This window comes from Quercus robur, chromosome 5 (assembly GCF_932294415.1).
Source record: "Quercus robur chromosome 5, dhQueRobu3.1, whole genome shotgun sequence".
NCBI classification, from domain to species: domain Eukaryota; kingdom Viridiplantae; phylum Streptophyta; class Magnoliopsida; order Fagales; family Fagaceae; genus Quercus; species Quercus robur.
The window spans coordinates 11471586-11606180 of record NC_065538.1 but is presented as its reverse complement, the minus strand read 5'-3'; the positions used below and the strand labels follow the sequence as shown (position 1 = coordinate 11606180).

The 134595-nt window shown below is 36.5% G+C and overlaps 5 protein-coding genes and 2 pseudogenes across 5 annotated transcripts; 1 reads left to right on the top strand and 6 right to left on the bottom strand.

Annotated features, from left to right (window-relative positions):
* Positions 1–22783: 22783 nt before the first annotated feature.
* Positions 22784–27495, bottom strand: LOC126725143 (uncharacterized). Its single transcript, XM_050429679.1, has 5 exons — positions 27007–27495; positions 26104–26154; positions 25201–25236; positions 24148–24226; positions 22784–23194 (listed from the first exon to the last, which is right to left on the bottom strand). Exons 1-4 carry the CDS (start codon positions 27241–27243, stop codon positions 24221–24223), a joined length of 330 nt encoding a protein of 109 aa, XP_050285636.1. The 5' UTR covers positions 27244–27495; the 3' UTR covers positions 22784–23194; positions 24148–24220.
* A 4234-nt stretch (positions 27496–31729) lies between these two features.
* On the bottom strand, positions 31730–34041 carry LOC126727798 (receptor-like protein 13). Its single transcript, XM_050433712.1, has one exon. It carries the CDS (start codon positions 34039–34041, stop codon positions 31747–31749), a length of 2295 nt encoding a protein of 764 aa, XP_050289669.1. The 3' UTR covers positions 31730–31746.
* An 11361-nt stretch (positions 34042–45402) lies between these two features.
* On the bottom strand, positions 45403–48698 carry LOC126727797 (uncharacterized). The gene has a single exon (XM_050433710.1). It carries the CDS (start codon positions 48696–48698, stop codon positions 45417–45419), a length of 3282 nt encoding a protein of 1093 aa, XP_050289667.1. The 3' UTR covers positions 45403–45416.
* Positions 48699–51747: 3049 nt separating this feature from the next.
* LOC126727796 (receptor like protein 21-like) lies at positions 51748–52170 on the bottom strand. Its single transcript, XM_050433709.1, has one exon. The coding sequence runs from the start codon at positions 52168–52170 to the stop codon at positions 51748–51750; it is 423 nt and encodes a 140-aa protein (XP_050289666.1).
* An 8157-nt stretch (positions 52171–60327) lies between these two features.
* LOC126727795 (DEAD-box ATP-dependent RNA helicase 20-like) lies at positions 60328–65738 on the bottom strand (annotated as a pseudogene).
* Positions 65739–70792: 5054 nt separating this feature from the next.
* LOC126725141 (vacuolar sorting protein 3-like) lies at positions 70793–83191 on the top strand (annotated as a pseudogene).
* Positions 83192–87647: 4456 nt separating this feature from the next.
* Positions 87648–96877, bottom strand: LOC126727793 (receptor like protein 21-like). The gene is made up of 5 exons (XM_050433708.1): positions 96493–96877; positions 91490–91645; positions 91145–91219; positions 90867–91013; positions 87648–89940 (listed from the first exon to the last, which is right to left on the bottom strand). Exons 1-5 carry the CDS (start codon positions 96875–96877, stop codon positions 87665–87667), a joined length of 3039 nt encoding a protein of 1012 aa, XP_050289665.1. The 3' UTR covers positions 87648–87664.
* Between the last annotated feature and the right edge of the window lie 37718 nt (positions 96878–134595).

Below are 134595 nucleotides of genomic sequence, written 5' to 3'. Positions count from 1 at the left end.
GGTATGGAACTGCAGGGGTCTCGGCAATACCTCTGCAGTTCAGCTCATCTCAAAAATTGCTGAAACTACTAACCCTTTCATCCTATTTCTAATGGAGACAAAGTAGAAGAAAGGAAGGGGAAAGTATTGGACCCATAGGTGGAATTTTGAAAACTTTTGTGAAGTAGAAAGAGTAGGATTATTTGGGGGGCTTTTGTTGTGTTGGAAAAATATCAGTTTGAATGTACTAGAAGCTACAAAAAATTTCATCCACACTAGAATGAAACATCCTACTTTTGGTTTGTGTTATTTTTCTTTTGTATATGGCCATCCAAAAACCAGCAAAAGAAAGGAAGTGTGGGACCAACTTGCATCTTTCCAAGAACACATAAATGGCCCTTGGATATGGATTGGTGATTTTAACCAAGTGTTATCCAATGCAGAAAAACAATCCTCAACCTCTCAAAATTGTCCAGGAGCTTCATATTTACATAATTGTCTACGAGACACAGAAATGATACCATTACAATCTACGGGAGTCAAATACACATGGAAAAATAAAAGAGGTGGGGATGCGCTAGTCCTTGAAAAATTAGACAGAGCATTTATTAACAATGTATGGCTGCATACTTTTGAACATTGCACTCTTGAAGCCTGGCCTATCACGGTATCTGATCATGCACCACTAGTCCTAGACATCAACAACATCCCCCTATAAAGAAGAAGGCCGTTTAGATTTGAAGCTATGTGGTTACTACACCCACGCTGTAAACAAGTAATCCAGCAGGAATGGCAGAAAAAGATCTCGGGTTCCCCTGCTTATATCCTTAAATCCAAACTTTACAATGTCAAGCAGGCTTGCATCAGTTGGAACAGAAATGAATTTGGAAATTTGCACCAGAAACTTTCCAAAATAAAGGAGGAGCTTACGTATATCCAAAATAACAGTGATATTCCAGAAATTGCCCAACTAGAACAACAAAAACAAAAAGAACTCCAACAACCTCTGAATATGGAGGAAGTGTTTTGGGCACAAAAAGCAAGGAAAGATTGGACAAAAAAGGGTGATAGAAATACTAGATACTTCCATGCTATCGTTCGCAAAAGAAGAGCAGCTAATTGCATAACAAGACTTAAGAACCACTCAGATCAATGGATAGATGAGGATCAAAATTTAAGGGATCATATACAACAACATTTTCAAAGTACCTTCCATTCAGAATCAAGGGTAAATACTGCAACTATTATGGAGGTTTTGAATGAGTACACGCTACCAGGACTCTCGCACCTACATCGGCAAATCCTGGATAGAGAATTTAACATAGAAGAGATTAAAAAGGCTACTTTCCAATTGGGTTCATGGAAAGCCCCAGGCCCTGATGGTATTCCAGCAATGCTTTTCCAGAAATGTTGGGACACAATGGGACAAACAGTGATACAAGCTACATTAAGTTTTCTCAGAACAGGCTACATACTCAAGGAACTAAACAACACGTTTATCACTTTGGTTCCTAAAAGCCTCAACCCAGAGAAAATTAGTGAGTACAGACCAATCAGCTTATGTAATGTGGCTTACAAAATTGCTGCCAAAGTTTTAGCAAATAGACTGAAACTAGTTATTGACGAGCTTATCACTCCTCACCAAAATGCATTTATCAAGGGTAGATTGATCACTAATAATATCATCTTAACTCATGAGTTACTCCACACAATTAAGAGGAAAAAAAAGGGAAGGGTTCGTTTCGCTGCACTAAAGTTGGATTTGAGCAAAGCCTATGATAGACTAAATTGGAATTTTCTTGAAGCCACACTCCAGAAGTTGGGTTTTAGCCAGCAATGGATTCAATTGGTAATGCAATGTGTCACCACAGTAACATACATTGTTTTAGTCAATGGATCTCCCACAGAAAAATTCAAACCCATCTATGGTATAAGGCAAGGTGACCCACTATCACCATACGTATTTATTATTTGCACAAATATTCTGTCATGTATGTTGCAGAAATTAGAAGATACAGGTATGCTAAAGGGAGTGGCAATAAACAAAGGAGGGCTTCCTATCTCACATCTCATGTTTGCGGATGACATTATCATCTTTTTCAAAATTGCCACACAGAATACAGACAAGCTCAGCCAAACCATACAAAGCTTTTGTGAAATGTCAGGCCAAAAAATAAATGGCACCAAATCAGTCATGGTGGTCAGTCCTAACTGTGATGATGTTATAAAAGAAGACTTAGTTAGAAAGTTCAAAGTAAATATTGCAGAGAAGATTGGAAAATATCTAGGGGTCCCAGTAGACCCGGGAACAACTAAAAGAGAAATTGGCAACCAAATCATTGATCGGCTACAAAGTAGACTCCAAACTTGGAAAGGTAAGCTATGAATTGTTGGCAATTGTATCTGCCTTTCTTATTTATGAAGCCAAGAGAAAGACCGATTACATATACGTCAAAGCCCAACGTCATTGTAGGTGTTCGGTAGTAGTTGTTAAAGAAAAGATAAAAGTACCAGTAAAAATATTCATCAGCTCATACAAACAATTTCGTCTATTTTATTATAAGAACTTAATTTTTCTATTTTATATACTCATTTAAAAAATAAAATAAAAATTCACATCACATTATCTATTTTACACTTCATTACATTAAAATATCAATTTTTCTTGATTTTTAATTTTTTTTTCTTCACACATTATAACTACCACTTATTCTCTTATTTCAGTTTCAAGATACGTAAAGAAGTGTAGGTTAGGAAGTGTATGTTAGGTTTTAAACGTTTAAAACAATTGGCAAACCGTGAGCACAAACTTGTCTAGGTATAACTTATATAGTTTATAAGGTATATTAAACAATGCTTAAGGTGTTGCAAGCCAGAATACAAAAAAAAAGAAGCTGCAACTTCAGAAAATTCGAAACATGCCAAGTTCGACCAATCGAAAGAACATGTTCGATCAAAAGACAGGTTCTACAGAATTTAATTAAAGCCCATTAGCCTGTCAAGCCCATTAAGTGATTAGAGTTTCAGATCTATTTCACGTAGTATTTAAAGGAAATCCTAAGACACATTTTCAAAAAATTTTGGACATGCTATTATGAGATCTAAAAGGTATTGTGCCTTTTTCTATCAAAGTCACTATGTTGCAAGATTAGGATACCCAAGTTGCTTAGATAAACCAATTCTACATCACCAGTGAAGAGATATTCATATATCAGATTAAAACCAAAAGTATAGAAGATATATATGGTAGAACTAAATATATTTATATTGGAATGGACAAAAATTTCGGTTAAAATGCTCATTGAATATTGAAGGCATACTACGACTATCATTTGTATATATCAAAAGGATTAGTTATTGCACTGAAGCATTTTGTGCCTTTTAACACGAAGAGAGTAAATTTTGATAAAGGTAAATATTGGTTATTAGATTTCAGTTTTGTGTAAACTTTTTCATGGTATTCTTGCGAAGAAAATTCAGATATACACGTACCTTTGCTAGAAAGAGGCCAGATAGTATTCTGGCTTAAATCCAGAGATTTAAGAACTGGGAGGGCACCTAAGGATCTTAAAATTTTATTGTCAAAATCGTTGAAGCTTAAATTTAAGCGTGTTAGCTTTCTCAGTTTAGACAAACCATCAGATTCTGAAAAAAAACAAAAAAAAAAAAAAAAATCCATTGTTAAATTTATCAACAAAATGCGGAAAGTCATTCTCAAAAAAAAAAAAAAAAAAAAAACAAAAACAAAAACAAAAAGGAAAAAGTGTCACATCATGTTATGCATTAGCACAATAATTGTAAAACAAGAAAAAAAATGCATTGATTAATTGAGCTATAAAGAATCAAATATGTTTTATGGAACAATCATTACCACACACCCCTATCTATCCTTTTTGTTTTTTGGATTGGTGCGAAGTTTTATGATTGTGCTCTTATCATATAAATATAGATGTTGGCAATTGTATCTGCCTTTCTTATTTATGAAGTCTATGTCAAAAGGCCAAACGTTGTAGGTGTCGCCGTGTTGGTAGTGGCCGTTAAAGAAAAGAAAAAGCACCGGTAATAGTAGCAATTATCAATTAGTGAGAAAGCATGAGCAAGGGAATATATTAAAATAAGTAACAATTTACAATATAATTTTACAAACATTTATTTGTAAGAAAATACAATTAATGAACGATATAAAATACAATTTATTTATTAACTTTTTGTAACGATTGGAAGTCATTGTCTTCATTATGTGTTCTTGAGAACTGGTTTGCTGATCATAACACACAAGTAAAAGCAATAAATTAAATAATATGTGTAAAGCAATTATTCAATAACCAAAGGAAAACTAAAATAATTATTTGCATTACACATTCAAAGAGTTAGGCCCTTTTGACTTTAAAAAAAAAAACAAAAAAAAAGAGTTAAATCATTTTGTGGTGTGTATCGTATTGTAAGTTTTTCAAAAACTCTTTTCCATCTACCCCTGTGTGTTTATCTATCAAAAAAATATTAACTAGGTAAGTTCCCACATTGAAAGCCTTGTACTACCCTTTTAAGAGTTGAGGCTTTTTGAGTGTGTGCTGTATTATAAGTTTTTAAAAAATCTCGTTTCCTACCACGCACCTTTGATGAGGTGGTCACTCTACTAGTATAAATACTTGTGGGAGGCAAGGGCTGGGATTCAAGTCTCTAGGAGGAAGCTTCACACACATATACACTTTAATTAGGCTAGAGTAGAAATTCTATCTTGTAAAAAAAAAAAAAAAAAAAAACTCATTCCCCTCTTCCCTTTTATAAGATTCTCAATATCACTTCCTTTTTTCTTTTTTTCTTTTTTGGGGGGGGGGGGGGGGATCACTTCAAAAGCTACAATGTGAAATTCAAATTAGATTATCAATTGTATTTTAAAAGAATATATGTTGACAACTTACTGTTCAAAATTACTTTTATATATAAGCATATGAATCAAACTCTAAGGGCTCGTTTAATACACTGTAATAGACCCTGTAATGTAATAGCTAATACATAAGAATAACTATTTAGTTGTTTGGTTGAGTTTCTATTACAATAAATAGTTATTCCTTATGAATAGCTATTTTTTAAAATGAAGAATAACTATTCCTTAACCTCTTTAATAGCTAAAAATATTAAAATTCCAAGATACCCAAAAATATTAATGCTTTATTATTCCTTGTTACTAGGCTCTCTCTCTCTCTCATGAATATTTATTTTTTCCTTTGCTTCAAGATAAAATTTATGTTTGTTTTCATAGTTTGTAAAAATGTTGTAAAATAATTTGTGTCTGTAGCATTACTCATTTTTTTTTCAAATGTGGAAAGTAGATACTAATATTCACATGTTACACACACATATATATATAAAACTAGCTTTTGAACAGTGCTTGGCATGGTTTTTATTTATTTATTTAAATGAAATGCTATAATATAACAAAATAGTATAATAGGGTATTTTTTTCATAAGAATATTTCATTTTAGATATATTGAACTATTAATTTTTGAAATAATTCATTTATCGTATCCTTTTGCAAAACCAACCAAAAGAAAAGTGTTTTTATTTTTATTTTTTTAAAATAAAATAAAAGATTTCATGTTTTTTTTCTTTTTGTATCTAATGAAAATGCTGTGTTCTCTACATATAGTAACTAATAAAAAAAAAAGGTGTTACGTCTACAACATTTTTACAACAAATCATGGGTGGTTAGTTATTATTGGTTCAAATTTGAATTTAGCACTAAAATTACTTTTTTAACCCAACAATAACAACCAATAACAACCTTCCACTTAAGATTTGTTGTAAAATTGTTGTAGACATATCATTTCTCATAAAAAAATTCATTGCTTTTTGTTCAAGATTTTGATATTATGAAAAAAATTTGTGCTCTATATATTATAACAAATAAAAAAGAAATTAATTTCCTTTTTGTTCAAAAATTTATGACCTTTTAGAATTATAAACAAATTTATGCTATAGATAAAATATAGTGAGATTTTTCCAACCATGATAGTTAAAGAAGGTAAAAGAAAAGTAGATTTTTTATGTTATATTTACCCCCAAACCACTGCATTTGGAATCATTCTCACTAATTCATATCCCCCAAATCTTCAATTAAAAGCTTTGGATCTATTTTTGAATTTTAACGCTAATTTGTCAAAATCTTTAATTAAATATTTAAGCAAAGCAATGCATATGCAATACATATGATTTTGTTAATTGATTTTGTTTTGGCATTTAGTTAAAATCTTCAATCAAAGAATTTTGATTTGGTATTTAGTTGATTATTAAATTGTTGACGAAATGGTCTTAGCAATTAGTAATTCTCTTGTGCACACCCAGTATCCAAAAAAAGCAATACAAATGGAAGAAAGCAATTGCAATAAATATTAAATATTAAATCAAGATTTTGGTGCAAGTATGATCTCTTGGACCTCAAAAAAACACCTCTTATGAATGTTACATACAATCATGATCTAAATAAAAAAAAGATGACAAATGTACTCAATTTACATGATCAAAAACAAAAAGGAATGCAATAGGTTTAGGACAAAAAGGGTCCTGCTTAACCATCATTGCTCAATTTAGTACTAATGAAGGCACAGAACATTTTGTGTAAGTATAGGCTTAATCGTCTTGGAACTGTATTGTCAAACAAATGAAGATTTAGCATTAACACCAGAAACATGGTATAACAACCTGAAAAACAATATTAAGCAAATAGGATGGAGCCAAAAATAGCTGACACAGTGATGATTCACTAATTACGGTCCAACAAAAATGATATCCAGCTCTAATTTTGAAATTGTTTTTTATTAGAAAATTTTATTTCATCAATATTAAATATAATGTGCAACTGCGCTCTGTTATATCCCTAGTAACAGAGCCAACTGCCATCAACTTTTTTTTCTTTACTTCGTAGTTGTACGTGTATTATTATTATTATTATTTATTAACAATGCTAGGCGCAAACTGGTTTTGATGAAATCAGATATAAATAATAAGACAATTTGCAAGGACTGTTGCACCATTTTATTTGGTTTTAACAAACGTTGAGAGAGGGTAATTAAGAAGCAAGATGGAACCATTTTATGTGTCTCTTAATCAATGCATACGGCAAATTGGAAATAACGTGTTATATTTTGGAGTGATGTAAATATAAGATGTTATATGGAAAACAATGATTTGTTCATAAATATTTGACACATCATAATGAGGCTCCTTAAATACTTCTAAATAAATTACCGTTATATATATTTGACATATGTAAAGTTTATTGTCTAAATATTTGCATTTAAAGTTTAGAGTAAATGAGATTCTAAAAAAAAAAAAGAGTTTAGAATAGAGAGAAATTATATCTAATCTAATGATTAAAATGACTCGTCCTCTAAAATAAATTTAATTAGTCAAATTGAGAGCAAATGACCAACTAGAATATTTTAAACTTGATTTGGGATATTTAATCGAATTGAATTACCTTGATCCCGAGCCTTTCCTATTAAGCATAAAGTTCTTTTGTGTTTGTGTGTGTGTGATTTGGGAGTGGGGTATATGATAGTAGAAGTAAAGGCTCACATACCTTCATTTCCTAACCAACCAGAAATTCCGTTGCCAGATAAATCAAGAATTCTTAGCTCCTTGAAAGGTTGCAACAAGGACACATTTAGGAACCAAGTCCCCCTCACATAAGTCCGAAAAGTCAGATGTTGAAATTTGTTTATATAAGAGAGCGTGAGATTGATCACATGACCAGTGGCGGCGCTACAATTGACCCGCTCCCAACTACAACACTCACCCTTTGTCTCATCAGCCCAAGTTGGAAGGAGGGGCTTGGTATAATTAGTGTGGGATTTTAGAAAAGTTTTCAATTCTAGGAGACCCGTCCTCTCTTCCTCAATACAAGCTCTGTGCTCATGAATTTGAACAAAGAGTAATAAAGCCCACAGCAAAAACTTCACTAAAGGCCACCCCATTGAGAAATTTTGTGAAACTCCTTTCATTTCTAGCTAAACTAGCTTGTGTGTAAGTACCCAAGACAAGAAAGTTATAAGTCCATGGGCCTTTATATAGAGAAAGTTAGAAGGTTTTCATATTTAAATCCATAATTTATAAGATAAACTTTTGGTTAAGTCTTTGGGCATTAGAATCTCATGACATGTAATTGGCTTATATCCTTTTTATTCTACAAAAATATCCAATTTTTCCAATGGGTTGGTTAAAAAAATATATTATTAGTGGAATACTTCGTTAATGTCACACATCTTGATTTAGTCTAGTTTGAAAGACTGGCTTGTAGATCAGTCACAACTCGCAATGTCTATCTAATCTTTCTTCCTTAAAATTGACTAGTTTTGAGTTGTTAATGGAATCCGTTATGAGTGTTCAACAACGTAGTATACATTATAAAAATAAAAATAAAAACAAAGATAACGGCATGGTTTTAGGAAACTTTTATTAATTTGAGATAAGTATGAATTTTTTTTTTTTCTTTCTGATCATATGTTTTACAGAATCTTGTACTAGGGATTTTTTTTTTTTTTTTTTTTTGGTTTTGCCTGCACGTATTTTTTTGCTAATTACCTGATTGGTGAGATCAAGGACTAATGGGTTAGTTTTTTTTTTTTTTTTTTTTTTTTTTTTGAAAAAGTTTCAACCTCTGGCGTCTACTCTTAATGATAGCTTTTTATCATCAGACCATGAACCTAATCACAAATAAAATAAAATATCACCATTTTAAAAGAATAATGCTAGTTTTTTTAAAATGATGATAATAATAATGTTAGGAACACCTAATTATATATTTAAATTCACAATATACTTAAGTGTTGTTTTTTAATTGGTGTACTTTTTATTCCAGCAGCTACTGTAATCATCACAAATTGACATGTAAATATGTTATAAAATTGGGCATGAGTCTGTCTATTTGGGCGGACTGAAATCAAAATTTTCTCATGAACAACTTTTATTGATTTTTTTAAATATCAATTTTTGCTAATGAACCACTTTGAAAATTAGTTTCATTGCCAATTCACTGGAAAAGAAACCATCTCCGTAACTGTTAGTGCCATTAAAATGGTCTGTTTTTATTAATGAAATGCTGCTATCAAGCCCTCTCTCTCACCCTCCCTCCGTTTGTAGTATGATGGGGCCAACTGGTTGGAAAAAAACAGTAGAAAAATGATGCTGCTTTGACATTTGTTTCCTATCAATTTTTTCTTGAAATTATTTGTTGCATCTGATTCACAATTAATATGTTTGGATCAGGAACTGGTGGAGCCAGAATTTTTATTTAGGGCAGTAAAAATTAAGATTATAAGACAAAGTATAAAAGAATAAATAACTTAAAAATAAAAGCTTAATCTAAATATATAAAGTTTAAACATCTAATATGATTCCTTTAAAATAAATTAAGAAAATAAAACATAGTTAAAAGTGTAGTATTATACCTAATCTCATTACCTTCATTTCTTTTAAAAAAATATTTGAAATGCAACATTCTTTCTTTATTCTTCTAAGTACTTAAATTTTGGATTTATGGTAAAAATCAAGAATTTAAGCTATAAAATATTCAAAAAATGGAAAAAATAGAGAAAACTTGAAGGTTTTCTATCGTATAGTACTTAACTAAATTTTAAAAATTTATTTCGTGGTAAAATATGGGCCCCATTAATTGAAGACTTTTAAGTTTTTTTCTATTATTCTTTAAACCTTGATTTTATTTTAAATAGAGGCCTTGAAGTTGAGTGCCGTGGGAAGTTATTAAAGAAAAAAAGTGATAAGCCAAACAGAAAGTACCGTGAGTTTACGACTTATGAAATGATTGAGATTAGGGAGAAATTATTACATCTCACAGGTCAAGGGTATTACATAGAAAAAGTTTAGAGAAAATAACGAAAACTTCCTTGAGGATTGGTAAACTTACACTTTGATCCTCTTATTTCTAAAATTTATAGTAGTCTTGATCAAAATTATTTGTCACCTAAATGGTGTCAACAAAATTTTTTTTAAAAAAATTCAAAATATGCATTAATAAAAATGGTTCAAGTCTCTTTCAATCTCAAGTTTATTCTCCTCTACTTCACATTCTCCTACTTCCATGTGATTGCTTGTTAGTCAGTCTCCCACTACATCAATTTAGTTGTATTAGTATATGCGAATTTAGGATTGATCGCTCAATTTAGTGAATAATATCATTTTCAAGACCGAATTGCACGATAGTTGACATGATGACTTGTAATTGGCTTATGTCTATTTCTTCCTACAAAAAGATCCAACTTTTCCAGAGGGTTGGTGAAAAGAATTTATTATTAGTGGAATCAATTGTTAATCTCACGTGTCTTGCTTTAGTCTAGTTTGAAAGATTGGATTGTAGGAGCATTATGTGTGTTTTAAAAAGTAGTATATGTGCTTCTCAAAAAAAAAAAAAAAAAAAAACAAAAATCGTAGCATGGTATTAGGAAACTTTTATTTGAGATAAGTTGGAATGTTTTTTTCTTTTTACGGAAACTTGTACTAGAGATAACAGTCTCTTATTATATGGGCTAAACCGAAGAACGGAAAAAGCATTTTTTTGTTTTGTTCTGCCTTTGCGTATGTATTACGCTGATTGGTGGGAGACCAAGAACTAATGGGTCTGCTTTTCATTTTTAAATCAAAAGAATAATGCTAATGACTACTTTGAAAATTAGTTTCCTTGCCAACTCAATGGAAAGCGAAAAATGATGCTACAAAATTAGCTTCTGCCCTTTTTAGATAAAATAAATAGTATTCTACCTTCTTTTCGAAACTAATTAGGGAAATGTCTCTCTTTTGACAATCGACTTTCTCAAAATCGAGTTAAGTCCTATAATAATGTTTTTAAAGACCTATAGTGACCTTTTTTAAGAACTTATAGTGGCATTTTTTAACTCAAGCTCCATGAAATCAAGTTATAGGTAACAAAAATTCATGTAACTCGACTTCATGGAAATCGAGTTACAAAATGTCACTATAGGTTATTAAAACGTCACTATAGACTCCTTAAAACGCCACTGTAGAGTTCTAGAAATTTTTATTTTAACTTGATTTTGAGAAAGTCGATTTTCAAAAGAAGGGCATTTCCATAATTAGTTTGCAAAAGGGGGTAGAATGCTATTTATTTTGCCTAAAAAGAGCAGAGGCCAATTTTGTCCGATTTTAAGCTTAGAAAAATTTTAGATGACGCCGGACAATATTTGATTTTTCTTTTTATCATTTATTTAGTGTCTCATTAGATTAGTTTAGTGACATATGTGAATTAAGGATTAATCACTCAATTTAATATTTAAGCCTTATGAACTTCTTCTAGATGACTTGCTTGACATGGTAACTTGACTTTTTCAGAAATCTGTACTTTACTAAAAAACTGTCTAATACTGGGACTTGTTTGACGCACCAAAAAAGATAAAGATAAAGATATATATATATATATATATATATAATGGGTGAGGATCGTTTTCGTTGCTTGAGTGGGAGACTTGGACTAATCATGGGTCTTCTTTTCTTTCAATCAAAAAATTTTAATGGAAATGGAAGACTTTTATTAATGGGTGAGGATCAGTTTTCATTGCTTGAGTGGGAGACTTGGAATAATAATAAGTCTTCTTTTCTTTCACTAATAATGGGTCTTCTTTTCTTTCAATCAAAAAATTTTAATGGAAATGGAAGACTTTTATAAATGGGTGAGGATCAGATTTCATTGCTTGAGTGGGAGACTTGGGAGTAATAATGGGTCTTCTTTTCTTTCAATCAAAAAATTTTAATGGAAATGGAAGAGTTTTATTAACTTCTTAAAATAATTTTTTTAGTGGGCATCTCCATGTCTCTTTGCCTAACTCGTGCAATAATGGTGCTAATTCATTAGTCTCCTTTGTTTTTCTGCCTAACTCTCTTTGTATAATAATGGGTGTCAAATTCATTGGAAAAGAAATTCAAACATGGAATAAGAATCCTCCATTCTACTTTTTATATTATCACCTTTTATATTATCCTTTACGCTCGACTAATTGTAATATATCATGTGTCTGATTTAATTTTTAACTTTGATTATTTTAAATTACGGCTAGATCGTTTTTTCACTTAATACTAAGTTCGAAACAAGAATAAATGTGCGCAATGAACAGATAACTACTCTAGTGCATAAATATGAACAACAAACAATAAATGTAAAGTACAAGAGTAAGAGAAGAGAGATGCAAACATAAGATAACACTAAGACGTGTTATCGAAGAGGAAACCAAAAAACACGGCGAAAAATCTCTCCGCGATCCTCCAAGTCGAAATCAATCTATTAGTGAATAAGTTGGAGTAATAACAAAAGACACTCCAAACTTAGTATACCCAATGCACTTGAGCCCTTCAAGCTCTTGCTACCAATAGACTTCTTAGAGTCTTATATTCACTAACTATTCGAATCCTGCAATACGCCTGATTGCATCTACCAAGTCTCACTAGCTTCTTTTGGCAAATCCCCAAAACTTCCCAAGCTCTAAAACACTCTCTACACTCAGATTAGGTGTGGGTTGTGTTTGGGTACAAATCTCCTCTCAAGGTATGACAACAGAAGAGGAAAGAAGAAGAGGCTATAATGATTTCTCACTAAGGATAAGTAGCTCTCTCTCTAAAAGATGGGTGTGTTGTGTTGTAGAAACCTATCTAGGGTTTTCTCTCTGAATGTCCTCTCTTACTTTTGTGGGTAATGGGGGTATATATAGTATGGGTGAAGGGTAAGAAAGTCACACTTAAAATCCTCCAAGCAGAATTTTTTGCAAGTATGTCATAAGATGGCCTGTCTCGCGAAGCACTCGTGAAAAACAGCCTCGCACTCGTAAAAAATAGCCTCGCACTTGACTCTTCAGCTTTCAACATATGCTTCTCACGTGCTCTTTTCATGGGAACCTTTACTTGCAAGCTTCTAGTGAGCTAGAAGCAAAACTACATTGATCTTCATTTTATGCTCGATTCTTCACCATCTTAATACTAATCTTAATACTAAACCCAATACAATAAAATCTCACAAAATACAAGGAACGAAATTAATGCCATTACATCACTTTTTTTCATGGAATAAAGCCAATACAAAAATAGTTATAAATTACAACTTTACAATCTCCCCATTTGGCTATTCCGTGACAAAACACCCTATAACAGACTCTAGACTTAACATGGGTTTGGGAACAATAGCAAAACTTACTCACACCTAAATCTAAAACCTGTGATGAACTTGGAACACAATACCTGTAACTTGAAACACTTGCACAAAACGTATTAAACCCTTAAGGTAAAGCAAGTAATAAAATGACAAATATAATGTAACAAGTAAAAATGCGATAAAGTAAACATGATGTGAAATATATGAGTAAATTGATCAAACATATGACAGTCATATGGAAATGACTACAATGATCATATAGCAAAGAAAATGATCATCTGAACATGCAACCAATAAAGCAAAATAGCATAAAGATGTATGCATGTCCAACACATAAACATGATGCAATGAGAACAACAAAATATAGATACTAAATATAACTCAAAGCACTATAAAGCAAAATAAGAAAACAAATATAGGGTAAAACAAAAACAAAACAAGGTTTTCCTGATAAAAAAATGTCTTCTCCCCCTTGATATATGCATCTCCCCTGTAGCATTCTCCCCTTACGAATGTGAATGAGATAGAACTTCTCCCCCGAGAATGTGGACGTGAGTTCTATAGAAATGATGATACATTTCGGTATACTCTCTAGTATACTCTCCTCTTTTTTGTCATGAATAGACAAATGAATTAAGAGGAAGGAAGGAAAGAAAATAAGATATGAATAAGGATAATGATGCATGAGGGGTGTAAGATAAATGAGAAAATGAAACTTAAACAAAAGATAAAACATCTTAAAAACACAATGTTACAAATTATAAAGTAAACATGACATTCTAAGGATGGTGGAACAAGGTATAGACTAAGGCATGACATAGACACAAGAACATGTTATATGTGCTAAAAGGTCTAAAAAGACTTAACTAATATAAGTGTATGCAAAACATATCAAGTGTTAGAGTGTGTGCATCAATGGTGCATCTAGTGTGCATGTGAGATTCATGACCAATGCACGAGCAAGCACTCATGGGGCAAAGTGTGTAAAACACACAAATAATGATCAAAACATGATAAACATGTATAACCATGGTAATCCCCAAAAATTGGTACTCATCGGAGTCCAAAAGAGTGAAAAAAATACTATAGAGGCATTTTATCAAATACTTAAGAGTACACACACTACACATTTTATCAAATACTATAGAGGCATTTTATCAAATACTTAAAGAGCACACACACTACACATTTATGATAAACAATGCATGAACATAAGAAAATCTATCCTTAAATACAAGTTATTTTTGCCACAAGGAGCCAACATCCAAAGCAAATAGACATTTAAAACAAAACTCAATAAAAAAGATTGACAAAAATTAAGTTTTCCAACCCCTATTTGAGAAAATCCCAACTATGAACATAAAACCCTCAAAAACATAATCTAAGAATTAAAAACAATTAAAAGTGTTAAAGATACCTTCGAGATATTTATGAAATGTAAAAAATTTGAAATTAGTTGGGTTTTGATGTAAATGCTTTGAGAAAGAGGGTTTGGAGAGGATAGAGTCATAATAGAGACATATGAGGAGTTTTAGACCAAAAACTTAAGAAATACCTATAAAATAGCTGATCTGGAAATTTTTGCAGGTAGCTGGGAATTTTCATGAGTAGACCCTTCTCGCGAGTTACTCGCAAGACACTTGTGAAAGTCTCTGTCTGATGACCAAAAATGCTAAAAATGCATTTTTCAGCTTCGCAACTCATAGCCAAGTCGCAAACTACACGCAAAAGATTCATGAAAGACTCTAATCCCTATTTTCAACACAAAAACAAGCTTGAAACACTGAAAACAAAGTAGGTACAAAATCTAGAAATAAAGAGTGATGAAAAATACTTCCAAATACAAATAAAACAATCAAAAATCTTTTTAGTTTGATCCACATATGGTTGAGTACACACGCATCACATTTGAACACGTACAATCACACAAATGAAATAGGCATTCATTGAACATTAAAAATGTGTGTTGTGTGTGTGGATCAAGTATGAACTAGTCTATAGTCTAGTATGAAACTTCAATGATCAATTCAATCAAGTCATACACAACTAGTACAAAGTCAAGTGACCTATCTCTCTTGTAGAAATGAACATATATGATCCCTTACTAATGTGATTACATTTGGATTGAAAGCTTTTCATTTGGCTTTCATTTTTCATATTTTTGATCAATACATTCAAATTTTTGAGAAACGACGCCATGAACTTTTGATATTTCTTTAATGAATAAGCCTTTGGTTTTCACAGCATACATTTTAATACATATTTACTCCACCTTTTCCTAGTCAAACTAGTTTTCGAAGTAAGGCTTTTACAGCTCTTTTCTCTTTTTAGAGATTAGAACTCTTTCAAAGAAAAAAAAAAGTGAGGATATATATAGACACAAGTCTACGCATGTATCAAGATCAAACAAGACTATTGACTAATCATTCATGACAAACTTGAAGATCTATTTACAACAATCAAACGTAAATTTCTAGATGCTGCTCACACTTAGAAAATGTTCATACATAACATGCTAAACTCGTAAATTCACTATGCCGTTAGCACGGTGGTATTAGGCCAATCTCACATGTGATATGTGCTCAAATATATATGATCAAATTTTTTGAAATTTTCACTTTTTATCCGTTTTTGGATTTTTACTCACACAAAACAAATGCAATAAAGTAAGATCAACAACAAAAACAATGCATACAAAGAGATGCAAAATACACAATGTGAGTATGAATTATCTAATGCATGAAGAGTCTTACAAAGATTGAAAGAATTAGATCTAGGGCCAAAAAAGCATAAGCTCAACTATAGGAACCCTTCCTCATCCAAATGGAATGATTGTTTGAAATGAGTATCTCATGAGAAGTAAGATAAGGGTTGGAAGAATGAGAACTGAAGATGCACATAAACAAGGAGGTAAGAGCATTAACAACATGCTTCAACAACTTACCACTTTCAATCAAATCCGGTTTAGCTTGCAAAGCACAACTTTTAAGAAGTTCAAGTTTTTCTTTTCTTTTGATTCTTTTAAGAGCTTGAGACTTAGAGCAATGAGGTCTTAGATGACCAAATGCACCACAATGGTGACAAATAATGAGTTTAGGTCCACTAGGCTTTTTAGAGAGGAATCTAGCAACATGGTTTTGTTCATGGAACATTGTGGTCTTATGTGACCAATCACACTACAATGGTGGCAAGTAGGAATAAACTTTGATACATTCAAATCTCTAGGATGAGACCTAAACAAAGGCTTAGGCTTAAGAGCCTTTCTCTCCACTTTTTGGTTTTTTTTTGTTTGGAGGAATGTACACTGATTTGTCTTTAACGGTAGAACTCACAATAGGCACAAAATTAGGCAACACAACATGATTGCAACAAAGATTTTCTTCATTTTTAGCAATAGGTTCAGCAATCAAACACTCGGCATGCATCTTAAGAGATTCATTTTGACATTTAAGATCATTAACAAGTTTGTTAGACAAAACAAGTTTAGTATCCAAGTCTATATTCAAACATTCGAACTCCTTTAGTTTTTTAAGAGAATGTTCAACAAGTTTCTTATACTTTTCAACCAAATTGTTGGATTCATTGAGCTTATTATTCAATTCATCATTTTCACAAATGAACTTGCTCAATTTCTCATGAAAATTCTTAGTATTTTTCTTCTAGAGTTTGACATTTGGAATTTTAACAACACCCATAAATTCATGTACCATGTCATCACAATCATGAGGATTAGCAAGCATAGAGGCATTTTCACAAACACATGGTGCTGCGACTTAAATAATGCTCCCATGTGCAGGATTGTTGCGAAGTAACAATTTGGTAAGTCCGAGGTTGAATCTACAGGGAAAAGGGAATTGATAGGCAAACCACAAGAGAATAAAACAAAAATAATAAAGTTTAATTGAAGATATTTTTGATGGTTTAGTAAAGGTAATTTAAATTGAAAAAAAAATGACAATATATTAAGGCGTTAAGGTTTAGGAATCTACACACAACACATCTATTGGTAGTCTTAACAATATTTATTTTATAACTCAACTAAAATTCATACGAAGAATGATCTTAGTCGGATGATTTAACAATAAAAAATCAAGAATTAATTTTCCAAGGTAGTTTCATGAAATTGATTGATTTTAGGCAAAACAAAACTAGTAAATTAGTTTGTAGGGAATACTAAGCACTTAACGTGCTTGGGGTCTATGATAAATCAAAGAATTATAGAGAACTAAATACTTTTCTAGATGAGTAAAACAATAAAAAAAACATAAAAACATAAGCATTAAAACCAATAAATAATTGTTAAGAACATACCAATAAACAGTTGGGTTTCACCCATTGCCTTAGCAAGGCTTATAGCAAGCCATAACACAAATAAAACTCTAAAAACAGTAAAGAAACTTAAAAAAAAAAACTAAATTTTGTTTTACAGCAGCTCCCCTTTGAATTTTTCCCTAAAAAGCCTTTAAATAGGTCAAGGAATCCTATTACAAGTTGAATTCCTGTTTGAAGAAAATCCTAGGTTTTTAGGCTTTATTTAACCGACATTTGTGGCCTATTTAAATTCAAAATTCAGACTTTTGGTGAACTACAAAGTTGTAGACCTTTAAGTTAGGTTTCCAGCCCAACTTGAATCATCTCAATTGGACATCTGAACTGAAAGTTATGCTCTAAATACTAACTAGTGTGCAGGCTGGAATCCTAATCCCAATTGGACTTGAATTTAATTGAGTTGACCTTCTTTGACTTCATTATGACCCTTGTAAAAGTAAAGTTCATTAATTTTATTCTTTGCACAAATCCACTTATTTAATTTCAATATCCTACAAAAGACAAATTCATGCATTAAAATTCAATTAAGCACAAACTTGATTATACAACATTATTCCAAAACCAAATATAAAATGCATAAATTAACTCAAAATAAGTATGATAATACTTTCTAATAATTGTATAAATATGCAAAATTAAGCTATTATCACACTCCACAACCAGCTCATTGCTAGTCCGTAGCAATTTAAGCGACTTAAGACAAATACAAAAAATTATTCCTTTAGTAGAAATAGTTAATCAAAGGTCAAAATACTAACAACCACCAAAGGTATTCCACATGCCATCAATACTCTGTGTGTGAATAGTTTAGCCAACACAAACATAACCTTAGTCTTAAGATAAAACATGGCTTGAATTTCTATCAAAAGTTATGCTTCAACTCAAATCTCACAGTTGTTAACACTCAACAAATAAAATCACTCTGAAAAGGGTATAACACTCTCAAACATATGTGAGCAGAATAATGTAGAACAAAGACTAATATCTCACATATAAATAAGATGAAGAACGGTGAAACAAAATAAAAGACATTCATAGTCTCATGAAAGGATGTCAAACACTAAGAATATTACACCACACACATTGATTAATCATGTCAAGATCCAAACCATACCTTCCTTAAGATCAAATAGGACTTTCATTGGGACGTAATGTAGGGTAAAGAGGAGGAATTCAAAACAAAGGGTATAGGTAAAAATAATAAATATTCCCAAGAATAATTAGAGAGACAACTTCTTTTGAGTATATGATAATTGATTTATCCTCTCAAGTTTCTTGAATATTGCACTTTCACTTTCTCTCTTTTTCTTCAAAATTTCATAAACAATTTCATTCTCTATTTCTTCCTCTTTCACATTCCCCTTTTTTTCATCATTTTTCCTTTTCTGTTTATGACTTTTTTTTTTTTTGAGTGACTCCTCCTTTTCTTCCAACGATTTCACCACAAATTTACCGCAATAAGACAATGTGATTGCATTCATTCTTGGAACATTTTAGGAAAGGGTTTGAAAAAGAATGGCTAAAATAATAGGCTCAAATGGGTGACTAGCGGTAATGAATCAAGAAAGAAAATTATAAAGGCTTAAAATTAACAAAGATGACCTAAAATCATCTCTTAAGGATTGGGATTGTTTTTCAAAATCCATGACTTTAACTTATTCAAGTGTGGTATAAAATTGATGAATTCTTAGCATTTGACCAAATCAAAGAATAATGAGACTAAGCAACAACAAAGTTATGTGCTTCCAAATGAAAAAGAGATCAAAAGAAAATAACCCTCTAAAAAAAATGAATGGCTCAAGAACTTACTTGGATTATAGTCTTTATATTTTATTTTCAAGATTTTCAAAGTTATCTCAATCTCTCAATCAAGAAACATGTTCATGTGGCTAAAGTGCAGGTGCATAATAGTTAAGCATGAAAAACAGTGGAATTCTTTAGATAGAAGTAGCATAAAGAACTTTGACTTAAAACTCTTGCTAAAGCAACACTTTTTTTCTTCTTCTTTTTTTTGAAAATTGGACTAAAAACAAAAACAAAAATCACTAAAAACAACCAAAAAAAAAATTAACATAAAATTAAACCAAATGCAAATCATCTCAAGTTCCTCCCCCAAACCTAAAACTTACATTGTCCTCAATGTTAACAAGGAAAAACAATAAAGAGTAGAGATTATAGTGAGTACCTTGAAGAGATGAATATAAATGAACAAAAAAAAAAAAAAAACTTTAACACTTGCAAAATAGGTTAGAAAACCAAATAACAAAAATAATAAAAAGAAAAAAAAAATCTAAAATACGACACAAACACTAATGCTAATTGCTTGGCAAGTCTTGATAAATGGGATCCTCCAAATTAATGGATTCCTCCTCTTGTGAAAAATTCTCAAGAAATGGCTTAAGATGTTGTCCATTCACCTTCAATATGTTACGATTCTTAGGATTTTCAATTTCTATGACACCATGGGGGAAAACATTTTTAGAAATGAAAGGTCCAGTCCATCTAGATCTCAATTTTTCGGGGAACAAAGGTAACCTAGAATTATACAAAAGAACTTTTTGAGATGGTTCAAAAAATTTCCCTAAAATTTATTTGTCATGAAAAACCTTCATTCTTTCTTTAGAAATCCTAGAATTCTCATATGCATCACGCCAAATTTCTTCCAACTCATTCAATTGCAATTTTCTCAATGAACTAGCCTTGTCTAAATTAAAGTTAAATATCTTTATTGCCCAATATGATTTATGTTCTAATTCCATAGGCAAGTGACAAGCTTTACCATAAACAAGTCTATAGGGAGGCATACCAAGAATATTTTTATAGGCAATGCAATATGCCCAAAATACATCATTCAACCTTAAAGATCAATTCCTATGCTGATTCCAAGAGACAATGAATGTATCCAATAATATATCGCCATGTGATCGTTTACTCAGTCAAGTTATGCTAAAAAAAAAAAATCAATTGTCTACCTTTAAAGTCTATTAGGATTTGAATTCTACAAAGTAAGAAAATGCCACATTATCGTATTAGTAAAAGTTGAATACGCCCTACCAAACACAATAATAATCCACAAACACGGTTTAGACTTCAGACCAAGCACAAATCTCCTCATCCCCATCCTTTTATCCAGGGACGGAGCTAGAACTTAGAGTTAGAGGGGGCAAAAATATAAACAATTTTTTTTGGAACTTCAAATAAGCATTCATTTAGAGGAGAAATGTTATGTTCACAATATTTTTACTACATTTTTAAAACAAATCATAAGTGATACGTTATTATTGATTGTTATGAGTGGGCAAAAAAGTAATTTAAGTTGTGGATTCAAATTATAACCAATAACAACTTATCACATGTGATTTGTTATGAAAATGTTGTGAACGTAGAACTTCTCAATTTAGAAAGTTAATCATTTTTTTTTTTTATTACATTTCTTTGTGGTGTCTTGTGTGTGGTCAGATGTGTGTAGGTGTTCACTTAGACTAGTTAGAATTGGCTTAGGAAATTTTATTTTATTTTTATTTTTATTTTTATTTTTTTGTGTGGGTTTGTTTTGGGGTGTTGTTTGGGCTTAAGCTTGTTATTTGTAAATTTTATTATTGAGCTTCTTAAATTTATTTCAGATTTTAGATCAATAAAATTTTTTATGGCCTTTAAAAAGATCAATAATATTCTTGAGAGGGCAAAGTGCAAATTTATTGAAACAAATTGCTAAAATTAATACATACATACGTACATACATACATACACACAAACACTAAAAAATATTTTGAAAAAAAATTGGGGGAGGGGGGCATGTCCAACTATAGTTCCATCACTGCTATTATCAAAGCCTCACCAGACCTCCAACTCACTACACACACCGTCAAAGTCCCTACTGGAGCCTACAAAATATGCCAAAGCTATCATGACTCTGATAAGGCCAAGGTTAGTAAGTTACTACTACCAAAATGATTTGGTAGAATTTTCCTCCAACCCACTACATGACAGTTGCAAGATTTGTCCATGTGTACTTTTAGTTAAATGGCATTTTGAATAATTCATGTGACTTATTCAAATTGAACAAAGTTTCTCTACAAACTAGTTTGGAGAGAAACTCTACAAACTTCTCATATATCTCTATATTGGATGTAAATTTTGAAAATCTAACCATTAGATTGCATGTTCTAATTATATTCTTCATGCATGTAAAATTTCAAGAAAATCAAAGATCAGTCACTATCTCATCAAACAAATGTTAAAATTTCAAACTTTTATGATCTAAAATTGTGTATACAAAATAAGTTTATTGATCGAATAGTAAATAATATCCAATTTGAATGAAATTTGATATGCATGTTAAGAACATAAGAAACATGAAATTCAATAGTTAGATTTTCAAAATTCACACAAAAAAAGAAGAAGATACATATGAGAAGTTTGAAAAGTTTTTCTCCAAACTAGTTTGAAGAGAAACTTTGTTCATTCAAATTATACAAGTATAAGGTCTTATAAATCATCACATCGTAGACTAAAGAAAATTCCTTCAATCTTAGTTTGAAGGAGTCCTTTCAAGTTTCAACAAATCTAGTCTGAAATTCACAAACACATACTCTGTGCCTCTTGGGATCCAATAGGTAAAAAGGTCCCATTTTCCACCAAAATTTAAAAGTAATAACATTGTGTCAATGAGTTGTAAGATAAAATTCAAACAACTTAAAAGATCCCATAGGTAAAAGGGCCCATGTAAGAGCCTAGCATTTTCCACCAAAATTTTAAAAATAAGTAATAAAATTATGTACATAGCCGCGTTTATTTTGTCCTAGAGCCGCGTTTTTTAAACTCCCAGGTGAGGGACCTATAGCCACGTTTTATATGAAAACGCGGCTATAGATGCAACATAGAGCTGCGTTTGAAACGCAGCTATAGCCGGGGTTCTACACAGTGCATTGGTTCGGGACCTATAGCTGCGTTTTTGTAGAAAACGCGGCTGTAGGTCAGCTTGGGCTGCGTTTTATGTCTGAAGCGCGGCTATACTATGTGTTAGAGCCGCGTTTCAAACGCAGCTGTAGGTTTTTTTTTTTTTTTTTTTAATATTTTTTTTCTTCCTAAGATTTCTGTCCAAAACAAAACCTGTAATTCCACATACACATTCCTGCCAACACTCAAATGCAACAATACTGAACCAACAAAACAAATTGCATATATGAAATCATTAATTACCAAAATATCAACAAAACAAATTGCATATTTGATACTATATAGTATCAAACCATTACCAAAATATTAATTACATAAACGATAGTTTTACATAAACAAAACAATTAAGTTCGTTGCCAAAAGATTAATTACATATCCAAATAATTACATATAAAATAAAAGTTCCCAACAAACTTTGGTTTTTACATGCAGAGATGAACTTCAAATGAGAAAAGGACCCAACTATAATTAATCAAGGAGGTGGGGGTTTTACAAGCAGCCTAAGAATTTCTTATGGGTAGTGAAGTCTATTTCTTGTGTGGACATATCCTGGCACTAACTCATGCAACACAAAAAAAAAAAAAAAAAAAAAAAAAAAAAAAAAAAAAAAATACAGTCAAACAACTTGCCCTGCATGTCAAGATGACTTACAAGTATTGCAGATTTAAAAGCTGACCAAGTTGTGGAACCAGTTGACCAGAAAGATTTGCAGTAGCCAATTCACAATAACCAAATCAAGCTATTAAATTCTTAACCTGTATATAGAAAAAGAGACGGAACATAAGTAACATACAAGGTTAATTAAACAAAATCAGAAAACATTCTTCAACAGTCGCATAAATCCATACTTCCTATTTAGAGATGGAAAATAGGCCTCATACATCTAAGATGATAAAATAGGCCTCATAGATTAAAAAAAAAAATACTAATACTAAATTGAAAATGATAGCACTAATTAACTAAATTTGATAGGAATTTGTGAAGGTCTAGGACTGAATAAAATTTGCCATGAATATAAGATTTTGGGTGACATTCCAAAACTCATTGGAATGGGTTGATTTTTCAAGAACATGTTTCCAATTATTTTTATAAGATGGTGGATCTTGATGTTTTTGTTTGCTATTAATATGATTTTATTTTATTTTTCCAACTGGAACATAACAAATTTCTGTAACATAACCTAACATAAAATACTTTTTATTTAGTAAAAACATAATTAATTCCTTCTCTTCAACAACTATAAACAACATTGATTAGACACTTTTTTTTCTCTCTTTCTTTGTCTAGGCATCACGCCTAACATGCTGCATGCTTATTCATACATGCATTATTGTTTCCAACTAAGTAATACATTACCCTTATCTACAAGTTCCTGATCTTACACTTAGGTGGGGATTGGACTTATTATTTTGCACTTATCTCTTTGTCTCATAATTAAGCCTGATTATTCTGACACATCGTATAATTAAGCCTGATTATTCAGTCAGTGCAGTATGACACATCGTATAATTACAAGAAAGAATGGTCCAAGGTATTGATTAGAAGATTTGAGCCCGGAACTTTATGGATTACATGAAGCAGAGAACCATTAATTAGACCAATCACTTGGTCTTGGTCAATAGAAGCGCTTATAGCTGTAAAAATTTTCCTGGCCACATAACAAAGTATACATGCTTAAATTGACGATGAAATTTTCTTTAAACTTTACCTGTTTTAGAGTCTCCAACAAGGTTCCGGACTTCTAATCTGCAATGCACATATTGGAGCTTTGATGGTACTGATCAGTTCTGCCAAGAAAGTAAAGAATATTAAAATTTCAGTTAATTTTGGATAGTCATATGCAAGAGGGTGAACTTCAAAGATAAGGGCTAGATGGAGAGTGAAAGATTACTTGCATGGCAATGCACGAAGATGAAGACGTGGACGTGTACTTTCTTTTTTAAAATTTTTATGTAAAGCTTATCTCTCTAACATTGTTGACTACAATGATAAAGGTAAGAAAAAAGATTATGGCTAAAAAAAGTATAGTTTGGAAAAGGTAAGAAAAAGAGTTGATACTAGTTTTCTGATCTAATTGTTTATGCTATACATATAATTGTAAAAAAAGAAGAAATTAAAAAAGTTCATGACCATATATATAAAAATCGACTGCGACAATAAAGCCTTCATACATCTTACACGTTTTATTACATGCTTGGAGCATTCATGACTGGTGAGAACTAAACTCAATCACTGTGGAGATTTGCCACACCAAGTGGCTCTTCTCTACTAGTTGAATATGTTTGTCACTTTTTGAGTTTTGTTGGTACCCTTTTCACAATGAAATATTTCTAGGAATACTATGAAGTCGATAAGAGATATTTCTAGGAATAGATTAAGAATGAATAAACTTTTTGAGTTTTGTTGGTACCTTTTTCACAATGAAATATTTCTAGGAATACTATTTAAATTTGATTTATTTAATTATCTATGTTAGATATTATTACATAAGTAGGGATATTATAGTAGTCATTAATCTTTAGTTGAATGCTTGGTCCAAGCAATGAATTGAAATAAATAAAAAGCCATAATTTTGAAGATCTTCCTATGGCTAAAATTTACAGTTCAACTAATGAAGTGCTCATTAATAAACTGGACTGGATGGTGTAAGCATGACCAGTAGTCAAAGTACAAGGGATGAAGAAAAAATTGCATGATGAGAATATGTAGATAAGATAGAGGAATAAAAAGGGGCCCCAAAGGGGGGGGGGGGGGATTGTACCTTATGAGGACTACTTTTTGACAGAAATTTTGGTACCTAAAATTGATTCAGTTACATATCATTTCAATAGTGACAGATAGTGAAATAGGAAACCAAATTAATCAAAGAAGCAACTAAAAAAACGAAGAAAACAAAAAAGTCTAAAGATGAATCTACGAAAATATATAATAAATCTTATTTGACAGAATATTAAAACAAGTAGATCTTTCAAAGATGTTAGATGTATAAATCGGTAAATGTGCCATACCATACAATTTTAAAATCAGGACCAGCTAAGAAAAAGCAATAAAAACCACAACTTAGAAGCCACAAAGTTATCCAACTTCCCTCCCTCCAGATTGTCTTAAAACACTCACTTGTAAGCAGCACTTACCATGCAACATGAAATCAAGAAGGATAAAACTAATAGTCAAACAAAGAAAATGCTCTAATAGATGATCCTCTGTATTTATAATTGTCACATATAAGTTAACCTGAACAAACCACTTTCAAATTTCACTTTAAAAAATATATAAATAAATAAATAGCAACTAAAATGTACTTACATATTACAGGTGGTGACTTTCTCAAAATTATAAACCAGAACAAAATAGACGATCTACTTTATAAAGAAAAAGAGTAGTCTAGACTCTAGACTAACAATTTTGCTTTGGAAAGCCACCATGAGTTCCCCTTATCATGAAGGGGGACTGCTCTCCACATTAGGCCAGTTTAGCACAAAAACAATGCTCTCTCATAAGTCATAACAATTAATAAAAACTAGCACAAAAACAATGCTCACCCATAGTCCATTAATAACAATTCTACATTAGTTATAGGGGCAGAAAATATGCATGCGGCTTCACAAACACATACAAGCTAGAATTAGACAAGTCATATGAATCAAAACGCTTAATTTCATACCACATTGTTCAACCAATCCCTTGTCTCTGATTTAGCCTTCTCCCTTGGATCCTATCACCAAAAAATATAAGTAAAGTAAAGTGATCTGCAGAAACTTTTCTAGCGGATTATAGAGCAACTTTTTTTTTTACAAGTACGGATTATAGAACTACATACACATGCTTTTAATGGGTAATAACTATGTATTTCACTTTAAGATGTAAAGTACTTTATGTAAGAAACAAGAAAATGATTTCTAGAAAAAAACATAAGAGATGATCTTGTGAATTCAGGTTTCTCTTTGCAACAATCATTTGGTATTTGGAATATAATACCCAGGAAGGCCCACATGCCCAATCATGCTATGGCCACATTTTTATTTAATATGTAGTATTACTCAAAGGCAACTATATATGCTTACGCAGCAAATTTTTTAATGTTGTAGAAGTGACCTAGTTTTTTTTTATCTTAGTGGTGAGTGGAACTTATCAGAAAGATAAAGAATAAGACAGAAGATTTCATATAGAATATTGTACCACTATTAAATTAGTTCAAATTGAAGTTGTGCCTAATATATTCTCCTCGAGATGTTGCACTTCAAATTTATAAAAATGTTCTATCAAAACACATATAGGATATTTTCATTTTGAGATCCATATATCCACATAGATAAACTTTCATTAATAAAGCAAAAGAAAGTGATAAGATAGTCATTTTGAGACCCATATATCCACATAGATAAACTTTTACCAGAATATTCACGTTAATGAACACATACGAAAATCCACAAGCAAAAACCCAATCTGAACCCAGTAACCATTGAAATCAAACCCAATTTTCCTTTTTTTTTTTTTAAATCCCAGCATCAAAATTCCACAAACTTCATACTCAACAAAAGAAACGGAGAAACAGAGATTAGAATACCGGGAAATTTGTAGAGCTTGACGGAGTGATCGATGGATCCAGAAGCGAGGCAAGTGGAGTTGGGGCTAATGGCGATGGCGGTGACGCCGTTGCGGTGGTGGCGGAGGATCCTGGGAGCGCTTGACGGAAGAAGAGGGTCGTGGATGGAGATAAAAGGATCAGAAGAGGAGGCAGTGACGAGGTGATTCGCTTGCTGGTCCTACACCACGAAGCAGAAGGAGCCGCCGCCACGGCCATTGCTGGAGGAGGAGGCCTTGTGGGCCTCCCTGAGCTTCACTGACCGGACTTTCATGGCGGTTTTGGAAGAAGATGAAGGCCTTGCCTTGTCTTTGTTAGGGATTGGGCTAGAGAGAGAGAGAGGTGGTGGTGGGTTTGGAAATAGAAAATAGAAAATGAGGGTCTGGGAGTCAAAGGGATCGGCGAGATTAGAGATCGAGAGCTAGGTTGAGAGTGAGCTAAGAGTTTTTGTGAATTTAGGGTTTTTTTTTCAATTGAGTGTTTTTTTTTTTTTTATATCAAACCTTGGCCGCATTTGATAAAACGCAGCTCTTCCCCAGTTTAAGCCGCGTTTAAAAAAACGCAGCTCTTGCATTATGTTTAAGTTGCGTTTAATAAACGCAGCTTTAGGATATACTATAAAAAAAAAAAAAAAAAAATCCCCGGATGGGTCTATAGCCGCGTTTTTAAAAACGCGGCTTAAGCCAGACCCAGCTAAACGCAGTCTGTCCCTTACAAAACGCGGCTTCAGAGCTGGTCTATAGCCGCATTTTTAAAAACGCGGCTATACGTCCAGTGGTGGAGCTGCGTTTGAGAAACGCAGCTCCGAAACGCAGCTCCAAAGCGCGTTTTTCGTAGTGTGTCAATGAGCTGGAAGATAAATTGAAATAGTTTAGACGTTCTAATAGGTGGCCCATGTAAGAGCCTAGCGTTTTCCATTGCACCAAACATCGAAAAATGCAGGAAACATTTTCCACCAAAATAAAAGAAAATTAATATTTTGGTAGTGTTTGTTACACATGTATTGTTACACACCTTTTTTTTTTTTTTTTTTTTTTTTAATTGAAGTTGAAAACACGATTTCAAAACTGAAATCTTGTTTTCATTTAATGATTTCAGTTCAAAAAATATGTGTAACAGTTTTTATTCATAATATAAATATTATATCAATAAGATGTAAGATAGAATTCAAAAGGCCTAAACAATCCACTAGGTAAAAAGTTCCATGCAAGAGCCCTAGCATCCTGCTGAAGCTTGAATGTTAAGAGCTCCATATTAACATTGAGCAAGGATCTTAAATAAGCATGCCTTGCCTACTCACTAGAATGTCCACCATCCTCAAACGAAGAACACCCCTCTACCCATCACCAAAAGCAGCAACAATTTCTTTTTTGGACAAGTTAAATAAGAAAAGAACATTGTATGCATACTTTAACTACATAAGGGCAAAGCAAAATGACAATACAATTGTTTATGTTCTTCCACAAAACCTTTAATAATATAAACAGATGTTTTCTCTTACACAGTACACTAATTAAATACAGTTAGTCCTCTACGTAAATGAACAAAAAATCAACATAAATTAAAGTTCAATGGACAAAAGACATCTAAACTCCCAATCTCCTATGCTCTAATCATACATGTTAACCTTAATTTTGACCACCGAAATACAACGTGTGAACCAATTTTACCTTCAGTAATTAGTTCCATGAGCGACCACCCCTCCCACGATCTCGAAAACCCCCATGACCTGATTGATTAATATTCATTGAAACAATCAGTTTCAGTAATCAAGTACACACTGCATGCATGAAAACACCGCAACCTTTCTTGTTCAGCCAATGCGGTGAACATACCTCAGGGGATCCTAGGAATTCATAATTTATCACATACTAGTCATAGAATTGTGCGATGCATGGGAAAAATTGACAATTTATTTTTTTTGTTAAGTGAAAAATGAAAATAGTAGGTAAGACTTATAAGTGTTTGTTTCAAACCATTTTTAAAATAATGTGATTATTTTCTAACAATGTATAATTGATACAATATATTAGATTTTATAAATAAACTATCTATATTTGATATTTGAATGTTTTTTTTTTTTCCAAAATTAACATAATACATTTTATATTCAATTATTATATAAGACTAGATATTTTGTAAATAATATAATATATGGTTGGAATTTGTTCTAGTACTCTTTACAAACAATTTATCATTTATACGTTTTGAATAACCTAAAGAGGAAGTACATTTAAGTAAATTCATTACTTATATTAGAATAAAATAAAATAAAATTTTAATAACATAAGAAAAATGGAATTAATTTTATCAAGAACGTTCTTGATAAAATTAATTACATTTTATTTAGTTTATGTATATCTTTTGATTAAGCCATGCATCGCACAAGCATATTAATAATAAAAAGATAATTATACACTTAAATTAGAGGGAATAATTAAAATAATTATGCATTCAATCAAACAATTCGTTAGGGTTTAGTTTTGGTGAATTCCTTGTGACAAATTCTGTATTAAAAAGGTTTGTAACAAGCATGTTTAAGTTAAATGATATTCACTGTGAAGAGTTGCTTGAAGAATTGCACAGCTGCAAGTTTTGCTTAATCCGAACTTGGATACACTTGAGTAAGGAATTAAGCCAAGTAGAGAGTTCTCCTGACTCTCATTAGATGTTTGCTTGAGCGAGATCTCAAGATACGTAATGTGACTCCTACTTGATAAAATACTTTTGCTGGTTTTTAATTTGCATACACCATGTAGCATAGCTTTTAACCTAGGAAGGCCATACCATAGAAAATCTAGAAAAGCCTTCCTTTCGGTGCAATATCAAGGAGATGAGTTTCCTTTTATTCTTGATCCTATATTGATGAACCATTGTGCAAGAACCTTCAAGAGCGTAAGCTTAGTTGAAACCACAACTTCCGGGAGTTTTGATTTCATGCAGACAACATTCGTGGTGGAAATCATATAGAAGAAGCATAAAGCAATGTTATGAATTCCATACCGTTCCGGCCCTTGTTCCACCTCGGACAAAATTCCATGCCATTCCGGTGTGTTTCGGGCATTCCGAGGCATTTCAGTAAATTCCAGCCGAAACTCAAAATTCGGCCGGTATGGATTTTGGGATTTTTTTTTTTTTCTTTACCTTCAACTTCATATCTGACATTCTGACCATCTAAGTTGCTGCCCTTCACTACCATCTACCATTCCTTCTTAATCTCCATTTGGACCATAATTCTCTGTTTCTTCTTGACCACCTTTCACAACTTTTTGCCGTCACAAAATCCACATCAAAAGAAAACTGAGGTGTTGATGGAAGGGCATGCAGCTGAATTAACCGAGTGCAGAGAGAGACTGAGAATGTGGATAATGGACGGTTATGATTTTAAATGGTGGAGGGCATATTCTATGAATTCTTTTAAGGATCTTGAATGTCTTTGTGTGGAACGTGAACCCAGCTGGTTATTATTATTATTATTTTTCTTTTGGAGTTATCATCTGGGTTGCTCATTTTACAACGTTTGGGCTGAACAAAAAATAAAACGTTTGGGCTGCAGCACAGTCAGTCCAACTCAAAGATGTGCTATGGTTTTTTTTTTTTTTTTTTTAATATGCTCTCAATTTTTTTTAAGAGTCCAAATACAGGTATTTGTACCATTTTGAAAACTTTTCTAATGGGTCCTTGTAGTACTTGTGGGAGTTCTTTGATGATGAATTTGATCATTTTTTTTTGCATTTGATGATGATGAGGAGTAATATTATGTTATAAACTTTGTTGGCTTATTATTTATGGGCTTATGTAATGAGTAGTGACTTGTTATATAAATCTTCTTATTGTGTGATGTTATTATATTGATGTTTAAGACTTAAGACTAGATGATTTGTATTATTTGATATTTACTTCTTTGAATTAATAATTTTATGTTGTATTATATATTTATTTATTTAAGAACCCCGAAACACCCTAAAACTATACGTTGAAATAAGCTGATACCAAAATATTTCATTCTATTGGACAAACTGAAATGGAGTCCGAAACGGAATTAATAACATTAGTCTAAAGATTTTGCAGCCAGAGGGTCATTTGCTTGATTAATAAAGTCTAGCTAAAAGGTTTGTAAGTCGGTCTCAGAACAATTTCTTCTATAGAGGATTCTTTATGGGATAGGTTTAACCTCAGAGAGGTTTTTATTTTTTATTTTTTGAAGAAGTCCTTCAGAAGCTTTCCACAACGTCACCAAATCCTTGTGTTCTTTATGATTTATTTTTACTTCTTTATTGATTGTGGTGATGCATGAGTATTTAATTTACCAATGTCAATTTTTTACAACTATTTGAATTGATGTTGCGTCTAAGTGAAATTCAAGTATGTTAATTAGAACAGTTAGGGGTCAAAACAGAATTTTCACAATTCACTCACATTATCTATGTTATTCTTAATAAATCAGGTTATTTAATTTTCCTTTTTTCTTAATGATATGTTGTACAATTGAAACTAGTTTCCCATTTAAAGATATCATATGCCACAAAATGACTTACATGTTTTTTTATAAGCAGAGGAGCATTACATATGGCTATTAAAAACTTCCTTCTAATTGTTTCAAAACAAAACTACAATAGAGATTGGAAAATTGTAAACAGAACACTTTGTTTCATATTCATAATAACCATTATTCATAACCAAATAGACACATAGGTGTCCATCATCACCTATTAAGTATAACTAATGACAAATACAGTTTGACAACCTTTCTAGCTTATAAAATGCAAAATTATAGCACCAGTACATTCGATTCTCAATCAAATTGAAGCATCGTTGTTGCCAATAAGGATTAATATAAAGAATACAAGCTACACCAATAAAGAAAATAATGTATGATACGATAAAAGTTGTGGAGAAGACTAAAGGATCCACATCATACCATTTTCCGTGACTTGCATTTGAAGATTTTATTGGTGATGGAGGTGATTTATCAACCCTGGTGCAACTTTTCTCTAGTGGTGGTCCACAAAGAAATGGATTTCCTTCATAACTGCTATTTTCAAATGTTCCAAATTGTCCTTTCATGTCTGGAACTTTACTTGATAAGTTGTTGTAAGCCACATTGAAAACTGCTAGAAAGTGCAGATCAATCAATGTTGAAGGAATTTCTCCACTCAAATTGTTGTGAGAAAGGTCCAAACTCTCCAACTGAGTCAATTTTGAGAATGTATTTGGAATGGAACCTGTCAACTGATTGTAAGACAAATTTAGCGCAAGAATTGGAGATAGTTGTCCTAACTCTGGAGGGATGTCACCTGTTAGTTTGTTGACTGACAAATCCAATCCAGACATGAGATCAAGAATGCCACCCTTGTAGAAGTAAGATCTATATTTCGTTACAAACTCAATCCCAATTTTTGCAGCAACCTCTCGTTCTACCTCAAAATTTTCAAAATTCCTTTTGAGGATACTTTGATATGGGACAATTATATCTCTGACCTCCAAAAATGTGGAATTTGGTTCAGTAAGGCCATCAAAAGCATCTATCTTCCCAAATGTTAGGTTGTGAAAGCAATGCGGTATTGTTCCAGAAAAATTGTTCCTGGAAAGATCCATTATCGCAATATTCTTTAACCAACACAGCTTGTTCTGAATCACACCACTAAAATTGTTGCCACTCAACAACAATATTCTTAAATTTGGAAGCATGCCCACTCCAATAGGGATTCTACCATAAAATTTATTATCTCTAATGTCCAATGTCACCAGATGAAGTGAAAAATTGAAAGAAAGTTTCGGTAATGATCCAGTGAGTTTGTTGCCTTGTAAAAATAGATGTTGAATAGTATATAAATCAACGCAAGAAGGTGACCATTCAGAAAGCAAGTTATGAGAAAGGTCTATTAAAATAAATGCATGCATTTCACATGGAATTGGACCTTCGAAAAAATTATTACTCATGTCTGCAGACCATGCGTACCGCAGATTTCCTGCTAGCCATCTAGGAATTAAACCTGAGAAGCCATTGTCGCTAATATCTAGGAGCCCCAGCCGACTACCAACTGCTGGTACCACAGTTGGCAAAGTACCTGTTAACTGATTGTTTTTTAATTCCAAAATACGTAAGCTACTGTTAAAATATCGGAATCCCTTTGAGAAAATTTCACCATGAAATTTATTATAAGATAACTTCAAAACTGCCATGGAGGTGCAATTGGCAACCAATTTCATTGGCACCTCTCCTGAAAAATTATTATTGGACAAGTCCAATTTCTCCAAATTACTCATGTCACCAATTGAGGATGGGAGAAAACCTTCAAAATGATTTTGAGATATATTTAGATATTGTAAGTTTGGAATCACCTTTCCAATAGTTTCCTGCAACTGCCCATTAAAGTTATTGTAAGAGAAATCCAACCAAGAAAGATTATTGCAGTGAGCTATTGGCAAGTGAAATTGACCCCCAAAATAATTATCCCGAAGATTTAGCAATTGCAATCTAGTATTATTTTCAATCAACCAAACGGGGAAGCTTCCCTTCAACCTATTGTGAGAGATATCAACCAATTCCAATTCTTGCTGGTAAAAGAGAAACTTTGGAATGTTGGAGGATAACTTATTCAGATCACAGTTAGGCAGCACTAGCACCTTTAACTGAAACGAAGGTTCCCAACTGGGATTTTCAGTTTCAATTTCAAATGTGTTGCTTTCACTCACAATTTTGTTATCGTCTTCAATCCGGTAGTTTTCACCTTTCAATCGAATCACTCTGAGCTTAGAGTGATTGGCAAATGAGCTGAATGAGAATAAACCGCCAAAACGATTATAACTAAGATCAATGTACTCAAGGGATGTCAAGTTGGCTATCACAGATGAAGACAAATTTCCACTGAATTGGTTCTTAGATAGATCTAATAACCTAAGAGATGTCAAACGACTTAGGCATGGAGGGAGGATCCATTCAAAGTGATTCTCAGAAAGATCTAACTCTTCAAGTTTTTTCAGCATACCCAAATCTGTCAAAAGCAATAACATTAATAGTGTCCATCCTAATTATGTGCCAATGTAAAAATCAACAAGACAATCAATTAGTTTACTAGCCAGAATAGTAATTGGAAAGAATATGTTTTGACCCCTTGGATTATCAACCAGTAGATTAAATTATTTACGCCAATTAACAAAATTATGTAAACAAGATTATCATAGGTTAATCACCCCAAGCAAGCATGTCACCCTATGTAAAAAGTAATTCATGATAAATTCAGGAATATGGTGACGAAGTGAAAAATTAATGGAGAACCTTGAAAGATAAAAACGCTACAGGAGTTGCGTAAAAAGGGTGCCCTTTAATATTTTTTAAAGGGAAAAACAATAAATAAATAAACATTTTATTTTGAAATAATTTCATGGATAAAAATAGTCTACACTCCTCTGAGGACAAGTTTAGTGATCAAATTATCCCATGGGAAGGTGGAAGAAATCCACATAATTTAGGATCTGTTTGGGATCCACTTATTTTATTGAAACTGAAAATTTTTTCCTGAAAATACTGTAGACAAAGGTAAAAGTTAGCTGAAATAGTACAATGTGATCATAAATAATACCAAAAAGTGCAATGGAGCTCATGAATAGTAGCAAAAATAAGCTGAATAATAAAATAAGTTGGCAAAAATATTTTTTGCCAAACACACACTTAGTGTCCGTTTGGGAACAGCTTATTTAATTGAAACTGAAAACTTTTTACTGAAAGTGTAAAAAAAAAATTAGCTGAATAGTACAATAGAATCCATGAATTATAAATAGTACCAAAAGTGCAATGGGGCCCATAAATAATACAAAAAAAAAAAAAAATTTTAAACAAATAAGTACATTCCAAATGGGCTCTTAGTCACTACTAAGTAAATAACAGCTAATATTTGTTTAATCAATTATTTAATGGACATGGTACTGTTATTCAAATTTATTATGATAACTCAAACAAATAGTGCTTTTATGGTATCGTGGCCTAAAACTAAATCATGTGACAAGAGAAGTAATAACAAAAATAACATGATGATGGCAATAATAACTTTGAAAAAAATTTCACATAATTAAATAATAGGTTAAAATATAAAATTTACCTTCTAAATTTCACTATTTTTCATTTCTGTCATATGAGTTTGAGTTTTGTTATTTCATTCTTCTAATTAGTTCCATTCCCTCTCAATTAAGTCTTTCGTGGTAGTTTTTACCATGGTTTTAAAAACCGGTACGGTCAAAGAACCGGAAAAGAGGGTGATTACCGGTTTTATGGTCCGACCGGGGTTTGACCGGTGGTCAAACCGATGATGTCATAAATATTTAATTAATAATTTTAAAATTATAAAAATAGTTAATAAAATATAATAAGATTATTACATATAATTTATATTAAAAATATATATATAACCTATTTTCAAAAAAATTATGTGAGTTTTTATATCTTACACGTAGAAAATAAAAATAACCAACTATAAATAAACAATAACCAAAAATTATTTTCAAAACATAAAATTTAGTTATGCCCTTCTTTTAGGTTTATTTTTTTCCCTCAAAATGGTCTACATATTATGCATTCATTTTAAAGAAAAATTAAGTAAATTTTAAGATTGTTCACTTAAGTAATTATTAAAACCATTGTTTTTTTTTTATATCATAATTATCATAAAGAAATGTAAAAGGGATGGGAAACTTCATTCCACGTGAGTTGCTCACGTTGCCCTGAAAAAGTAGAAAAAGTAAAGCTTTAGGCTAAGGAAAATTAAAGTTGTGGCTGTTATTGATTCTCAAAAAACAAGATAAAAAATGTGTGGCTCTCATTGTGTTATTGACTATTGTGTGCAGTGTGCACACTGAACAAGTAGCAGAGGCAGAGCACGGCAAAACACAAATTTTACAAACTGTGCAAACCACTGAAACCAGTCTCTCTCTTACAAACTAAGAAGAAGCTCTCATAAGAAAAATGGATCAATTTAATTTCGTGTGTATTGTGGTCCTCCTCTCTCACATTCAAACAAAGATTTTCAACCATCTCTTCTCTCTATCTGTGAAGATATGTGTGTATCTGTGAAGATTTTCAACCATCTCTTCTTTGCCTCTCTCTTTATGAAGATGTGTGTTTTTAGGCAAGGTTAGGAATTTTGACTGCTCAAGAGGCTAGCTTTGATGCCATGTTCACCAAAGCCTTCAATCATCACAAGTAGACGCGGATCTAAGGAAAAAAAGAAATAGATCTTTGCTGCAAAATGTTTGGTTTCAGATCTTTTCAGTTTTCACCCATTTTACAGAACTGTTGCAAAACCGGTTCAACTATTTCGGTTCTCGGTTTTTCCGGTTGAACCTACAGTTACCGGTTATTTCCGATTTTTCTTTCATTTTCTATTTTTATGAATAACCGGACCGGATTGATGTCCGGTTCCCGGTTCAACCGGTTCAACCGGCCGGTCCGGTCCGGTTTTTAAAACTATGGTTTTTACCGTTAATTGTTATTTTCTTATTTATTTTTTATTTTTTTTAATTTATTTCTTAATTTTAGAAAAAAGACATTAATTTAAAAAATAAAAAAATATATAAAAAATAAAATAAAAAACTAGAAAGCCAGAGGAACAACGTCTCAAAAACAGTGCCACCTTTATTGTGCCAGCTATGTACTAGCTTAGGATTGAGCTCCGCAAGTTTAGAGGAGTAGAACCCTCTGTAACCAGCTTTAACACCAAATGTCTGATGCACACCATAGAGGTCCCAGAGAACCACCACGACGGGCAGGGCAGGGACTTCAACTCCCAGAAAGAAATAATACTTTTAACTTTTCATAAAGTTTTATTGCCATAAATTTTATAAGCATAGGATGAACTAGTATTAAAATGTACGTGTTAAGGAAGAAATAATTTTTTTGTTACAATTTATTCATCTTTTTGAGAGTTGTATAACCAATTAAGATCCGGTGTAATAGTCAAGTACAAGCTAAGGTTATTGCATTATACAATACCATATTGAAGGGTTAAGATTAAAAGTAAAAGTATATTTGGCCTTAATTCTTGGATCAATTTTTTTTTTTATAACTTTTTTAACCTTCATTTCTCACGCTATTTTTGGGGTGCAATAGCTCACCAAATCAAATCCAACTTCTAGTATAACATTATGTTAAAAGGTTTTTTTTTTTTAATTAATTTTTGTTATTTATAAATTTAGCCGGACTTGTTCAGTTCCGTTTTACCAATTGTAATCAAGCGCAATTAACATATTCCATTTCATAAAATGAGTAAATTTAAATGCAGTACATTATGTTTTATAATTGAATTTAAAAACACTTGGTTAAATTGAATGGATATTTAAAAAAAAAATTATTTAATTAATCAGTACAACAAATTGTTTGGATTCAATTGAGTAACACTTATAAAATTTATAATTTAAAAAAAAAAAAAAAAAAAAAAAAACTGCCTTAACATAAAAAGAATAATAATGAAACAAAAACCGAATATTACAATGACGGGGGATAGAAACGCACGTGTGGTGCAAGTTGAAATCACCTGGTATTACCGGTCACACCAAGTAATATTTTACTTTCGCCAAGAAAATTATGAAAGTATGGAGCATAGTAAAAAACAAAGAAAAAGAAAAACCAATTTTTTTAATGCGCTTCTCCTTAGTCATGACCTGCTCCAAAAGAAGACTAAAAAGAGTGGAGTGGGAGATGTAGAACGACAGTGGTGGAGAACGACATCGGAGTGGGAGACGTAGAAACCATGAGAAAGGTAGTAGAATAGGTTTTGGTCTAATTGGTTCGGTTGGGTTTTGAGGGCTTGTTGTGGAATGTAGGCTATGTAGCCTTTGAGGTGTGGTACTTTTTGTAAAGTAGTGGTGATGTAGATGTTGGTTTCATTTTTGTTATTCAGGCGTGGGAGGGATTGGAAAGACTTTGTCCATCTAATTGGCTTTTTTTTTTTTTTTTTTTAATTAATGTTTTTCTAAAATTAAGAATAAATTAAATATAAAAAAATAAAATAAATGTTAACGGTAGAAACTAACAGCACACTAACGAAGGACTTAGAGTCTGTTTAGAATCTGCTTAATTTGCTAAAATTGAAAACTTTTTACTGAAAATAATGTAGATAAAGGTAAATATTAGTTAAAATAGTACAATGGGACTCATAAATAGTACCAAAAAGTATAGTGGAACCTATGGATAGTAGCAAAAATAAGCTAAATAATAAAATAAGTTGACAAAAAATAAGCTAGCCAAACAGACACTTAATTGGGAAGAGATGACACCTAGAGGATTGAAATGACAAAATCCAAACTTATAGGACTAAAATGAAAAATGGTGAAATTTAGAGGCATGGTTGGCTTTGTCACAACGACGATGATAGCGATGAGCCTGACTGGTATGGCATGGTTTCAACTTGTGGCTTCAGTCTTGGCTATGGGTTTGTTCAAAGTGAGGTGTTTGATGTTTGGTCTGTGTGTGGTTTTTTGTACCGGAAATCACATTTTTCTGCCCTTCATTTTACATTTTATTCCCTGAAATATTAAAATGCATGATTAACTCTCCAAAGTTATAACTCTATTTCAATTTCTCCCTACCATCTATTCTGGTGCAAACTTTGACAAAATTTAGTATTAAAAGACCAATTTACCTCTCTCTCCAAAATAGATAGTAGAGGAGTAAAATGGATTTTTAAAACTAAATTTCATTACATTTAAAAGCAAACCAAATGGTAGAAGTTTAAGTGTTACAAAGTAATTTATTTAGGGGTTGATCATGTGTTTTGATAGTACATGAAAAAAAAAAAGAAAAAAAAAACCTGTAAATTGAGGTAAATTTTAGGGTGGAAAAGTGTAATTTTCCCTTTTGTGCTTTGGGAATATAGATGAGTTTGGGGTTTTGGATGAAGCTTATAAAGAAAATGAGTTGTTGGCTTTAAGCTTTTGATGTTTGTGAGGAAATAGGTTTGATTGAAATGATGGAGTTGGTACCAAGGGAGTCAATTTCGTACTGGAGGCTGTTTGGGTAGTAGTGGTACACTCTTGCCTTCAGCTAAGGCTTATAAGGCATGAATGGGGCGCATCTTTTTTCAATGTGGGAGCAAGTCTCAAAAACTGCTCATGTCGCTTGAAGGAACAAAGCCGTGCGGGTCCTTCGGCCCTAGAGCAAACAAACTGCTTGTGGGCTTGGAACAAAATCCTCCCCCACAAATATATATATAAATAAATATATATATATATATATATATTTGTATTATTTATGTAAGTATGAATATATTAATTTTTATGTTTATCAACAAAAAAAATTTAAATCCACATATTTTATAAGCCTACATATTAGCTTAAATATATTAACAAATATATTAGATTAAGTAAATTTTTTTTTTTTTATTGTACTGACCGAAACGCCGATACAGGCCAATACAACCGAAATAAGCTGGTACAACCTGGTATTTTTTTTTGTATGTTTTGGAGAAGTATCAGTGCCGGTTTAATGGCCAATACAGTATATTTCCCCGATATCGCCGGTACCAGTATAGTATTGACTTCCTTGGTTGGTACACATTGTGGGTTGTCCCCCCTTAAGATTGAGTTTCCTTTCAAATGTTTCTCAATCTCAAAATAGTTTTCAAGTTTAGAGAAAGGTAAATCAAGAATAAAGAATAACAAATTAACTCAAAAAACATTGAAATTTTTTTAAGAAAAGTTCTTTAAAAATTTATTATAAAAATCTTGTAAACGTAGCATTACTCTAAAACCAAGGACATTTGATGTTTGTTGACCTTATATATTTTGTCATATAAGATTTTGAGACCTAACAATTTTACATGTCATTATTCTAATATATATATTGATTAAGTCTAAATCATATTCTATATTTAAATCTGCAGTAAATTGTTGCCGCAATTAAAATAAAAGACTATTAATAACTATAACAATTATTTTTTAATAACTACTGTAGGGGCACGATTTCGGGGCTCAGGCCCAAAAGGCAGGTGATCCTGGCCCAAAAGTCCCTTAACAATGAATTTGTAGAGAGTAGGTTACAGAACTAGGTCTTCGACAGAGGAAACGCAGCTACGACCGTGCCATGCAACCAGTTGGACGTAAGGATATCCCTTCAGACCTTTGGAGCGATGATCCCGGGGGCTGTTTCATATACTTCAGTCTCTGTTCTCCTTTTCTTTCTTTCTCTTCCTTCTCTATCTTTTTCTTTGTTCAGCTTGCCCTCCTTTTTCCATGGGGATTTTCTTCTCTTATATAGCATCCTTCCTAAGATCATGACCCTACACTTGTCAACCATCTGACCTACCACTTGAGTGCCTGTCCCATAGGTCATCCTTTCTCTTTTCTGTGAGTTGCACTGGCCAAGATGATTCTGTCTTCCTGTCCCTTCCACATTAATGCGGCTGGAAAAGTAGTTCCTTGGCATTTAATGCGGCAGTTGTGGTTGCCCCCCTTCCTGAACACCATGCACCATTCCTTCGTATTGAGTGACCTTTCGCCAGGTAGGGGGTGTGAATTTGACACTCACTTGGCGAGTCCGAGGAGGTACTCCTCCTCGGACGCCCCTAAGCAGGCCCGGCCCATCATGGTTAGGATGGGATATCCTGCGCCCCTGCCTTTTCTTCTTATCGTGGTTGGGCTTGGTACATGAACTACGGCCCAACATCAGCTGACAGATTTCATCCCCCACAATAGCCCCTCAAAATGCCGGCCTTTTTCTGGGTCCGAGGAGAAAAGGCGGGATTTTGATACCCATTAGACGGCTCGTGGTGAACCACTGCTTCACACGTGTAGGGGGTGAAGGCACGCCTTTACGTGCCTCATTAATGCTGTGGGCAGTTAATGACTCTGGGGATAGTAACCGCAACTTTCGAGGTTTTACACTCGCCCAATCCAACGGTTGGAGGCAGGATCTACGGTGGACAGCGCTTCACGTGCCTTAGACGCGAGTGCGTCTGTTCAACTTCTACCGAGTATAACAGGCTTTGAGGGTGTTCGTCCCTCACTTTTGACGAGCCTCTCAGTATTCAGAACTTCTCAGAGCTTATTCCTTCAGTCCGTTCTTACTCCCGTTGCCATTCTCTTGAAGACTCCTTCGTGCCTCTTACCCGTAAGTGCGTGCTTCTTCTCCATCATTCTTCATTCTTCATTAATCATACTGCCTTCAAGTTGTTTTTTTAGGATTAGAGGGGATGGGTAGGCTTGAGAAAATGATAGATTCTCCGGCCGGTATGGCGGGCTTCTGGGCGAAGTATCGTATCCCACCAGAGGTAGGTTTAGAATACTGTCATCTGGAGGACATTTTGCTCAAACGGAGAACAGGAGAGGTCGCAATTCCAATGATAGCCTTCGTGGAAGGAGGAATGACTATTCCGATGGGGAGAATAACTAGGGATTACCTACGTGGTCATAGGTTGGCCCCCCATCAATGCACTGCTAATCTGTTCCGGATCCTGGGGTGTGTCGAAACCCTGAACAGTCAGATGAACCTCGGCCTCTCATGGCACGATGTGGTTCATCTTTATGAATGCCATAAGCTCGGCGACACATACTATCTAAAGTCTAGGAATGACGAAGTGAGGTTGATATCCTGCCTTTCGAAGTCCAGCAAAGGCTTGAAGGACGACCATTTGATCGTCTCCGGGCCATGGTCTGACGGACCTCACTATCCGACTAGGTCGGGAGAGCCAGGTGGGGTGTCGTAGGACTAGATGCCGTGGGGAGGACTTTGGTTTCAAGCTCCTCCCCCTCTTTTCCTTTTTATTTTGAACTTGTTGGTTTGGTTGCATGTCTCTTCGGACTAACATAAATCTTTTAACGGCCTTTGCAGACAAAAAACGAACAACTCCTCGGCTGAGCCTAGTCAATGTCCCAGCCTTAAATTACCTCCTGAGGTCCGAGATTTTTGTTAGCGAGGATGGACAACTTCGGTCGGCTCCTTTGATTTTGTATTACATTCCGCTCACTCGAGCTCAGGTAGAAGCCGGACAAGCTATTAGAGCCGGTAGTCCGAGATTAGCACGGATTGACGTGTCCATACCAGGGTTCCTCGCTGATACAGACCTGCCTCCTGTTCAGTTACCTCCCCAACGTGTCTTTCCCCCAGTAGTTATCCCAGAGGAAGAGGAGGCCGGTTCTTCACATTCATCCTTAGAGGATCAGATAGACCAGTTCCAGTTTACTGAGGAAGGGGAGGCTTCGGTCAGAGTAGTAGAGATCTCCGATTCTGACGCTGAGTTAGACCGTGCCTCAGCGGCTCCTGGTATTGGTTTGGTCATCGCACAGCCTGATATCAGCGAGGACACAGAAGAGGAAGAAGGGATGGACCTCCAGCCGAGGACTGGCCTCAGGGGTCTCCTATCCAACAGGTCCAAAGGGCAGACATCCAAGGAAATCTCGAAAGGACAGATCGTCTCCAAAGCCCCTGCTCCTCCTCTCCCTCCCTCGTCGGGTGCAGCGCTGAAGCCTATGCCTAACCTAAGGCGAAAAAGGCCTATAGAAGAGGCGGAGGAGGGAGAGGTTGCCCGTGAGAAAGCCGGGCCTAAAAAGAAGGGCAAGGAAACGAAAGAGCCCCGAGAAAAAAGAACCAGGTCCACAGAGAGCCGAGATGAGGCGGCCACTCCAAGGGGACCACGAACATGGTCTCCTCGGATCGAGCTAGATGGCGCTCCAATCCTCTGGGATGCGACCCTATGGGAGTCTCAGCGTGAGCAGGCTTCGTTCATGGCTGAGGCGTTGCAGCAGCCTCTTCTCCTGCCCCGTGATATGGAAGGCCTCAGGAAGATTCGTCAGCCAGAGCTTTTCATGTCACTGAAGAGGGACATGGCTGTGGTAAGTAGAATCTTCTATCTTATCTTCGTGTTGAGAACCCTCTTATCGTTTTATCTTGGTATCGTCTTCATTTCCGTCTGAGTGCAGGTCACCCAGCAAATTTATGTTGCCGAGGAGTGGGCCAAGCAAGCTCGTGAGGATGCGAATAAGGAGGCTCAGTCCCGTGCTACAGCTGAGAGGGCCGCGGGCGATCTCAAACGAGATCTTGATCGTAAGGATCATGAGCTAAAAGAAGTGAAGAAGGCCAATGCGAGTGCAGAGGCTGGCCTGAAGAATGCTGAAAAGCAAACCGAAGAGCTGCGCAAGCAGCTCCGACACTCTGAGGAAAGACTGTCAGCGGAGCAACAAGCGGTTTCGGAGCTTAAGGCTGAGCTTGCAAGGGCTAAGGAGGAAGCCCGCTTGTCCAGGGAGGTTGTCGAGAAGGCTGTGGCGGCTTCGTATGAACGTGGGGTTCACGATACTGAGGAGAGATTGACCGAGGAAGTTGCCACCGTCTGCAGGGATTATGTCACCTCGACCTGGGGATTGGCCATGGATCGGGCAGCCGTCCCCGCCGATTCTGATCTCAGGAAAGCTGAGAACATCTTTTACCCTGCGGAGATACGTGAGACTCTTGGGGAGGTCGCCTCCACTGAGCCTCTTCCAGCAGATTCCCCCATTCCCGAGACTGGGGGCATGGAGCAAGCTATGCAGGTTCAGTCACCCGAGGACAGTCTCCGCATCAGCGAGATCCTTGCCCAGGCCCGGGAGGTCGCCCCAGAGAACCCAGCAGTAGATGATCAGCCTGCCCCAACTCAGGGCCCTTAGGGACGTAGAATAGGAATTCGTCTGTCCCGTTTTTGTACTTTGTTGTGTTTGATCCTTGCTAATATTTTTGAACTGAATTACTTTGAACATTATATGACAAAAGTTATTTCATTACATATATCGCTGCTTTACTCTATTTCGTTTTCATCATGAATGGATATCAGTTTTACTCTTTTACTGCTTAAAGTTAAACAATAATGAATGAATACGTTAGAATTGCGACACTTTGTAATTGAGCAAGAACGATTACAATGCTGATTTTTCCCAAGTCCGTGGCCAAGAATCCGCGCAGGACTTGGGCTTCCTTTAACGCTTTTCGTGAATCATAAACGGTTAACCCTTGATGAAAGAATTGTGTGATTAATTTCCCCCAAGTCTGTGGTCCGAGGAGCCATGCAGGACTTGGGTTCTGTTTAACACGTACTGAAAATTGCTGCGTGGTTAATTTCCCCCAAGCCTGTGGTCCGAGGAGCCATGCAGGACTTGGGTTCTGTTTAACACGTACTGAAAATTGCGGCGTGGTTAATTTCCCCCAAGCCTGTGGTCCGAGGAGCCATGCAGGACTTGGGTTCTGTTTAACACGTACTGAAAATTGCTGCGTGGTTAATTTCCCCCAAGCCTGTGGTCCGAGGAGCCATGCAGGACTTGGGTTCTGTTTAACACGTACTGAAAATTGCGGCGTGGTTAATTTCCCCCAAGCCTGTGGTCCGAGGAGCCATGCAGGACTTGGGTTCTGTTTAACACGTACTGAAAATTGCGGCGCGGTTAATTTCCCCCAAGCCTGTGGTCCGAGGAGCCATGCAGGACTTGGGTTCTGTTTAACACGTACTGAAAATTGCGGCGTGGTTAATTTCCCCCAAGCCTGTGGTCCGAGGAGCCATGCAGGACTTGGGTTCTGTTTAACACGTACTGAAAATTGCTGCGTGGTTAATTTCCCCCAAGCCTGTGGTCCGAGGAGCCATGCAGGACTTGGGTTCTGTTTAACACGTACTGAAAATTGCGGCGTGGTTAATTTCCCCCAAGCCTGTGGTCCGAGGAGCCATGCAGGACTTGGGTTCTGTTTAACACGTACTGAAAATTGCGGCACGGTTAATTTCCCCCAAGCCTGTGGTTCGAGGAGCCATGCAGGACTTGGGTTCTGTTTAACACGTACTGAAAATTGCGGCGTGGTTAATTTCCCCCAAGCCTGTGGTCCGAGGAGCCATGCAGGACTTGGGTTCTGTTTAACACGTACTGAAAATTGCGGCGTGGTTAATTTCCCCCAAGCCTGTGGTCCGAGGAGCCATGCAGGACTTGGGTTCTGTTTAACACGTACTGAAAATTGCTGCGTGGTTAATTTCCCCCAAGCCTGTGGTCCGAGGAGCCATGCAGGACTTGGGTTCTGTTTAACACGTACTGAAAATTGCGGCGTGGTTAATTTCCCCCAAGCCTGTGGTCCGAGGAGCCATGCAGGACTTGGGTTCTGTTTAACACGTACTGAAAATTGCGACGCGGTTAATTTCCCCCAAGCCTGTGGTTCGAGGAGCCATGCAGGACTTGGGTTCTGTTTAACACGTACTGAAAATTGCGGCGTGGTTAATTTCCCCCAAGCCTGTGGTCCGAGGAGCCATGCAGGACTTGGGTTCTGTTTAACACGTACTGAAAATTGCTGCGTGGTTAATTTCCCCCAAGCCTGTGGTCCGAGGAGCCATGCAGGACTTGGGTTCTGTTTAACACGTACTGAAAATTGTACAGTAGAACGACATCAAGTAAAATATTCTTCATTAATAAAAGTACCTTTTCAGGTTATTTACATTCCATGGACGTGGCACTACACGTTCGTCCAAGTCTTCCAAATAGTACGCTCCAATGCCAGCCACAGAGGTGATACGGTATGGACCCTCCCAGTTTGGCCCGAGCTTTCCCCATGCAGGGTTCCTCGCATTGCCCAGGACTTTCCTCAGCACCAGGTCCCCAGGCGTCAAAGGCCTCGACCTCACCTTGGCGTCATAGCCCCGCTTGAGCTTTTGTTGATACTGAGCTAGATGCACCATCGCGCAATCCCTTCTCTCTTCAAGGAGGTCCAAGCTTTTCTCTAGAAGCCCGTTGTTAACAATAGGGTCGAATGTAGCAGTCCTCTGGGAGGGAAAGTTTATCTCTAATGGGATGACGGCCTCGGCCCCGTAGGTCAACGAAAAGGGGGTTTCTCCCGTGGATCGGCGGGGCGTGGTGCGATACGTCCACAAAATATGGGCGAGCTCCTCAACCCACCTCCCTTTTGTGTCGTCCAACCTCCTCTTCAGCCCATTCACTATGGTTTTGTTAATTGCCTCGGCTTGTCCGTTACTCTGCGGATAGGCTGGCGTAGAGTACCTATTGACAATCCCCAATTCACTGCAATATTCCCTAAAGGCCTTGCTATCAAATTGCAGACCATTGTCCGAGATTAGGGTGTGTGGGGTACCGAATCGGGTGACAATGTTTTTCCAGATAAACTTCTTGACATCAACATCCCTAATGTTTGCCAGCGCCTCAGCCTCGACCCATTTCGTAAAGTAATCAGTGCCGACGAGAAGAAACTTCTTGTTCCCGGCAGCTTTGGGAAACGGACCTAATATGTCGAGGCCCCATTGTGCAAATGGCCAAGGGCTGGATAATGGGTTAAGTACCCCACCCGGCTGATGTATATTCGGAGCGAACCGTTGGCATTGGTCACACTTCTTCACATATTCCAGAGCCTCTTTATGCATGCTCGGCCACCAGTAACCCAACGTCATAGCCCTGTGGGAGAGGGACCGACCCCCCGTATGGCTTCCGCAAATCCCCTCGTGCAGCTCCTCCAGAATGAGTTCAGTAGCCCCCGGGTGCACACACAGCAAGTATGGCCCGGAGAACGAACGTCTGTAAAGCTTGGAGTCCTCAGACAACCAGAATCGGGGAGCCCTCCTCCTGATTTTGTCGGCCTCGACTTTGTCGTCCGGCAAGGAATCGTACTTCAAGAATTGGACAAGAGGGTCCATCCAGCTTGGTCCCTCAACGACGTTATGTACCCGAATACCATTAGTGTCCTCTTCCGTGGGGCGGCAGAGGTCCTCGACCAAAATAACCCGCGGAAGGGGCTGAGCCGAGGATGTGGCCAGTGTTGCCAGGGAATCGGCGTGGGTATTCCCGCTTCTGGGTATATGTGTTAAATGGAAGTCTTCGAAGTGCGCTTGTAGGCGTTTGGCTCGGGCCAGGTACCGCTGCATTCTCTCATCTTTCGCCTCCAATTCCCCGCCTACTTGCCCCACTATGAGTCTCGAGTCCGAGAACATGCTTGCGCATTTTCCGCCCAACCTCTGGATCATGGACATCCCCTCCAGCAGTGCCTCGTATTCGGCTTCGTTATTCGTTGCTGTGAATCCCAGTCTCAAAGACTTTTCCAAGATTATACCTTCGGGAGAGATCAGAACGAGCCCCACTCCAGAGCCCTTCTGGTTCGCTGCACCATCGATGTATGCTCTCCACTTATCGTGTTCTTGCAGAGAAATCGTGCTGACCAATCTCTTATCGTCATTCGGCGATCCCGACACTTCCACCCCTTCCAAGGTAGGCTCCGCAAATTCAGCTACCAGATCGGCGAGAACTTGACCTTTTATGGCAGTGCGTGGCATGTACCTAATGTCGAAGGCGCCCAAGATGGTTCCCCATTTGGCTACTCTCCCCGTGTAGTCAGCGCTACGGAGGACTGATTTCAATGGAAGCTGGGTCAGTACAACCACTGTATGTGCCTGAAAATAGTGGGGGAGCTTCTTTGTAGCTTGCACGACAGCCAATATTGCCTTTTCGAGGGGGAGGTACCTGGTTTCCGCCTCCTGTAGCGACTTGCTTACGTAATATACGGGCCGCTGCGTGCCGTTGTCCTCTCGGATTAGTACTAGGCTAACCGCATGTTCGGCGACGGCGATGTATGCATACAGCACCTCGTCGGTCTCGGGACTGGACATGATCGGAGGTCTGGCGAGGTATTCCTTGAGCTGTTGGAATGCCAAATCACATTCCCCGGTCCACTCGAAACCCTTCCACTTGTGCAATAAGAGGAAAAAGGGTCTGCATCTGTCCGCCGAGCGGGAGATGAAACGGTTCAAAGCTGCTATCATGCCGGTAAGCTTCTGGACTTCTTTCGGATTCCGAGGAGGTTGCATATTATGAATGGCCCTTATTTGGTCAGGGTTAACTTCGATCCCCCGGTGGGTTACCATGTAGCCAAGGAATTTCCCCGATCCCACTCCAAATGAGCACTTGGATGCGTTCAGTCGCAGCTTGTACCTTCTCAGAATGTGAAACACCTCGCCAAGGTCCCTGATGTGGTCGGTCACCAATTTACTCTTTACTACCATATCGTCTATATACACCTCGACAGTTTTTCCCATCTGTTGTTCAAACATCCTAGTCATCATCCTTTGATAGGTCGACCCAGCATTCTTCAGGCCAAAAGGCATCACCTTGTAATGATAGTTGCCAATTGGGGTGACAAAGGCAGTTTTTTCCTGGTCTTCCGTGGCCAAGGATATCTGATGGTAGCCTTGGAAAGCGTCCAAGAAACTCATTCGGGGATGGCCGACAATTGCGTCGACAAGTCGGTCTATCCTCGGCATTGGGAAAGGATCCTTCGGGCAGGCCTTGTTTAAGTCCGTGAAGTCCACACAGACTCGCCATTTCCCGCTCTTCTTCTTCACCACGACTGTGTTCGCCAACCATTCCGGGTAAAACACTTCCTTGATAGCCCCAGCTCTTTTCAATTTTGCCACTTCTTCCCTCACAGCTTCTGCATGCTCCCTTGACGGGCGCCGAGGAGGCTGCTTCTTTGGGGTAATATCCAGATTAACATTGAGGTGATGGCGTATTAGGTCTGAGTCAACCCCAGGGGCTTCATAAGGATCCCAAGCGAATACATCCTCGTTTCGGCGCAAAAAATTAATTAGCGCCAACTTCTCCTGTGCTGGAAGCTCCGAGCCAATCTGGAAAAATCTGTCGGGGTCTGATCCGACGAGCACTTTCTCCAACTCTTCACAGCTCACCTCCATGGCCGGTCCTTCATTACCCGTAGCTAGGACCGGGGTCCTTGATTGCTATAAGGTATTTCCGGCTGAAGTGGAAGGCCCATTGCTTAATTGTTGAGCGATTGCCGATACCATGCATTGCCTGGCCATTCCTTGATCCCCCACTATCTCTTTGATTCGGTCCTCTGACGGATATTTCACTTTCTGGTGCAGGGTAGACGACACGGCCCCTAGTGTATGAAGCCATGGCCGTGCCACAATAGCTGTGTAGGGTGAATATGCGTCCAAAACAATGAAGTCCACTTCCACTATTTCTATGTCTGTTTGCACTGGCAACCTAATCATGCCTTTAGGGATAACGATTTTTCCCTCAAAGCTAAGCAGGGGGGAATCGTATGGCGACAGGTCTTCCTGCTTCAAGTTCAGCCCCTTATACAAGTCTGGGTACATCACCTCCACGGCGCTACCCTGATCAACTAACACCCTTTTCACGTCATAACCTCCTATTCTGAGCGTCACGACTAAGGCATCTTCGTGGGGTTGAATAGTGCCCTCCTTGTCCTCCTCCGTGAACCCAATTAATGGCGGGGCCCTCCCTCTAGCACTCCTGGACTCCCTTCCACCTGGATCTGTCGGGGACTTGCCCACTGACATTACTCTGAACGGGCCGGAACCGGTTCTCCCAGGTGCGGCAAGAATGACATTTATCGTGCCTATTGGTGGCCTCAAGGCGCTTTGCCTGGTATCGACATTTGATTGCTCAGGGCGTTGCAACAGATGCCTTAACTTTCCTTCTCGGACAAGCCGACCCAAATAGTTTTTCAGGTTCCTGCATTCGTCAGTAACGTGACCAGGCTCTTGGTGATACGCACAATATAGATTCTGATTGCGTCTTGAGGAGTCGCCCGCCATCTTATTCGGCCATTGAAAAAAAGGTTCGTGCTTTATTTTCTCCATGATCTCGTGTAATGGCTCTCGGAACACAGCGTGGACTACTTGAGCCCCTGTAGATCCCGATTGTTCCGTATAATCTCTTCTCGGCTTATTGCTGCCACTGAAGCGGTCTGACCTGAAGTCCCTTCTCTCCTGAGGGACAAACTTCGCCTTTCCCTTCCCGGTTTGCTGGTCCTCTTCGACCCTTTTATACTTGTCTATCCTGTCCATGAGTTGCCGAACGCTGGTGGCTGGCTTCCCCGTAAGAGACTTTCTTAAGCCATGCTCTGTCGGCAAGCCCCTTTTAAAGGCACTGATGGCGACGTCATCGTGACTTCCTTCTACCTCGTTGTGCATCTCCCAATATCTGTCCGAGTAGGCCTTCAGCGTTTCTCCTTCTCGCATGGACAGAGATAAAAGGGAATCGAGGGGCCGAGGGACTCTAGTGCTGGTGATGAAGCGGGAGCCAAAAGCTTGTGTCAATTGTTTAAAGGAGTCTATGGAGTTTGGTGGGAGGGCATCAAACCATCTCATGGCTAGAGGCCCCAGGCTGGATGGAAACACTTTACACATTAACGCCTCGTCCCTGGAGTGGACGGCCATTCTTTGGTTAAACTGGCTCACGTGCTCCACTGGGTCAGTTCGGCCATTGAATAGGGTAAACGTTGGCTGATTAAATCGCCGAGGGAGCACCGCCCGCTCTATTCTACGGGTAAATGGCGACTGGGAGATTCGATCCAGGGCCTTGCTCATGGCGTCATTAACCAAGCCTTGGTAGGGTGGGCTTTTACGACCACGTTTGTGAGGCCGCTCCTCCTCATAGGAGAACGTCTCGCTCGGAGGGGTCCTCGTCCCTCGTCTGTATTCATCATCCTCACCACTGCTAGTATCCGAAATGGGCGAAGGACGTTTTTTCTGGGCTCGACGCAGCCTTTTCTTCAAATCCTCAATCTCTTGCTGTAGAGCCTTCCGCTCGTTGTGCTGGTGGGAAGCATGATCCTTTCCTTTCGAGCGACTTCTACTCGTGTGAGAGGTGTTCACACTGCCCTCTCGTTGATTATCTTGGTCCTTTGCTCGTTCGAGGTTTACAAAGTTGTCCTGTCGTTGAGATTCCGCATGTCCGGTTTGGCGCGGACCTGATCCTTCCATCCCTTGCTATTTCACTTGTCGAGACACAAGTTCTTCCCACAGACGGCGCCAATTGTAGGGGCACGATTTCGGGGCTCAGGCCCAAAAGGCAGGTGATCCTGGCCCAAAAGTCCCTTAACAATGAATTTGTAGAGAGTAGGTTACAGAACTAGGTCTTCGACAGAGGAAACGCAGCTACGACCGTGCCATGCAACCAGTTGGACGTAAGGATATCCCTTCAGACCTTTGGAGCGATGATCCCGGGGGCTGTTTCATATACTTCAGTCTCTGTTCTCCTTTTCTTTCTTTCTCTTCCTTCTCTATCTTTTTCTTTGTTCAGCTTGCCCTCCTTTTTCCATGGGGATTTTCTTCTCTTATATAGCATCCTTCCTAAGATCATGACCCTACACTTGTCAACCATCTGACCTACCACTTGAGTGCCTGTCCCATAGGTCATCCTTTCTCTTTTCTGTGAGTTGCACTGGCCAAGATGATTCTGCCTTCCTGTCCCTTCCACATTAATGCGGCTGGAAAAGTAGTTCCTTGGCATTTAATGCGGCAGTTGTGGTTGCCCCCCTTCCTGAACACCATGCACCATTCCTTCGTATTGAGTGACCTTTCACCAGGTAGGGGGTGTAAATTTGACACTCACTTGGCGAGTCCGAGGAGGTACTCCTCCTCGGACGCCCCTAAGCAGGCCCGGCCCATCATGGTTAGGATGGGATATCCTGCGCCCCTGCCTTTTCTTCTTATCGTGGTTGGGCTTGGTACATGAACTACGGCCCAACATCAGCTGACAGATTTCATCCCCCACAACTACTATATTAAATTTCTTATTTAGACAAAAATAAAAGACTGTTAATAACTAACATAATTATCAAACTTCATATTTAGACAAAGAATAAAATTTCTTGTGCATTGTATATGTTACCAACTAGAGTTACAATGATTGTTTTTCTTCTTCTTTTAACTTTTTTTTTTTTTTTTTGGTGTTTTAAATTAGAAACAGAGCTCACATACCTTTATTTCCTTGCCAACCACGAATTCCATTGCGAGATAAATCAAGAATTCTTAACTCCTTGAAAGGCTGCAACAAGGACTCGTTCAAGAACCAATTTTCATTATCAGCATAGACGTGAGTTTCATGGTTTATATTGGAGAGCCAAAGCTTGATAACGTAGCCAGTGGTGTTATTACATTTGACCCGCTCCCAGTTACAACACTCACTCTTTAGGTCGTAAACCCATGATGGAAGAAGGGGTTCTGTATAATTAGTATTGGATTTCAGATATGCCTTCAATTCTAGCAGACCCATCCTCTCTTCCTCAATGCAAGCTCTTAGCTCATGAATGTAAGCAACAAGTACTAAAACCCACAGTAAAGACCTCACTAAAGGCCACTCCATTGAGAAATATTGTGAGGCACCAACTTTCATTTCTAGCTAAGTCTTCTTATATAGAAAAGTTTAGAGAAAATTATATAACGCTCCTTGAGGTTTATTTAACTTACATTTTGATCCTTTTATTTCTAAAAGTTAAAGTCAAAATTGTCACCTAAAAGGTGTCAACTAAAATCATAGAAACATAGTGAGCGTTTGGTTTCAGCTGAAACCAACGTTCACGTTTTCATTTCACGTTTCCGTCCTTTTTTTTTTTTTTTTTTTTTTTTTTTCAGCGCATGAACAGTAAATTTAGTGTGCAGAGACAAAAATTATTGTTCATGCACCGTATCAATACTGTTCACGTACTGTAGCAGCACTGTTCACGCATTAAAAATATTAAAAATGGATCCCACGGTACTTTTCACACGTTTAAAAATTATTTTGCTACAGTGTTTTCAGTTTTCAGTTTTCAGTTTTCAGTTTCAGCAACAATAAGCTCAATCCAAACGGACCCACAATCTCATGTTTACTCTCCTCTACGTCAAATGAAGACAAAAACTGGAAAAATAAAATAATGAGTTCCACAAACCAAAAAAACAAATAATAATAATAATTCTTGAATCTAATAAATAAAGCATTTATTAAAGCATAGTGTTTATTTACCTGCATTCTTACCGGAATGAGTAATGCTAAAGATCCAAAATTTTATCAACTGTAGATATGGCGACAGGTAAGTAAATGAAAAAAGTAATGTTTATGGTAGGTCTAGATGAAAGCCAATAAGAAGTTACCCACAACAACAATTTGTAAAAATGTTGTAAAATAGTTTGTGATTATAGTATTACTCTACTAATATTTCTCATTAATTAAATGCATAAAGCTTTTCGGGTTTGGGTTTTTTCTTTTTTTTCTTTTTAATTGAAACAAAAACTTTTATCACTGGAAAAGAGAGAAACAAAACAGCAAAACATTCCATGCAATAGAGAAGGAATCTTTCTTGTCAAGCAAGACCTAGGCAATCCTAATGAATTGACTTTACAAAAATTAGGGGCGGCCGGCCAAACCCAATAAAACATTTATTAAGTTCACATTGCTTTGATTCTAAATTAAATCTTGAATGTCGGAAACGAAGTTTGTCAACCTCCACTGAACACCAGCTTCTTTATTGATGACAGCATTCACACCGATCAAGTTAAGGGGTATTTTACCATGTGCAATTGCTCTCAATTATTGTTGAGATTGAGAATTTTTTTTTTTTTTTTTTTTTTAATTTCAATCTCAATCTTTAAATAATAATAAAATATTACAAATTATAAAATTACAAATTAAAGAAATTAAAATCATGTGTGAGACGAATGAGCCCATGCAATACCCTAGGTATTGTATGGGATCCTAATCCGCATTGATATTATTAGGTTTTAAAAGTTTAGAACAATTGGCAAACCATGATCATAAACTTTTCTCGATATAGATCTTAGAGTCTATGAAGCCATATTAGACAATGCTCAAAGTGTTGCAAGTCAAAATTCAAAGAACATACAAGCTGCAGGTTCAAAAAGTCAAAATCAGACTGGTTCGATCGATTAGGCTCGATCGATCGGAAGGGTTCGATCAATCAAGCTCAATCGATTAGAAGGGTTCGATCGATCAAGCTCAATCGATCGGATGGCACAAATTAACAAGTTCACCATAATGATGTTCAATTAGAAGAAAATAAAAATAATAATAACATGTCAAAATACATTCCTACAAATATTTATTGTGGGGCCAGAGAACTTATGACCCGGCCCACTTTCCATTAGGACTCAGGGCCCGTGTCGAGAAGAGTAGTTGCCGAGGACAAGTGGTGAAAGACCAAATAGCCTAGAGATGCAGCCGAGGATGACCCTGTCCTCGGCTCCCAAGACTTCAAAGGGAAGAGCGACATGTCATCAAAGGCAACCTCCAAAGCGCCCCCAGAAAAAGAGGCGAGTAGAATGGGACTCACATGGGGGTACGAAGTGGGGGTGGTTCGAGATAAAGACGTCACCTCCGCATTGAATGCGCCCACAAACGTCCTATCCATATTAATGGGAAAAGACTCCTAAACAGTGTGGTTTCGATTATTGCAACTAATAGAGAGTGGGGTGAGGCGGCTGATGGGACAGATACTTGAATAGGTACCTACCTGATCAACAGATAGAGGGTCAGGATCAACCGAGAAGGGCTATATAATATAAAGGCTTATGCGCCAAAAAAGGGGGGGAAAGAAGGCCAAGAACCAGAGCCTCCCAGACCACACCGAGGAGAAAGACTTCTCGAGCAAACATAGTTTATTTCTGTATGAGTACTATGACTAACCACCGTCCGGTGTCCAATGCCTAGCCTTTCAAGATCACGCTCTACAAATTATATTGTTTGGGCCCTTAACGTGAGAACCCAATATCATTTTGAGGTCGTTACAAATTGAGTCCTTACATTTATGATCTAGGTAATTGGAAAAATATTGACACAAAATTTAGAGATTTATTAGTAGAAAGAGGTTCATTTAGAGTGGATTAGCCAATTAGCTATATTATCGATTGAAAATGAGATGTTAGAAGAACTTGAATACAAAATTTTAATTAGTCAATTTGCATTTCAAAAGGAAAGAAAATTAGATTTTAAATGAAATATATTATAATAAATAAATATTTTAAAAAAATGCCCTATTTTAGTTCTCACCTTAGGCCCCAAAATGTCTAAGGCCAGAATGTTCCCAACTCCTAGAGATAAGCGGTTCAAGCGATTGCCCCAGTAAGGCCCGTGGTATTACTCATTACTGTCACATGACGTGGGGTTGATAAGCTTACACCGGAGACCCTCCTTTTTACATTCAGCAAATAATAAATAAAACATGCACACATGTCCCAGACTAATATGCCAGCCAATTACATGTGGCCTGATCCATCAACGTATATAGCACTAAATAAATAAATAAATATTACACATAACGTGATGGAAACAAGAAGGATGAAAAGATCATATACATTCACACACACCAACCAACCATTAATTTGACAAAGAACTAAACAGAAAGAACAAGGAAAGTTCATATGTGTGGAGTCCGGAAACGCAATTGACGGAGAAGAGAGAGAGAAGAAGAAAAAGAGGTGAAACTTTGCTAGAATAATTGTAGTTGAAATGGCTGGCATTTAAATTGAAAGAGAAAGTACGTGGAAACACGTTTGTACCATAATTTTTGTCACAATATATGTGCAATTGTGAGTTATGGAAAAAATGTATTAAGCCTATTTGAAAGTGACAGTTCACCTATTAAAATTGCATATATCATCCAGATGCGGTAACTATTGTGGCAAATGATGTCATCCTAGAAGAACTGAATCTAAAATGTAGTAGGGGCATAATCGTTCCCAGCTTAGTGACCAATATGAAAATTGCCAACCTGTATTGATCAATATGGTATAAAATTGCCAATTTCAATGATGATTGCCATATACTTAAAATGTTAAAAAAATAAAGGGTAAATTGCAAATTACAACTCTAAAGTTTGAGAGTGTTTGAATTTTATATCCTAACGTTTCAAAATTTGGAATTTACTCCGTCCTGACTTCAAGTCCTGACTCCATCTTTGTTCGTAAGGATAAAAGCCAGATTGAAAATGCCGAGCATCTATATTCCATAGCACACCCCATGAGGTCTGCTTCTATGACCAATCGGCCATTGCAGTGATTATAGAGAAATAGATTCCAAGTGGCCTGTTTCTGGGTGCCAACATTCTCATGACCACGCCTCTATTTGTCAAATTTCTACGGCCATTGTCTTTTATTGCAGGACCAAAGAGCAAGGGTAAAAAATACTATTTAAAACATTGCTTACATTTAGTGCTAGTTTGGATAGCACTTTTATTTGCTGCGTCTGCGTTTCCTCCTTCCTTTCTTTTTTTTTTTTTTTTTTTTTTGCCTTTTCAGCCGCAATGGTTGACCCATTCTCCGGTGAACAGTGTATTTATGCACTGTTCACGGTCCCACAAACTTCACTTTTTATCAACTTTTTCACTAAAAATGGGTCCCACAATACTATTCACACGTTTAAAAATTATTTTGCTACAGTGTTTTCAGTTTTCAGTTTTCAATTTCAGCAAAATAAGTTCTATCCAAACACACCCTTAGTCAACTTGTTAAAAGATAATATGTTTGGTATGTTGATTTTGTAGTATTATTTTGATGCGGTAAACATGCTATTCAAGTGACTCCACTTTTTCAAAAATATAGAATATGTGACTTTGAGTAGGGGCAATTTTATAGCGAAGTCTTAAGATTAAAATCCTAAAGTTTAGGAATTTGAAATGAACAATGAAAAGTTTTGAGCTGTCTCTACATATTTTGTGAAAAAAAATCTATTACAATTTAGTGTTTACAACTCAAATTCCAATTTCCCCATCTCTCCCATTCTTTTTACTTGTCAATATTTAATATTTGACTAAATTACATATTGACTCTCTAACTTTGATTAAAGTTCATTTCCTCTAACTTTATTTTTATTTAATAAAATTTTTTAACTTTCAAGTTTATTTAATTCATGCCTCCTGTTAGTCTCCATTAGAATTGCATCGTTAGTAACCTCCAAAATAACATAGTTTGCATTTTTTTTTAAAAAAAAATATGAAAATTAATACAAAATAATATTTTTTGAAAAAAAAAATTTTAATTTAAATATCTTTCATTTGAAAAATACACGAAAATAAAAATCAAAGATATTCTCCTCCTGTTACACGAAAAAAATTGAAATGCTTGTATTTGTTCTTTACCTTTTAGTTGACATTCCAACCAATTTTTTGGATGCATGGCAACAAGCCAACAACCGTGATCAGCTTGCCTCCTTCCAAACAATTTACTTCTTTGTTTTGTTCGGCACTTGGGCTCCACAATATTCTTGAATTCAAGCAATCAGTTGCTTGATTTCTTTTGTATTGATTGGCGCCGCAATAATTTTGGCCGCCTCTCACGTTTAAAGCACGTGTGTCACTTTTAAGAAGAATTAAAGCTTTTTTTTTTTTTCTTTTTTTTTCATTGCAAGAAGCAAATTCCTTATTCCTTTGACCTTGATGAGAGGTGGCATTACATCAAACATTTCTTTTTTTTGGTAGAATATCAATATATGGTGTCCACTTCTAATGATTGCGCTCTTTATAATCAGACCAAGACATCAATTGATTTTTATTCTATGCGTGAATTGAATCTCTGTTCTTTTATTCAACTATAAGAAACTTTATCAGTTGAACTAACTGAAACCCACAACATTTCGTAAATCTATTGGCATGTAAGAAGTATATTTGCAAACAAGCGTTACACAAAATAATAAATTTTAAAATAGTGTGCCTTCCTTGTAGGTTGTGGTGGACTAAAGTAAACCATTAATATTGGCATCCTTGTTAACACATCAATAAATTTTTAATACACCTAAAAATTAATATTGATAAAAAAAAATTTCACCTTCATAATGTTTTTATTATGCTCATTGATTTTTTTCCTCAAAAAAAAAAAATTATGCTCATTGATTTTACTCCAATTTCATTTATTCCCTTAGAAAGGTTTTAAAAATCAGATCAAACAGAGAATATAAGAAACAAAAATGACAAATTACAACTTACCCACCTGTAGTTTGACCGAAATTTAAGTTGCTTACCTATGATTTAAAAGTTGGCACTTTGCCCACTTGAAATTCACTCCGTTAGACTTTCGTTACCCATCTTTGTACTTTTAGCATTAAAAATACATTAAAAAAAATCAAGATTTAAAAGTATATTTGTTAAAATGGTGAAGTTTTGGCTTAAGAACATTTTTCATCTTCATAAGTACATTCTCAAACCTATCAATTTAAACAAAACTCTGAAGGGATAATCATCAATGAATGTTTGAATTTTGCATGTCTTGACTGCAAATCACTTATTTGTAATTCACAACAAGATAAACATAGAAATCCTCTTGAAAGTACGAAAATGCCAAAGGAGTACAATATACAAAGTGGAGTCTTACATGGAGTACATCACACCAGCAACTTAAAAAATAAGTACATTTCTGACTTCTACATCCAAAATTTAAAAATTCATTATTTCATAAAAATTTGAAGTAATACTAAAATTATGATGAAATTAAAAATCATTGCATCTACCGCTTCTATCTCATCTTCATCAACTCTTGATAATACCCAAAATGAACTCCATTCAAGCACAATAGTAGAGTTGGAGATGAACCAGTTGGATTAGATGGCCCAAAGCCTTAATCTCCCCATGGCCTCTCTCCCAAAATATAATAATTTGGTTTTGTGTAGTCCAAAATAAGTTTATCATATCAAAATATGCCTAAAAATTAGTTTGTAAGTGGCTAACATTTGTGATTTGCACAACATCCATAAGTCAAGACATGCAAAATTTAGACATTCATTGATGAATATCCCCTTGAGAGTTTTACTCAGATTGATAGGCTTAAGAATGTTCTTATCGAGAGGAAAAATATTCTTAAGCCAAAGCTTCACCATTTTAAGAAATATACTTTTAGATTTTGATTTTTATGTTTTTGTTATGTTTTTTGTGTTTTTAACTGTAAAAATACAGAGGTGGGTAATGGAAGTCTAATGAAGTGAACCTCGGGTAGGCAAAGTGCCAACTTTTAAATCACAGATAAGTAACTTAAATTTCAAGCAATCTACTGGTAGGTAAATTGTAATTTGCCCAAACAAGAAAATGGTTTCTCATTTTTTTTCAGTTGATCGGATTTAATCAATGGTCAAATTTGTGACGTAATAAGCAATTAAATTTATACTTATTTAATAACATAAATAAATTATTTATATTTTAAATTAATAATAATTAACAATATCAATTGAATTCATTATTTCACTAATGACATTTGAAGTGATGTTAACAAATATACTCCTAAAAGAAGTTCTTTATCTATCACTCTAAAATAAATCTAAGCATATTGTAATTAATCAATTAGAGTAACTTGTATGAGGACCACAATAAGTCTCCTAACATTCTGTTACTTGGCCCACATGGCATTTAATTAACTTGATGAGTGATGATCATTGTAATATACTTAGGATATTACCTTTATCATCTAGTTGTGAAATTCTCCCACTTTAATAAACAATCCAATACATAAAGCATAGCGGTAAAACTCTTAATCATAACCACTATTGTCTTCCATGTAATACAATGTATGGTACTATGCGAGTACTTTATAAGCCATCAATTTTTTTATGAATAGACTACCTATTAGCCATTCAAGTCCCCCTTCATATATCCACCACAAATAAAACTCTCTTTATATTTATGCTTTATGTGCACAAAAAAACATTTTGCCTTATTCTCTATAAATAACCAAATAAAGGCCTAAATGTAAAAAGAAATATTATGTTCACAACATTTTCACAACAAATCTTAAGTGACAAGTTGTTACTAGTAGTTATTGGTGAATAACAAAGTAATTTCAATGATATGTTCAAGTCAAAACCAATAAAAAGTTAGTAAATTATCACCTATGATTTATTATGAAAGTGTTGTGAAACAAAACATCAAATTATAAGCTAACAAGTCCCACATGTTCCACGTGATCTTTATATAGTTCAGCCAACAAACCTTTAGTTATGACCTTTTGGGGTCCATAATCAAGAGCTCATGGACACCTTTTGTTTCTTAACATTCTCTCTAACACTAGTGTACTTTATGTCAATATGCTTACTTTGGCTTCCATTTTTATTATTCTTAGAGAAGAAAATTGCAATCAAATAAATTGTGCCAGAATTTTTAAAGGTCTTGATATAGAATTGAAAATCTTGAGATTTGTGATAAAAAGATTTTAATCATAAATAATGCATGTGTTTTAGCTTAGTATTCAATAGCCTCCACGGTAGATGAAGCAACGATTGTATATAGTAATTCTCTAAGATATATCACCTCCAAAAAATAAAAAGGAAATTATATGTTGTAGTAGACTTTCTTGTCTACACATCCGGTAAAATTGGAATTTGGGTAACCAATCACCTCCAACTGATTAATATGCATGTAAGTCAACCTGTAATCATTGGTTACTTGTAAGTATCTCAACCTTTTTCGCAACTTTCCAATTATCCAAACCAGGGTTGCTTTGATATCAACCTAATGAGATACTGAGTGTTAAATTAGACTTTCTTGTGTGCATACTTTCACCACTTTTGGGCAAAGCAAAATGAAAATACAATTGTTTATTTCTTCCTCAAAACCTTTAATGATATAAACAAATGTTTTATCTTACATGGTCCAACACTAACTACAGTTAGTCCTCCACGTAGTTGAACAAAAAAATTCAACATAAATGAAAAAAGACTTTTACATGTACACTCCTATAGTCTAATGATACATGTTAAATGTTTCCCTCCAAAATACAAGGTAAGAACCGGTTTACCTTCAAAAGTTAGTTCCATGAGCGACCACTACCATGACCCCTCCCACGATCTCGAAAACCCCCATGTCCTGATTGATTGATATTCATTGAAACAGTCAATTTTAGTAATCAAATTCACGCACTCATACATGTAAACACCACAACAAGCATGCACGTGTATGTGCGCGTGTCTAAGAATATTCAAGCTAGCCAACTAACCTGACGGGGGAGGAGGCGCACCACGCCCCATTGCAGCCAAATCAGGACTGACCTTCTGTCCAGCTTCCTCAAGTATGCCGATGAGATCCTTTGCAAATCTAGCATTTGCGGCAGTGAAGAAAGTGTGCAGTTCGTTTTGCCCCGGCCCTTCCTTTTCGACCAATACGGTGAACATAGTCCACAAGGGATCCAGGGAAGTCATAATTTATCACATATTTCACGTCCTTCACATCTGCCACGAAACAAAAGAGCATTATAAGTTATAAGAAATGCATTAGGCCAACAATCTCTCACATCAGAAGCTTATTTAGATCAATGAATCTATGATCTCGACACATTTCTGCATTTATGCTAGTGTGTTGTTGTAGCAAATAAACACAAAATGTCAGATGAATACCCCCAAAAACCATATTCTGGCAACAATTATGCACAGAGGGGAAACGTTCAAAGGCAATATCCAATATCCATAGACATGAAAACAAGTGGCTCAAACAAATATACAAGTAGAATCCATGTGAAAAATAACACCATAATGCCCATCCAATAAAATTAAAAGAAGACTTAAATTAGGGACAACAAGAAGATCAGATTATAATTTCCTTCCAAAATGAGATGTTGATGATGAGTGCTATTAGTAAATCGTTTACCTACACAATTTCCTGTACTAAAATATAATTTCTATCAACTCTTTGAACAAGCTTTAAGAGTTTTATCCCCATACCTAAACTACGAGCTGCAACATCCGTAGCAGTCATTATAGGACTCTTGCCAGCTTTAAACTCTGAGAGGACCCAATCCCTCTCTGCTTGACTTTTATCTCCATGAATTGAAAGAGCTGGCCAGCCATCCATGCGAAGCTGCCAGGTAATCTGATCACATCCTTTCTTGGTATCCATGAAGATCAATATTCGGCTGCCATCCATGATATCCTCCAGCAATTTAACCAATCTGGAAAATCAAACCTATCAGTAAATTGACCACATCAAATCTCATATGATGAGATCTTGAAGAAATTAGAATATACAAGAACAAAATAGAAATGGGGCCTACTTGTTATATTTCTGGTTTTCAGAAACAATGTCAACGTGCTGGCGTATAGCATGGTTAGCTTTCAAATCTTGAGATCCTATTATCACCTATGCAAAGTCCAAGATAAGAGCCAATCACATAACATAATTGCACATTACAAACAGATACACATACCACAAAAGCAGGAACTTTCAAAAAGCGCATATGCCCTCCAGAACTCTGGCAATTACAAACCAAGCCATTAAACCTGGGAAATTACCCTCAGTTTCAAGAAAAAGGAAAGAGGGGGGAGGAGTAGGGAAAATTCAGAAAAAACAAGCTGCCTCAAAACGAGTAAAATGACATATGAGTTATGACTGGCAACTACACACATCAAAAGTATAAAATAAAAAAGAAACACAGAAAAGAATATATCCTAACAGAAGAAATCCCACAACTGCGGTAGGCAGTAGCAAAATTAAGTTAGAACACCTTACTTTGTACAGGTTGCAAAGAAACTGTCTAGCAAGTTGTTCAACCTCTTTAGGCCAGGTAGCACTCCAGTACAAAGTTTGACGATCTGGGCTAATCTGCATTGAACAAAACATTAGGAGGGAAGTAAAGGGCCCATCGCATTGCCATCAGTGAAACTTAACAGTGGATTAGCTGGCATCTTCAAAATACCACATTTGTACTACTTGCAACTGGGCATAAACATTACGAAGTGATCATTAAAGCAATCAGTATTCCAGGACCAGGGTCAATCCTAGAATGAAGCATTTATTAAATCTAAAAAATTATAAAATTAAATAAAATTAAAAAAAAAAAAAAAACCCATGGACATTATTTTATTGGCCTCAACCAAGTATCCCATAATTGTTTGTTAAAAACAAGTCCAATCACTAGTTGGACTCAAGTCAAAGCACAAATTTTATCCAAAAAAACCCAATTTAAACTCACATATCTAAAAATCGTACAAAATCAATATGATTCATACAATACATATATATGTATCATCAGATTCATAAGCATGGCTACGATACCTACTATTCATATTATACGTATTGCACAATACTAACAAGTATGTGCATGTATATAATTAAATGTTGGTAACTTTAGTCTTTAAAGCCAATAGCTTTTCAAGTAAACAAGAGTATATGGCTAATATTATGAATAGGCAACAAAATTAAGCAAAATACTGGAGGGTAAGCAATGTTTAGAGATTTCCCCTTGTTAGTGAAAATTTGAAAATTCAACCAATGATTTACACTCTCTTAGGTAGGTTTCAGTAATAAAAATATTGGATTTTGAATATGTTTGATGGCTGTTAGGTGTTAAAACAGTGGGTTGAACAAGAAATAAGATAAACACTACACAACCACATAGTAGGCAACCATACCTACACTGTCTGAAACAATCACAAGGCAATCACACCCTCAACACTCCTTAAACCTTAAAAGATGCTTCTGGAATTTTATTAGAATCAATCTCACTATGAATGTTATTGACTAAAATAAGGGAAATTGCTAAATCCAAAATCTTTTCCTAAAACACTAGGACTCCTAAAAAAACACTTGACTACTAATAACAGAAAAGGTACTCCAGAACTTTTAAACCAAATACAAAAATGACTCAAAACACAAAATAAGACTCATGGGCCTTTGGTAGAGGCAAGAACAGCCATTCCTGAAAAAATGGAATTTAATAGATTGCCGTTATTCTACACCAACAAGCAAGCCATAGTCCCAAATTATTTGAGATTGGCTATGGATTCTCAACAAATTAGTCAAAGTAGGCCACATGTATTCTTTTATGAGATTTATTCCAGTAAAAATTAATTAAAACTAAACCAGTAGCTTTCTATCCTAAAGAAACTTAATACTAAAACTCAATAATAATTAAAGTAGCCTATGGAATGTTCCAAGAAGACCCCACATCAAAACGAGATCACAAATCTATCTTTTTTTGTTTAATCTTGCTTTTCCTCAATCTCTTTATTGTCTACATCATATCTTCCCTTTGGTAGGGAAATAAGCAAGAGCCTTCAATAATGATATGGCCTTCGAAAACTCCAATAAAAATAAAATAAAATAATACAAAAAATAATCTAATAAGTTCTTGTTACAAGCTTAAGTTCTATTGGACAAGACCTGCAATTAAGAACTAGAAGTCAAATTGGGATTCTAAACCAACAATTAGAACTTCCACACTGTTCAAGAACTCAGTTTAGCCAAGCTATTTCAGATCAGACATCTGCTAATCTGCCCTTCTTTTCTAACAGATCTAATCCACAAATGAAAGCAGGAGACAGAAAGGCATGAGGAAGAGGAAATATGAGAACTAGGGGAAACAATCATCTGTCAGAAATTATTTTTGTAACAGAGATAAAAGCACAGTAATGATCATGACATAAGTTTCAAACAGCAAGGCACAATTCAAACCTGAGAAACAAGCTTTCAAATCTGAGGCTCAAAACCCATATCTAACACCCGATCTGCCTCATTCAACACAAGATATGTAACCCTTCGCAAGTTTGTATCAATCAACCTCCCAGGTGTTGCAATTACAATTTCAACGCCTGGTCCAGAAAAGGAATAAATTTGACATTAACAAAATCAAAAAGAGTAAGCAACTATATAAACCTACACATGAAAGTAAGAAAAAAATAGCTAAGTCAACTACCTATCACAGGAGAGCCAGTTCATGGAAATCAAAATACAGCAAGAAATGAAAAGTTGTCTAAAACTCAATTGACAACCTACCTTTCTGAAGATCACGAACTTGAGGTCCCTTTGGAACCCCACCATATATGCATGTATTTTTAATTTTTGATGATGCACCAAATTTAGTACATTCATTTTGTATTTGAACAGCAAGTTTAGGGGTTGGAGCTAATACCAACACAATTGGGCCATCTCCAGGAGCTGAAAAATATAATGGGGATCAACGAAACATATTTCCAGAGATTGACAAAATATAAACAGAGGCATATCAAGATCATATTAAGAATAAATCAACCCAAACATTACACCCTTACAAAGAATTGGCTGGGCATTAACATGGACAATGGCAGGCAACAGGTAGGCAAGTGTCTCCCCTGACCCTGTTTCAGCAATACCAATTAGATCACGGCCCCTTAGAGCCATTGGCCATCCTTGAGCTTGAATAGGGGTAGGTTCGACAAAGCCAGCTTTTGTAATCTCTTGAACAACATAATCTGTTGACAAGTAGGTATAAACATTATCTCACCAATGTCGAAAAAAGAAAAAAATAACTTGCAAGTTGAGGATAAGTCAATGACCCACTACTAGATATGCAGGATTTGCAATACTATTACATTGTCAGTTAAAATCATTAGAATTCCAACCCCCAGTGGTAAAAATCTCTACGACTATGAAAGAAGATTTCTAAAATTTATAAACCTTGAGAACTATTGCGAAATCATTTTAAAGAAATGAATTTACACATATATTCTTTACATAAATCATACGAAGCAAAAATTCTCAACATCAGATAAAGAAATATGTGTGAATCATAATGTATAACTAGAATTAACATACCAACACTGCTACTTCCAGTTTGTAATGAATGTCCGTATAGAGTAATTACTAATTAGCAATTGCAAGATCAGCTTCATTAAAATTGTTAGCCTCCTCAATCTCCTTGGCATTATCAACTGTATCAACATCTAGTTCTACCTCTTTAGACACAGTGCAGAGTAGATCTTCAGGTTTTCTTTTCTTTTTTGATGATCCACTATAACTCTCATTCTGCCTTTGGCTTTGGGCCGCCACTAGCAGTAGCAGAGTGCCTTTGGACAGAACTTGCAACATTTCGTGATGGCAAGTTAGCATCGTCAGTCCTTTCATCTTCAGAACTAGAATCATCATCGAGCTGCTTTTTCATCGATGAATAAAGAGGACGCCTCTTGAATTTCTTCTTAGCATCATCTAGAGGTTTCTTCTCTAAAATGGCAGTCTCAGAGTTCATGGCTGCTGTTGTTGTGAAACCCAGCTGCCGCCGCCGCCGCCGCCGCCCCGGCGACCGGAGGGGCGGAAGCCAGAAAGGTACCTATACGCAACAGTGGAAGTAAGAGAGTGAATTTTGTGACTGTGTTTGTAAGGCGGCGAGTCACAAGTGAAGTGACAAACAATTTATACGCCCAGCTCATACAAAAATTTATCCTCATCATTAGAGCAAAAGTCTTCCCATAGCTAAAAGTTGTATGTGTAATTTTGACTAAAATTTTGTCATTGTTATTGTTTTATTCCTCATTTATGTTTTTTTTTTTTTTTCAAAAATAATTTTAAACGTTTTATTTATACAATGATGCTCTTAGTTTGGTTATAAAGTGGACAGAAACCAACATGGATAAATATTGAATGCAAATTGTATGATTGCTTTTCATTTTAAACTTCAGTTATTTTATAAGGAAAGTGAAATTAAAACATAACAAATAGTGATTAGTGGAATATAGAATGATATACAAAAAATTGTGTAGAGGATTTGTATTCATAAATATTTACTTTTCACAAAATTTGTGTACTCACGTGGCATAAGAAATTTTAAAATTACTAAACATCAAAGTTAATATTTCATATTTTTAAAGAAATAAAAAAGGATAATAAAATAAATGGTTTTGACAAACAGATATTAATAGCATAAATTAGTAACTATTACACAAAAAGAAAATATTTAGGTTGAATTTTATAACAGATATTGAAAGGAAAAAAAAAAAAAAAAAAAAGCAAAATTTAAAACTAATTCTAACTTTTCTTAAAATACATATGTGAAAACTCAAAATTTTAAAAAATTTCTTTCAAAAGATTTTTTTTTTTTTTTAGCTTATTGAAAGAGAATAAAAAAAAAAAACTATCTTTTTATCTTTTTTCTTCTTTTTTTTTTTTTTTTTTTGAGTAATTAAATCATGTAAGATTAAATTAATTAGTTTAGAGCTAATAATCTTGACTCTCGTGGGTTAAAGCAATCCAATATTAAAAAAAATTCTAATTAAATTAAAAATTCTTTAATTTGATTTTTAATTATTAATATTCATTAATTAAATATGCATAGTCGAATTTTGGATAATGAATGGCTTTGAATCTCTTGAACAAAAAAAATAACCTCTGCTATTAATATTACATCATTTTAGTATTTTACTTTAAGCTAGGATTCAAAAGGCTTTTAGATCTCGTCGATGTGAGTGGTACAGTGCAAGAGCTGGTTTGAAGGAAGATAGTAAATTAATCCCAAAGGCTTTTAGATCTCGTCGATGTGAGTGGTACAGTGCAAGAGCTGGTTTGAAAGAGGATAGTAAATTAATCCCAGTCCAGCCCACCAACATAAACTTAATAGTGGTAACTATTGTGGGCTTAGCTGGGCCATTTGATAAAGGTAATTGTCAGCAATTGTATCCTAAGGTCATTGAAAACAATGAAGCAGAGAGCTATTTGTTATTATCATTTTCAGTTGTTATCTTTTAGTTGAGGGCTGATGGCTTAGCCATCAATCTGAGTGATTTGGGCTAAGTTGTGACCCTACCCTCTATGAATATGATCCCCTTGAGTCCTCACCTAAAACAGAATATCAGATGATGCAATATTTGTTACATGAAAAACAGAAAGGAGTCATCTGCTCTTCAATTAGCAGAGCAGATGTATCCAGTTGCGACTTGGTGCAATCTTTTACTGACTAATATCAACATTATCCTTTGCATTGAACAAAAATGATTTAAAGAACTTCGAAGAGATTTGACATAAGGATAAACTAAACTTCATGTAAAAAGAAAGAAAATATTTATGTTAGTAATCTCTAAATTTGAGAACAAGTGTTAAATAATTAGATACTAGGGATATGTTTCGCTCAGATAAACTGTTTGAGAATGGCTCTCTTCATCAATGTGCTTCTTTTCTTCAGGATCTTTTGGTTTGATCTTCCTTTTCTCTTCCAACATCCACTTAAAAAGTTCGCGCTGCTGATCCTCTAGAATTGGCTCCCGCAACTTCACAGGTTTTGTGATTGATGGTGAGTGTAAGGTTTTTTCAGCAATAGGAGCAGTTTTAGCAGCGGAGATTGAAACTGGAGTTGCACCTTCTTCTTCTTCTATGTGCTCATCTTTGTTCTTTGTCCGCACAAAGAGGTAGGCTACAAAAGTTCACAGAAACTCTTAACTTCTTAAGGAGCATACTTAGAGCCCTAGAGACAACTTTGTGATAGGCTTCAAGACAGTGTTAACAGAAGCTTAAACTAACAACTTATCTAGATTAAAAAATAAAAGACTAACAACTTATATAGAAAAATTACACACAAACAGAGGGGGAAAAGACCAAGTTTGACCACAAATCTAGATATAAATACCTCTCAAACTATATAGGACCATAACATATAAAGAATATATTTCCTTTATGAGACCACTCAGTCTACTTCGATGTCAATGTGACGAAACCAGTTTACCACCCCTGAAGCCTTCTTTTATGCTCCACTTTTCTTTCTCAAACCTAACTGAGACAAACAAGTCATTAAAAATGATCACCAGATGTAGGACCTATATATTAAAAAGATCATACCCAGTGCACAAAGATTGCATTTTTGTGGGGTTGGAGAGTGGTGATCAGTAGGCATCCTTATCCCTACTTATAAAGTCATTAATATTTGTTCAACAATTAGTTAAGTAGGTAAGTGAGTTTGAGCAAATAGTACATGTTGCTACTCACCTATAACTTTATAAGTTCCTAATGAGCCAGTTGAATGAATCCATCCAACTTACTGTTACAGTATGCAAGATACTATGCAGTATGCACACCCTAAGGAATTGATACTAACTTTGTCTATCCAACATATTGCTCATCATCGACATGGATAAAGCCAAAAATTACTGGTATATGATTTTAATCATATCAAGTAGTAGAGCTTTAGATGAACAGTTAAAAATTATGCAAGAATTGCATTCTGTGTGTCTTTTTCTCCCACCTATTGTAATGATTATTCTTAGAATGATAGACAAACAAGTCTTTTACTTGATCATTGGCTGTTTTCCATGATAAATAGCCAAAACCATTACTCTGATTAGGAAACCATAAGGCTGTACTAATACAATGAAGAATGCCATGAGCCATTGCGGTTACTCCCATTTTAACAAAACAAGAAGAAGTTCCATCAATAACAAACTCCAGGATTTCCAAAATGAAGGAATATGCATCCATTTATAAGGAGCGCTGTAGTGAACTAAAAGTTTAAGTTGCGAAATAATGGTTTTTATCAATAGAAAAATAAACAAATGACACAGAGACATGGGATTCAAGTAGTACTTTTGCCTTTACTTCAACTAACTGGGAAGGGGAGGGTTGGTGGGGATATTGCCATTTGGCCAAGGATATCTATGGAGACCAGAAATAAGCTTTTTATAAACCCCCTCTGTGCTTGGGTAGAAGAAAAGGAGAATCATAAATCCCACACAAGACATAAAATGTTTATTTCCCCTCTAATAGGGATAGTATATTAACCCCATACTTATCACCTCTCTTTACACATTTGCGTTCCTAGACTCCTTAGTGCATATTAGTAATTAGATGTCACATATGACATAACCAATTAAGATCTAAATCCACAGAGGCTAGAATCAACATCTTATCACACAATTCCTCAACTAAGGAGAATCATAAATCCCATACAAGCCCAACCATGGAACACCAAATCCCATTTAATCAAGGATTCCTCCAAAAATGAGATATTTAAAACCATAACCCTTATCCTAACAACAGAGTACCCATCAACAATAACATCATGAAAAGCGCCCGCTAAGCTTAAAAAACAAATCTTTGAAGTTGAAATCTTAAAACCCATTACACCTTTTTATAAATTTAATCACTTTGCATATGAAATAAACAGGACGAAATGGGTAATTAGCCATATTTGGCCAACCATCTAGTTAGTAGGTCTGGTTCACTAAGAATATTACTAACTAACATCTCGAGTCTTAAAGACTCGATTTTGGACCAATAAATCGAGTCTTTAAGACTCGGTTTACATGTTTTGATAAAACCTGACCAGGCAGGAGGTCTACGTGGATGCCACGTAAAAATCAAGTCTTAGAGACTCGATTTCCCACGTGGCGTCCACGTCCCGATCTGGCTGTGACGTGGCGAACCACGTGGATGACCTGGAAACCGAGTCTTAGAGACTCGGTTTCAAATAGGGATATTTTTTTTTAAAATTAACGCCTCACTGATAGTACTCTCTCACTCACTGTCTCTCTCACACACACCAGACCAGTCTCACCCTCTCCCTCTCACACTTCAGCGCATCTCCCACTCACCCTCTTCTCCCACTCCGTCTAACAGTCATCACTTCGCCGATCATCGTCTTGTTTCTCCCACTCCGTCAAATAGTCATCACTTCGCCGATCACCGTCTTCTTTCTCCCACTCCGTCAAACAGTCATCAGTTCGCCGATCACCCTCTTCTCTCACTCAATCCATTTGACATTCATCACCTAGCCCGAAAGATTTGATTGAGGTGTACAGAGGTTTGATAAAGTCTCCACTCTCACTGAAACGGCTTTGAGTTCCTCAATCTACGCGGTTTCTTAAAACTAAAATAAAAGGTGAGTTGTTTCAAAGTGTGATTCTTTTTCACTGTTTGGTTGCCGAGAAATCATGGAAAAAATCAAAGAAACTTTGGTTTCAATTCGTTTTTTTCTATTTTGGTTTTTGTTTTGAATTTCTAATAAAACTGTTAAAAAAGATCGAAGCTTTGTTGTTTTTTGAGATCGGATTATGTCTTTGGGTTTGTTTATGTTTGCTGTGGAATCGGATTATGTTTCTTGGTTTGCTTATATTTGCTAAGGATTTAATTTGCTATACTGGGTTCAGTTGGGTTTGGCGAGTCTTAGAGACTCGATTTCCCACGTGGCGTCCACGTCGCGATCTAGCTGTGACGTGGCGAACCATGTGGATGACCTAGAAACCGAGTCTTAGAGACTCGGTTTCAAATAGGGGTATTTTTTTAAAATTAACGCCTCATTGATAGTACTCTCTCACTCACCGTCTCTCTTACACACACCAGACCAGTCTCACCCTCTCCCTCTCACACTTCAGCGCATCTTCCACTCACCCTCTTCTCCCACTCCGTCTAACAGTCATCACATCACCGATCATCGTCTTCTTTCTCCCACTCCGTCAAACAGTCATCACTTCGCCGATCACCGTCTTCTTTCTCCCACTCCGTCAAACAGTCATCAGTTCGCCGATCACCCTCTTCTCTCACTCAGTCCATTTGACATTCATCACCTAGCCCGAAAGATTTGATCGAGGTGTACAGAGGTTTGATAAAGTCTCCACTCTCACTGAAACAGCTTTGAGTTCCTCAATCTACGCGGTTTCTCAAAACTAAAATAGAAGGTGAGTTGTTTCAAAGTGTGTTTCTTTTTCACCATTTGGTTGCCGGGAAACCGTGGAAAAAATCAAAGAAACTTTGGTTTCAATTTGTTTTTTTCTATTTTGGTTTCTGTTTTGAATTTCTAATAGAACTGTTAAAAAAGATCGAAGCTTTGTTGTTTTTTGAGATCGGATTATGTCTCTGGGTTTGTTTATGTTTGCTGTGGAATCGGACTATGTTTCTTGGTTTGCTTATATTTGCTGAGGATTTAATTTGCTATACTGGGTTCAGTTGGGTTTGGGGAGTGAGGTTCAAAGTCAAGGGAGTGTAGGTATTGAATTTAAAGTTTTATGTTTCTGTTTACTTGAAAATAAGTGAAACCCATTATTTCTAAACCAATTTGCTATAGTTCAGTTGGGTTTGGGGAGTGAGGCTCATAGTAAAGGGATTGTATTTGGTATTGAATTTAAATTTTATATTTCCGTTTACTTGAATATAAGTGAAACCCATTTTTTTTTAAACCAACTTGCGATGTTCAGATGGGTTTAGGGTATTAGGCTCAGAGTAAATGAAATATTTTTGGTGCTTTTTATCTGAAAACAAGTGAAACCAATTATTTGTATCATACTGCTAAACTAGGTTCATTGGGTTTAGGGAATTAGGTTGAGATTAAAGGGAGTTTATTTGGTACTGAATTTAAGTTTTATATTTCTGTTTACTTGAAAACAAGCGAAACATTTCTAAACCAATTTGCTATACTTGGTTCAGTTGGGTTTAGGGACTTAGGCTCAAAGTAAAGGAATTTATTTGGTGTTGACAATTTGAGAAATTGACCTCTTTTTTTTGGATTTGGGCTGGGATTGTTGGTGGAGGAGTTGGGTTGGTGTCAAAGCATTGAAACGTTCATGGTCAAGCAATTATTTGTGCTACTTATGCTACTAATCTGGCTATTGTTACCGGTTGCTATTGCGGTAATAAAAATCTCTGCTTCATAAAACTTTCTGTCATGTGATTGTGTTGAAGTTTTAGTCCCTCACTTTGTTTGTTTAGTTTTTTTTTTTTGTTCATTCATTAAGGCTATCTTGAAATCCCATGAAATTTCAATTGCTACATACTATTGTCTTCCACTTAGAGTTTAGTGTCATTATATTACATGGGAATCATCATGTTCTACATTACAAATTAAAATGAAGTCATTCCATATGTGTTTAGCAACTCCCACATCATTAATTGTGATGGAGTTTACCATTTTCTTCAATGGTTTGATGCAAGCATGAACTGTTTGGTATTGCTACTGCTGACGTTTTGTCCCTTGATGAGTTCACATTGTCAAAAGCACCGCATCTTGCATTTCAAGCAGAGATAAATGGTCATTTTGTCAGTTTGGAGGTGGTGAAATGCATATCAGTCACCAATGTGTTTTATTAGATTTACCCAACAACTAGTCAATGCCTAGAACCTCATATCTGCAGCTGCTGGGTTGTCATTTTTTTTTGTAAACCGACTCTATGATTTTGAGTTTCTTTTGAAGCGAATGAGAATTCTAGAATATCTTTTAATATAAAATATGGGGATATAATAGCAATGACTTCTATGATAGATTAAATGGAAACAAAATTATAAGGCTGTAATTGGTAGTTGTGTATGTAAATCTATAGTTGATTTTGTGATACCTTACACCTTTGATTGTAAGATCTTGGAAGCTTCTCCTTTATAATAGCAATGACTTCTATGATAGATTAAATGGAAACAAAATTATAGGGTTGTAATTGGTAGTTGTGTATGTAAATCTATAGTTGATTTTATGATACCTTACACCTTTGATTGTAAGATCTTGGAAGCTTCTCCTTTAGAGCTTTCATTTTTTAAATTAGAAATTCTTATTTTTTTAAACTAAAATAAAATAGAGCATGTATAGCTTTCCTTGTGTTAAGAGCATAATGTAGACATCATGTTGAAGCCAATTCCTAGGGTTATATGCTAAGAATATGCTAGAACTAAAGACTTACCTCATTTTGGACCACCTTCCCCGGCCCCCTTCCCCCACCCCACATAAAAAAAGAAAAGAAAAAAAGACTTACCTAATAAGTGGGTTGGTTTAAGGTGTGAGACTGTTGGCAGTCACTTCTTCTTCTTCTTTTTTTTTTTTTTTTTGGCTGAAACGCTGATAGTTCTTTTTGAGAACCTGTGCTAGAGTACTACTTTTTCAAGAGTAGAAATGTGGTGTGCACTAATTTGAAGAATCTATGTGATCTATTCTGAAAAAAGACACTGATTACAGCTGTGGGATTGGGGAAGATAACATATGATTTTTGATAGTGTTTCCAATGGGAATTGTAGGACACTCAATATGGAATTTTTGACAGCTTTTTTTTTGCATAAGTAATATACCACAAGGCAGATTGGAACAGTTTTTGTCATTGTGAGATATATGATGAATAAATATTGACAACACTAACTGTTGCACAAGTACAGGAATTATGCATTTAGTTTTAATGAGGTAAACAGATGAGTGTATTTGAGAATACTGATTACTGTTTGAGAAGCATGTGGCTGCCTATTTGGCTGTGAAACATCACTTCTCTTTGAGTCTTCAATCAAAATATAAACTTTTTAGTGGCCATAGAATCTAAGAACTGCCTATATGTTTCATTATCATTTCCCTAGAATAATTTATTTTGTTGACATCCTGTTCTCTTCATTGAGTTGTGGTTCAAAGTTTTTCTTCATTGCTTCCTTGTGAATATCTAAGCAAGAAAATTGGACATGAATCAATCTAGGTAGATCATTAAGATGGAAAAAAATTGGCCTGAAAACAGGGATTCATGTATTCCAAAATAGTAAAATGAGTGATCATTAGAGTTTTGTTTTGATATAGACATATTGTATGAAAATATTAATAAAGTTTGACTTCTTTACGTTATATGAATTTGGATAGTAAGTTTTATTGTGAACTTAGAGTTTTGTTACAAACTTGGATAGTAAGTTTTGAAAATAACGTAATGGCCAGATATAAGTTGTTTTTTGAGTATTTTTCTTAGATTGTTTTTGGTTTTTTTTTTTTTTTTTTTTGGAATCCTGTCTATTACGTGCTAATTGCTTATCATTCTTGTGCAGTATGGCTGCTGCAAATGCTGGACGGATCGACCATACTCAGCCTGGCCCTATTGACACGTCGGTGTTAAAGTTGCAGCCCACCCATCGGTCAGAAGCTATTTGGAATGGGCAGGTACAACACAGCAGTAAATATTTATGTCAAATGTACACGCATTTAATTCATACAATGTACATGCAGACGTTTGTCATATGTTAGTCCAGGGTTCCGTTTTGTGCAGGATCCAGGGGCCCTTACCTGCCGTGGCTGTATTGAAGAGTTCTCCAACCGAGAGCCAATGGTGGACAACTGAGTCGTTGACATCATTAAGGCATTGGGTTTGGAGGGACTCCTGAGGCAACCGGGTAGAGAGCTTGACCATGGCCTAATAATAGCCTTAGTGGAGCGATGGCGGCCCGAGACTCACACCCTCCACATGCCACACGGTGAGATCATCATCACATTGCAGGATGTGGAGGTGATTCTCGGGCTTTCTGTTGATGGTGACGCTATAACAGGGAGCACACAGAAAAATTGGGTGAATGTGTGTGAGGATTTCCTTGGCTTTCGACCTATAAATCAAGAGCAGCATAAGGAACTTAATGGCCAAAGGATTCTTATCAAACGGCTTTTGGAGCAAGTTGCTAATCCATTGCCGCCTAATGTCGAAGAGGATGAGCTGCATAAATACGCACGATACTATATCCTAGCACTACTGGGGGACACAATATTCATGGACAAATCCGGCGATAGGGTGCATCTAATGTGGGTGCAGTAGTTGGAAGACTTTCGCAACCCACGAAGGTACAGTTGGGGAAGTGCTTGCCTTGCATGGTTGTATTGAGAGTTATGCAGGGCAAGCCATAAGGACACTAGTCAAATCAGTGGTTGCTTATTGTTGGTCCAGTATTAGGTATGGGCCAGGTTCCCCTATTTGTGCCCGGCAGTTGAGCGTGGCTCGCCAGTGGGCGCTTATGGTCCTCCAGCGCGTGGTCCTCTGTACCTGAAGTAAGTCTCTACCTTATAAGGATTGTTTCTTATTCTAGTGATATTATTAATTGAGTAAATATCTATAACATTATCTTAGTAATTATATGTGATAACATTATAGTTTTAGTCATGACATTATCTTAGTAGGAAAGTTCTAGATATTGATCCCTTGTTCTTGATTGTTGTAGGTGGTTGTGGGTCCCAAACAAGAAAAACAGGTCTGCCCACATCTTCAGGGACATGTATCGCCAGCAAATAGCTTCAATGTTGCCAGGCCAGGTATGAAAATGCCTTATTTAACATGTTAACATGTTTAGGAACAAGATATATGTTTGGTGAACTTTGAAATATAAATATAGTTGTCTAATGTGTTGCGTACTTGTTTTTGGGCTACTGTAGGTGGTGTGGCAGCTGTATGAAGCCGATTTTGAGGACCTTCCGCTATGGTGCATTGTAGGGAGGGTTGTGTGGACGACAACGATGCCACTTGTATGTTTCCACCTAGTAGAGATACATACATTGGATTGTGTCGTTCGTCAATTTGGGATGATCCAAGAAATTCTCGGCGATGTTGACACTGACGCCGTACTTCATGCCATTGATTTGAGGGGGAAGGTGGGCGTTGATTGGATGCGGAAACATGCTCTGCATATCATGCATTGGGGTAACCGCCTTCAACGATGTTGTCAATCAGTGCTTGGTGATATGCCTCCACAACATCAGTACTTCGACTGGTTCAAAAGGGTAACTCGGAGGTTCATCGATGTTCCTGGTGCTACATTGATTTTAATGGTAACTTCTCCATGTCTTCTACATATTACCGTACTTCTTAGCATGAAACCACTATTTATAAAACATGATATATGTGGTCCCATGTATGCTTAGCATCAAAGAAGCAGCATAAAGCTGTTGTCTACTTAAGATTCCTTATAGAGAACTTTGTTCATTTACCTTATAAAGAACTTTGTTGATTTCAAAATCTAATTTTAAAATCGAAGGTCATATTTCTTATTTCAGCCTTTAGAGTTATGGTATACATTCTTCTTCCCATTCTTATCATTTTTTATTTTCTACTTATTTGAATTTTTAATTAGCATTTTTGTCTACATCTTTAATAGAAAAGATAATTTAAATTTAGTTAAAGGTAATACTTGGTCTCCCTATAATTGGCAATTCTTGCTAGCAGAACCAGTTACTGTTCAAACTATTATTTTATTATTCATTCGCATTGTTGATTTCGTATTGCATTACTAATATACTTGGTTTTTCCATGTACAAATTGAAGGATACCTCCGTTTGTTGAGCCGTCACCCGGTGGGCACGGAGGACCACCAGGACATTACTGATGTGCTGACTGCAGTGCAGGCGATTGGCCGTGTACGACCTCCGGACCCTGAGGTCCAGAATGAGGAGGCAGCTACTCCTGCGGCAACAGGTACTCAGAGGCCAAGCACTACTGAGAGCCCAAGCACGAGCACAGCTCCTACCAGACGTCTGACTGTTCGTACCCCTCGAGTTGTCCCTACCCCTGATCCCCCTCCACCCACCCCACATCCATCCCTTAGCCCAACCATCCCTTCACCCACCCTACATCCATCCTGTAGTCCCACCATCCCTCCACCGACTCCACATCCTTGTCCTGGGACTAACATTCGTCCACCCACCCCACGGTCATTTCTCGAGGTGTCACCCATTCCATCCTTTGACTTGGGTATTCATCTAACCCCACCTGACATGCAGCAGGAGCCACCCTCTGACAGTACGTCTATTGGCCCTTCATCAGCCATCGACCCACCCTATGTTCAGGTTGAGCAGACTGGTGGGTTATCTGCTCAACCAGAAGGTCGGCCGAAACGCATATCAAAGGCACCACCTTGTGGGACAGGAGGGCACAAACATGGATACAACGCTGGGCCCGAGGCATCTGACGAAGGACATGCAAGACCTCCTCCTCATTATACGAGACGACATAAGGTCCAAAAAAGGTAATTGAAATGATACATTTTCAAAGTTTATTTTACAATATATGAGCAGCTAAAAAGCATTCTTTGTTTCGATGGAAATTACTTAATCATTATGGTTTGTTCACTTGTTACTTTCATGAAGATGATGATGCTATGAAAAGGCTGGAAGCACTGAAATTCAAGTTCAGCACAATAAAAGTAGCAACAAATAACTTTTCTAATGCCAATAAGGTTGGAGAAGGCGGATTTTAGGTCGATTTTGAAGTGGCTGGTAATGATTCTAACTTATTAATTTGTGATGTATTTAACTGCGGCCAATTAGAGGGGCTAAGCCTCATGAAGTTGGGGAGTTTGAAAATGTGCTATATGATTATGTTGTTTATTAGGACCATATCTATTTTTGAACTTTGCTCTGTACGTAGGGTCCAAGGAAACTGATGAAAAGGCTAATAAGGTTCTAAAGTAGGATATTTTGGATTGTTGGACGCCAGAAAATCACTATCGATGGACTGAATCTAAGTGTTAAACATTTCTAGATTTAGACCATCTATAGTGATTTTCTGAAATCCAACAATCCAAAATATCTTACTTTAGAACCTCATCAGCCTATTCATCAGTTTCCTTGGACCCTACTTCTAAGGTCCACGAAAATGGAGGTGTATCATAAGAAGTCGGGTAGGTGTATTCAATCGATAAGTTTTGGTGGGGAAGGAGTTGGAGCTAGCATTGTTGTTGATGAGGAAGTTGGGAGTGGGAAACTTGTTGCTGTTGCAACATCCAACAAGGTATGTAAAACGAGCTTGATGGGGCTTCACCCATTTTTACAATTGATGGTCTATTTTGTTATGTAAAGGGTACATGTTGTATTGTATTTAGATGTTCACATTATGCCTTAACCAATAGCTTTTTTTAGTTCTGTTCTCGAGGGGTCTTGATAAATTCTCCTGTTTCATGTTAAATGGTTGCTAGGTTATTTGCTATCGTAAATTACCTTCTGAAGAACAAATCAAAGACGTTTTGAGAAAGAAGAACTTTAAAGAAGCCATTGCCTTGGTGGAGGAACTTGAGTGTGATGGTGAATTGTCAAAGGATATGCTCTCCTTTGTTCATGCTCAAGTGGGGTTTCTATTGCTGTTTGACCTGCATTTTGAGGAAGCAGTAAATCACTTTTTGCTGTCAGAGACAATGCAACCTTCTGAAATATTTCCATTTATAATGCGAGATCCAAATCGCTGGTCATTGCTGGTATACATCTTTTCTAATGTCTATGTTTGGTCTACTCGTACGTACTCTGTTGTCAAAGATTGCTTCTACCTCATACCATTGATTATTCTAACTATAAACTCACTCAAAAAAACCAAAAATGTAAAATAAAAACTACAATATCTGCCTAAAAATTTATGATACCATACTTTTAGGTTCCTAGAAACCGATATTGGGGTTTGCATCCACCCCCTAAACCTGTTGAAGATGTTGTAGATGATGGGTTGTTGGCTATCCAAAGAGCTACCTTCCTGAGAAAAGCAGGTGTAGAAACTTTAATAGATGATGATTTTCTTTTGAATCCACCAAGTAGAGCTGATTTATTGGAGTCAGCAATCAAGAACATTATCAGGTGCTTACATTTCTTGAGTTGGTGTGTCTTCTTCTTTTTTTTTTTTTTTTTCCTTGTGTAATTGCTGCAGCATACCTCTCTCCCTAACCACTGCAGTGCCATGGGGTAAAGTAAACGGGGGAGGGTGGTGCAGGATCAGGTATTGGATTATCTAGTTTTCAATTTAAATTGTGCTAGCATTCTAGAGAAGAATGATCCACATTTTTTCCCTCATCAGACTGTTTTAATACTTTTTTTAATTTTTAATTTTTTAATTTTTAATTTTTTATTTTTTTTTGTGGCATGTGATCTGAGCAGTGGTGTCATTGTTTAACTCTATTGCTCTTACTATAGGTACTTGGAAGTTTGTCGGGAGAAAGAGTTAACATTGCCAGTGAGAGAGGGAGTTGACACACTATTAATGTACCTTTATAGAGCTTTAAATCGTATTAATGACATGGAAAAGCTGGCATCTTCAGAAAACAGTTGTATCGTGGTATGTACCAATATATACATATGACACACACAGACCTGTCTGAGCACACACACATACATACATTTTGTATATCCTTTGCTTTCTTAAGTTAATATATTCATTATTTGTCCAGACTAATAGGGGACTTATGATATGGACTCGGTTTGTGTTACTTACAGAACTGCATCCCTCCCCCCCCCCCCCCTTCAAAAAAAAAAAAAAAAACCTGATTTCTTCATGTGTAAATTGTGGAGGGGAGCCAAAGAAGAACTAGAAAACCTGAGCATTAAGAAGTTGGAAACATTGAATTATGGTTTCTAATAAAATAGAATTTTGAGGAAAATGGATGAGAAAAGTTCTCTGAAATTACTTGTCAAGAAAAATGGTTCTCTGTTATTCTGGTTACCTTTTCTAGGAGAATCCTAGGAAGAAGTGGCTGAATGAACAGTAAGATCACAAGCAAAAACTAATTTTGTCACTCTAGATCCATGCTTTTCTTACACCGTTTTAGATTTCAACCACTAATCAAGCTATGCCTGGCTTTTCCATTAAGATGTATATTGTAAATCAAACAAACGAAATGAAGTTTTTAATAAGATTTGATTAAGAATGAGAACACAAAACAATTAAGCAGTAGTGTACTGGGAAAAAAGAAGGGAGATTAAGTCAACTGACATTCTTTTATCAGACAACTATACTGTGGCCTCATCAGTTTGGTTCCTGTGGCCTGAATTCAAACCTGTGTTCATGCTAATGTTCTAAAAACAAACAATTATGAGAGATAGAGAGAGAGAATTTGTGGGGGGCCAAGGGGGGGGGGGGGGGGGGGCGCTTTCTTCAAAAACAGTATAGGGTTTTGAATTGGAAGGGTTGACCATCAGATCCATCTAAAATTGTTATGGATTTGGAAACATTGCATTTTTGTTTAGTTGTTGGGTCTGGATCAAGTTATTTTATAGACCTCAAGACAATGCAATATGTGAGGTTGGTGGTACACTGGAATCTTAGTATTCCAATGCATTGAAAAACAGAGTCCGTTGTCTGGAGCTTGCTTGAAGGATGACCGGTCAACTTGCATGGACGGTGCAGGAGGAGTTGGAAACTTTATTAGATGACTCTGGCCATCTACGGATGCTTGCCTTCCTCTATGCAAGTAAAGGGATTAGCTCAAAAGCTCTTGCTATTTAGCGCGTTTTGGCAAGGAATTATTCAACTGGTCTCTGGAAAGACCCCACTCTGGAGAATGACATACAGGATACCAGTAATAATGGTATCTCCAGTAAGGAGATTGTTGCAATTGAGGCATCAAAGATTCTTGAGGAATCTTCTGATCAAGATTTGGTTCTACAACATCTTGGATGGGTATGCACATTTCTTATACAAGTTTGGCGATCTTTGAAGAAAGCCTAATAATGAATGTGCTTGATGTACTCAATGGTTAATCAGGATCTTCCTGATGTCTCTTTTTAGGTTGCTAATATCAACCAGGTGCTTGCTGTTCAAGTTTTAACATCGGAAAAAAGAGCCAATCAACTTTCCCCAGGTGGGCCCTATGCCTATAAGAATGGTCATGTCATGATGAACTTTGGTTCTGATGTTATATATTTATTATACACGCACACACATATGAATGTATGCTTGTGTATATTGATTCAAATGGGCGCCAATCTTTCTTTCTCCTGCCATGGGTTTTTAGCCAATAATTTTTTGTTTTCTCATGTGGATATCACAGGTGGTTCATGCCATCCTATTTTGTGTTTTGCAATGTTTGGAAATTTATTTCACATCACACTGGTTTTCCTCTTTGTTTCTTTTTATAAATCCTTTAGTGAAAATTTTTGTAAGCATCACTTTGTACCAATATATAATTATTTTTTAAATGTAGGGAACTGTTTTTTTTTTTTTTTTTTTTTTTTGGGGGGTGGGGGGTGGTGTATAGGAGAATAATTTATTAGGAAGAAGAAATCTCAAATGTGAGCGCCCTTAAAGAATTATAAACAGACACTCATGAAGTCCAAACAATCAACAATAGAACTACAAGACACCCCCCCAATCGAAGTACAATATTCGAACAAAGATCTCAAAAAGATATTTTTAATATCTTGCATGGATTTCTCTTTGTTCTCAAAAGATCTGATGTTTCCTCTTTCTCCATAGGGTCCACATAATGCAATGTGGTGTAACTTACCTCACAACCATATTACGATGACTTCTAAATGACCCTCTCTAGATGGTTAACAAATCAATGACCTGGCCTGGCATCACCGAAAGTACCCCAAAAGCCATAAATGCAAAAGACCACAGCTCCCTAGCAATGGTGCAATGCAGCAACAGCTGCTCAAACATTTCGTTCTAATAGCCACAATAAGCAACTCCATTTCACATGATCATAAGCCATCTCTGTATCCAATTTGAGTACCACTCTAGGTATCCTGTCCCTTAATTTATTGTCTAGGCACTCATTAGCTATCTAAGATCTGTCATCCTCGGACAAAAGTATCCTGATATTTAGATACTAACTTCCCTAACACCATCTAAAGTCTGTTGGCCAATACTTTTGCTAATATTTTTATACAAGCAACTCACCAAACTAAATATAGGGAACTTGATAAGATAGTTCAATATCTTATGAAAACTCAATAAGATAAAGGTTGCATTTTCATCTCTTTATTTTCTTGGCTGTAGCAAGATGAGTGTCGACCCTCTGATTTGTGTCACTTCTTGGATTAATTTTATTTTTAAATTTTTTAGCAGCAGTTGAGTATATAGCCTGTATGCTTAAATAGTCATCCTAGATTGTTTTACACTTCAATTATTAATACAGATATCATCATGTTAAAAAGAAAAAAAAAAAAAAAGGAAAAAGAGTTCATTAAATTTTGCTAGCTGCAGGCCTATGTAAATTTTTTCCTTTCCTTTTTGTTTTTGTTGTAACCGGTCTAATATATTATTTCATTACTTATCACAGATGAAGTTATTCCAGCAATTGATCCAAGAAAGGTAGAAATTTTTCAAAGGTATGTTCATCACATACACTGCACCCCAGCTTTGCTGCAGTATAATTGTATGAAGTTATTTATATCAAAGGGTGCTCAACCTCTCATCTTCCACCTGCTTGGGATCTCTCTCATTTTGATTCGTTCACTTTTTTAGCTTTGTAAAACGATGATAGATAGACCACAAAGCTCCCACTTGGAACTAAAGCTAATAGATCATATTTATACTTGTAAAATAAGAATTATGTTCGTAAAAATTTAATTACTTCTGTTCCTTTTTTTTGTGTGTTATTATTTGCCCGATTACAGATCCATAAGCTTTAGCCATTGCTGTAAACATGCAATGATGCTTGTTAATATTGTTTAAAATTTCTATTTTGTTATTTTGATTTTGATTTTTGGTAAAGAAACGATAACTGTAAAGACTGATGAAAGAAAAAAAAAAAAACTGTAAAGAAAATAAAAATGAAGCTTGTTGGGTAGCCTTTGGCCAAGTCTGGATTTCTACACTCGTTATTCAAAAAAAGGGGAGGGAGGAAACCTTGCTGTCAAAACTGTTGTTCAATTTTTCAATATAAAAGGCCTTTTTTTTTTTGTGGCTGTGTGTTTTTCATTAAGAAACTTGTAGGTTGGATATGGGGCTATGATATCCAGCCTACTTAAGAGAGCAGCTAAATTATATGAATTGTGAAGATGCATAGACTCTGGGACTGGTGTCAGAGCACCAATATGCTGGTCCAGAATTTGTTGTATGCCTTCTTAAATGATATATGAAGGGAAAGTCAGAAAATAGTACTGCTTCAAATTGCCCTTCTCATCTATCATGAGCATGTAGCAGGTTACTTTGATGAGGTAGCCTCAATTCTTTGTCTTTGTGATTGTATTTGGAAAGGGATTGATTAACATCTTCGTACTTGACCTTCCCTTTTTCTTTTTTTAATAAAATTTCATTTTAAAAAGAAAAAAAGAAAAAAGAAAAAGAAAAAAGAGGGAGCCTTAACTGATTTGGTGGAATTTTCCTCCAACCCACTACATGACAGTTGAAAGATCTATCCATGTGTACTTTTAGTTAAATGGCATTAATTCAAAAAAAAAAAAAAAAAAAAAAAGGCATTATGAATAAGTCATGTGACTTATTCAAATTATACAAGCATAAGTCTTATAAACCGTCGCATTGAAGACGAAAGAAAATTCCTTCAATCTTAGTTTGAAGGAGTCCTTTCAAGTTTCAACAAATCTAGTCTGAAATTCACAAACACATACTCTGTGCCTCTTGTATAAACAGATGGGATCCAATAGGTAAAAAGGACCCATTTTCCACCAAAATTTAAAAGTAATGACATTGTGTCAATGAGTTGTAAGATAAAATTCAAACAACTTAAAAGATCCCATAGGTAAAAGGGCCCATGTAAGAGCCTAGCATTTTCCACCAAAAAAATAAGTAATAAAATTATGTCAATGAGCTGCAAGATAAAATTGAAATAGTCTAAACGTTCTAATAGGTGGCCGGTGGCCCATGTAAGAGCCTAGCGTTTTCCATTGTACCAAACATCGAAAAATGCAGGAAACATTTTCCACCAAAATAAAAGAAATATAATATTATGGTAGTGTTTGTTACACATGTATTGTTACACACCCTTTTTTTTTTAATTGAAGTTGAAAACACGATTTCAAAACTGAAATTGTATTCTCAAAAAAAAATAAAAATAAAAAATAACTGAAATCTTGCTTTCATTTAATGATTTCAGTTCAAAAAAAATGTGTAGCAGTTTTTATTCATAATATAAATATTATATCAATAAGATGTAAGATAGAATTCAAAAGGCCTAAACAATCCAATAGGTAAAAATTTCCATGCAAGAGCCCTAGCATCCTGCTGAAACTTGAATGATAAGAGCTCCATATTAACATTGAGCAAGGATCTTAAATAAGCATGCCTTGCCTACTCACTAGAATGTCCACCATCCTCAAACGAAGAACATCCCTCTACCCATCACCAAAAGCAGCAACAATTTCTTTTTTGGACAAGTTAAATAAGAAAAGAACATTGTATGCATACTTTAACTACATAAGGGCAAAGCAAATTGACAATACAATTGTTTATGTTCTTCCACAAAACCTTTAATAATATAAACAGATGTTTTCTCTTACACAGTACACTAATTAGCTACAGTTAGTCCTCTACGTAAATAAACAAAAAATCAACATAAATTAAAGTTCAATGGACAAAAGACATCTAAACTCCTAATCTCCTATGCTCTAATCATACATGTTAACCTTAATTTTGACCACCAAAATACAACGTGTGAGCTTATTTTACCTTCATTAATTAGTTCCATAAGCGACCACCCCTCCCACGATCTCGAAAACCACCATGACCTGATTGATTAATATTCATTGAAACAGTCAATTTCAGTAATCAAGTACACACATTGCATGCATGAAAACACCACAACCCTTCCTATTCGGCCAATGCAGTGAACATACCTCAAGGGATCATGGGAATTCATAATTTATTACATACTAGTCGCAGAATTGTGCGATACATGGGAAAAATTGACAATTTATTTTTTTGTTAAGTGAAAAATGAAAATAGTAGATAAGACTTATAAGTGTTAGTCTCAAACAATTTTTAAAATGATATGATTATTTTCTAACAATATATAGTTGATACAATATATTAGATTTTATAAATAAACTATATACCAATATTTGATATTTGAAAGTTTTTTTTTTTTTTTTCAAAATTAACATAATGCATTTTATATTCAATTATTATATAAGACTAGATAATTTGTAAATAATGTAATGTATGGTTGAAATTTGTTTTAGTACTCTTTACAAATGATTCATCATCTATACGTTTTGAATGGCCTAAAGAGGAAGCAAATATAAGTTAATTTATTACTTATATTAGAAAAAGATAAAATAAAACTATAATAACATTAGACAAATGTAATTAATTTTATCAAGAACATTCTTGATAAAATTAATTACATTTTATTTAGTTTACATATATCTTCTGATTAAGCCATGCATCGCACAAGCATATTAATAATAAAAGGATAATTATACACTTAAATTAGAGGGAATAATTAAAATAATTATGCATTCAATCAAACAATTCGTTAGGGTTTAGTTTTGGTGAATTCCTTGTGACAAATTCTGTATTAAAAAGGTTTGTAACAAGCATGTTTAAGTTAAATGATATTCACTGTGAAGAGTTGCTTGAAGAATTGCACAGCTGCAAGTTTTGCTTAATCAGAAATTGGATACACCTGAGTAAGGAATTAAGCCAAGTAGAGAGTTCTCCTGACTCTCATTAGATGTTTGCTTGAGCGAGATCTTAAGATACGTAATGTGACTCCTACTTGATAAATGACTTTTGCTGGTTTTTAATTTGCATACACCATGTAGCATAACTTTTAACCTATGAAGGCCATACCATAGAAAATCTAGAAAAGCCTTCCTTTCGGTGCAATATCAAGGAGATGAGTTTCCTTTTATTCTTGATCCTATATTGATGAACCATTGTGCAAGAACCTTCAAGAGCGTAAGCTTAGTTGAAACCACAACTTCCCGGAGTTTTGATTTCATGCAGACAACATTCGTGGTGGAAATCATATAGAAGAAGCATAAAGCAATGTTATGAATTCCGTACCGTTCCGGCCCTTGTTCCACCTCGGACAAAATTCCATGCCATTCCGGTGTGTTTCGGGCATTCCGAGGCATTTCGGTAAATTTCAGCCGAAACTCAAAATTCGGCCGGTATGGATTTTGGGAATTTTTTTTTTTTTCTTTACCTTCAACTTCATATCTGACATTCTGACAATCTGAGTTGCTGCCCTTCACTACCATCTACCATTCCTTCTTAATCTCCATTTGGACCATAATTCTCCGTTTCTTCTTGACCAACTTTCACAACTTTTTGCCGGCACAAAATCCACATCAAAAGAAAACTGAGGTGTTGATGGAAGGGCGTGCAGCTGAATTAACCGAGTGAAGAGAAAGACTGAGAATGTGGATAATGGACGGTTATGATTTTAAATGGTGGAGGGCATATTCTATGAAATCTTTTAAGGAAGGGTCTTGAATGTCTTTGTGTGGAACGTGAACCCAGCTGGTTATTAGTTTTTTATTTTGGAGTTATTATCTGGGTTGCTCATTTTACCACAGTTGGGCTGAACAAAAAATAAAACGTTTGGGCTACAGCACAGTCGGTCCAACTCAAAGATGTGTTATAGTCTCTTTCTTTTTCTTTTTCTTTTTCTTTTTTTTTTTTTAATTTTTTTTATTATTTTTATATGCTCTCAATTTTTTTTAAGAGTCCAAATACAGGTATTTGTACTATTTTGAAAAATTTTCTAATGGGTCCTTGTAGTACTTGTGGGAGTTCTTTGATGATGAATTTGATCATTTTTTTACACATGATGATGAGGAGTAATATCATGTTATAAACTTTGTTGGCTTATTATGGGCTTATGTAATGAGTAGTGACTTGTTATATAAATTTTCTTATTGTGTGACGTTATTATATTGATGTTTAAGACTTAAGACCAGATGATTTCTATTATTTGATATTTACTTCTTTGAATTAATAATTTTATGTCGTATTAGAATATATATATATATATATATATATTTAGGAACTCCAAAACACCCTAAAATTATACGCCGAAATAAGCTGATATCAAAATATTTTACTCTATTGGACAAACCGAAATGGAGTCCGAAACAAAATTAATAACATTGGTCTACAGATTTTGTAGCCAGAGGGTCATTTGCTTGGTTAACAAAGTCTAGCGAAAAGGTTTGTAAGTCGGTCTCATAACAATTTCTTTTATAGAGGATTCCTTATGGGATAGGTCTACCCTCGGAGTTGTTTTTTTTTTTTTTTTTTTTTTTTTTTTGAAGAACTCCTTCAGAAGCTTTCCACAACGTCACCAAATCCTTGTGTTCTTTATGATTTATTTTTACTTCTTTCTTGATTGTGGTGATGCATGAGTATTTAATTTACCAATGTCAATTTTTTACAACTATTTGAATTGATGTTGCGTCTAAGTGAAATTCAAGTATGTTAATTAGAACAGTTAGGGGTCAAAACAAAATTTTCACAATTCACTCACATTATCTATGTTATTCTTAATAAATCATGTTATTTAATTTTCCTTTTTTCTTAATGATATGTTGTACAATTGAAACTAGTTTCCCATTTAAAGATATCATATGCCACAAAATGACTTACATGTTTTTTTATAAGCAGATGAGCAATACATATGGCTATTAAAAACTTCCTTCTAATTGTTTCAAAACAAAACTACAATAGAGATTGGAAAATTGTAAACAGAACACTTTGTTTCATATTCATAATAACCATTATTCATAACCAAATAGACACATAGGTGTCCATCATCACCTATTAAGTATAACTAATGACAAATACAGTTTGACAACCTTTCTAGCTTATAAAATGCAAAATTATAGCACCAGTACATTCGATTCTCAATCAAATTGAAGCATCGTTGTTGCCAATAAGGATTAATATAAAGAATACAAGCTACACCAATAAAGAAAATAATGTATGATACGATAAAAGTTGTGGAGAAGACTAAAGGATCCACATCATACCATTTTCCGTGACTTGCATTTGAAGATTTTATTGGTGATGGAGGTGATTTATCAACCTTGGTGCAACTTTTCTCTAGTGGTGGTCCACAAAGAAATGGATTTCCTTCATAACTGCTATTTTCAAATGTTCCAAATTGTCCTTTCATGTCTGGAACTTTACTTGATAAGTTGTTGTAAGCCACATTGAAAACTGCTAGAAAGTGCAGATCAATCAATGTTGAAGGAATTTCTCCACTCAAATTGTTGTGAGAAAGGTCCAAACTCTCCAACTGAGTCAATTTTGAGAATGTATTTGGAATGGAACCTGTCAATTGATTGTAAGACAAGTTTAGTGCAAGAATTGGAGATAGTTGTCCTAACTCTGGAGGGATGCCACCTGTTAGTTTGTTGACTGATAAATCCAATCCAGACATGAGATCAAGAATGCCACCCTTGTAGAAGTAAGATCTATATTTCATTACAAACTCAATTCCAATTTGTGCAGCAACCTCTCGTTCTACCTCAAAATTTTCAAAATTCCTTTTGAGGATACTTTGATATGGGACAATTATATGTCTGAACTCCAAAAAAGTGGAATTTGGCTCAGTAAGGCCATCAAAAGCATCTATCTTCTCAAATTTTAGGTCGTGAAAGCAATGTGGTATTGTTCCAGAAAAATTGTTCCTGGAAAGATCCATTATCGCAATATTCTTTAACCAACACAGCTTGTCTGGAATCACACCACTAAAATTGTTGCCACTCAACAACAATATTCTTAAATTTGGAAGCACGCCCACTCCATTAGGGATTCTACCATAAAATTTATTATCTCTAATGTCCAATGTCACCAAATAAAGTGAAAAATTGAAAGAAAGTTTCGGTAATGATCCAGTGAGTTTGTTGCCTTGTAAAAATAGATGTTGAATAGTATTTGAATCGACGCAAGAAGGTGACAATTCAGAAAGCAAGTTATGAGAAAGGTCTATTAAAATATATGCATGCATTTCACATGGAATTGGACCTTCAAAAAAATTATTACTCATGTCTAGAGACCATAAGTACCGCAGATTTCCTGACAGCCATCTGGGAATTAAACCTGAAAAGCCATTGTTGCTAATATCTAAGAGCCCCAGCTGACTACCAGCTATTGGTACCATGGTTGGCAAAGTACCTGTTAAATGATTGTTTTTTAATTCCAAAATACGTAAGCTACTATTAAAAAATCGGAATCCCTCTGAGAAAATTTCACCATGAAATTTATTATAAGATAACTTCAAAACTACCAAGGAGGTGCAATTGGCAACCAATTTCATTGGCACCTCTCCTGAAAAATTATTATTGGACAAGTCCAATTTCTCCAAATTACTCATGTCACCAATTGAGGATGGGAGAAAACCTTCAAAATGATTTTGAGATATATTTAGATATTGTAAGTTTGGAATCACCTTTCCAATAGTTTCCTGCAACTGCCCATTAAAGTTATTGTAAGAGAAATCCAACCAAGAAAGATTATTGCAGTGAGCTATTGGCAAGTGAAATTGACCCCCAAAATAATTATCCCGAAGATTTAGCAATTGCAATCTAGTATTATTTTCAATCAACCAAACGGGGAAGCTTCCCTTCAACCTATTGTGAGAGATATTAACCAATTCCAATTCTTGCTGGTAAAAGAGAAACTTTGGAATGTTGGAGGATAACTTATTCAGATCACAGTTAGGCAGCACTAGCACCTTTAACTGAAACGAAGGTTCCCAACTGGGATTTTCAGTTTCGATCTCAAATGTGTTGTTTTCACTCACAATTTTGTTACCGTCTTCAATCCGGTAGTTTTCACCTTTAAATCGAATCACTTTGAGCTTAGAGTGATTGGCAAATGAGCTGAATGAGAATAAACCCCCAAAATGATTATAACTAAGATCAATGTACTCAAGGGATGTCAAGTTGGCTATCACAGATGAAGACAAATTTCCACAGAATTGGTTCTTAGATAGATCTAATAACCTAAGAGATGTCAAACGACTTAGGCATGGAGGGAGGATCCATTCAAAGTGATTGTCAGAAAGATCTAACTCTTCAAGTTTCTTCAACATACCCAAATCTGTCAAAAGCAATAACATTAATAGTGTCCATCCTAATTATGTGCCAATGTAAAAATCAACAAGACAATCAATTAGTTTACTGGCCAGAATAGTAATTGGAAAGAATATGTTTTGACCCCTTGGATTATCAACCAGTAGATTAAACTATTTAAGCCAATTAACAAAAATATGTAAACAAGATTATCATAGGTTAATCACCCCAAGCAAGCATGTCACCCTATGTAAAAAGTAATTCATTATAAATTCAGCAATATGGTGATGAAGTGAAAAATCGATGGAGAACCTTGAAAGATAAAAACGATACAGGGGTTGTGTAAAACCTTGAAGATTTTATATTTGTAACAACACATTGAGATGGCTCTGTGGCTTCAACTCTTGATCCGCACCATGTTAGTAGCCACACAGCAGATGGTAATTATCTTATGTCTTTTGACTCACGGGTTGATGATTTCTTGGTTTAGGTTTTCTCTTTTGTAGCACGTCACTAAGTATCTTATATATTTTGCGTTTAAGGCATGAAAAACAAGGTAGCACTAACTCAACTAAAACATGTCAAAATCCATGTTTCAAGATTTTCAATCAATTGAGTTATCAAGGAAGTTTTGAGAATCTTCTTTTGATCGGTCAAGCTACGACCAAATGGCTATCAAAGACACTTGTTTGATTGATCAATCATCAATCAAACAGGTGTCTTTTTTGAACTACATTTTGGACTTGTAATTTTGAACTCTTGGCGACACATTACATATTCAAACAAGATTACATTGTCATGGAATGTGCCATTGCCAATAAAACCTAACATGAATAATTATATTTCAGTCACTCTTCTTCACTTGTTTTTAGTTTTTACACTCCTAATCTATGTCAGATAAGTACAGGTAACATTAACAAAGTATAAATGCCAGATTTCATGGTAGATTCTTACCTTTAGCATGTAAATTCCCATGGAGTTTATTTTGAGATAATGATATAGCCTTGAGAGAAGATAGTGTCCCAATATATGGAGAAAGAATTCCGGTGAACATATTACCACTCATATCTAAAATCTCCAAATTTCTAAAATTTGTCATATCTGCGAAGAGAATTAAAAAGAGATAGTGTAAGGATTAAATCTTTAAAATGGCATACTTGTGGGTACTAAAAGATATTCCTTCTCACGGGTAAATTATTTTAGCCGTTAAAAAATGTATGATGGAATTTTACCCTTGAATGGTAGGCTTCCATTGAGTCGATTCTCTCGCACGATGAGTACCTCCAAATTTCTTAGATTACTCAGTTCTAAATCATAGGTGAAGAGAATTACATTAGTCATATTGAAGGAAAAATTAGGATTTAAGGAATTCTTTGTAGTAAAGTACTTTAAAAACTCTCTTAATCTTATTAAATGCATTGAAGTATTCACTAGAAAGCATGTACAATTAGCGTAAATATAGATGAGGTCAATAAGGCATATAAGATTTCAATTTTGTTTGAGTTTTTTCATGGTATTTTTTATAAAGAAAATTTAGGGGGAAATTTTGAGAAAAATTCAAATTTACATGTACGTACCTTTGCTAGAAAGAGGCCCTTGCATTTCATTGTAACTTAGGTCCAAATATTTAAGATTTGGGAGTGCACCCAAAAATCTTAAAATGTCCTTTTGCAAGAGATTCCAACTTAAATTTATGTGCATTAGCTTGTTCAATTTAGGCCAAGAATTCCATTCTGAAGAAGGTATACAACCAATTGTTAAATCCTAGAACGCGATAGAAAAAGGGTGCTCTTTAATATTTTTTAAAGGGAAAAACAAAATAAAAAATAACATTTTATTTTGAAATAATTTCATAGATAAAAATAGTCTACACTCCTCCGAGGACAAGTTCAATGATCAAATTATCCCATGGGAAGGTGGAAGAAATCCACACGCATTAAGTACATTTAGTGTCCATTTGGAAACAGCTTATTTAGCTGAAACTGGAAACTTTTTACTAAAAGTGTAGAAAAAATAATAATTAAAAGTTAGTTGAATAGTACAATGTAAACTATAAATAGTGCCAAAAATACAATGAGACTCATAAATAATACCAAAAAGAAACTAAAAACTCATATAAAATTAAACAAATAAGCACATTCTAAACAGGCTCTTAGACATTACTAGGTGAATAACCGTTGTTATTTGTTTAATCAATTATTCAATGAACAAGGTACTGTTATTCAAATTTATTACGATGACTCAAACTAGTGATTTTTATGGTATAGTGGCCTAAAACTGAATCATGTGACAAGACAAGTAATGATAAAGATGTATAACACGATGGTGGCAATAATGACTTTGAAAAAAATTTCAAATAATTAAATAATCAAGATTTTTAGACTCGGACCGTTCAATGAACCGTAAAACAAAAAGGTTCAAGGTTTTTAAGGTTGGACCGAGGTCGAACCGAGGTCGAACCGTGATGACGTCATAATTAATTTAATAATTATTTAAAATATAAATAAATATATTAAATTAGTACAAATAAAAAAAACTAACTAAAATAGTCCAACTAAATATAAAGATTTATTTTTTTCAAATGTATTTTTCATATTATAACTTTTATAAACAAAAATATAGTGTTTCTTTCTTTATTTATATTTTGATTAGTTAAACTTATGATAATAATAGTTAATAATAATTATTATAATATAAAAATTAGAAGGGCAATCACCCACCTTAAATAAATTTTTTAAAAGTGACATATTTTATTAAAAAAGAAAAAAGAAAAAAAAGAAGATACAAGCTGGTATCAACACTGGCGGATAGGAAAATTTAAAAACATTTGAATAGTCAAATCACTCTAATTAATTCATTGGGCTTCACGAGGTCAAGTGGGTAGTGGTGTTGTCAGCAAAACAGTGCAGCACACTTAACAAAAACATGAATCCAATGAAGCCAGGCAGCAAGTGTCCATGTACTGTAGACACGTGGAGAGCTTAGGAAGTTTTCAATATTTCCAATACTAGGTCCGTGTCAGTGTAGTCAAGTCATAACAAATACAAGGGAAAGTGAGAAATCAGACCACATACTTAACAAGGTTTCAGCAAAGAAGAGAGAGAGGGAGACGGACAGAGAAGAAGAAGAAAAAAAAGAAAGAAGAAGCAGAATATGAAGAAAAAAAAGAAAGGAGAAGCAGTTGCTTCATGGCGCCACTCCTGTTTCGTCGTAGTCTTTCCTTTTCTCCTTTTCTGTGTTTTTTTATTATTTTTTTTTAATTTTTTAATTTTAGGTTCAGATTCAATGGGTTGCTTCATGGCACCACCCTTTCTTCATCGTCCTTTTCTTCCTTTTCTCCTTTTCTGTGTTTTTTTTTTTTTTTTTTTGGGTTCAAATTCAATGGGAAGTAGAGAACCGTGAGAACCGGTCTGATCACGGTTCTCAGAACCGTGAGGTCCGACCGCGGTTAGCACGGGTCCCTGTTTTTTGCTCATAGAACGGTTCTTGATGCTAAAAGAACCGCAAAAATGAACGGTTCGAGGTTTTTCCGGTCGGACCGTACGGTCCGGTCCGGGTTTGAAAAGCATGTAAATAATAGGTCAAAATATAAAATTTACCTTCTAAGCTTTATTATTTTTCATTTCTATTCTATAGGTTTGGGTTTTTTTATTTCATTCATCTAATTAGTTTCATTCATTTTCAATTAAGTCTTTCGTTATCATGCAAGTTTCTAAGGTTAACTTTTTCTTTAAATTTTTTTTTTAAATTTATTTCTTAATTTTAGAAAAAGACATTAATTTAAATTATAAAAAAAAAAAAAAAAAAACAAGAAACCCAAAGGAACGACATCACAAAAACAGAAAAACAGTGCCACCTTTATTGTGCTAGCTATGTACTAGCTTAGGATTGAGCTCCACAGGTTCAGAGTAGAACCCTCTATAACCGGCTTTAACACCAAATGTCTGATGCACACCATCGAGCTCCCTAGTGACAGTGGTGGAGAACGACATCGGAGTGGGAGATGTAGAAACCATGAGAAGGGTGGTACAATGGGTTTTGGTCTAATTGGTTGGGTTGGGTTTTGAGGGCATGTTGTGGAATGTAGCCTTTGAGGTGTGGTATTTTTTGTAAGGTTGCTGGTGATTCATGAATCGGTGATAATGAAAAGGTAGTGGTGATGTTGGTTTCATTTTTGTTATTCAGGCGTGGGAGGGATTGGAATGACTTCGTTCGTCTAATTGGTTGTTTACATTTTTCTGCCCTTCATTTTATACTTTATTCTCAGAAATATTAAAATGCACGATTAACCATCCAAAGTTATAACTCTATTTCAAGTTCTCCCTGCCACCTGTTTTGGTGCAAACTTTAACAGAATTCAGTATTAAAAGACTAATATACCTCTCTCTCTCTCTCCAAAATAGATAGTAGAGGAGTAAAATGGATTTTTAAAACTAAATTTCGTTATATATTAAATAGCAAACCAGACATTAGAAGGTTAAGTGTTACGAAGTATTTTATTTGGGGGTTGATCATGCATTTTGATAGTATATGAAAAAAAAACTATGAATTGAGGTAAATTTTAGGGTGAAAAAGTGTAATTCTCCCTTTTGTATTTTGGAAATATAGATGAGTTTGGGGTTTTGGATGAAGCTTATAAAGAAAATGAGTTGTTGGCTTTGAGCTTTTGATGTTTGTGAGGAAATAGGTTTGATTGAAATGATGGAGTTGGTACCAAGGGAGTCGATTTTGTACTAGAGGCTGTTTGGGTTTGATCAGGGGAACAAAATATTTCAGTACCGGTTGATACTAGTGTACCATTTCGGATTTACCGCTATTTATATATTTCTATACATATATATATATTTGTATTATTTATATAAGTATAAATTTATTAATTTTTATGTTTGTCAACAAAAAATTTTAAATCCACATATTTTATAAGCCTACATATTGGCATAAATATATTAGATTAAGTAAAATATTTTTTAATTATTTTTTTATTGTACTGGCCGAAACGCCGTGACAGGCCAGTACAACCGAAATAAGCTAGTACAACCTAGTATGTTTTTGGTACGTTTTGGAGGAGTATCAGTACTGGTTTAATGGCCAATACAATATATTTCCTTGGTATGGCCAATACCAATATAGTACTTCCTTGATTGGTACATACTGTGAGTAGTCCCCCCTCAAGATTGAGTTTCCTTTCAATTGTTTCTCAATCTCTCTCAAAATAGTTTTCAAGTTTAGAGAAAGGTAAATCAAGAATAAAGAATAACAAATTAACTCAAAAAACATTGAAATTTTTTAAGAAATGTTCTTTAAAAATTTATTATAAAAATATTGTAGACGTAGCATTACTCTAAAACCAAGGACATTTGATGTTTGTTGACCTTATATATTTTGTCATATAAGATTTATTACCTAACAATTTTACATGTCATTATTCTAATGTGTATATATATATATATATATTGCTTAAGTTTAAATCATATTCTATATTTAAATTTGCAGTAAATTGTTGCCGCAACTAAAATAAAAGTCTATTAATAACTATAACAATTATTTTTTAATAACTACTGTGGGGCCAGAGAATTTGTGATCCCGACCCACTTTCCATTAGGGCCCAAGGCCCGCGCCGAGGAAAGTCGTTACCGAGGACATGCAGCGAAAGTCCAAATGGCCTAGAGATGCAGTCGAGGACGACCTTGTCCTTGGCATCCCAAGGCCTAAAAGGGAAGAACGACACGCCATCAAAGGCAGCCCCCAAAGCCCTCCCAAAAGAAAAGGTGAGTAGAATAGGACTCGCACGGGGGTACAGTGTGGGAGCGATTCAAGGAAAGACGTCACCTCCGCATTGAATGCGCCAACAAACGTCCTGGCCACATTGATGGGAAAAGACCCCTGAACAGTGTGACTTTGGTTATTGCAACTAACAGAAAGTGGGGGAAGGCGGCTGATGGGACAAGCACTCGAGTAGTTACCTGCCTGATCAACAGATGGAAGGTCAGGATCAACTGAGAGGGGTTATATAATGTAAGAATTCATGCGCCAAAAGTGAGAGCATGATGTATCGACTCTTGAACCATTGTAACCGAAGGAAAAAGGAATAATAAGAGCATTAACCTCCTCGGACGAGGTCCAATGACTGGAGCCGCTCAGGCCATGCCAGAGAGAAAGTCTTCTCGAACAAACTCAGTTCACCTCTGTGCGACCATCATGAACACCATGACTAACAACTATCCGGTGACCAAGGCCTAGCCTTTTAGCCCACTCTCTATAAATTTATTGTTTGGGCCTTTAACGTTCGAGCCCAATACACCAATTTGGAATCGTTACAAATTGAGTCCTTACAACTACCATATAAAATTTCTTGACAAAAATAAAAGACTGTTAATAACTAACATAATTATCAAATTTCATATTTAGACAAAGAATAAAATTTCTTGTGCATTGTATATGTTACCAACTAGAGTTATAATGATTGTGTTTCTTTTTTTAACTCTTTTTTTTTTTTTTTTTTGTGTTTGAAATTAGAAACAGAGCTCTTTGTCTCAAAAAAAAGAAAAAAGAAAAAAAAAAAGAAACAGAGCTCACATACCTTTATTTCCTTGCCAACCACAAATTCCATTGCAAGATAAATCAAGAATTCTTAACTCCTTGAAAGGCTGCAACAAGGACTCGTTCAAGAACCGATTTTCATTATCAGCGTAGACGTGAGTTTCATGGTTTATATTGGAGAGCCAAAGCTTGATCACATAGCCAGTGGTATCATTACATTTGACCCGCTCCCAATTACAACACTCACTCTTTAGGTCGTGAACCCATGATGGAAGAAGGGGTTTTGTATAATTAGTATTAGATTTCAGATATGCCTTCAATTCTAGTAGACCCATCCTCTCTTCCTCAATGCAAGCTCTTAGCTCATGAATGTGAGCAAAAAGTACTAAAACCCACAATAAAGACCTCACTAAAGGCCACTCCATTGTGAAATATTGTGAAGCACCAACTTATAAATCTTCTTATATAGAAAAGTTTAGAGAAAATTATATAACGCTCCTTGAGGTTTATTGAACTTACATTTTGATCCTTTTATTTCTAATAGTTAAAGTCAAATTTGTCACCTAAACGGTGTCAACTAAAATCATAGAAACACAATCTCATGTTTACTCTTCTCTACGTCAAATGAAGACAAAAACTGAAAAAATAAAATAATGAGTTCCACAAAACAAACAAAAAACAAATAATAATAATAATAATTCTTGAATCTAATAAATAAAGCATTTATTAAAGCATAGTGTTTATTTTACCTACATTCTTACCGGAATGAGTAATGTTAAAGACACAAAATTTTTTACAAAATTTTACAAACCATTGATATGGTGAGTGGTTATTGGTAAATAAAAAAATAATGTTTATGGTAGGCTTAGATGAAAACCAATAAGAAGTTACCTACAACAACAGTTTGTAAAAATGTTGTAAAATAATTTGTGGTTGTAATATTACTCTACTGGTATTTCTCGTTTATTAAATGCGTAAAGCTTTTTGGGTTTGGGTTTTTTCCATTTTTTTTAATTGAAACAAAAACTTTTATCGCTGGAAAAGAGAGAAACAAAACAGCAAACCATCCCATGCAATAGAGAAGGAATCTTTCTTGTCGAGCAAGACCTAGGCAATCCTTCTGAATTGACTTTACAAAAATTAGGGGCGGCCGGCCAAGCCCAATAAAACATTTCTTAAGCTCACATTGCTTTGATTCTAATTTCTAAATTAAATCTTGAATGTCGGAAATGAAGTTTGTCAACCTCCACTAAACACCAGCTTCTTTATTGATGACAGCATTCACACCGATCAAGTTAAGGGGTATTTTACCATGTGCAATTGCTCTCAATTATTGTTGAGATTGAGAATTTTAAATTTTTTTAAAAAAATTTCAATCTCAATCTTTAAATAATAATAAAAAATTACAAATTATAAAATTACAAATTAAAGAAATAAAAATCGTGTGTGAGATGAATAAGCCCATGCAATACCCTAGGTATTGTATGGGATCCTAATCCGCATTGATATTGTTAGGTTCTAAAAGTTCAGAATAATTGACAAACCATGAACATAAACTTGTCTAGATACAGATCTTAGAGTCTATAAAGCCATATTAGATAATGCTCAAAGTGCTACAAGTCAAAATTCAAAGAACATACAAGCTACAGGTTCAGAAAGTCAAAATCAAACTGGTTCGATCGATTAGGCTCGATCGATCGGAAGGGTTTGATCGATTAGGCTTGATTGATCAAAAGTTGCAGATCAGCAAAAATCAGCAAATGTAAAAACCCATAACTTGTCTGTTTGAAGCTCAGATCGCAATCCATTTAAAGGATAGTATAAGCTAACCCTAGATGGGGTTTTAAGAGGTTTTTAGAGAGAAAAGAGTGCATCATGTGCCTCCAATTGTAGATCTAGGGTTTTTGTACCCAAAACTCTCTGAAGTCTTCTACTGGCAATATTCCTTGAAGAATCTCAAGATTCGGTGTTGTAGAAGTTGCTGCATACAAGATCCACTGCTGATGGTGATCTAAAACCTTTGAGTGGGATCTCAAAGTCACAAACATGGGTGTTTGTGTGCAAAAAATTCAAGATAGAAGAATCCGTGGATTCGGAGCTCCACGTAGTCATATGAGTAAGTTCTACAAGAGGTAGCTTTAGATTTTAGGGGGAAAATCCATTGTAAACTTCCATTCTATCATAGTGGATTTTTTTGCCTTAAGGATAGGTCAGGTTAAATCCTCCCCAGGTTTTTTACCTTGAAACAATTGGTTTCATTGGTTTTCCTAGGTAATCATATCATTGTCTTATTTATTTTTCCACACTACATGATATGATTTATTGCTATTTAACCTAGATCTAAATAATAAATCTAAGTGTTAACTTGGTTAATTAATTAAGTTAAACAATCTATGTGTTTAAATATAAATTTTCTTACTTATATGATTCATTGTTATACCAATTAAGTGTTGTATATATATACCATTAAATATTGCATCAAATTTCTAATTAGATTTGGTTTAGGTTTCTTAACGAGATGTGGATTTTTCTTGATATGAAAGGAAAAAAAAATTATCTTATTGAAGAGAAATATAGATATTCATTGTACATGAAAAAATATAAGCAAAACCTTATAAATAAATATTATTGCAAAGGATTTGTGACTTTTGAAATCCTTCCACATGGGGAGAAGACTCGTAGAAGAACATAAAGTGGGTTTCTTAGAGCATTTTGGCAAATTTGTTTGAGTTGAAAGATACATGTGGCATCAGTTAAGAGTTTGTTTTGTGAGCATGTGAGTTTTTTTAGTGTATTGAGGTTTTTGGATTGTGAGTATATGTGTGTGAGATTTGTAAGTGAGTTTGTCTTTGTGAGAATAAGGTTTGTGAGTTGTGAGAGGTTTTGTTTATATTTGCAAGGTGTGTGAGTCAGTTTGATTAAGTGTTGTTGTAATCCATATCATTAATAGTGAATTTAGCTGGTGTTGCATTGCATGTGGATGTAGGTATGGAGTTTATCAAACCACGATAAATATTGTAAAGTTGTGATTTACAAATTTGAATTTTGTTGGCTTTTATTCCATGCCAAATTTGATTAAAATTTTATTCAATCTTTTGTACCCTGTATTTGTTGTGGGAATTTATTGTAAGGGTTGTGTGATAGTGAGAGAGAGTGTGAAAACTCAAGCTATTGAAGACTGAAGAGTTTTCGTAGGTATATTGTGACTAAGCATCCCACGAAAGGAAGCATGTGCCTTGCACATGACTGGAATGCGAAGAGTCAGGCCAGATGGAGACAGCTGTGTCTCGCGAGTATCTCGTTGGTAAGGCCTTCCCGCGAGACACCCGCAAGACATTCTGTTCTGCAAGTCTGTCCAGTCTGATACACACTTTCTGTGCCTACACTATTTATACCCACATTACCCACAAATGTAAAAGAGAGCTTCAGAGAGAAAAACCTAGCAAAAACACTTGAGAGTTAGAAATTGTTCATCCAACAATTCTCTACACATTTGTTTGTGGAATTTCCTCATCTCCTATCTCTCCATTTCCATACCATTAAGAGGTCAAAAGCCCAAACACTTACCACACCTTTTGAGAGTGTCTAGTGAGGTTTTGGTGCTGCTGGGAAACATTGGAAGAAGCCAAGGATGGCAGATGTAATATGGAGCTTGTTGCGGGATTTAGAGAGCTAGACAAGACACGGTTCCGAGAAGCTTTGTTGGAATAGGAGCTTGGAGGGCTTAGGTACAGAGGATAGATTAGGCCTGGAGGGTCTCTTGCTTACCCATGTATCCCAACTGATTGTCTAGTGGATTGATTACCGCTTAGAGGGCAATGAAGAGGTTTTTCGCCAAGTTCTTTGGTTTCCTCTTTGATAACACGTCTCTGTGTTACCTGTGTTTGCATCTCTCTTCCCTACTCTTGTTCATTTCATTTTACTGCTGTGTTGCTTTAAATATGAATTAGAGTAGCTCTCTTACTTGTTTGCTTGCGTTTATACTATTCCGCACTTAGTATTAAGTTAGTGTAAAATCAACCAAGCCGTAATTTGAATTAGGGGTCTAAATAAGCTCTTGTGTTTTCACACATTTCAAGTTTGCAATTGGTATCAGAGTGGGTACACTCGCTAGTTTAAATACTTGAGTGTGTTCCTTGACCCCATATTGAGATGGACCGGTCTCAATCTTTGAATGTTCCACCATTCTTTGATGGTAGTAACTACGCTTTTTGAAAAGTCCGAATGAGGGCATTTCTATGTTCAATAGATGATACTGTTTAGGATGCCGTAGAAGTAGGTTGGACTAGGCCAGAGGCTGCTAAATCCACTTGGGATAAAGCAGCACTTACGGCAGCTAATGCTAACAATAAAGCATTGAATGCTATATTTTGTGGTGTTTCTCCAAATGAGTTCCAAAGGATTTCTCACATAACAATAGCCAAGGAAGCTTGGGAGATATTGGAGACCACCTATGAAGGAACAAAGAAAGTTAAGGACACAAAGCTTCAGATGTTAACCACCAAATTCGAAGAGCTTAAGATGGGAGATGATGAGTCCTTTGATTCATTCTATGGAAAGCTTAACGAAATTGTGATCGTGAAGCTCAATCTTGGTGAGAAGATTGAGGATGCTAAGGTGGTGAGAAAAATTTTGAGGTCCCTACCGGAAAGCTTCCGAGCGAAAGTCACAGCTATAGAGGAGCGTAAAGATTTGGATGAAATTAAGATCCAAGAGCTCATTGGGTCTCTTCAAATGTATAAGCTTGGACTGCCTTCTCATAAGACAAGTAAATCTCTTGCTCTTAAAACCATCACCGAAAGAATGAATGATTCCTCCAAAGAAGATGGAGTGGAAAAGGATGTAGTATTTCTGGCAAAGAACTTTCGGAAATTTCTGAAGATGAAGAACAGTGGGAAACCGTTTAGCGGAGGGAAGTTCTCATCCTCCAAAGGTGATAGGAAGGAGTTTAAGAAGAAAGAAGGAAATGATTCCCAGTCTCCTCAAGGCATTGTGTGTTATGAATGCAATGGCCATGGACATCTCAAGAAGGAGTGTCCAAACTATCTAAGAGGAAAGGGCAAGGCGTATGCCACACCACTTAGTGATTCAGATTCTTCAAATTCAGATTCTAAAGAGAGTTGTGATGGAGAAGGGAACTACTCCGCGTTTATGACTATTACCCATAATGAGTTTTCGGAGGAGTTGAACTTGTTGGTACAAGAGCTTAGGGATCATAGTGATAAAGAATCAATGGGAGTTGTCGAAGAATCTGATGCTGAAGAAGATGAAATCGCAGCCAACCTTCAAGAGAACTACAACTCACTCCTTGAGAAGTCAGGAGAGTATACAAGGATAGCCAAGGCAACCGTAAAGAAGATGAAAAAGGCAGAGGGGGACAATAAAAGTCTGCCAGCATGGTATAAGAAGGCCAAGTGTGAGATAGAAACGATGAATGGTGAGTTGACTGAAGCTTATTCAAAAATCAGATTTCTTGAGCTAGAGGTAGTGCAAGCAAATGCCAAGATAGAGAGGGTATCCACGAAGAAGCTAGATAATGTTATTTCATCTCAAAAAAATTTCTCAAACAATTCTGGGTTGGGATATACCGAAGGGAGTAGCTCATCAGCCAATGTCACCAAAGAAGTAAAGTTTGTGAAGGCTAGAGAGCCGATTGTAGTTGCCTCTACTCCTAAGAAAGTAAAGGATGAAACGAAGAAGAATGTGGCTGACCAACGGGTGCTGAACAAGTCTCGTAACCAATCAGTGGTTAGAACTGAAGCCAAAGGAAGATTACCTCCAAAATCACAAAGAAGTTCGAGAACGAACCATGTATGCCATTATTGTGGACTTCAAGGGTACACCAGACCTAATTGTCATAAGCTGAGAGCATTGAACAATCCTAGGGATCAAAGGTCAAGAGGACCAAGAGATGACAGGAGGATTTGGACTGTTGGGCAACCACGAAGTCAAAATGAAGATTCTGGTGTGATGGATGTAATGAAGATGATTGAGGCATTCACCACATGTTTGGCGAACTTCGACAGCGGGTTTGAAGGTCACAATTCACGTACCCAATTCTATAGGGATATCACCCCGAACACACGTGACGTGTGGGTGAAGAGGGTACTCATGCATGATTATCTCCCATGTCCATGCATCAATACTTCCAATGATTAGGATAATAGGTTCATGCATTATATCATGCATTGTTTTCTGTTTATAGCATGTCTTCTTTTACAAGTTTTTTTTTTTTGTGTTCTTTCAATTCTTGCTCTGTTTTTTAGTGTGTTCAAAATTCAAAAACCCATAAAAATTGAAAAATCTTCAAAAAGTTTGATCGCTTGTCTTTGTGTATATCACATGTAAGTTTGGCCTAGTACCTTCATACTAATGGTGTAGTACATTTTCGAGCTTAACTTGTTTCTATTTGCACATCTATCTGTGTGGAAGAAATCTTGAAAACTATGCATGATTGTTGTAAATAGATCTTCAAGCTTGTCATGAATGATTGGTCAATTGTCTTGATGGTCTTGATACTTGCATAGACTTGTGCCTATATCTCTTCCCATGTTATTTTTTATATTTTTGCAATTGAGCTCTCCAAATGTAAATCTCAAAGTGAAAAAGAGATATTGAGCTGCAAAAGCCTGTCGCACATATTAGTATTTGACTAGGAAAAAGGGAAAACGACTTTTGTATGGAAATGTATGGTGCTCAAAAAGCCAAAGGCTAATCCTCAATGTTGAAATATCAAAAATTTCAAGTACCGATCTCAAAAAGAGATGTATTTATCCAAAAAGGATCAAATGTCATGATTTATGCAGAAGCCAAATGAAAAGCTTCTAAGTTGTGTAATCAATTTGTGGGAGGCCATATATGTTCATTTCTATAATTGAGATTGATCACTTGACTTAGTACTAGTTTTGTATAACTTGATTGAATTGATCATTGAAGCTTCACTCTGATCTAAGGACTATTTCACACTTGATACTCACCCACAACACACAAGAATTTGATTCAATGAATGCTTATCTCATTTGTGTGATTGTACATGTTCAAATGTGATGTGTATGCTCAAGTACTTGATGATCAAATCCAAAAAGATTTTTGAGTGTTTTATCTATTTTTGAAAGTGATTTTATACTTTCGTGCTTTTAAGTTTTTGTTCAAAATGCAATTTTGTGTTTTTCATCAAAAACTAGTTCAGAGGCTGTTTCGCGAGAAGCTCGTGACTTAGAGCTTCCCGCGAAATGTGCTTGAGGGAAATCAAAAGTCATTTTTTTCATACAAAAACTCTCGTTACTGCCTCGCGGGTATTTCGCGACTAACCTCTTCTCGCAAAATGGTTTTTAGGCAAAAACTAAATTTTTCTCAAAATCACATAGAAACTTTCGCGACTATCTCGCGCCTAATTCGCGACTAATAGCTTCTCACGAAAGCATTTGTGCTTCAGTGGCTCTTTTCGCGACTGTTTCGCAACTAAGTCGCGACTAACCCGCGAAAAACGTGTGTTTTTAGTTTTTATGTAGTAGATGTGAGAGTTTTTCAAATTTTTTTTCACTTCCCTTGAACCCCTTAAAACCCAAATCACTATTTCATTCAAACCCCATCATTTTCAAGCAAAATCTCTGCAAAATCTTTTCAAGGTATGTGTTTCTAACACTATTTTCATCTTTTACTTTCGGATTATGCAGAATTTGTGCTTAGGGTTTTGAAAATTGGGAATTTTCAAAAATTGGGTTGGGTTTCCTATTTTTGTGAATTTTTTTTTTAAGTTCTTGATTGGGCTTAGTCCCATTTGTTGTTTGTGCATCTGTGTTGGTCCCTTGTGGCAGTTCTAACATGTACTAAGGCATATTTTCACTATGTTCATGCATTCTCCATATTTGTTGTGCACTGTTGCATTCAAGGTGCTTGACAGAATGTCTTAGTGACATTTCTGTGTTTGTTTTGAACTCAAGTGAGTTCCTAAGGTTTAGTTCTTATCATGTTTACTCTTGTCTAACTTTTTGGTCGGTGCTCGTGTGTGTTACACACTTTGTTTACTTTGTGCATCAATGCCATGCATTGCACACACTAGGCACTCTCTAGGGCCCCTCTAGGCACCCCTCATGCTTCTCAAGATGCACACACATGCACAAGTACATGCACAGCCTATGCACACACAGGCACACTCAGTCTATTCATGCATTCAGATTATACTTACATGCTCTAACATTTTTAGCATGTTGGTTATGTCTGTTTGCTCTATTTTGAGTGTGATATGCTTTGTTTTGAGATGTCTTCATTTTTGTTTGATCTAACATGAATTTAATCAATTTTTGATCTATTTTGTGGTGTTGTACTTGGTTCTTTTCTGTGATTGTGTGACTTTGCACAGATGGCTCCTACTAAGCATGCAGCCACCAAGAAATCATCCAAACGTTCATGCGCTGATTTCGACAACTTCAGGTCAGCAGAAGCAGATATGAAATACAATGATTGCTACAAGGGCGCAACCATTATCATGGAAAGGGTAGTGCAATTGGAATCACTTGAGGGCACTTTCATCCTTGAGGTGTTCAAAGAAAGAACTTGGACCAAATTGTTGAACCCAGTTAGGGTTGTGTATTCAGAGATTATCATGGAGTTTTTCTCCAATGCTGTTGTTGACAAGGATCGTATTGAGTGCTGGGTAAGGCACAAAGAATTTGTGATTAGAAGGGAAATCATCCAAGATTTTTTAGAGGTTCGTCCTCCCTCACAGTCGATTACAGTGCAATATGAGGATAGATTGGGGTCTACTGATAAGATGATACGGACACTTGGTGGCACACCGAAAAGGCCATCCATGAACACAATACCATTCTCACCAGAGATGAGGGCTTTGGCATATGTGATGATTCACAACTTGTATCCGGTCACCAACCTCACTACACTGTCAGCTCCAACGACAAGATTTCTGTATGATCTCTTTACCCATAAAGAGATAGATATTTGTGGGCATATCATCCATGTATTGAAAAAGAGCATTGAGAAGCAGAATTCAAGGACTGCAATGCCTTTTCCCTCATTAATTATGGGATTGATTGTTAAGGCAAAACTGAAACTCCCGAGTGATCTAACAGTAAATAGGAGCACAACTCACATCAAGGGCTCTAAAACAGGTTTGCATATGATACCACGGGATCAAGTTGAGGACGAGGGTGGTGATACTAAGGAGGAGATTGATAGATTTACTTCTGCTCCAGAGTCCTTAGCACAGCCATCCTCTTCTGCACCAGCACGAGGACCAAACAGACTCGATTGCCTCCTGAATAGAATGGATCAGATGTTTACCATGTTAGACTCCCATGTGTAGCACACAACGACCCAGTTTGCGTACGTCCAGGGACAGATCACTGCACTGTCTTCTCAGATTGAGGATTTGTCCATGGTGAGGGGATCGGATTCAGAGTCAGATCAGTTCTAGCCCTTTGGCCATTCTGGTCAAAAAGGGGGAGAAAATTTTAAGGGGGAGCTGAGGAAGAGCTTGCACAGTGTTAGGGGGAGCATAGGTTCAGACTTAGAAACATTGGTTTATTGGTTATCGGTTTATTTGGGGTTATGCTTCTACAACTACTAGTTTATGTTTATGCTTAGCTTCTACAACTACTGGTTTATGTTTATACTTGTATTGTTTTGTTTTAAAACCTTAGCACATGTTATTTTAATTAATTTCAGTGTTTATTCAGTATATTGTGTTTGTGACTTTCTCAATGCTTATGTAGCATTTTCTGTGTACTTCTAGATATTGTTAATATGTCTTAAGTACTTCACACTTGTGCCTTTAGTAGGATTGTTCCTAAATGCATATACTTCATGTATTTTGCATTGGTTATGTGATTGGACATGCAAGTAATCATAAGTGATTGCTTCGTTGTACATGTCCGGATGAACATTTACTTGTTATATGTTCATTGGAGTCATTCTTTAATGACTGCCCTTATTTGATCAAGTGTTTGTTTGCATGATATCTATTGTTTACATACTTGATCACACTATGCTTGCTCTTGTTCATACCTTGTGTTCAACTTGTCATAAACTTAATGAAAGTTTTGTTTATGTGTGAGTGTTTCAGGTTACAAGTATAAACTGCAAGTGCTTCACAGTTTCTAGATTAGGTGTGAGTGAGTTTTGCCATTGTTCCCAAACTCACGTTTAAGTCTAGAATCTGTTGTTAGGGGTTTTGTCACAGAATAGCCAAAGGGGGAGATTGTAAAGTTGTGATTTACAAATTTGTATTTTGTTGGCTTTTATTCCGTGCCAAATTTGATTGTAATTTTATTCAATCCTTTGTACCCTGTATTTGTTGTGAGAATTTATTGTAAGGGTTGTGTGATAGTGAGAGAGAGTGTGAAGACTCAAGCTATTGAAGACTGAAGAGTTTTCGCAGGTATATCACGACTAAGCATCTTGTGAAAGGAAGCATGTACCTTGCACATGATTGGAATGCGAAGAGTCAGGCCAGATGGAGACAGCTGTGTCTCGCAAATATCTCGCAGGTAAGGCCTTCTCGTGAGACCCCCGCGAGACATTCTGTTCTGCCAGCCTATCCAGTCTGATACACACTTTCTGTGCCTACACTATTTATACCCACATTACCCATAAATGTAAAAGAGAGCTTCAGAGAGAAAACCCTAGCAAAAACACTTGAGAGTTAGAAATTGTTCATCCAACAATTCTCTACACATTTGTTTGTGAAATTTCCTCATCTCCTACCTCTCCATTTCCATACCATTGAGAGGTCAAAAGCCCAAACACTTACCATACCTTTTGAGAGTGTCCAGTGAGGTTTTGGTACTGCTGGGAAACATTAGAAGAAGCCAAGGATGGGAGATGCAACATAGAGCTTGTTGCGAGATCCGGAGAGCTAGACAAGACACGGTTCCGAGAAGCCTTATTGGAGTAGGAGCTTGGAGGGCTTAGGTACAAAGGGTAGATTAGGCTTGGAGGGTCTCTTTTTTACCCATGTGTCCCAACTGATTGTCTAGTAAATCAATTACCATTTGGAGGGCAATAGAGAGGTTTTTCGCCGAGTTCTTCGGTTTCCTCTTCGATAACACGTCTCTGTGTTATTTGTGTTTGCATCTCTCTTTCCTACTCTTGTTCATTTCATTTTACTGCTATGTTGCTTTAAATATGAATTAGAGTAACTCTCTTGCTTGTTTGCTTGTGTTTACACTATTCCGCACTTAGTATTAAGTTAGTGTAAAATCAACCAAGCCGTAATTTGAATTGAGAGTCTAAATAAGCTCTTGTATTTTCACACATTTCGAGCTTTCAAATATTGTTGTTTCATTTAATAGTTTATCTTTCTGTCCATGTGAATGTGCTTCTACTAGTCTCAAAACACAACATTGTATATTAGAATTTCTACTATTTCACAATATATATATATATATATATATATATCATGCTAGACAAGTAGTTATTTATATTTTTTTATAAGGATAAAAATGGTTAATGATTTTTTTTTAAAGCTCAATTGTGACGACTAATTGAAGCGGTTACTATTTGCTTTATGATCAAATTTATGTCTATCTTTATATATATATATATATATATATATAATTTGATAGCAAGGAAGGGTGAATTTGAACCTTAAATGTCTTAAAAATACTAAAAAATGTCAACCAGTTAAACTACAAAGCTCTCAACATTTCTTTTTATTTTTGTTTTCTTTATGTTTTCTTTATATCAAGCAAAAACTATTATTTCATTCTATAGAGGCTAGATCGTAGATGCTAATAGTTATCTTTTAAAGAAGTTTTACGTTAACAATATTTTCACAATACTTTCACAACAAATCATATGTGGTAAGTTGTTATTGATTCTAATTTGAACTTACCATTAAATTTACTTTTCTGCCTACCAATTAATAACAACTAGTAACAACTTGCCACTTAAGATTTGTCATGAAAGTATTGTCAAAATGTTATGGACAAACATTTCGCTATCTTTTATAACTTTTATGCATTATCTAAAGCTCTTTTTTAGTACTTTTTGGCCCTAACGATACTAACTCATGAGTAGGTGCTAAGGGTAATGGAACAAATAGTTAACACTTTTTTAGCAACAAATAGTTAAGACTGTTTTTAATAATAATACTAAAGTTTTTTTTTTTTTTTTTTTTTTTTTATATTTTAGTAATAGTTAAGACTTAAGGGAAGGAATTATGTGTATAGATATATGTCTCTCATGGGTTATGTGTAACTGGGTTCCGCGGAAGTCATTTGCATGTTTGATGAGGATAAAAGGAGAGCCTCAGACTGACGGTTTGGTGAGATCTCTCGTACGTAGCAGACGGCGCGATAGCTGACGGTCATAGTGTCAGCTGTCTCCAAGAGTGACGGTATCACTAGGTGACGGCCAAAAAGCTGAAGGAAGTAAAAAGATGCTGACGGACCTAGTATAAGTTGACTTGCTACCCACGCTACATATAAGGAGTTGTCTTGCTTCCCACGCTAGATAATATTCGAGGGACCCCTATAAGGAAAAGATCCCGAAAAATACGCCCAAGAGGACTCGTATAAGGAAAGGACTTCTACTCTAAGGGAAAGAGGGATGACCCTCGCTACTATAAAAACCTAAGCATCCTCGCAACCCAAGGTACGCATAATTTACCCTCTCTAGCACTCTAGAGCAGTGAGAATAGTTCTAACTTAACCTTCGGAGGGTATTTGGCCGGTACCACACCGGTACTCTATGCTAGGTTATTCCTTTTCATTGTGCAGGTGCCATTTGGGATCGTACGAGGAATGTGTGACTCACTGGTGGTATTATTTCCGGCATCATCAGTTGGCGCCGTCTATGGGGACGTTTTAGCACATTCTCGCTTCCCAGACAGAAGAGTTACATGGTACTCACTCGCTCAATGGCGACCACCAACGACGTTCAAGAAGAAGAAGCCCCTACGATTGCGCTTGAAAGACAGGTGAGGACACTCGCCGCTGCCGTGGAGCGCCTCACCAAACAAAACCACGACCTAGAAGAGCAACTGAGACAGAAAAATACAGCTCCCAACAACCAAGGAGCAGATTAAGAAGGAACCAGCGCCGACAGAAGAAACCAGGAAGGACCCCAGGCCAGCAACGCCCCGAGCAAGCCAGAACGACAGAACACAAGCATCCCCTCCCTTGCAGAAACCACTCCGCCACTTGTTATCGCGGAGATGCAAGCCATGAAGGAGCAAATGGAGGTTATGATGAATGCTCTCAAGGGACGAGTATCGAGCGACCTTGACGACCTTGTCAACCGAACTGACTCGCCGTTCACCGCCACCGTCAACTCCTACCCTTTACCAAGTAAGTTCCGCATGCCACAGATAGACAGTTATGACGGGGTCAAAGACCCACTGGACCACCTGGAGACTTTCAAGACCCTAATGCACCTTCAAGGAGTAGCGGACGCCATCATGTGTAGGGCCTTCCTTACAACGCTGAAGGGTGCAGCAAGAATTTGGTTCAGCCGACTGACGCCAAACTCCATCAGCACCTTCAAAGAGCTCAACGCTCAGTTTACCGCACACTTCATAGGAGGCCATCGATACAAGAAGTCTACGGCTTGCTTGATGAGTATGAAGCAGCGAGAAGATGAAACTTTAAGAGACTACATCTCCCGCTTCAACAAAGAGGCACTCTCGATCGACGAAGCCGACGATAAGATACTTGTTGCGGAATTCACGAATGGCTTGAAAAAGGGCAAGTTTTTGTTTTCCCTATACAAAAACGACCCAAAGACCATGTCGGAAGTACTTTATTGCGCCACAAAGTATATGAACGTTGAAGATGCGCTGTTAGCTCGGGAAGAGAGGCCCAGGAAAAGAGAAAGGCAGGAAGACAATCGGCAGGACCAAGGCAGAAAGAAGGCAAGAACAGGAGACCGAAGGGACGAAAGGCGCCCTAAGCCCCTAGGGGGAAGGTTCACGAGCTTCACTCCGCTAACAGCCCTGATAGATCAAGTCCTTATGCAAATTAAGGACGAAGAGGCCCTGACGTTCCCGGGAAAACTGAAAAGCGACCCCAACAAACGTTCCTGGGATAAGTACTGCCGATTCCACCGCGACCATGGCCACAACACGGCTGATTGCTATGACCTCAAGCAGCAGATTGAAGCCCTTATCAGACAAGGAAAGCTGCAGAGATTCGTTAACAAGGAGAAAGCGGATCCCCCCGCACAAGACTAACACCCCCGACGGGACAATGAGCGACCGAGGCCCCCAATCGGAGATATAAGGATGATCGTAGGAGGAACAGCTACCGCCGGGTCATCCAAGAAGGCCCGCAAGACCTATCTTCGGATGGTACAAAATGTTCAGCTGACGGGAGTCGTGCCGAAAATAGCACGGAGAGAAGGTCCCGTAATCGGGTTCTCGAAAGAAGACGCGCGACGCCTTCACCATCCACATGACGACGCACTCGTCGTCAGCTTGTGTGTAGGATATTACAATATGCACCGGGTGCTGATCGACAATGGCAGTTCAGCAGATATCTTATACTACACCGCGTTCCAGCAGATGAGGATCGACAAGGAGCGACTGATCCCAACAAATGCCCCGCTTGTTGGCTTCGGCGGAAGCCGAGTATTCCTACTGGGCGCAGTCATATTATCCGTAATTATGGGTGATTACCCCCAACAGATAACCAGGGACGTGACATTCTTGGTAGTTGATTGCTGGTCAGCCTACAACGCTATCCTCGGGCGACCCACGCTCAACTCATGGAAGGCGGTAACCTCCACCTACCACCTGATGATAAAGTTTCCAACTGACTACGGAGTAGGGGAGCTGCGCGGGAGTCAGATGGCCGCGCGCGAATGCTACATAGCCATGATGGAAATGGAGGATCAGGTTCAGGCCTTAAGCATAGAAGAGCACCGGACGGTAACGGAGCCGGTTGAGAAGTTAGAAGAGATACCCCTTGACAGTTCCGATCCTGGCCGGACGACCAAAATTGGAACGCTCGCAAACCCCACAGTCCGTCAGGAGCTCATAACCTTCCTCAGACGTAATCGAGATGTATTCGCATGGGGTCATGAAGATATGCCGGGAATAGATCCTTCAGTCATGGTGCACAAGTTGAATGTGTCGCCCGCCTTTTCACCCGTCAGACAAAAGAAGAGGGTGTTTGCCCCCGAGCGAGATCGAGCCATAACGGAGGAAGTCAGAAAGCTACAGGAAGCGAGCTTCATTAGGGAAGTATACTATCCCGACTGGTTAGCTAATGTAGTAATGGTCAAAAAAGCAAGCGGGAAATGGCGGATGTGTGTGGACTTCACCGACCTTAACAAGGCCTGCCCCAAGGATAGCTACCCCCTCCCAAGGGTTGATGTCCTAGTAGATTCTACGGCCCGACACCAGTTGCTGAACTTCATGGACGCTTTCTTGGGGTACAACCAAATACGAATGCATGAAGCCGACCAGGAGAAAACGTCGTTTGTGACCAGCCAAGGCCTCTTCTGTTACAAGGTCATGCCCTTCGGCCTGAAGAACACAGGCGCAACGTACCAAAGGCTCATGAACAAAATGTTCGCGCAACAGATTGGGAGGAATGTCCAGGTCTACGTGGACGACATGCTAGTCAAAAGCCGGAGGGAGGAAGATCATCTAGGAGATCTCAAAGAAACATTTGATACACTTCGCTCCTACAACATGAAGCTCAATCCAGGGAAATGCGCCTTTGGAGTGACGGCAGGAAAATTCTTAGGATTCATGGTGTCTCAAAGGGGAATCGAGGTGAACCCGGACAAGATCCGGGCTATTATGGAAATGGCACCACCAAGAAATGTGAAGGAGGTGCAAAGCCTCAATGGAAAAATAGCGGCACTAAACAGGTTCGTGTCAAGGGCAACGGACAAGTGTTTGCCCTTCTTCCGAACATTGAAAAAATCCTTCGAATGGACCAACGAATGCCAGCAAGCATTCGAAGAATTGAAAATTGACCTCTCCTCCCCACCATTGTTGAGCCCGTCGCAGCTGGGAGAAGAGCTTTTCCTCTATCTGGCCGTCTCCCCCGCAGCCGTTAGCGCGACCTTGGTCAGAGAAGAAGAGAAAGTGCAAAAGCCCGTGTACTACGCAAGCCGAGCGCTTCACGGTGCCGAAGAAAGGTACCCACCGATGGAAAAACTTGCCTTCGCATTAATTACGGCAGCCCGTAAGCTCAAACCGTACTTCCAAGCTCATACGGTAAGCGTCCTGACTGACAAGCCTTTACGGTGGGCAATGAGCAGCCCCGAGGCCGCGGGACGATTGGCGTTATGGGCGATAGAGCTGAGCGAATTTGACATTCAGTATCACCCACGGACCGCCATCAAGGGACAGATCGTCGCCGACTTTATAGCTGAGTTCACCCATGACGAAGACAAGGGGGCAGCAGAGTCCCCTCAATGGAGCATATATACGGACGGATCGTCCAACAAGCAAGCCGCAGGGGCCGACATTGTGCTGCTATCGCCCGAAGGAGACACCATTGAATGTATGGTCCATCTCGACTTCCCGCCACCAACAATGAGTCGGAGTATGAGGCTCTGATAGCAGGGCTCGACCTCGCCAAAGCAGCGGGAGCCACGAGGGTAGTCATCTACTGCGATTCACAGGTCATCACTAACCAAATAAATGGAGACTACGAGTGCAAGGGCGAAAAGATGAAGAGGTACCTTGATGAGGTAAGGGCGAGAGTGGGTGACCTAGAAGCCAAAGTCGTCCAGATTCCCAGAGAAGAAAACAAGCGAGTCGACTGTCTCGCGAAGGCCGCTTCAACAGAACAAATGGTCATCCCTGGTAATGTGCTCTCTTTCGTACAGCTCTCTCCGCTAATAGATCTCAGCGACATGCAGGAAATATGCTCCGACAGTAGCTGGACAACGCCGATAGTTTCATACCTGAAAGATGGGGTCCTACCAGATGAAAAGGAAGCCGCAAGGAAACTTAAGGTCCAGGCAGCAAGGTTCGTCCTAATAAAAGACGTCCTTTACAAAAGAGGTTTCTCTCGACCATATTTGAGATGCTTGGGTATGGAAGAGGCAGATTACGTCATGCGAGAGGTGCATGAAGGAATCTGCGGAAACCACTCAGGGTCCAGATCGTTGGTACACAAGCTTGTGCGAGCAGGGTACTATTGGCCCACCATGCAGAAGGACGCCGAAGCCTACGTCAGGGCCTGCGACAAATGCCAAAGGTTTAGCAACATTATTAGACAACCAACCTAAGAGCTGACCCCGATGACGGGCCCGTGGCCGTTCGCACAGTGGGGATTAGACATTATAGGGCCATTCCCTACAGCCGTACGACAGCTGAAATTCCTGGTAGTGGGCATCAACTATTTCACGAAATGGGTGGAAGCTGAAGCTTTGGCCACGATTACAGAGAAGAACGTGCGGAGCTTCATCTGGAGATGCATCATATGCAGGTTTGGCATTCCTAGAGTCTTTGTCTCGGACAACGGGAGGCAGTTCGACAACGACCATTTCCGGGATTTTTGCTCACAGTTAGGAATAAAGAACCACTATTCCTCCCCCGCCCACCCTCAAGCTAATGGACAGGTCGAAGTCACAAACCGATCCTTGCTCAAGATCATCAAGACTCGGCTCGAGGGGGCAAAGGGTATATGGCCCGAAGAGCTGCCGAGTATACTATGGGCATACAGGACGACGGCAAGAACACCCACAGGAGAGACACCGTTCCGACTGACATACGGAGGCGAAGCAGTCATCCCGGCTGAAGTCGGACTCATAAGCTACAGGGTACACAACCATGATGAGAACAGAAACGATGAGGCTATACGACTACAGCTCGACCTAGTAGACGAGATCAGAGCAACAGCGGAACAAAGGCTCGCTAGGTACCAGGACCGCATGGCCAAATGCTACAACTCTCGGGTTCGACGCAGAGACTTCCAAGTTGGAGACCTTGTTCTTAGAAAGGTCATGGGCGCCGCTAGGGACCCTACCCAAGGGAAAATCGGCCCTAATTGGGAAGGTCCTTACCGAGTTTCGTCGTGGCAAAGAAAAGGTACTTACCACCTAGAAACGTTGGAGGGACAGAAACTACCACACCCATGGAACACCGAGCACCTACGAAAGTACTACCAATAGGAGCGGCAGCATGAAGACTAACCTCTTTTCTATTTTAGCAAATTATAGTTTTACTCCTCAGATTTATCATTTACTTTAGTTTTTTTTGCAACAATACTTTTTAGCCCAAAGGGCATGATTTGGTTTTAATTTCTTTTATTTAAATGCATGGCAATAAGAGGAGTTTTATTCAGAAATTGCTGAAGTGTATTTCTTCTATGATCCACTAACTTTGCGGCCAAAACGACTAAGTCCATAACACACGGACTAAAGAAAAAACTAACGGACCAACGGAGGTGTCAAAGACATCAAGGCTAATAGCCAAGAAAATAACGGTCTGGAAAGGCTAAAACTAAAAGCTGACGGTCCAATGGATGAAGCTATCATCATATGGACCAAGCCTTAAAAAACTAACGGACCAACGGAGGTGTCAAAGACATCAAGGCTAATAGCCAAGAAAACAACGGTCCGGAAAGGCAAAAGCTAAAAGCTGACGGTCCAATGGATGAAGCTATCATCATATGGACGAGGCCTTAAAAATTGACGGACTAACAAAGGCATCAGATATCGAGGCTAAGGCCTAGAAAATAATGGTCCAGAAAAGCTAGAGCTAAAAAGCTGACGGTCATCAAATGGACCATGCCTAAAAAACTAACGGACCAACAAAACAAGGCTAAGGCCAAGTGAATGACGGTCCGAAAAAGCCAATGCTATAAAGTTGACGGTCCAATGGATGAAAATATCATCATATGGACCAGAACTAAAGGACCTATAAGGTTGACGGTCGAATTGTTGACGGTCTGACCAAAAAATGAGTACTTACAAACTAGGTTCTCAAACCAACAAGCCTGTAAAGATGACGAGCTAATCGACAAAGGCTAAAGAACAAAAAGATAACGGTCTCATTGAAATTAGTCAACAAAGGAATAAAAAACATCAATATACATGTTCAAAGTAACGGATACCAAGCACCATAAAAAGGGCAGATAGAGTTACAAGTAAAAAACCCAACAAACGTAAGGGCACTTAAAAACATTGTTCAAAAATTAAAATAAATAGCCAAGATTAAGTGGCTGGAACGTCCTTAGAGACCCCGTCAGCTTTATCCTTTGCAATTTGTGCTTTATCTGAAGACTCGGCAGGGGTAGTAACAGCAGGCTGAGCCAAGATAACTCCGGCATCATTAAGCAGAAAGTCCATACTGAGGGGTTCGTCATCTTTGTCGGCAGCAGGAGTCATCGGCACGGAGGCATCCATGGTGATTCCAGACAGATCCAACTCCGGATAAGCTGACGCTACTTGCTTCAGACAATCATCAAAACCTGTGCCATAATAGTCAGCACAGGAATCAATAAATGACTGGGTTGTCTTGAATTTTTCGACCGCGTCAGTCCCAGCCATCTCTACTTGCGCACGTAAAGATGAAACCTCCTCCTCAAGCTTCTTTTGCTGGCCCTCAGCTTCTCCCAACTTCTCCCTCACATCCTTCAAATCTGAGTTTAAGAGATGGACGGCCTCCTTATATTGCGCCTGCTGATCCATCAGGTTGGAGTTGTGCCTCCTCACCCGAGAGACGACGCCTTCTTTGGCCACGCACCGATCTTGAAGTGCTTTAACACGAACCAAGGCCTGAAGGAAGCAAAACCGTCAGCTATTAAGCAAGGTAAAGATCAGATTGTTCAAAGAAGGAAGCATACCCGTGCTATATCAAAGAAGGCTGACGCACCCAGGTCCTCCGTCCCTAGCTGAGCACAAGGATCCAGATCCGTCTGTTTAATGAGAGATTCCACCCCCTCGACGGTGTAATCCTTGTGAGTCAACAAGCAACGGGGCCCCTCAATGACGGGACCAGAAGAGGTCATCACTCTTTTCCCAGCACCGTGACTGGACTTGGGGGGCGACTTCTTGGAAGGCGCGTCCATAGGACTGACGGTCACCTTCTTAGAAGGAGGATCATCCTTTCCGTCAGCCTTCCTCTTAATTGAACCCTTCAAAGATGAATGAGGGGTTGACGCTCCTTCTTTTCCCTTGGCCTTGTCCTCCTCCTTTTTACGGGCAGCGGCGGCTCTCACCCTTTGCTTCGCAGCTTCCATCTCTACACAAAATAAACTGACGGATCAGTAAGAGCAAATGGAATAAATAAGCCGATGGATTATATAAGGCATTCACTTACGTTTTCTAGAAAATTCTTCCAACCTCCGAGCTTCAGCCGTTGGCTCAGGACCCCCACAGTACAAGTGGAGAGTGTCTAGGGTTATCAAATCCCTACACTTACGTTGCTCGAGCGGTATGCTAAGTATCCGACGGATGAATTCCCTTTGTTCGTCAGATATCTCCTGGCGAGCGCTAGCTGAAACAAAAAGGGAATAGACGGTGTTAAAAGAGATGGTGTTAAGAAAACTCCCTGGTGAGTTAAAAGAGACGGTAAAAGGAAAGAGAAGGGGGGCAACCTGACTCCCTAATATAAGCCCAAGTGTTATCAAAATAACCACCGGGCAATGTATCCCACTCATCCGGACGGCACACCCAGTCCGTCCCCTTAACAAAGAAAAATCTATTCTTCCAATTCCTATTTGAGTCCGGCATATCAGACACCAATCTTAAGTTCTTCTCACGAGGAGCAAAATGGTATGTCCCCTTGGCGGATACTTTATGCTGAGGTCTGTAGCAATAAAAGAACTCGTCTAGCGAAAGGTGACGGTTCCCCCCACTCAAGCGACCCCAAAGGATCTCAGCACCAATAAAGATCCTCCAGGCATTCGGAGCAATCTGGCTGACGGATAATCCCAAGAAATCCGCCAGCTGACGGTGTAAAGCCGTCAATGGTAATCTAAGGCCAGTTGCGAACATGGCATCGTACATCCCCACATCAGTAGTCCTCCCTGTGTAACACCTCTCGTTTTTTCTAGGGAGACGGATGGGAATGTGGTTCGGGATTTGGAAATGGATACGCAACTCATTAAAAACTCTGTTGCTCATCTTTGGAAGAAATTTATTGACGGTCCACTCCTTCGGAAGGATGAAGGGACGATTACCTCCAGAACTCCCTGAAGTTCCCTCACTGGATTCTTCGTCACCTTCATCCTCATTACCGTCACTACTGACCTCGTTACCGTCATCTCTATCCCCGTCACTATCTATCTCCTCGTCGCCTTCATCCCAGTTCCCGTCACCAACAAATTCCTCGTCTCTCCCCTCGACCTCAACCTCACTTAACACCTTCTCCCTAACTCCCTCGACATGGTCTTCTACATCAATACTAAGGGATTGGGCTGACGTTTCTTTTCCTGACGACTCAGAAAAACCGTCGGACTCTTGACCTGAGCCAAAAAATTCGTCGTAGCCCGCTCCATCGCGGACTGACGACTGATCACTCGACGCGTCACTTGACATCTGACTACCTACAAGTGACGGATATACTCTAAGTTCCTAGACTGACGTTCTCAATAAAAAATTTTTTAGGCTAGAGTAAAAAAAAAAAAAAAAACAAAGAGAAAGGAAGAAGAACTTACAGGTGAAATGGATCTTGAATGGGTGAAACGATCTCGGGAGTGACGGTATTGATAACAGTTGACGGAACAAACCGTGAGTAAGAGCGACGGGTTCTCTCTTGAAAGGTCTACGAGGTTGAAATGACGAAATGAGTCAATGGGCGTGGTATTTATATAAGAGGGAAAAATGCACGGAAGGCGAGGCGACGCCCGTGCCCAGAAACGAGGCCAACGACTGCGCGCCACGTGACCTTGCATTTAGTAGCTCGCGGCTCGAGGTGTCAGTCATAATTCGTTCTCTTTTTCGTCTCTGAGAAATAACTCCACATGCTGACGGTTTTAAGCGTCGAGCATGTAGAGTAGGGGGCAACTGATGAGGATAAAAGGAGAGCCTCAGACTGACGGTTTGGTGAGATCTCTCGTACGTAGCAGACGGCGCAATAGCTGACGGTCATAGTGTCAGCTGTCTCCAAGAGTGACGGTATCACTAGGTGACGGCCAAAAAGCTGAAGGAAGTAAAAAGATGCTGACGGACCTAGTATAAGTTGACTTGCTACCCACGCTACATATAAGGAGTTGTCTTGCTTCCCACGCTAGATAATATTCGAGGGACCCCTATAAGGAAAAGATCCCGAAAAATACGCCCAAGAGGACTCCTATAAGGAAAGGACTTCTACTCCAAGGGAAAGAGGGATGACCCTCGCTACTATAAAAACCTAAGCATCCTCGCAACCCAAGGTACGCATAATTTACCCTCTCTAGCACTCTAGAGCAGTGAGAATAGTTCTAACTTAACCTTCGGAGGGTATTTGGCCGGTACCACACCGGTACTCTCTGCTAGGTTATTCCTTTTCGTTGTGCAGGTGCCATTTGGGATCGTACGAGGAACGTGTGACTCACTGGTGGTATTATTTCCGGCATCATCAATGTTCATTTAGGTTATCTGCAATTTTATATTTTTGTTTCTCACGAAAAAAAAAAAGAAGGAAAGTTCTCTTCATTTTTATTTTCTTCTTCTTTTTCTTTTTCTTTGGTCTAGTAAGTTTCAAGTAAAGCACTCATCGAATTTTCTATTTAATTATTTCTGTTTTAACGGGTTCAGAAAAATCCCTGTTACCCTTCTTCTTCTTCTTTTTTTTTCATTAGCCTTATTGATTTTTTTTTTTTTGACAAAAATGATAAAAGTATATTAATAAAGTTGAAAAGTACTTGTCCCATTACCCGGAAGTTGTAGATAAAAGCCAGCACAATGGCATGCAACCCCAAGAAACAAAACTAAAAGAAAGTATATCCTGAGATAGGCTCACGAGACCCATATCTCACTGACATGTAGGTTTCATGCGGGAAATTGAAAAAACTTTCAAAATATTAATTTTTTTTTCTCCTTTCCCATAAATTTTTTTTAAAATAGTTTACTAACAAATGTCCTTACGGCATTCTTTAACATTTCCCTTTCTATGAAATATAAATTTCTATCATAATGAATGAAATTAGCAGATTACACAAATGTAATAAATGATTTTTTGAATGATTGATTGATGACACATCACTAATTTATTAACGAACTTTGTAAATGCAAATACATGTCCTAAACGATCACACGGAGGAGAGGCTTGATAGTAGAAGTCCTTGTCCCAACTAGGACCAACCCTTTCATTAGGCCAATTAGGTCATTGCCTAAGGCCCTCAAGTGGAAAGGGGCTCCAAAGTTTTGGTAAAGAAAGGTAGTAGAAAAAAAAAATAGTTTCAAATGAAACTCCAAAAAATTTGGATAAATTTGTTATTAGTAATAAACAAAATACAACACAAAATTTAGATGAAAATATCACAAATGAGCAAGAAATCCACCAAAAAGAGTTAGAAGATGATGAAATGATACAATTGCAAGATAACAATGATGTTAAATTTTGCAATACAACAAATCTTGATAATGAATTTCAAAAGAATTTAGAATAAAATGAAAATGTCACAATTAACAAGTTCACCATAATGATGTTCAACCAGAAGAAAATGAAAGTAATAATGACACGTCAAATTACATTCCTACAAATATTTACGATCTAGGTAATTGGAAAAATATTGACATAAAACTTAAGAGATTTATTAGTAGAAAGAGGTTCATTTAGTGTGGATTAGCCGATTAGTTATATTATCGATTGAAAATGAGATGTTAGAAGAACTTAAATGCAAAATTTTAATTAGTCAACTTGCATTTCAAAAGGCAAGAAAAATATATTTTAAATGAAATATATTATAATATAAAAATATTAAATTAATTAATACATAAATATAAAAAAAATTCACCATTTTAGTTCTCGCCTTAGGCCCCAAAATGTCTAGGGCCGGAATAGTCCCAATTCCTAGAGATGAGTGGTTCGAGCGATAGCCCCAGTAAGAACCATGTGGTACATGTGTTATTACCTATTACCGTCACGTGATGTGGAGTCGATGAGCCCACACCGGAAACCCTCATTTCTATATTCAGCAAATAAATAAATAAATAACACACACATGTCCCAAACTAATATGCCAGCCAATTACATGTGGCCTGATCCATCAACGTATATAGCACTAAATAAATAAATATTACACATAAACGTGATGGAAACAAGAATGAAAAGATCATATACATTCACACACGCCAACCAACCATTAATATGACAAAGAACTAAATAGAAAGAACAAGGAAAGTTCATATGTGTGGAGTCCGGAAACGCAATTGACGGAGAAAAGAGAGAAGAAGAAAAGAGGTGAATATTTGCTAGAATGATTGTAGTTGAAATGGCTGGTATTTAAATTGAAAGAGAAAGTACGTGTAAACACGTTTTGTACCATAATTTTTGCCACAATATATGTGCAATTGAGTTGTGGAAAAAATGTATTGAATCCATTTGAAAGTGACAGTTCACCGATTAAAATTACATATATCATCCAAATGCGGTAACAATTGTGGCAAATGATGTCATCCTAAAAGAACCAAATCTAAAATGAAATAGGGGCATAATCGTTCCCAGCTTAGTGACCAATATGAAAATTGCCAACTTGTATTGATCAATATGGTATAAAATTACCAATTTCAATGATGATTGGCATATACTTAAAATGCTAAAAAATAAATGATAAATTGCAAATTACAACCCTAAAATTTGAGGGTGTTTGAATTTTATACCCTAACGTTTCAAAATTTGGAATTTACTCCTTGAAGTTTGGGGTGTTTGGATTTTACACTCCCAAACTTTAAGGAGTAAAATCCAAACACCCTTAAAATTTAGGAGATAAAATCCAAATTCTGAAACATTAGGGTGTAAAATCCAAACACTCCCAAACTTCAAGGGATAAAATCTAATTCTGAAACTTCAGGATGTAAAATCCAAATACCATCAAGTTTTAGGGTTGTAATTTGCAATTTACCAAAAAATAAATTAGTTAAAGTCTTAAAGTTCTATAGCACAAAAGCTCTGTTACTAACTCTGTGTGTGTGTAGTGTTAAGGCACTGCTATAGAAATGCTTTAAAAACCTTGAAGCCTTTTTAGTACAAATTGCTGAACGTTTGATTTACACTTCATATTTTGTAAATCTTGATATTTAAAATCTTGTTTATATAATTGGACAAAGTTTAGTTACAAAATTTGTTGTAACTTAGGCTGTGTTTGGTTCAATGTAAAATATTTTCCGAAAAATAAATATTTTCCGGAAATGCTATTTTCGGGAAATGAAAATATTTTCAAGTGTTTGGTTGCATTATGAAAATTACTTTGGAAAATATTTTCAGGTGTATGGTTTCATTCTGAAAATGCTTATTTTCTACAAGTTTTTCACATTTTCTCAGCTCCCAAACAAATTTTATAATAGAAAATTTCAATATATAAACTTAAAAAAACAAAACTCAAAACAAAAAACCATTCATCCAACACTATATCCTCGGTCAAACTGAGAGAGGGAGGAAGAAAGAGTGAGTGATTGAGGAAAAAAGAGAGGCAGATCGAGAAAGAGATAGAGGCGATCGGTCATGGGTGGGTCGATCTAGAGGCGGCGACGGTGACGATGAGATCGAGAGAAAAAATGACGAGATCGGTCATGGGTGGTGGCGACGAGATTGTGAGTAGACAATCTAACCCAAATCATGGTTGCATGCACGATGGCGAGGCTGTGGGTTGAGGACGATGATCTAGGTTTCATCGGTGTGTCGAGAACAAGCTCGATCTTGTGTGGGTCGAGGACGAGATTGATTTTGGGTGGATCGGGCTTAGGTGGAGATGATCGGGCTTGGCTTGGGTGGATCAGGCTTGGGTGGCGGTGCCAATGGGTGCGATCTCGCCGGTGCTGGGATGCGATCTCGCCAGTGTTTTAGGCAGCGCGATCTCGCCGATGCTGGGTGCGACGAGACCGTGCTTCTGGTGCGATCTCCTTGCTATTTCTCTCTCTCTCTCTTCTATTTTCCTGGGGCGGAATTCATTTGAAAGTAAAATACAAACGGAAATGGTTTTACAGGGTCAAAGGGCATATTTTAAGGTCAACGGAAATGATTTTCCATTTGACCCAATTTTCCTTGCACACCCAAACACCCGCATTTACGGAAAAGCATTTCCAGAAGTGATTTGAAGCCAAAACAAACACAGCCTTAAGATAACAACCTTACTCAATATCATTAACAGTATTGCATATTTTGAATATCTAATTGCTAGATTGCATTTTTTTTACGCTCTTAATACACAGGTCAAATTTTGTGCCAATCAAAAATTATTTACTATATAATTATATTTTATGCATAATTTTAAACTACAAAATTGCAATTTAAACAATTTATTGATGACATAGCTATTATTCTTTAATTTTCTAGAAAATTTACAAGTATTGAGGATATAAGAAGAAAATGTAATCCAGTAGTGGATTTCTCAAAATTCACCTCCAATAAATGAATATTGAGGTTGACATCAACTTTTAACTTTTAACTTTTATGTACAGTTTTTTAAAACCTAATTTTTTTTCCCCTTTTCAAATTTTTACAAGGTACAAGTTACTGTAGTAAACTTTTATAAAAAAAAAAATTCAGCGAAAAGCTAGATAAGCTATTTCCAAACGGAACAGAATTAAGGTTGTAGTCTTAAGTTACAACCAATTTTGTAACTAAACTTTGTTCTTTATAATTTATCAAACATTCTATTAAGAGTTTTTTTTTTTTTTTTAATTCAATAGTTGAAAAAGAAAATTTTGAATTTGGACATGTCCATTGAAAATACTAGGAGGTATCAATTGACGTACAAATCTCTTAGCTTGTTAAGAGTTTCTTAGTTGAAAGACTATCTTACAAAAATTTTTATTACTATAGCTCTAACATTAAAGTTCTAAACTTCTAACTCTTTTAAAATACCAAAGGAGCATTTATATATATATATAGACACACACTAAAGGAGCAATCTATTTTTTTCCCCCTTCAAGAAACAAACACGCTGGGGAGATGACAAATGAGATGAGATGAGATTCTAACATCACAAATTTCAGTCAAAAGTTATAGTAACTCTAAAAGCAGGATGTACTACATACTGTTGGGTTAAGATAATTTGACCCTAGTTAATTAATTCAATTACCCAAGTTAATTAATTAGGTTCAATTGCATGCAGATTGTGAAAGGCAGCAACAAATCATCAAATAAACTAAATGCAACGGAAAATAAATTGATATGGTGATTTGTTGACAAATGGGAAAAATCTCTTGCAAGGCATCTTACCACTCCCCTGGCCTATTTCAAAATACCAACCTACACTTCAATACCCAATTAAACTTAATCTTATGGTAGCCTTCTTTCCTTTGATGCACAAATCTCCAATCTGTGACTAACCCTTTGCACGGATCCCAGTACGTGACTAACTCCAGCAACTTGAACGATGTTGTTGGCTGCAAAGTTTTTCACTTCATCAACCATGAAGATCAAGAAGCACTTGGTTATAAAACCCTATGGCGTACAAACGCAATAGCTTCCTTAGAGAAAATAAATATCTAGTTCTTTGTATCCATATGTGACGACTCTTAAAATAAGCCTTATATATGTCTAGGGTTGTGAGAAAAGAAACCCTAAACAAATCTAGAAAATTGAAAATTGTATTTCTCGATAGATGAAGCTGCTATCGAGCTACCTATTGAGCTTCACATTAACTCTCGATAGCAAGCATTTGTTGAGCTATCTATCGAGACTTAATGAATAACTTTTCTTCACTTGTTTCTTAGACCAATCTTCATGTCTTTTAATACAAACACTTGATATGCTTGAACAACATATTTCTTGATGTATTAAACCCATCTTAGATTGACCCAAATACAAGTAAAGTGCATTTTGTCAAAGGATTAGCTAATTTACAAAAAGTATGACCCTAACACATACAACACACCATTTTAAACAATAAAAGAATAATTATTCCTTTTTAAAAAAACAAACACAAAAGAGAGGGATAGAATTCTAACACAAAATTACACTAAAAAATCATAGTAACTTTTACCCTAGGATGCACAGACACAGACACAAGTACATGTACGAGTATGATATGAAGACATGAGCAATTTTTTAAAAATTATAACATGACATGGCAAATATGACATTGGTACAGCACTTCAAATGAAGTGTCTATACTTCTTAGCTTTTACCAAATAACAACCTCAAATCTACAATTAACCTCTACTCATATCAAACAAAAAAACAAATGAGCATTTTTTAGTATTGATTCAACTGACCATTAGTTTCGTAAGCAGGGATGAAGAGAGACTTGGACAAGGGGGGCAATGCCCCCCCCCCCCCCCCCCCACCCCTCCCCCAATTTTTTTTTTTTAAATATTAATATATACATAGGTACCAATTTTAGCAATTCTATTCTATAAAATTGCACTTTGCCCCCCCCCCCCCTAATAATATCATTGATTCTTTTAAGAGTACTACTATAGTCATAAACTTTTCTACAACATTTTTACAAGTTGTTAAGGTAATAAATTCTTGTTGATTTGCATATGGGCCCATCAATTGCATCATATTTTTACTTACTAATAATCACTCATCATATTATCAATTTGTAAAAAAAAAAGTTTGTAACTTTAGCATTTACCTCCTTTTAAAGTTATATCTAAAATCAAAAACAAAATAAACAAGCCCAAAAAAATTGCCCAACAACAAAAATTACCAATAGTAAAGCTAAAAACAATTAAGCTCAATTAACTAACCTTACCCAAAACAAATAGCCTGGCCCTTTAAAAATTTTAAACAAAATAATTTTGTCCATACTTAGACGCACGCATAAAAAACACAAATAAATAATTAAAAAAACCATTAGCTGTTAAGTAATAGAGCCGGAGGCTTGAGCTGTTACACACAACCAACAAATAAAAGCTATCCTCCTAACTTCAAGTCCCGACACCATTCCTATTCATAAGGATAAAAGCCAGTTTGAAAATGCCGAGCATCTACATTCCATAGCACGCTCCACGGGGTCTGCTTCTATGACCAATTTGCCATTGCAATGATTATAAAGAAACAGATTCCAAGTGGCCTGTTTCTGGGTGCCAACATTCTCTTAACCACGCCTCGATTTGTCAAATTTCTACGGCCATTGTCTTTTATTGCAGGACCAAAGAACAATGGTAAAAAAGACTATTTAAAACATTGCCTTACATTTAGTCAACTTGTTAAAAGATAATATGTTTGGTACGTTGATTTTGTAGTATTATTTTGATGTGGTAAACATGCTATTCAAGTGACTCCACTTTTTCAAAAATGTAGAATCTGTGACTTTGAGTAGGGGCAATTTTATAGCGAAGTCTTAAGATTAAAATCCTAAAGTTTAGGAATTTGAAATGAACAATGAAAAGTTTGAGCTGTCTCTACATATTTTGTGAAAAAAATCTATTACAATTTAGTGTTAACAACTCAAATTCCAATTTCCCCATTTCTCTCCCATTCTTTTTACTTGTCAATATTTAATATTTGACTAAATTACATATTGACTCTCTAACTTTGATTAAAGTTCATTTCCTCTAACTTTATTTTTATTTAATAAAATTTTTTAACTTTCAAATTTATTCAATTTGTTGCCTCTTGTTAGTCTTCATTAGAATTGCGTCGTCGTTAGTAACCTCCAAAATAACATAGTTTTCATTTTTTTAAAAAATATGAAAATTAATACTAAAAAATATTTTTTGAAAAAAATAAAATAAAATAAAATAAAATTTTAATTTAAATATCTTCATTTGAAAAATACACGATAATAAAAATCAAAGATATGCTCCTCCTGTTACACGAAAAAAATTTAAATACTTGTATTTGTTCTTGACCTTTTAGTTGACATTCCAACCAATTTTTTGGACGCATGGCAACAAGCCAACAACCATGATCAGCCTGCTTCCTTCCAAACAATTTACTTCTTTGTTTTGTTCGGCACTTGGCTCCACAATTTTCTTGAATTCAAGCAATCAGTTGCTTGATTTCTTTTGGCGCGTGTAAAGCACGTGTGTCACTTTTAAGAAGAATTAAAGCTACTTTTTTTTTTTTTTTTTCATTGCAAGAAGCAAATTCCTTATTCCTTTGACCTTGATGAGAGGTGGTGTTACGTTAAACATTTCATTTTTGGGTAGAATATCAATTTATGACGTTCACTTCTGATGATTACGTTCTTTATAATTAGACTAAAACATCAATTGGTTTTTGTTCTATGCGTGAATTGAACCCTTGGTTTTTTATTTAACCATAAAAAAACTATATTAGTTGAACTAACTAAAATCCACAACATTTCGTAAATCTATTGGCATGTAAGAAGTATATTTGCAAATAGGGGTTACACAAAATAATAAATTTTAAAATAGTGTGCCTTCCTTGTAGGTTGTGGTGGACTAAAGTAAACCATTAATAGTGGCAACTTTGTTAACACATCAATGAATTTTTAATACACCTAAAAATTAATATTGATAAAAAAATTTCATCTTCATGATAATGTTTTTATTATGCTCATTGATTTTTTTCCTCAAAAAAAAAAAAATATTATGCTCATTGATTTTACTCCAATTTCATTTATTCCCTTAGAAAGGTTTTAAAAATCAGATCAAACAGAGAATATAAGAAACAAAAAGGGCAAATTACAACTTACCCACCTATGGTTTGACCGAAATTTAAGTTGCTTACCTATAATTTAAAAGTTAGCACTTTGCCCACCTGAAGTTCACTCTATTAGGCTTTCATTACCCACCTTTGTACTTTCAATGTTAAAAATACAAAAAGACATAAAAATCAAGATTTAAAAGTATATTTCTTAAAATGGTGAAGTTTTGGCTTAAGAACATTTTTCATCTTCATAAGAACATTCTCAAACCTATCAATCCGAACAAAACTCTCAAGGGATAATCATCAATGAATGTTTGAATTTTGCATGTCTTGACTTATGGATGTTTTGCAAATCACTTATTCGTAATTCACAACAAGATAAACATTGAAATCCTCTTGAAAGTACGGAAAATGCTAAAGGAGTACAATATACAAAGTGGAGTCTTACATGGAGTATACCACAACAGCAACTTAAAAATAAGTACATTTCTCACTTCTACATCCAAAATTTAAAAAATCATTATTTCATAAAAATTCGAAGTAATACTAAAATTATGATGAAATAAAAAATCATTACATCTACCGCTTCTGTCTCATCTTCATCAACTCTTGGTAATACCCAAAATGAACTCCATTCAAGCACAATAGTAGAGTTTGAAAGTTCAATAAGTGTATAAAACACCTTGAACATTTAGACCCCCAATTTACAAATTACAAGCTTAATATCAAACAATTAATGTGCGAAAAATGAATATAAGCTTAATACATAATTGATAAATAATCTAAGCCAAATAAATTCATATCCACAGTAGAAATTAGATGGCAAAGATTAAGGGAAGAGAGATGCAAACACAAGAACAACACTTGATGTGTTATCGAAGAGGAAACCGAAGCCATCGGCGTAAAACCTCTCCACCGCCCTCCAAGTGGTAAACAATCCACTAAAGAATGTAGTTGGGATACATGAACACCAGAAGACCCTCCAAGCCTAATCTACCCAATGTACCTAAGCCCTCCAAGTTCCTACTCCAACGAGGTTACACCGAACCTATTTCTTCTTTAGCTTGCCGGATTCCGTTACTTGACCATAGCATCTATCAATATGAAATTGGTCCCTTCTTAACTGCTTCCCAAACACCAAATGGCCTCCTCACAAATATGGTGAAAGTTCAAAAACGTGTACAAAACACCTTTGAACGTTTAGACCCCCAAAATACAACTTAACCAATACAAGCAATATGTCAAACAACTAGTGTGCGGAAACTTAACACATGCTATAATACGAAATTGGTTAAAGACTATCTAAGCCATAACAAAATAAAACCACAGCAGATAATAAAAAGGCAAAGATAGAGAGGAAGGAAGATGCAAACACAAAGACAACACGCGATGTGTTATCGAAGAGGAAACCGAAGTCCTCGGCGAAAAACCTCTCCGCCGCCCTCCAAGCGGTAAACAATCCATTAGAAAATACAGTTGGGATACAAGGACAGCAATAGACCCTCCAAGCCTAATCTACCCAGTGCACCTAAGCCCTCCAAGCTTCTTGCTCCAACGAGGTTGCGCCGAACCTTTTTCTTTTCTAGCTTCCCGGATTCCGCTACTAGACCGTAGCATCAACCAATGAAGATTGGTTCCTTCCTAACTGCTTCCCAGAAATCCAAACAACTGTCTCACAGAGATGATGATGGTGAGAACCAGGTTTGGTATAATGCCTCTCAAGGATATGACAATGGAGAGGAAGAGAGTTGAGGAATTTGAAGAGACTCTAAGGTAGAGATTGTGGGTGAAACAATCTGGTTTTTCTTTAGGGTTTCTCTCTCAAAATTCTCTCTGGAAGCTCTCTTTCAATCGTGGGTAAAAGGGGTATTTATACTGGAGTGGGAGAGGAATGTGAAACGTCAGGTTTTACAAAACAGGGGTGGCTCGCGGCTTGACCTCGCGGCTTGACTAAGTCGCGAGATCCAGTCGCGAGTTAACCGTATGGCCAGTTGTCCTGTTTTGTCCTGTAGTGCTCCAGCTAGCATGACTGTTCATCTTCCAGCATGCTTGGCACGTGTGCTGCTTCTGGCGGCTTGCAGCCGCGAGTCACCCGTGAGTCCCAGTCGCGAGTCTCTGTTTTCTTGCACACTCTTGAGCAATCTTCACTCTATCTCACTCACTACCCTTACAACAAACCCACCTAAATACAGGGTTACTAAATGCTGAATTACAAGCAAATTTGGCACGGAATAAAGCCAATTAGATGGTTGAATAAATTCAACCTTACAATCTCCCCCTTTAGCTATTCCGTGACAAAACCCTAAAACAGACTCTAGACTTAACATGTGAGTTGGGAACAGTTGAACAAAACTCACTCACACCTAACTCTAGAAGCTGTGAAGCACTTGAATCATATGAACATAATACTCCTAAAACACAACAATACACCATGATCATTGTAAGCAGAAAATTATAAATGCATATGAAACAGGCAATATGTGATCAAGCAAAGATGGAGTTAAGAAACAGACCATGGCTTGATCAGCCAAGTGAATACCACAAGGTAGTGTTCACAGTGCTCATTCACACTTGGAATGAACACAAGGACATACAAGTTAACAAGCACAAGGCAAGACACTTGTATGCTCAACACTCAACCAATGCATAACACACAAGGCATATGCATCTAGGAACAATCCTACAAGGGCACAAGAGTGACAGTACATAAACCAAAATGTAGAACATTTAGATTAAAGTACTGATTTCAACATAGCATAAAGGCTGCATTAAGCAAGGTACATACCATAAAGCCTACAAATTATGCATAAAACATTAACCCTAAAAGCTTACAAAAGCACATGGGTACAAACACAAAAACATCCTGAATAACATCATCAAAATATATTAAAGTTTAAACCAAGAGTATAAGTAAAGAGTTAGAAACAACTATACACCAAAAACACAGTGTATCAAAACCATAAAAATACTAAAAGTACCCAAAACATAAACATATATAAACAAAGTATCTGATTTTGACAACTCCCCCTCAACTCATTACTCCCCCTTAAGAGCTGCTTTTCTGCTTCTCAATCATCAATGACATTATCAACAGAAAGAAACTTCTCCCCCTTTTTGACAGGAATGGCCAAAGGGTCACTGTTCAGGTTGAGTGGTGAAGCTGTCAAGTTTTGCAGACAAGACATCAATCTGGTCCTGCATGGCTCTCATCCGCTCAGAGTGCTCAGTCTGGACTTCCTTGATCCCATCAAGTCTTTCCAGAATGTTTTGGAAAGCATCTGGAGGTGTATCTGAAGAAGTTGAAGCTCTAGACCTTTTGCCACTCCTCCTGGGTGTTGAGGTTGATGCATGCCCTGCTGCCTCTGCTTCAGTCTCCATTGGGACACCCTCTCCTTCATCACCTTCATCTTCTTCTCCTGGAAGCCTAACACTTATCCTTTTGCAGGTAAGCTTGTTAATTACAGAGGGTGTGGACATGGGACTGATGTCTTGAGGGATTGGAACACCCTTCCTTCTAAAAATCCTCATTAGTAAACTAGGAAAGATCAATTTTGGCCTAGAGGTTGTTCTTGTCTCATCCACAATGGTGTCATATATGTGGGAACTTATGTCTATGAAATTCTTTTCTTTGAGATCCATCAGAAAAACTGCTCTAGCACAATTGATTGTAGTCAATTTCTTAATGGGATAGAGGTTAAACATCATGATTATTGTTAGACACCTCATGTCCACTGGAAAGGCAGTGGTATTCAAACATTTCCCTTCTCTCTGCCCACCTATCCTTTGTTGAACTGTTTCAATAGAAACACTCCTATCCTTATAATTGATAAATTCCTCATCTTCTAATCCTTCAAGCCCTAGTACATCATCTATGACATGTGCATCCAAAATGAATTCTTTACCTCTAACCCAGCAACTTAACTCATTCTCCTTTATCACAGCATTTGAGTAAAATTCCCTAATCAGGGGTTCACACACAAGAGGGAAATCACTCAGAAGCTTTTCCCATCCTCTTCCTTCAAAACAGCTGGGGATAAAGGTTTTTCTTAAGTCCTCCAAATCTACAAATCTTTCTTGAATAATTCCTGCATTCAAGAAGTTATCCTTGTATCTCTCAAAGTGATGAACTGATCTAAACAGTTTAGAATCCATTTTCAATCTTTTGTCAGCCTTCTTTGCAGTAGATTTCTTCTTCGGAGGTGAGGGAGCCATCTGTGAACAATCAGAAAAGGCCACAACAGCATAGAACAATATATGTGCAAAACCAGTCAGTACCATGTAATTAACAAAGAGATATCATCCATACAAATGAACTTTGAACACTTAAACAATAAGCTACTTAGATCAATCACATGGATAAACCAAGCCTAAGATAGGAAACACATGAACAACATGGAGAAACTATCCTAAAGGCAGATATATGTCATTGAGACATATAATGGAAAAAGTGATATGACACACAATCAGTATTTTGAGACTAACAGAAGCTCCCAACAGATTAACACAATAGAACAAGCACATTCAGCACAGTAAAAACACACAATATCCAACGGAACATTTTGAAACAACACAACAGCTCAAGATCAGATAGAATAAAAGACACACTAAGCTAAGCACAGGATGAAGACCAAAAAGGAAACGACTATCATCAACACAAACTTTAGCAACAGCATCCGCAAGCTAAGCATGAACAAAGAACAATGGCCAAAACACAAACCCATTTCTAAATCAAGAACATATGCGAAAGATCTAAGGGAAAAACACAAAATCAAGTAGAAATGAGTTCAAAATTGAAAACCCATACCTAAGACTTGAAGAATTCGAGCAAAAAGTATGCAACAATGGAGAATGGAAATGGGAGCACGGAGTGTTTGGAAAGGAGATAGTTTAGAGAGAAGATGAACAGTCACAAAAGTTCGAGGGAAAACTGAAAAAAGATTTAAAAACTGCTCCTGTTTCTGCCAAACACGCGTTTTTCGCGACTTGATTAAGTCGCCACACAGTCGCCAGCTCAAGCCGCCAAAGCACTCAAGAACAAAAATTTGAAAAATTTTTCTAAGTGTTTTTCGCGACTGGAAGGTCTACCCGTGAGTGAGTCGCGAGCTGAGCCGCGAAAATCTCTGAGTGAACCTCGCGACTGGACCTTCCAATCGTGAACAAGTCGCCAAAAATGACCAGCGAAGATGCGACTAAGGCACGCGACTTGACATACCCGCGACTGAGCCGCCAAAACAGGGCAAAACTGGATTTTTGAAATTTTCAGATTTTTCAAACAAAATACTTTCCAAAAACACCTAAAACACTCAAAAATCTTTTTGTGCTTGAATTAACAAAGATTGAGCATGTGAAAACACATTTCATCAAGTACAATCACACAAATGAATATGGCATTTATTGAACATAAACTTGTGTGTTGTGTGTGGATATCAACAATGAGATAGTCCTTCGTCTAATGTGAAGCTTCAATGATCGATTCAACCAAGGCATACACAATTAGCACTAGATCATGTGACCTATCTCAATTATAGAAATATGTATATATGACCTCCCACAAAACTTGATAACATGAATTGGAGCTTTACATTTTACTCCACTTTTAATCATAACATTTGATCTTTTTGATCTTTTGAGGCAATCACCTCTCATTGTGAGAGTGATATTTGACATTTCACTTTAATGAACAAGCCTTTGGCTTTTTTGAATAAACATTCACTTTAATATAAGGTCGCTTACCCTTTTTCCTAGTCGAATACTAGAATGTGCGACAGGCTTTTGCAGCTCAATATCTCTTTTCATTTGGAGATTTACATTTGGTGAGCTCTTTTTAGCAAAACAAAAATAAAGAGTGGGAAGATATATAGACACAAGTCTATGCATGTCTCAAGATCAACATAACCATTCACTAATCATTCATGACAAGTTTGAAGATCTATTTACAACAATCACATAGATTTCAAGATTTTTCCCACAGTGATATAAGTGCATGAAAACAAGCAATGCTCGAAAATGCACAAAGTCATTAGCACAAAGGTACAAGACAAAACAAGTTTTGAGACAAAACTCAACAAAGTCAATCAAGCTTTTTGATTTTCTAATTTTTATGTGATTTTTGGATTTTTGACACAAGAAACAAAAAGATTGATAAAACAAAATTAAAAATATTCACAAGTAGACAAGCAAACAACCAACATCAAAAACAGCAAGCAAACCAAACAAACATTGTCACAAAGCATAGGAAGTATTAATGCATGGACATGTTGTAATGCTTATGCATGAGTACCATTTTTCACCCACACGTCACTTGCGTTTGGGGTGATTTCCTTATAGGATTGGGTACGGGAGTTAGGGCTTTCAAACCTTCGTGAGAAGCTTTCCAAGCAGTTGGTGAATGCACCAATCATCTTCATCACGTTCATCATTCCGGGATCTCCATTTTGATCTCTAGATTGATCACCTGCCCAAATTCTCCTATCATTTCTGGGTCCTCCTGACCTTTGAGGAGTTGCACTGTTCTTTGCTCTCAGCTTTTGGCAATTTGGTCGAGTATGCCCTTGAAGTCCGCAATAATGGCACACATAAGTTCCTCTAGGACATCTTTGTGGTCGTGGACGTGACTTGGCACGAGATTTAGACCTGCCCACAAACTGATTACGGGGATTCAGCATCCGTTGGTTCACCACATTCTTCTTCTCCTCCACCTCGAGCTTCTCACCAGTAAGGTTAGCTACTACTGGATCTTTGGCCTTTACAAACTTCACTTCTTTAGTGACATTTCCAGATGAACTACTTCCTCCGGTATATCCCAATCCGGATTTGTCTGAAAAGCTCTTTTGAGATGATATAACATCATCTAGCTTCTTGGTGGTGACCCTCTCTATTTTAGCATTCGCTTGCACAACCTCATTCTCAAGAAATCTCACTTTTGTGTAAGCTTCGGACAACTCACCCTTCAGTGTTTCTATCTCACATTTGGCCTCCCTATATCGAATTAGGAGACTTTTGTAGTCCTCCTCAGCCTTCTTCATTTTTCTCATAGCAGCCTTGGCCACCCTTGTGTACTCACCCGACTTCTCCAAGAGTGAGTTATAATTCTCTTGAAGATTTGCTGTGCTTTCATCTTCTTCAGCATCTGATTCTTCAACAATTCCTAGTGATTCATCATCACTATGTTCTCCAAGGTCTCATACAAGCAGATTCAACTCATCTGAAGACTCAACATGAGCAATAGTCATAAAAGCCGAATAGTTCCCCTCTCCATCACAGCTCTCTTCAGATTCTGAGTCAGACGAATCCGAGTCACTCAAGGTCGTGGCATACACTTTACCTTTCGATTTCAAATAATTCGGACATTCCTTCGTAAAGTGTCCATGAACTTTACATTCGAAACAAGTGACACCTTGTGTGGGTTGGGATTCTTTTCCATCTTTCCTTTTGAATTCCTTTTTCTCCCTTCCAGAACTTTGGAATTTTCTTTTATCATCAAATTTGCCATTATTTTTGAAT

Bases quoted from the DNA above. Each gene is read 5' to 3' on its own strand.
- LOC126725143 (XM_050429679.1), bottom strand. From the start codon at position 27,243: ATGGCCGTGGCGGCGGCTCCTTCTGCTTCGTGGTGTAGGACCAGCAAG. The intron at 26,155-27,006 runs GTATTCTAATCT...TTTTGGTGATAG, and splicing joins CAAGCTCTACAAATTTCCCG to GATCCAAGGGAGAAGGCTAA. The intron at 25,237-26,103 runs GTATGAAATTAA...AATCAATTTTAG, and splicing joins GGGATTGGTTGAACAATGTG to GTACCAAAATTTCTGTCAAA.
- LOC126727798 (XM_050433712.1), bottom strand. From the start codon at position 34,041: ATGTTATTGCTTTTGACAGATTTGGGTATGCTGAAAAAACTTGAAGAG.
- LOC126727797 (XM_050433710.1), bottom strand. From the start codon at position 48,698: ATGGAGGTGAGCTGTGAAGAGTTGGAGAAAGTGCTCGTCGGATCAGAC.
- LOC126727796 (XM_050433709.1), bottom strand. From the start codon at position 52,170: ATGAAAGTTGGTGCCTCACAATATTTCTCAATGGAGTGGCCTTTAGTG.
- LOC126727793 (XM_050433708.1), bottom strand. From the start codon at position 96,877: ATGGAGTGGCCTTTAGTGAGGTCTTTATTGTGGGTTTTAGTACTTTTT. The intron at 91,646-96,492 runs GTATGTGAGCTC...TACCTTCTTCAG, and splicing joins TGGTTGGCAAGGAAATAAAG to AATGGAATTCTTGGCCTAAA. The intron at 91,220-91,489 runs GTACGTACATGT...CCTATGATTTAG, and splicing joins AGGGCCTCTTTCTAGCAAAG to AACTGAGTAATCTAAGAAAT.